This window comes from Melanaphis sacchari, unplaced genomic scaffold, assembly GCF_002803265.2.
Source record: "Melanaphis sacchari strain LSU unplaced genomic scaffold, SCAv2.0 Contig32_pilon_pilon, whole genome shotgun sequence".
NCBI classification, from domain to species: domain Eukaryota; kingdom Metazoa; phylum Arthropoda; class Insecta; order Hemiptera; family Aphididae; genus Melanaphis; species Melanaphis sacchari.
Window position 1 is genome coordinate 353,248 of NW_020271199.1, and position 144,179 is coordinate 497,426.

The 144,179-nt window shown below is 24.9% G+C and overlaps 11 protein-coding genes, 1 long non-coding RNA gene and 4 other non-coding genes across 20 annotated transcripts in view; 6 read left to right on the forward strand and 10 right to left on the reverse strand.

Annotated features, from left to right (window-relative positions):
• Positions 1 to 22,710: 22,710 nt before the first annotated feature.
• Positions 22,711 to 24,997, forward strand: LOC112596618 (zinc finger MYM-type protein 1-like). The gene is made up of 3 exons (XM_025342383.1): positions 22,711 to 23,287; positions 23,621 to 24,391; positions 24,570 to 24,997. Exons 1-3 carry the CDS (start codon positions 22,711 to 22,713, stop codon positions 24,995 to 24,997), a joined length of 1,776 nt encoding a protein of 591 aa, XP_025198168.1.
• A 13,029-nt stretch (positions 24,998 to 38,026) lies between these two features.
• On the forward strand, positions 38,027 to 39,216 carry LOC112596620 (E3 SUMO-protein ligase SIZ1-like). The gene is made up of 2 exons (XM_025342384.1): positions 38,027 to 38,207; positions 38,282 to 39,216. Exons 1-2 carry the CDS (start codon positions 38,027 to 38,029, stop codon positions 39,214 to 39,216), a joined length of 1,116 nt encoding a protein of 371 aa, XP_025198169.1.
• Positions 39,217 to 45,536: 6,320 nt separating this feature from the next.
• LOC112596554 (uncharacterized protein F21D5.5-like) lies at positions 45,537 to 51,918 on the reverse strand. The gene is made up of 8 exons (XM_025342306.1): positions 51,331 to 51,918; positions 50,785 to 50,942; positions 49,518 to 49,849; positions 49,138 to 49,455; positions 48,786 to 49,076; positions 48,432 to 48,725; positions 46,847 to 46,908; positions 45,537 to 45,726 (listed from the first exon to the last, which is right to left on the reverse strand). The coding sequence occupies exons 1-8, from the start codon at positions 51,390 to 51,392 to the stop codon at positions 45,609 to 45,611; spliced, it is 1,635 nt and encodes a 544-aa protein (XP_025198091.1). The 5' UTR covers positions 51,393 to 51,918; the 3' UTR covers positions 45,537 to 45,608.
• A 2,184-nt stretch (positions 51,919 to 54,102) lies between these two features.
• LOC112596571 (G2/mitotic-specific cyclin-B3) lies at positions 54,103 to 61,181 on the reverse strand. 2 transcript variants are annotated; one of them, XM_025342328.1, is made up of 10 exons: positions 60,720 to 60,817; positions 58,820 to 58,937; positions 56,183 to 56,328; positions 55,871 to 56,056; positions 55,688 to 55,802; positions 55,389 to 55,619; positions 55,164 to 55,322; positions 54,930 to 55,104; positions 54,534 to 54,636; positions 54,103 to 54,446 (listed from the first exon to the last, which is right to left on the reverse strand). In XM_025342328.1, exons 2-10 carry the CDS (start codon positions 58,934 to 58,936, stop codon positions 54,386 to 54,388), a joined length of 1,293 nt encoding a protein of 430 aa, XP_025198113.1. In that variant the 5' UTR covers position 58,937; positions 60,720 to 60,817; the 3' UTR covers positions 54,103 to 54,385. The 2 variants fall into 2 exon arrangements, with proteins under 2 accessions (XP_025198113.1, XP_025198112.1); XM_025342327.1 differs by lacking the exon at positions 60,720 to 60,817 and adding an exon at positions 60,946 to 61,181 and having other exon boundaries at positions 54,105 to 54,446.
• A 4,136-nt stretch (positions 61,182 to 65,317) lies between these two features.
• On the reverse strand, positions 65,318 to 70,909 carry LOC112596572 (type 1 phosphatidylinositol 4,5-bisphosphate 4-phosphatase). Its single transcript, XM_025342329.1, has 6 exons — positions 69,900 to 70,909; positions 67,287 to 67,486; positions 66,936 to 67,145; positions 65,947 to 65,996; positions 65,721 to 65,866; positions 65,318 to 65,647 (listed from the first exon to the last, which is right to left on the reverse strand). The coding sequence occupies exons 1-6, from the start codon at positions 69,961 to 69,963 to the stop codon at positions 65,562 to 65,564; spliced, it is 756 nt and encodes a 251-aa protein (XP_025198114.1). The 5' UTR covers positions 69,964 to 70,909; the 3' UTR covers positions 65,318 to 65,561.
• Positions 70,910 to 73,715: 2,806 nt separating this feature from the next.
• Positions 73,716 to 83,153, reverse strand: LOC112596575 (E3 ubiquitin-protein ligase synoviolin B-like). Its single transcript, XM_025342332.1, has 13 exons — positions 82,928 to 83,153; positions 82,688 to 82,866; positions 82,424 to 82,516; positions 82,193 to 82,345; positions 82,070 to 82,118; positions 81,763 to 81,993; positions 81,040 to 81,139; positions 80,749 to 80,894; positions 80,121 to 80,615; positions 79,981 to 80,043; positions 77,806 to 77,995; positions 76,071 to 76,208; positions 73,716 to 73,981 (listed from the first exon to the last, which is right to left on the reverse strand). Exons 2-13 carry the CDS (start codon positions 82,847 to 82,849, stop codon positions 73,879 to 73,881), a joined length of 1,923 nt encoding a protein of 640 aa, XP_025198117.1. The 5' UTR covers positions 82,850 to 82,866; positions 82,928 to 83,153; the 3' UTR covers positions 73,716 to 73,878.
• Positions 83,154 to 84,898: 1,745 nt separating this feature from the next.
• On the forward strand, positions 84,899 to 84,971 carry Trnak-uuu. Its single transcript has one exon. It is a non-coding gene; the product is annotated as a tRNA-Lys (tRNA).
• A 4,957-nt stretch (positions 84,972 to 89,928) lies between these two features.
• Positions 89,929 to 90,001, reverse strand: Trnak-uuu. The gene has a single exon. It is a non-coding gene; the product is annotated as a tRNA-Lys (tRNA).
• Positions 90,002 to 91,693: 1,692 nt separating this feature from the next.
• LOC112596614 (actin-like) lies at positions 91,694 to 95,131 on the forward strand. Its single transcript, XM_025342381.1, has 5 exons — positions 91,694 to 91,721; positions 92,081 to 92,211; positions 92,890 to 93,132; positions 93,434 to 93,825; positions 94,753 to 95,131. The coding sequence occupies exons 1-5, from the start codon at positions 91,694 to 91,696 to the stop codon at positions 95,129 to 95,131; spliced, it is 1,173 nt and encodes a 390-aa protein (XP_025198166.1).
• A 1,088-nt stretch (positions 95,132 to 96,219) lies between these two features.
• Positions 96,220 to 103,445, reverse strand: LOC112596616 (radial spoke head protein 4 homolog A-like). Its single transcript, XM_025342382.1, has 9 exons — positions 103,201 to 103,445; positions 101,551 to 101,737; positions 100,292 to 100,545; positions 100,135 to 100,222; positions 99,772 to 100,068; positions 99,583 to 99,702; positions 99,337 to 99,517; positions 98,062 to 98,437; positions 96,220 to 96,487 (listed from the first exon to the last, which is right to left on the reverse strand). Exons 1-9 carry the CDS (start codon positions 103,443 to 103,445, stop codon positions 96,220 to 96,222), a joined length of 2,016 nt encoding a protein of 671 aa, XP_025198167.1.
• A 1,241-nt stretch (positions 103,446 to 104,686) lies between these two features.
• On the reverse strand, positions 104,687 to 115,827 carry LOC112596517 (spondin-1-like). Of its 3 annotated transcripts, XM_025342237.1 has the most exons (18): positions 115,578 to 115,827; positions 113,892 to 114,077; positions 112,613 to 112,877; positions 112,003 to 112,147; positions 111,762 to 111,874; positions 111,570 to 111,663; positions 111,389 to 111,512; positions 111,181 to 111,311; positions 110,121 to 110,310; positions 109,878 to 110,046; positions 108,584 to 108,803; positions 108,304 to 108,508; positions 108,082 to 108,204; positions 107,937 to 108,001; positions 107,436 to 107,543; positions 106,365 to 106,446; positions 105,934 to 105,959; positions 105,022 to 105,110 (listed from the first exon to the last, which is right to left on the reverse strand). In XM_025342237.1, exons 2-17 carry the CDS (start codon positions 114,070 to 114,072, stop codon positions 105,955 to 105,957), a joined length of 2,220 nt encoding a protein of 739 aa, XP_025198022.1. In that variant the 5' UTR covers positions 114,073 to 114,077; positions 115,578 to 115,827; the 3' UTR covers positions 105,022 to 105,110; positions 105,934 to 105,954. The 3 variants fall into 3 exon arrangements, with proteins under 3 accessions (XP_025198020.1, XP_025198021.1, XP_025198022.1); XM_025342235.1 differs by lacking the exon at positions 105,934 to 105,959 and having other exon boundaries at positions 104,687 to 105,110; XM_025342236.1 differs by lacking the exons at positions 105,934 to 105,959; positions 108,082 to 108,204 and having other exon boundaries at positions 104,689 to 105,110; positions 115,578 to 115,825.
• Positions 115,828 to 120,312: 4,485 nt separating this feature from the next.
• LOC112596644 lies at positions 120,313 to 120,436 on the reverse strand. Its single transcript, XR_003114788.1, has one exon. It is a non-coding gene; the product is annotated as a U5 spliceosomal RNA (small nuclear RNA).
• Positions 120,437 to 122,315: 1,879 nt separating this feature from the next.
• LOC112596600 lies at positions 122,316 to 126,387 on the forward strand. The gene is made up of 3 exons (XR_003114784.1): positions 122,316 to 122,411; positions 122,527 to 122,617; positions 125,796 to 126,387. It is a non-coding gene; the product is annotated as an uncharacterized LOC112596600 (long non-coding RNA).
• LOC112596643 lies at positions 126,199 to 126,392 on the forward strand. Its single transcript, XR_003114787.1, has one exon. It is a non-coding gene; the product is annotated as a U2 spliceosomal RNA (small nuclear RNA).
• A 6,177-nt stretch (positions 126,393 to 132,569) lies between these two features.
• Positions 132,570 to 139,277, reverse strand: LOC112596595 (caprin-2-like). Its single transcript, XM_025342355.1, has 10 exons — positions 138,692 to 139,277; positions 136,962 to 137,195; positions 135,372 to 135,533; positions 134,643 to 134,804; positions 134,482 to 134,575; positions 134,263 to 134,417; positions 134,037 to 134,183; positions 133,671 to 133,968; positions 133,057 to 133,299; positions 132,570 to 132,996 (listed from the first exon to the last, which is right to left on the reverse strand). Exons 1-10 carry the CDS (start codon positions 138,767 to 138,769, stop codon positions 132,878 to 132,880), a joined length of 1,692 nt encoding a protein of 563 aa, XP_025198140.1. The 5' UTR covers positions 138,770 to 139,277; the 3' UTR covers positions 132,570 to 132,877.
• Positions 139,278 to 144,054: 4,777 nt separating this feature from the next.
• Positions 144,055 to 144,179, reverse strand: part of LOC112596525 — a 6,637-nt gene continuing 6,512 nt past the window's right edge. For both annotated transcript variants that reach the window (XM_025342253.1, XM_025342252.1), the window contains exon 7: positions 144,055 to 144,179. This exon is cut by the window's right edge and continues 112 nt beyond it. The gene's annotated coding sequence lies outside the window, so the exon portion shown is untranslated.

The window sequence follows — 144,179 nt, forward strand, 5'->3', positions numbered from 1 at the left end:
CACGCAGTCCTCCTACACACACGTACGGACACCCCCTTCGTACCACGTGTTGCTGTTTCGCGTACGCGCGCACGGGGCTCATCCGTCCGGAAAACAGAATGATAAAATAAAATAAAAAAAATAAATATTAAATGCGATCCACGAGAACGACGACGTCGCGTGCGCCGCCAAACATCATATGGGCCGTGCATTAATCGCCACAGATATCATTGTGCACGCACAGTGCCCCTACGTAATAATATTATTATGTTATTATCATGCGTGTATATTATATAATATAGTATTATAATAGTATACCGGTCGCGTCCGATACGCTTCGGACGCGCGACACAATAATAATAATAATAACGATTTTATAACATATTATTATTATAAAGCGAACGGTGTAATAATAATACGCGTGGTGCAGGTATATAATGCATCGTTTATACTTTATAGTATAATATGAGCGATGTTGCGGAAAAGCAGGGACGCGCCATTTGTCGTGAATATAACCGACGGAATGATTGTGTACCCGCCCCAGCCCGCGTTCGTCAATGGTCGACGACGGTTGTAAACAAATAATATACCTACCATACATACGTACACGTATACTGACTACTGAGTACAGATACTTAATATACGTATACGTAGGTACGCGTAAACGTAGGAATTTCGTAAGTCGACCGCCGTCACTCGGTGCAGCAGGACGCGAGTGGCGAGTCCTGTATATTATTATGTATGTATTCGTCCCATTCGTCAGTCAAAATAGAAGCCTTCTGTCTATATAAGTGGGCCCGACGAAAAAAAAAACATGGTCGGACGAACCGGCTTTATATTTTATTTTATTAAAAGCTACATACGTAATTTTATAGGGGCTGTATAGGTACTTACTGTTATTGCGCTCGATCTTTTTCCTCGCATTTTGTTACTTTTCTGAAATCTCGTGTATCACTTTATATTATGTCCCTATAGATACCTTTTTCCGTGAAATTTTCGCTTTTCTCACTTGTTTGCCAATTATTATTCTATCTGTTAGTATAATAATATCATTTTAATTTGTTTATTAATTAATTTTAATATATCATAAAGTTAAAAATGTTGTATAACAATAATTACACTTTTTAAATCAAGTCGCTTGTTTTGATCACTTTTTTATATAAAATAAAAGTCTCTTTTTTCACTTATCGTGAAAATTATAAGCGCAAGGAGTCTTCTTATTATCATTATAACTATACTGTATATTACATTGACTTATACAGTAATGTGATTGCAGTGGATATAAACTACAATTGACTGTTATTATATCATTGAACGACCCTTATTGTTAATTCCCCACAAAACTACTTATAAATGGTAAAATTACTTTTGTTTTTTATCTGTGAAAAATAAAATAAATAAAACAATCGCTTCAATATTTACTTGATGCTAACACGTACACTTCTAATGGTTTCGAGACTACGTCAAATAAATTAAAAACATTTTTAATAAGCTTTTTGACAATTATTTTTGGTCATTCAAAAAATATTTGGACAATAGTATCTAATGATTGACGAGATAAACTATACATATTATTAGTCAAGAAATTAATTTTATGTGTAAAACCTATAATAATAATTAAAAAATAATTGAAAATGGTTTTTAATTTATCTTATTCTCATTAACGTTTGTATGACATAAAATTAACTAAAATCAATTAAATAGTTTCTCCATTATCGGTTACAGCATATTTTTCATGCTATTCATTGCAAATTTACATAAATAATTTAAAACATTATTAAGGTGATTATAAAATGTAAATAAAATTACTACCACTTCATGAAAAAACATATTCTGTGCATAACAAAATCGGTCGTTACTGTATATATGTAGTATTACAACATTTTTCAAACATTTTATCAATTGGCCCAAACTTTTAAATCTTAATTTAATAATTAATGGATAAGTACTAAAGTATTTTTATTTATTTTTGTTTTCATGTTTTAAACTTTTAACTTACTCAAGAAGAATTCAATACATTCACTCTATCAGAATACGAGATACGAAAATAAAATAAGCTAATAATGTAGACTACGGTAATTTACAAATACCTACATGGTATATTTTATACGCGTAAGTATATAATTAATTACTATATACGTTTATAAACCAAACGTAAGTAACATCTTATAGGTACTTATAAGTAGATAGATTAATTAACTGATATCAGGAAATATTTAGATCTTGCAATACAATACTTCATATACGAGTTGCTTAAATATTAATTATTCTAACTGAAAATCATTTAATTAATAATTATATGCACAGAATTTATAAATAGTAAGAGTTGAGAGAAGTTATTAAAATCTATAATTATCATCTTTTTTTAAAGCCTTGTTGGTATAAATTTAATATTTGTCTTGTTTTTAACGCGATTGGTGAATAATATAAAATAATTTCCTTTTACGTAATTTATTATTTGAATAATTAAAATTAAATATTGCGTCTACATAAATCATATTATAAAACACAATGCAATTTAGGGTGTTTTTATAATATATTATAATATATTTTATGGGAATGCAAAAACAATGTTTTATTATTAAATACGATAGAAACATTATTTCAATTAAACTATTGTTTTCATATAAATATATAATACATAATAATCTTATATTATATAGGTGATGATTGATGACTATAATGACTGATGTTGTAATAAAATTTAGGACTTAATGCACTAAAAACATTAGACAAATTATATTCAAATGATCAAAAGTTTTTTAAAATATACAGTTAAATAAAATGTGTACTATTCTAATTTCTTTTATGTAACTACCTACTTTCTTTCTTAATAACAATTTATAAGAATTATTACATTTACTTTAAACAGTTATTATAAGTAACATAATTACTATGTAACTGTCGTTACTAAATAATTAATTCATAATAAAATATAAATAAATAACATATTCTAACCAAGTTTAAAATGTTCAATCAGAAGTACCTATTTACGTGCATTGTTTAATTCGTCTGATTTTTTTGAAATTTTATTAGAAAAAAAGAACATAATCGTATACTACTGGTATTAATGTTATTATAATGACCAAATTTCAATTTCTTGAAATTTAATTTAGAAAGATTCCAATTCGCAACATTAAAGTGGACAGTTAGGGAAATTGGTAGTAATCTGACATTGGTCTTTTATTGTTAAAGGATTTAAATTTGGTTTTTTTCATAGAACTTTGTTAACTCCAATAACAAATATTCATGGATATTAAATATTATGATATCACTTCGTGAATATAATTAATTAATTTGAAGAGCCGTTATTTTAAATATTGTTAGTACACAATAAATCGATATTTTTTTTAAATTAACTTTTAGTCAAACAAATGATATTTATTTTTTATAATACGGTAATTAGTAAATATTATATACTAGATACCGTGAGACTTTGTATAGTTTAAAAGAAATGAATATACGGAAAATCTCTAAATCAAATAAACCTTCTGGTCTGAAATTTCACCTTTTTATTATTAACTCATGATAAAAACTATAACAGTCAAATTGTTTACCGGGTGTCATCCAACATGCAGCTGCTCTATTAACTTTTAGATATGCATAACCGTGCCCGACATTACCAGCAAAGACGATAAGATTTTTTTTTTTTTATTAATTTCCAAAAATGTTGTAACTTGTAAATTACAGGAGACAGGTGGTCTATTCGCTGATAAACCATCAGGTTCGGTTAAGTTAGGTCGTGAATAAATCAAATAACTCGCAAAACATAACAAATTATGGTTTTCAATTTATTAAAACTTAAAAAATTATATTTTAAAATTGTTTACACTATAATTTATATTTATTTTTATTTTATTTTAAATTTAGCTATAAGAAATAAGTCTAGTACAACTTATAAAATGTACAAAGACAATACTTTTAACTAAAACTGCAGTTAAATTATCTATGTTGACATTGTCCTTGGTTTATGAAAATGAGAAAGAGAATATAAGTGATATATTTATTTAAAAACCTATTGAATAATTTTTATTGACATAAATATAAAAATATATAAAAATTTCAAGTGTTTGACAATCAGTATATCGTCTAATAAATCTAAAAGTGTCACGAAGTATTTATTATTATATGACACATGATATAAAAATATTTTTAAAATGATTTTTAAAGATTAATAGGTTATAATAATATATACATATATTATTTTGATATAATTTCTATGATGATTAAAAACAATAGTTATCTTTTGTCGACATATTTTACATATTTTATATTACAAATTCAAATTAAATATTACTCATTATTCTTATTTTTTTTTATTGTGTATCGCAAAGTATGAAATATTTTAATGGTGTATCGTCTTTATACGAAGGTTAAGAAATACTAGTCTATATAAATAACTTAAAATTAAACTAAATGTTTTGAACATTTCATAGTTCAGATAAAATGATAACTTAAGTTATTGTGAGATTTTAGAATGTTTCAACTTTCTACAGTTAATATTTTTTATATAACAAAAAAACCGTTTGAAGAAAAAATAAAAATCAATATTATTAGATTCTGAACAAAGCGAAGAACTTATACATTTTACAACAATGTGTGTGTTTATTTTTATTATTTTTTGAAGAAACTTCGCTTAGTAGAAAATTATGCTTTAATTTTTTAACTTTTAAAAAAATGCCCTATACTTTTCAAAGTAAACAATACAGTTCATATTATATCACGTATTTTAGGTCAAATTAATATGGAAGGAACCTACCTGAATCATATAAAATATTAGGTACTACTACTACTATACAACTACTAATACTTCTACTCTCGCTATTATGAACACGTAAATACTGTATATTTTGTACAGTGAATATTATTTAATTACCTATAAAATATATTTATACTACATAATAATATAAAACCTATTTGATTTAAATCCATTGTAATCATAGTCGTTTGAAGACACAAAACACTGCAGAGTTTGGGGCAGTAAAGCGATTTCATCTGCAGTGGATCGGAAAACACTATAATAACGATTGTAATAAATATTAACGTCGCATCTATACTTACATCCGTTCTACTTACATTCGTGTAGTGGGAAGTACGAGAACGGAGAGAGAAAATATTTTTATCCTATAGGGGTGAGAAATCGAGGTTTCCTTAAACAATGTACAATAACTTTGAGTAAAACATCTGTTATCTATGTCAGCCACATACAAACCGCGACAACCGTATACCTACCTATATAAACCGTTATTCACATTTCTCATTTCGAGGCCAAATCGCTAAAATTCAGTAAACGTTATAACATTTAAACGAAAGTTTTTATCTATAAGTGTGTAATGCTGGCTTAAAATATTAACAAATTATGTTAATATTAATCAGTAGTATGCAATTCTTATGAATAGATACATAATACATATACGCGCCTGCGATTCATTCAGACAGGATAACGGGGACGATATCGGGTCATGAGTAACGAAAAAAAAATCATATTTTATTCCTACACACAAGTGATAATATTATATAATACAACAATGGCAATGCATGTTTTTGATTTTGTTGTTATGAAGATTAAACTATACACATTACATATGTATTTATTATTATGTTCATCACATTATCATAATGTACATGAACTTATACAGTACCGCACGTGTAGTTTTTGTTTTTGAATAAAAATTACGGGGACAATTATTATTGATCGTATAATAATAATGCATATCATTATATTCTACTATGGCCGTAAATAAAATAATACTTCATATACCTATACGAACGTAGTATAAATTTGTCGGTTTTGCAAGAGACCACCTGACGACGACGAGACCTTGACATCAGCCGCCGACACCGTGCGACGTTAAACAGATATTTAAATGCGGGCAATTAATAAACCAATGCAATCGCAATATACACCTAGCTATGAGAAAAAACATATTGGATAGATATTAGCGCGGGTTTTTTTTTTTTGTATTCTTTGTTTTTTTTTTTTTTAGATTTAACAGGTGTTTCTGATAATTCGTTGCGTACCGCGTGTGTACTTCTATATTTACGCGCATTATGAGTGTGTGAGAGATCGCTTTTTTTTACACACGTTATAATATATATTATAGGTAATGTACACCTATATACAAAACCCAAGCAATAATAATTGCAATTATACCAGGCTTTTGTTGTACACACATACAAACATAATAATATACATGTAACACACGTAAGTGCCATCACAACGCGGGACGACAATGATTTCAATATGCTGTATATATATATATAGTATATGAGCGTTTTGCATATGCTTACTGCAGGTTTTATTGGCGTTGTTTCTAGGTTTATTATTTTATTTAATTTTTCAACTTGTATAATAATAATATGTATATAGGTATAACGAAACACGTTAGGAAACATCTGCCGATAAATATTTATTATGCTGCGCGGGTACCTTTATATTATATTATAACCTATATTATTCCTACATGATAAATAATATGACGTAAATCTTTTGTACAACCGATTTTCCTAAGCACAATAATTCGACAAGCGACGCATGTGTGCATATACATAATATAATATATATACTTTTATGTGTTAAATATTCGATTTCGCTGCATTTCGCGTGTTATATTATTAGTAATATTAATACCTTAAGTCAGATTAGTATATACTTATACGCATAGCATCGTAGATCATAGTCCGTTTGACAATTCAGTATTTTTACAACGATGAGCCTGCATGATAATATTCATGTTAGTTGTAAAACGATCAATAATACTAATTTTATCATTATAAATTAAGGGTTAAACAACTAAAGCAAGAATAGTTCATGAGAAACAGGAGATTTTTTGCCTGAGCTTTTTAGTAACCCTGTTCTCCAAATGTTAAATACTTATTTGTCCCTTGTTTCAATATTATCTTCTGTTCTTCTTAAATTATTATTACCTTAAATATTAAAGATATTTTATTAATAAATGATTATAAAAATAAAACTTACAAAATAACAATTAAAAGAAAATATTCTATTTGCACAAATATATTATATATTTATATATAATAAATATTATTTTAATTAAAATATATCTATCAACAATTACGTGTTACGACAAGTTTGTTTACTATATTATTAAATAAATCTGTCATAGATGTACGGAAGATATGATGTATGTATGGACTGTGGAGTGGGATTCGTTTAATATAAATTCGGGAACTAGGATGATGAAACTTAGACTATTCTGTGGGATTCTACACCGGATATGACCTATATTTAAATATCAAATAACATATACAGACGCACTGTATATACGTACATGCATTTACCTACCTATATAGGTTCATACACTCAGTGATATTCTCGCAGGGTCTATTATACCTAATATATACACAGTATACCTTAAAGATTTTTTTTATAAAATCATTAGTTTATTGCATAATATATTCTCAATCTTGACGAATTTGCGAAAAAATAGTTATTGTTTTTGAAGTGAGTGATTTATGTTTTTATTGAAAATCGAATAAAATATATTTTTAAGTACGGGAATTATTTAAGGCTGGCGAAAACTGTTCATTATGATAGCTTTCATAATGTTTGCCGTCGAATAGAATCAACGGTAACACAATATTACAATTAACTAACAATAATACTGATAATAATCATAAAAATGAATACCTATCTAATGTTATGATGACGACATTATTATAATGAATAGACCAAATCTAATTTTATCACAAAATTATTTTCAATTTAAAAGTCGTATGACACATGGAAAATCATTTTTTTTTTTTTTTTTAGTGCCCTAATGTTTTCAATTGAAATTGTTAAAATTGTGCAGAGCATATTATGTCTGAGCCACGTTCAACAAACTTGATGAAAACATCACTGCAGTATATACAATAATAGAATATTTAAATTTTATAAACTCGTTATAGTGTACAAACATTGTAATTTTAACGCATTTATATATATATAGGTATATGGTAGGTATATATATACAACAATATGGTAATTATATTACCATAAATACATGTAGTGATTTTAAACAGATTGTCTGCAGGTTAGTTAATTCTGTATTCTGACTTTTGTTTATTGTAAAATTAAACAAACAAACAAGTGTTTTTTAAATTTTTTTTTTACAGATTTTAAATTTATAATTTTAAAAACTAAGTACTATAGGCATTTTATATTACTGTATATTTAACACGATATGAAAGAGCTGAAACTCGAACGTAGCTTTAAATTATTTTAAATTCTAAAAAAATTGTTTATTTTCTATAAAATATTTAATATTAATAATTTTACTCTCAGAATTGGGTATTGTTATGTATAACTTCTATAAACCGTAGCTCATTTTAACTGGTGTTGTGCACACCAACTGCTACATTTACCTAACGAGTATTATAATTTTTTTAAATCGAAAACTGTGGAATAAACAATGTCTACATTAGTATTTTAAAAGTAATCATAACTTAAATGAAAAAATATCCTAAGATTATTTTGATATATCAGATAAAATCCATGTTCAGGTGCTAAAAGAGGCGATGTACATGAATTGTACATTTTTTATATAAATCATAATGAAATACCATAGTAAAAAACAACTAAAATAGAAATCTCGTTTTACTACTTTTATCTATGGAAAGTTACATACTACGTATTTTATATTACTAATATGATGTATTGACATAAAAAAGGTGACATATATTATATTGTTGTACCAGGTGGCAATAAAGTTTAATGTCGCACTGCAGATTCATTATTATTTGTTTTTAAAAACTATTAGATATCTATAAGTAGAATGAAGTAATGTACTGTAATGAAATTATTTGTGACTCCAGTTCCCAAAAAAGAGAACATTAAATAATTATCCGTATATACCTAAGTCGTTTTTGCGATATCTGCAATCTGCAATTTGCATTGGTATTTAGTATTTACAGAAAAAAAAAAAGTGTAATTTTTATTTATTTTTTTTTATTTTTACACATAATCTTCAAATTCAAATTAGTTTTTACTTACTTTGATCTACATATATAGCGTGTAGCCGAAAAAAAAATCCACACTTTTAAATATATTATTTTTATAAGCAATAATTCACTTATAATACAGTAAACCTTTTCATAACGAACTACTCTAAATAGCGAATATCTCCAAATAGAAAACACTCTAAATAACGAACTTTTTTATAGCTAGATTTTGATAATTTTTATCGTAATTATTATCTAAATATATTTTATTATAGTATTTGTTTTACGTATTATAACTATATAGATGGTATACAATTTTAATAACTTATCCGTCGTAAAAAATGACTGTATCGTTCAGTAAATGATCTTTTTTTTTTTAATAATAATATAGGTACATATAAGTATATTTCTATACTTATGAAATTAACATAAATATAGATGTGAATAATTTTTTTACTTATCCCTTCTTCTTCTAAGCTGAAAAGTGACCGAGATTGACCTGCAGTATTTAGAGGTTTCACTGTAGTATACATTTTTTTTTTTTTTTAATTTTATTATTTAATACAATAAATGTATAGAAGAAACTGTATATATATATACATTACCTATTTTACTAATAAATCACCCCTCGGTGACACTTGACAGGGTATATTTTTATTTTTTTTTTTAATTTAAAACAAGTTACGTCACAAGTCCAGTTTTAGATGACTCCTGCAGAAGCTGCCATGTATGATTTGGATGAAGAAGTTCTTTATGAGTGGGTTATGGTGAGATTGAAGACATTTGTAAAAGTTTTTTTAGAGACGTACGTGTATCTTCTTCTGTCACAATTTTCATTGAAAGATCTTTGTGTTATATATGATTGGATAAAAAGGGCGGAGTTGCCTTATTATTTTCCAAAGGACAATATTTTGAAACATGTAGGATTTTGTAAGTACCTACAAGAAATGTTTACAGTACCCCCCTTAATTGGAGATCATAGAACTCCATAATGGTTGAATTAAATTACGTCACCTATTGAGACGGGTAATTAAGGCAAGTGTTTTGTTATGAATTTGAATATTCCGAGTGAGATTTTTATTTAAGTTGAGCTCTTAAATATTTAACAGTGTTAGATGATGGAATAGGAATATTATATAGGTAGACACTAGGAAAAAATAAACTACATAAACTTGTATGTGTATAAGTGTATTGACTTATTTGGATTATATTTATTACGCTATTCTAGTATCAATATAAAAATTAAATTAAATTAAAGTATATCGACTGTCTGATTAAATATAATTGTTCAGTGACTTTTTATTTTATTTTTTTTTTTTTATTTATAAAAATGTTACCAATATTTTTCAGTTACTAAAATATTAGAAAATTGGAAGTTTTACTGCAATTTTTATTTTATACATTATTTAAAACCTTCAATAATAATAATAATAACCATTAAGAGATGATTCGGGTAAGGCTATACTTTTTATTTACCATTTTTATATTTGAATCGTTAATCAAATACACATTTGAATATTTCTACGAATACACAAATATAAAAATGGACAATACAAATAATAAACTATACTTTATATTATGTATAATATTTTATATTCTATAATGTATTATAGAATGTATATTATGGTACTTACATTATTATTGTCGTTTTAACGATAATAATATTATGACCCATTCGCGTGCGTATATATAACTGTGCACTCAGCCTGCATGCGGGCAGCTACCACCTAATGTACGTCAATAAATAAAACGCATTTACTTATCTGTTGTATGAACACGGTAACGTAATATATCTGTACATAAATTGTAAAGCACACACAATATTATGTTGCTTGGTGCGATTCGATTTTTATTTTATTTTTTACTGCAACGCTAAGTACCTACATCAAAATAATGAAAAACTTTTGTATAAACGATTAGATCGTTGTTTTTATTTTTTACGACGACATTTGATTATTTTAAAAACGTAATTATAGTTATTTTAATGTTTAATAGCAATATAATAATTTATCAATGATATACTCACATTTGTATTACTAATAGCAGCTAAATAATTTTCTATATTAATTATATTTATATTTATTTGTTTATTAATTACTAATTCTATTGATAATACTCATACAGTCATGCTGTTTAATATTTCGACAAAATATTACGACGAGGATAATGATTTACGACATACTTAATACTTTTAGCATATATGCCATTCGTCTGGATATTTTATATAGGTTTTACATATTCAACAGTACATATTATTAAAACGCGAAGCCACCTATATTTTTAAAAAAAAAACTGTTTTAACACGAGGTAAATAATTTTTTTTTTTTTTATTATTTTTAAATTTAAAGAAATCGAAATGTTTGACTTATAGATGTAAGCAAACGGATGTGCATACACCTTCCACTTTTTTTTTACTTTTATGAAAAGTACAAAAAACAATATCTTATACATGTGTGCCAGTTTTTCATGGTTTATTCAAAATATTCAAATGTACCTTATAAAAACGTATTAATGATAGAACATAATATACGAATTAATTTTATCAAACATAATTTATAAGTATGTTTTTTCTTTCAAACACCTGTCAAGTTTAATGTTCGGCTTTTTTTTTTTTTTTACACTATTTGCAGACGGTAGTGCGTAATATTTAATAACTGAATTTATGACTTCTAATCTACTTGAAAGTGTATATAATGTATACATAAAACAGTTCTAAAAGACACGGACCCAAGAGTTTTTTAAAACACGTGCGTAAAAGTATAAGCACTGACTATAAAAATTAATTGGAATACTCATATCTATTGTACCTATACGGTTATGCTGCACTTGCGTTTTACATTGAACTCGTGTAAATGTGTTGCAAAACAACAACAGAGTATTAATTAAGTATTATATTATTTATATGGTTGTTAAATTTTAGAGTATCGAGTTTAGAAGTTTAAAGCACAGGTACACCTTAGTGACTTACTACAATGCATAAAGCTAGATATGTTATATTGTGTTTATGCGTGTGTGTGTGCTCATGCGCGTGCGTGCGAGCGTTCATTAATGTTATCGTTGGTTAAACGATAATAGTTCGTTAAACAAACATGGTATTTATTACATTTAAATATACCTATAAGTATCAACTATTCAGTATAATTAATATAAGTTATTAATAATTGATAACATAGATAATCATTATTTATTAAAACCTATTAAATTTCACATGTATGGCCGTTGGACATAGAAAATCGTCGCGTCAGATCTTAAAATTCAAATTCAGTATTTAGGTTATTTAAATCCATTTGGTTGTATACATACACATTTAAATTTTGCTTTGAAAAATCATCAGTTTTTTTACATTAACCTGGTTAACATTCTGAACACGTTTATCTTATTCTTAATATTTTAATTTGATATTTTGAAAATTTAAATTTAATATTTGTGTCTAGTCTATACGATTGAATACGTAGATTCAATAAAATTATTGTCTCAAGAAATAATTGCATACATAATTTATAATTATAAATACGCATCACATATTCACACATTTTAATTTTAGATATGCATAAAAGATACTTCTAACTACTTTAAATTTAAAGTAGAAATGATATCAGCGTCTTGAATAAATCAAATTAATGTCTACAGTGGATATAAAGTATCATGCCGTGTAATTTAAAATCATGTGTAAAATTATATATAACATCTATTATTCATAATACATATTTTTATAAAATAAAATATTAATTATTCCCGGATAATGACTAGTGCAATGTGTTAGTATATTATATCACTTGTAAACTATACTATACTAAAGTTACATTATAATTATTTTTACTGAATTATATTAATTTTACATAATGAAATTTTAAATGGTATACCTAAATAACAATAATTAAGTGTAAGATAAACATTTTATTATTGTATTTTTATAGCTATCAAATTTACCTAATGTTTCGATAAGAACTAATACGGCGATTTCAATAAACAAAAATTGTGTTTCCAAAAAATACAAAAAAAAAATGTTATTTATATTTACCTATCTATATAATATTTTAAATATCGGTATCTATATTGTAGACTATACTCATCTTGTATCATATTTTATTAAGTACACTTAAGTACACAATACAAGCAGAATGGTTATTAAAGAATGAGTGAACACACAATTCAAAAAGTTTGTGCAAACAATTGACTTTTTGGCAAATTTAAAATGCACACAATCCTAACATTTATATTGCCCTTTTTACTCCTAAAAATTGTAAAAATACATCCCATTTTTTATAATTTACTACCTACTCAATATTAAATAAAATAGTCCAGGAGGTGAGACAAAAAAGAAATCCCTTCACCAACACACAAACATTATATATTGATCCTTACACCATTTTTTTATTATATTGAATAATTGTAAGTTAAGAAGCATAAAGAGCCAATATTTTAAAATATTAACATTGTTAATTTGTATATTATTTTAAAATAATTCTGATACTCTTAATGGCTTTACCCGAACGGTTTTCTAGCATATTACAATGTAGGTACATGAAGGGTTGACCTAATCGCTGCTGTAAAATAAATTATAATAATTATTGCTACCAAAATTGTTTATTAAAATTTAAAAATGAAATTTACGGCTTATTTTCACGATATATACATTTTGATAACAATTTCTCGTCTTTATTAATATGTTAGTGTGATATATAATCTGTATTTAACGTATTTAACTATAAAACTATTGATAGGTAGTTAGTTAAATCTTATTTTCTTGTGATCTTTTATACCTCAACTTAATAACTGAATGACGGACACTCATAAGTTATAAAAATAATTATTAATAGTTATTTGCAGCAGTTATAATATTATGCATGTAGATGTTAGATATCCTGTATATATGAATACTTGATGCAATTAGTCGAAGTCGAATGCATCAATTCAATATGATATTTACATAATAAAACCTATATATTTTTTTTTTTAACGCTCTTGTTTGAGATTTAATTTTACGCGAACAAAACAAATGTGAAAGTATATAATTGAAAATAATCAATATGTAAAACATAAGATACAGGTGTTTTGTTTTTTTAGAAACCGTATAACTTAAGGCAATTATTCAGATATGCACCTGATTTGAAATGTTTCGACACAATACGAGTATAAACAGACACGGAAACAACCCGTGTCGTATAAAAGAAAAAAAAGGCCGACGAGACTAAAAACTTGTAACTTTTTTTTGTTTAAAACGTGAGACGCGTAAAAAACACGACTCGCTCATTATGATGTGTATATTAGATGCTCGTCGGTTTTATATGCGCAGATATAATAGTTATATATAAATACGGTGCGAGTAGAAAGAGTAATAATAATAATAATAATAATTATTATTATTATTATTATAATTAAAAAAAGATAAAAAAAACCGTCAAGAGAGCGCGCGAAACGGATTACAACCAAAATTGTATTTACAAGTGGTATCTTTATGTCTATAAATATATATATATATATATATATATACATAGGTATAATGTAGTGCAAATGACCTGATGGTTTTTAGGTTTTGTGTGGGTTTTGCAAGAATAGGGGTCATAAGTTAACATAATCGAGGGCAAAATGAGAATAGGAAAAAAAATTATAATAAATTGTGTAATAAGAGAAGACCTCCTAATCGGCTCGTGCGAGTCTGCTGTTGTTGGCAGGTGAATAGTCGGGCCCGGCGCGTTTTTAACCACCTGCCACCGCGCGTAAAGGTAATACTATTACATATAGGTATGTATATATATAATTTATACGTACTCTATGTGTATATTATACATATACATACACATCTATACACGCAGTTAACACTGCAAGTGATTTTCGAAAGAATAATGCAGCAGCTGTTGTAAAAAAATATACGTGTACGTACGGCGAGTGTGTGTGTTGCAGGAGAAAAAAATTCATTGAAATGCGGGTCAATGCTGGTATTTTTTTTTTTTTTTTTTGAAATTTGTCAGCACCGCCGCTGTCATGTATAAATAATAAAATGATTAAAATATTTTATAAATACTATATATTAATACCATCATGATAATCATTATTGAGAATTACAATTGATAAAAGTTTAAAATTGCCGATAAAAACGTAGAATTTCTAATATGAAATTTGAGACGGTAAATACTTCTAAATAGTGATGTGTGATGGTTCAAATTATATAAATTTGATACTACACTAGAGTGACCATACGTCTCGTTTCAAACGGGATAGTCCCTTTTTTGATCATCATGTCCTGTTGTCCCGACAAACTTCGAACGGGACGCTTTTTATCCCGTTTTTAAAAGATTGTATAATTTTAATACCATTATTTGCATATTATTAAAAAATGTTTGTAAAAAAAATATCAATGTATTAGAAATACATAAAACAATTTTGAAAAAAGTAACATATTATAATTATTATCTTATTATTTTAATAAATTTTAACTTAAATGTAATTGGAAAAAATAAAATATTATTATAATAATAAAAAATCGTTTGTCTGTTTTCTATTTTTATAAAAATGATCACCCTATACTACACTCGCATGTCAGATGATTATCACGTAAAAAAATCTTAATTTGTTTATTTGATTTTATAACCGAAATAGAAATATTTTTTTTAAAAGATAAAAAATCTATGGTGTATTAACTTATTTATTTTATTTACATTGTTATTGTGTTAATACCTTTTATATCAGCGGTTCTCAAACTTTTTATTTCGCGTACCACTTAAGTATATTATCAATCAGTCGCGTACCACTGATGATTAAAAATCCTAACACCATGCGGCCTTCCGCAGTTCCGCGTACCATCATGTAGTCTTTCGCGTACCACTAGTGGTACGCGTACCACAGTTTGAGAACCGCTGTTTTATATAATAAATACGACTATCGTTCAAACTATTTTTATTTTTTAAATCAAAATTATACCTAATCAACAGTCAATATAATAAATACGTTCGTGAAAAATGCGAAGTTTATTATTATAATAAAATTAAGACTTTCCTAAGAGCCCAACAAATTTATCATAACTTTTTAATGTTATCATAATAAAAGAGTCGCTCAAAATCTTGGTGACATTGTAGGCGGTCGCGACCTCAAAAAGATTGAGAACCGCTGTTCTACATAACATAACGACTTCCCCAATTTGTATTTATTATTATACTTTAAATAGTATATAGTATTAAGATTGTACATAATATAAAGTTTGTTTATTATTTATTTTATAGTTAGGTATTATTGTGGACTGTGATTCAAATTTAGTACTTTTGGGCACTGATTTTTATGGTTATTAATTATTATACTTCCACTGAAATACCACACTCTTAATTAATAATTTGTTTTTGTGAATATTTTCAGCGAACTGAAATCTTAGGTCTGATACACAACACGCTACAAGTAATTCAAGTTTGGTCCAACTATACTTGAAAAGCATAGCGCATAAATTAATGGCACCCAATCATTATATAAAATATACGATGGGTGCAGTAAACGCGTTTACAATGAACACGAATTTTATCTATAAAACTCATCAGTCACCAATATCACATAGATAGTTGAGATCTTTTACGTGTTCTTATATCTAATGAAAGGTAAAATAAATTACAAGGGACGCCGGCTGCATCAAAGTTGTATCTTTAACAGTATAACAAAAATAGCAATACTGACAGAATACCTCGAAAATTAATAATTGTGTGGAGTATTATAAAAATGTTTATGTTATATATACATAATGAAATTGTACTAAAAACAATTTTAAACGGTAATTATTTAAAAGTATTTAAATTAAGAAAAAATAATTAATCAACAAGTAATTGTTTTAAAATATTTAAAAACTAAGAAGACTTGTGATGTTTTGTCTCCGTCATAATAAAATAAAATTTTGCATTCTGGAGAATCCATTTTACTTTTACGTTGTTATTTTTGATATTACAGTAAATTTACTTATAATACAACTAAAATGTAAGCAATAACCATATTATTAACGATTGACCTGTTGTTGGTTTTTTTGGGGCTAGGTAAATTGAGTCCGAAATAAGTTTGGTACATTTTGAAGGGTATCAAAATGTACCAAACTTATTTCGGACTCAATTTGGGTATAGTCAAATTGCACTTATTTTAGTCGAATTGCACTTATTTTAGTGGAATTGCACTTTGGTTTAAAAAAGGTAATGGTCGAATTGCACTCGGATAAAACGCAGGTAGTAGTCGAATTGCATTTTGGCTCAAAAAAAAGTATTTCAACCAAATTATCATACATTTGAAGGAGTTAAACATTTAGTAAACACTCATTTTCCTTCTCACTTACAGGCTTAGGACTGACAATGATTTTAATCATTGGCGTGATTAAAAATTATTGTTTTATACATCACATTATGTTAATTATATATTTATACGTTATAATTCTTATATTATATTATTATACATTATATTATATTACATTATACATATTATTATTACACATTTTTTTTTCATTTTTTTTTTTTTTAAATCGTCAAATTTAATTGTTGTCAATATTATAATTTTTTTTTTATCATTTTTTGTAGTAATGACAAACTGCATTCAAAAATTCTAGCCTGGTAATAAGCTTTTGAGTATATAAATCAATATTTTTTCAATATAATTAATTTTTTTCTGATTACATGTTGTTGATGGTCTTGTGTCAGTGTTCTGCATTAAAATATAAGTATCGATTTGTAATTGTCGATTTTTGGTGACAATCATTATCTGCGTTATCTAAATGGCAATCACGAACTACTATACATAATGCTATTAAATAGGCACGCCCGCCGTAGCATTCATAAACATAAGATTCCCAATATTTTTAACGGGTTTTCACTATACACGTTCGACTCGTAACAAGTTTCCACAGTTTTTCCATCTTAACTCTATTTTTAAACGAGTGCAGTTCGACTATCCCGATTTTGAAAGCGGTAAATTGAGTCCCGGAAAAAAACAGGTAGTAGGTAATTTGAGTCTCGGGGAAAAACGATTTATTTGCATTTTAAATTTAAAAATATGCTTGCAAACATGCAGTAACGTCAGAATATGCAAAAATATGCACTACAAAATTTTTATTTGTAATTTATACAGTACGCTACTAAAAATATAATGAAATAGCCCAGATATCGTACATTCGTTTGTTTGTGTTTTATTATAAGATCCATCATAAAAATCAGTGAAATAGTAAGATACCGTATATACGTATATTTAGTATATAGGTACGAACAAGCCCTTACTTATTAGTATCTTAATTACGTTTAATCAAAGGTACGATGTTACAAAGTTATCAACTTTTATTGACTGTGAATGCTTTGGTGTTGCTAAGAGTGTATCGTTATTTTATCGTTGAGGAAAAAAATAATTATATAATAAATAATAATTATTTCAAAATCTTATACATGCAGTCAATATATGTCCACAAATCACAAATAAAAATTGTATAGTGCATATTTTTGCATATTCTGACGTTAGTGCATGTTTGCAAGCATATTTTTAAATTTAAAATGCATATAAATCGTTTTTCCCCGGGACTCAATTTACCTACTACCTGTTTTTTCCTGAGACTCAATTTACCGAGTTAGGGTCATTTAGGACTCAATTTACCAATGCCGGTTTTTTTGGCATTATTTTAATTTAAGAACGAGGTATTTACAGAAAGATATTAAATTTTAAGTCATATAAGTTGATATAATATGGTATAAATACACATCATTATGATAATTGAAATAAATTAAATACTAATAATATTAGAAATGCAATTTTTTCAAAAAAAAAATATCAACCTACCGTAATACTAATATTAAAATAAATGACTTAAATACACATATAAAAAAAAACATATCATGATAAAATATACTTATAGTGATATTGCCTGACGCTCTGACAGACCATCTACGCTCTGAATAATTTTTAAAAATATTCATGTAGGTTATTCATTATTATATTTATAATACATGAAATTAGTTTTTGATAAAATTAAATTAAATTGACAGTAGGTACTTCTAATTGCAAAAAATAAAATTATTAAAAATAAATTATAAAATATTCCTATAAATCAAAGACGCCGTTGCTCCATAGAATCATTTTTCGTAGACAATGATTTATTATTCAATTCAAATTGACCACGTTTTCATTCAACAGTGGTCAATGACCTACTTAATGACTAAAAGTATAAAATAATACTTATAGTCAAGTACATATCTCTTTGGTCATCTATTTTTAAAATACCACAATTTTAAACGACCTTTAATGACCCTAAGTTGTAACATAATTTTCAAGCGCTATTAATAAAATAATCCATTAACAACCTAATTAAAAAATTTAATAACATGTGTTATTTATTGATAAAAGCTAGGGACTTATTTAATTGTATTATAATCACATTTAATTTATAGTTTTAAAATAAATAAAAATTAATATTTAACTAATTAAATCAAAACTAGTTCTAAGATAATATAGTCCTTATACCTTCTACGTTAAAATTAAGTCATTGAATTTAGAAAAAAAAATCCTATGTTAATTATCTAATGCTTAGGCTAACTTCATATGTGTACATTTATTTATAAATAATGGTTAAGTTATTTTTGTAACTTAACCTGACAAACTAGAGTGTAGTTTATATATTACAAACGTTGAAATTGTGAAGGCGGAAGCATTCCTATACATATAACTATAACTAACACCCACAAAGTAATTTCATAATTTCAAAAAATATTGGATTGAAAATATTTTGAAAAAAAAAATGTTATTTTTAGTCTAGGCGGAAATTAAATTGACTTTGTGACTAAAATAATTCAGAGTACTTAAATACTATAAGCAGAGATGTACCTACTCACCTACTTTTCACATCCTGAATAATATTTTATTGTCCATTGGCAATTCAAGGAACTTAGACAAGAAAAATTCTTTCCAATTTCTGCTTATATGTAAATGCCTAAAAAGTAACACCAATTGAATCCAGGATAAAATTTATCAAAAAAGGTATAATCACCTGTATTGGTACGGTATCTTGTGCCTACTCCAACAACCAATAATGCTGATATTATTTGAAAAACAATTTTTTCAGTTTTTTTAATTAAGTATTTTACAAAGTAATAATGGTTAATTAAATCCATGATAATAAAACTATTTTATTATTTTATTTATTTCTAAATTTTTGAACAAATTCTCATATTATTTATCAGTGACGCTGATCCCTAAATCCAGGTATTGCAATCGCAATACTAGTTAAGGTTGGGTGGGCGTGGTAAGGCTACGATTCACGAAACACGCCAGTTAAAATAATAATAGTTTTAATGTCATCATAGCATGAATTATGATAAATCTATAAACGCTTATACATTGACTAATATTATAATTACTTTATGACAATAAAGTTGTATTAACTAATATTTCCGTATCAGTTAGACGTCAGTTATAAACACTAAAACACAATATATGTAATATCCGCATTTGATTTCTATAAATAACTAATTTGATGACCCATACCCACTAATCACTACCCTAACCTATTGTGGATAGGTGGGTGGGTACTTGCTTTGTAAGTATGCTTTATTACAATACCTCTAAAAACTAATTTAGGCGCCACTGTTATTTTTTATAAACGCATATATTTTAAGATGTGTGAGGACACTACCTCCAGGCTCCAGTACTTTTGAGTGTTCTTTAATCTTTAGTCTAAACTAAATGTAAATGTATTATTAATGCATAATAATATTAGGAATAGACACATATTCAAATATAATATATTTAATTACATAGAAAAATTAATTAATTTAATGGTTTAATAAAATGAAATGGGTCACTAAATCATAGGGACCATCAGCTCACTATTGATTCATTTAATGTTTAATGGTTCATGTAAACTGATATTAATCCGATGTATTTTTCACATAAATTGTACCCAAGACATGGCCTTAATTAAAGGTGATATTATAATTTTTAGTACAAAATGTATTATTTTAATAGCTCTATACAAATCAATATAAATATAAATCAGAGATTTTCATCTATATTTCAATATTTGTTATAACAGCCTCAAGTTTCGTCTAAAATAACCACGATGCGTTTTTAATCTAACCGACTACAAACAGTAACGCTGTTCACAACAACGATACTATTTAACTAGCCGCCGTAACGTACATTGTTTCTTTGGCAATAATGTTACCAAATCACTTAACTCTGTGTCTCTGTGATTCATTTATTGGAAAAACATCATTATTTCAAAATATATTAATGTTTTTATAAATATTTTTTTACATGATTTCTAGTTAAAATTAAACATTTTAAAAAATATTACATTTTTTTATGTAAATTTTTGTAATTTTTTTTTATTTTTTTGAATGACAACAAAAATGTATAACTTTAAAAACTAAAGTAGAATATTTTTCGGAGACTTTCGATAAATAAAATTAATATCAAATAAGTAGTATATGAGTTACAAATATTTATATTTTGGTAAGCGAAGTAGTAAACCAACGTTTTGTGAGTTATTCCAGTACCTCTAATTAAAAATTAATCGTCCAAATTTCGATTTTTATGCATCGAAATACCTTAAAAAATATTTTGTTTCAGAACATAAAATTAAGAATGTATGTTGTCATTCAAAAAAGTGAATTACCTAAAAAATATATAATAACGATAAAAAAATAGAATGGCTTTAAAAAAATGATTAATTTCAACAAGAAATTATGTGAATAAAAAATATTTAAAAAAATATTTTTTGAAATAATGAGTATTTTTCTATTAAAGTATCACCCTGTATATAACAGCGCGCTCTTGTGAACTAAACATATTAAGTTGAATGTTATAGATTCTGTGACTAGAGACTGTAATCAAAAAGTAGTACATTTTTGTGGATTTTTATATTTTTTGCGTCTCCGTCGAAAGGCGTGACTGTAAAACTACAATAAACACCAGCCTTCGACAGCATATTTTAGATGACTGAAAAATTCGTATCTTGTTTTTTTTTATTATACCTAAAGAAATTTCACAGAACTTGGCAAAAAAAAAGATTACACTTAAATTTATTTAATAATTATTATTAATTAAATTTAGGTAGTATCTATTTAAGTATAGCTATATCGACATTTTACTGATAAGGAAACCAGTTAGTTATACAAAAGTGGTATATAAGTTAATTATATAAAATAGAAGTTAGACCCCGCTGCATGAATTTCGCATAAAATTGACCTTAAAAAAGTCTGGAAAATATATAAAGGTACTACATATTGTAAAGTTCTATTTTAAAAATTTAATAATATAGAAATTTATAAAAATGTTTACTATGCATTAATCGGTCTATAGCATATTCTTAATTTTAAAATTATAATTTACCCTCAGGCGCGTACACAAGGGGGGGTTTTAGGGGTTCAACCCCCCCCCCCCCCGAAATTTCAGGAAACAAGTTTTATTATTTATGAGTTTAGTTTTATTTAATTGCCCTCATTGCCATCGTAATATGAATTACATTCTTGTTTTGTACTCGATCAGTATCTACAATCGTCAATCGGACCACTACATAACCACATCAAAATAAATATAGATTTCATATGAAACCCTGATGCAAGCCGATATCATTTTTATTACAATAGCAACAATGAACGAAGTTTTACGGAATTGCCGATGCGATAACGATAATATAATATCTGAAATGTCTTTTGTCAATTTAGTATAATATGTTTGACACGTGTCACTCGTCAATCATTTTGTCTTTAGAGTTTAAACATTTTATACGTGTATTTGGCGATCGTAAGATTAAGTGTAAGTTTGAATGCATAGTAAAACTTAATAAAAATGAAAAGGAATAATTCTAATCAATCAACATTATTAAACTTTGGTGTCAAAAAATTAAAAAAAGATTTAATAACTGCACCAGACAGCAATACAACTGTAAATACCACAGAAAACAAAAGGTTAGTTTCTTCATCAGACGAATTATTCGATAATAACAATCAAGACATAGGTTTTTATTTAAATAACAATGCAATTGATGACGCTAAAAAGTATAAATTATTAAAGCACCCATGGATTCCACCTAATAATTATGAGTTTCCTATTTCTCAAAACCGACGTTTAAAATTTCAAACTGATTGGTTTAGGCGCTATGCGTGGTTAGTTTATTCCAAACATGTAGAAGGTGCATTATGTAAAATTTGCGTATTGTGTTCGAATGATTTTGCTGGTAAAGGTTCACATCGAAAATTAGGAGCTCTAATTAAAGTACCTTTTACAAAATGGAAAGACGCAATTGAACGTTTTAACCAACATTCAAAAAGCGAATATCATAAATTATCCACTATACGGGCCAACGATTTTATAAAAATAATGGAAAATAAAAAAAAATCTATCGTAAATGAAATTGATTCTTCACGTATAAAACAAGTGTTAGAAAACCGAACTATACTTTTTTCTATTATAGAAACAATAATATTATGTGGTCGCCAAAACATCGCTTTGAGGGGCCATCGCGACATGGGTCACATGTATGAAAACGATTCTGAAGTAAATGACGGCAATTTTCGATCGTTATTAAGATTTAAAGCGCAAACAGATTCTATATTGAAAAACCATCTACAAAATTCGACTACATTTACTTCTTATACAAGTCCTAATATTCAAAATACATTAATACAAATATGCGGGGAATTAATTCAAGAAAATATAATATCAAAAATTAAAGCATCAAAGTATTTTTCGATTTTAGTGGATGAAACTCAAGATATTTCCCGATTGGAACAAATGTCAATTTGTGTGCGTTATGTTGATATCTCAACCTATTGTATTCGAGAAGACTATCTTGAGTTTGTGGTAGCAAAAAATTTGACTGGTGAGGGTTTATCTAAAACAATAATGCAACAAATTGAAAAATTTGGTTTAGAAAAACAATATCTTGTCGGACAAGGATATGATGGGGCCGCGGCTATGAGCGGGCAGTTCAAAGGTGTTCAAAAATATATCGCAAGTGAGGTGTCATATGCATTATATGTTCATTGTGCAGCTCACTCACTGAACTTGGCGATAAGTAGTTCGTGCAAAGTTGTGGCTATAAGAAATTGTATCGGAACGATTTCCTCTGTCGCTACATTTTTTCGATCTTCTTCACAGAGATCATATATTTTAATTGAATGTATTAAAAAATATGTTCCAAATAGTCGTCAGTCAACTTTAATACGAATGTGCGAAACTCGATGGATTGAACGTCACGAGAGTATAACTCGTTTCAAAGAGTTGTATTTGAGTATTTATCATGCTTTAAAACAATTGGAGAGTAGTTCTAATATTGAAACATCAAAAACTGCATTTCAATTATCTAATGCCATTAGCGCTTCGAATTTTGTAATTTCTTTATTCGTAATTGAAAACATATTTTCTCTAACCTTACCTCTGTGCATAGCATTACAAAAAGTCAATATAGATTTATCTTATTGTTATGAAAGAGTTGATGACGTGCGTACAATTTTAATTGAAAAGAGAAGTAACTCAGATGAGAGTTTTAAAAATATTTTTTTCTGATTGCGAAAAAGTAATGCTTGCCGGTGATATTATGTCTATTTCATTGTCCAGAACAGTAGGTCGGCAAACTTGTCGAGATAACACACCAGCTGATTCACCAGAACAATACTATAAACGGACTATTTTTTTGCCTTTATTAGATCATTTTATTCTTCAACTAGAAGAAAGATTTTCTAAACATCATCGTGTAATGTCCACTATACAATCATTAATTCCTAAGTACATAACTCAAAATACTACATATTTAAACAAATTTACGGAATGTGCATTGTTTTACAAACCATTATTACCTAATTTCGATACGTTTGATACTGAAATTAAAATCTGGCAAACACAGTGGCAAAATGTATCTGATGATGATCGCCCAAAATGTTTATTAACTACCCTAAGTCAAATGTCTAGTGATTTCTATCCAAATATAAAGTGCCTTTTAACAATATTAGCTACTTTGCCTGTAACAACTGTTACTGCAGAGCATTCATTTTCAACATTGCGGAGACTGAAAACCTATTTAAGAAATAATATTGGACAAGACCGACTAACAGAATTATCGCTCATGAATATTTAGAGAAATTATGACATTGATATTGACGAAGTCATTAACAGATTTGCAAGACTACCTCGAAAAAAAGATTTTATATTATAAAAAATGAAAAATACATGTTTCTAAATATTATTTGATTTTTTTTTTTAATAATTACGAATTTTATGATAAATAAATAGTACTATAATTGAAATTGTGTAAACTTCATGTTAGGCTATACGTTAGGTTAGATTATATAAGAATAACAATTTAAAACCAAAACCCCCCCCCAAAATATTTTTTTGTGTACGCGCCTGTTTACCCTTAAATATAATTTTGAAAATTTGAAAATAATAATTTAATAATTCAAACATTCTCTAGTTTTTAAAACGTAACCAATAAAAATAACTATATTTTATTATTTTAACTATATTAATATTTTAGGATTATTTTTTTGAAGCGTATTAACGGTTATTAGTTGTGTCAACAAACACGATTAATATTAATAATTTAAGTACTCTCCACATATAAAGATTAACTAACCACTCATGACTGAAATTAGCCATCTTAGTACATACTTCATTAAAATGTAACCATTAGTATAGGGTACAAGGAGTACTGGACAAGTTTTTTGTAATTGTGCGTAAATTTTAATCGAAATTTGGCGCTTTAAATAGGTAAAATTTAACTTAACTTTTGTATCTATTTTTATTAGACCTTGCATATATGAGTGACGTTTACCGCTTTCCTGCAACATAACGTGTCATTTTTTTTTAATAAAATCTAAATAGTATACAGTATAAGTATAAAATAACTTGATTTTTTTATAATTAACACAATTATATAATCAATAATTTTGTATAAACAATAAAAAATTAACTTATGATTTTAAATGAAATTTTAAAAAGACTTAAAATAATAATAATTTAGCTATACAGCTGATTATAGGTACATTATGTAAATTTTACCTACTTAAATTAAAATAATTTCAAAAGTTTATCATTCGCCGCATTCTTTTATCCTAATCAAAAATATAGACAACCCTGTAATATTATAACTTATAATGACTTAAGTATATAATCCGATATATAAGACTATCTTTGAAAAATACAATAATATAGGTAGGTGTGGTCTTACAGCAATATGATATTAGGAGGGGGGTATGCTAGGTAAAAATAATGTTAATTTTTGGTATGTTTTGTAATTCAATAATACGATTAAAGTCAAAAAATGTTTTTGATATGCTTTGAAAAAATTACATTGTATTTTATTTTAATGCTATACGTATGATCGGCCAATGACCACACATAATCCAAATAATTTGCGGGAATACCTCTTAATTTTTGAATTTTAAATGGAACTTTGGAACCCCGATGATGTCATTTTTGACTAGCACTTTTTACCTGCCATTACTGTAGTCAAATTACCTGACTGAGTGTCATAAAAATGTATTCTAGGTATACATATAATGAAAAAAATATATTAATTATCATAAAAATGTTATAAATAGCAATAATGTACTGACACGTTTTAAGTTATTCATTGTCAATTTTTAAACTTAACTTTTTAAATTTATAAATAGTCGATTACTATAATATACAGTAGTCAATCATAAGGATGGAATTGCATTAAGTCAGTATTGAGAATGTATAACTAAAATATCGTCTAGATTCTAGATGCAGAAACTTCGTATCAAACAAAAATTTAAGTTTGTATTAAAATAATAATAATGATAATTATTATTATTATTATTATAAATACTTAATAGTATTTATTCTAAGATGCAGATAATATAGTTAGTTATTCCACATTATTTATATCTACATTGTACATATTTCAACTATCAATAACTGAATAATAATAAAATAAAATAATATCGAAATAATTAAGTAATAAATTTGTATAATTATTGTTTAAATAGTAATAAATAATAATAATAGTTAAGGCGAAACAAGATTTAACCGAATTGTTCATCACCATTAGTCACAACAATAGCTGTAGAGAAAAAGATTCTAACACAGGTAGCTAGTAGATACACGACATTAAACATTAGTTTGTTGAAGATTAATACTTTTATTATTATTACCGGGTTAAATGAAACATTAGACCAATAATTGTTGGTCTACACTGAACTATAATTTTTAAGATAGTTAACGCTTAAAATGTAGTACAAAGAAAATTAAAGGCGAATTTAACTCTTTTACACTAAAAATATGCCATTCCTGTTATAGATAAACAAGTTATAACACCCCTTCCAAAATATTATAAATAAATATTAAATTATAGTACCTAAATTCAGTTGAATTTTTAGACTATTTTTTCTTGTTTTTAGTTATTTAGCATACTTTAGAAAAATTACAATGGATATTCACCAAATTTTAATGAAAATCTACAATGATAATTTTTATAAATCATCGACAAACAAAACAAAATTAAAACCACTATTTAGAAAAAAAATTTATAACAGAAATATAAAAAAGATATATAATAAATATTTTTATTTAATAATTCTTAACTTAAACATTTTATCTTAGAAATTGACATTTCAAATTTCCCGTTCCCTAATTTTATTTTTGCCATCCTAGGCAGCTGCTTCCTTTACCTATTGTGAAATCCACCCCAGAATAAAATAGTGAACTAACATATTTACATAGGCATGCACGTTTACAATCAGGCGGTACCCGTAATATTTTCGAACTCTTTTAACTCTTCTTTATTTGTACCTTCTCTTCTCAAGGCAGATTACGTTAATAAATTATTTTTCATTTATTTTGAATATATTGGTATTCATTTATTTTAATTAAAATTTTAAACAATTTTATTCAATGCACAATGTTAATAATACGTGAGTTCCGAAATAATAATAATAATAATATAAATTTTAAACTGTGTATCGAGTAGATAGCGAGTTATTATGTCCTACGCTTTTTAAATATGAATTATAACTGCCTGATATCGAGCAAATAATTATTAAAAAACATTATAGTAATATTTGTAATTAAAAGATTACGTGTTTCCTTAGGTATTACTATTGTGTATATGTAAGTGAGGGGGGCTTTTAATGCATACGCACACAACTGATGTCCTTAAATCGAGATTCATTCCTATAGATAATACAAGCACACGAATATTTTAAAGATTTACCTATAATTATATAATATAACAACTAGATAGTAGTCTTTATGATCAATATATACCTAATATTGATCAAAGTTAGATGCAATATGCATAGTCTATAATTTTATACATTTATTTAAATACCTATCTATATATCTATGAATGATTGTTGCTTTATTACCATTATTACTTATAGTAATGAAAAAATAGTATCCATGTCTTATTCGCCGATAATATGCCTTTTAACAGTTTTTAGTGGGTCATAAGATGAATTACCTATAATTCAGAAAAGAATAATTAATACGATCATTTTAATAAATATGTATTATAACTAAATAGGCGATACTCTATACAACAAACAACTTATAGAATTATGATTCCTATTGCCATTTGTCACTTGAGAAATTTAATAAAATTCTTATTATTTTTATACTATCCTAATATTATATAAATATTATAATAAACATGTCACTATGAAATAAACTTTGGATAGGTAATATTGACTGGCAACGAACATAATATAATACAATATAATAAACCATGACTATTTAACAAGTTAAAATTGTAACTAAAATTTTATTAACTAATAGTATTGAATCTTTTACTTACTTATTATTTGAACACAAATATAATTATTTAATAATTACCTATGAGTTTAATAAAAGTACACGGATAGTAATGTAAACACGAATTAGTCAAAGGAAGGATTTTAAACAAATAAATTGTACCTAAATACGAATAAGACGACGACGTCCGTATGCGGCTACTAGAGAAAAAAATTTGATCAGCCGTATTTGTTGATTTTTATCATTCGAACGATGAGTAAGCATCGCCCAAGTTCTAGGTATATACTCGTATAATAATAATATAATACATGTGTATTAACAATAATTTGTGACTACCAAACATCACTGATAAGGACACAGTCGGCTATCTAGTTTTTAAACATATCGATGCCTGTGAATACTCCTTTACACATTAAGAAGACGTCGCAACCGCATGTGTTTTCTCCGTCTTACACGTGTACGACATGATAAATTTTCGTTCACTAGTTTCAATAGTGTGCTTTTAGTTTTGATATTATAGTGAATTGACCTATTATCAGACTTTTAGTTAAGAACATTATCTGTGTTTTCTCATTGGTATTTTACGATATTTTAACTTTTAAATGAGTTATGAGTATGAAACATATAAATACTTTAAAATGATCATAGCTCACTTAAAAATTAAAATATCATGAAAAACCAACGAGAGAACACAGAAAATGTTCTTGACAAAAAATTTGATAATAGGTCAATTTACTCTGAAATCAAAAATAAAAACACACCATGTAAACTGGAGAACGAAAATTTACTGTATTGTACGTGTGTAAGACGGAGACAACGCATACGGGTGCGACGTCTTCTTAACTATACATATGGCAAAAGATTATATTTTGTTATCGTGGTTACTACGCGATAGAGTGCGCCACTACGGTCCAGCCGTGGACATCGGGTATCGATGAGACGCCCGAGGCGGACAATAAAAGCAGCTGCCTGCTGACAACGAACGACAACTCGATAGATAACGACGGTCGGTGGTCTGTAAAATGGTAGCTACTCGACGGTCTGTAAAATGGTAGCTACTCGGCAAGCGGTTGACGTAGTGACGCCGGTTAGTGCCCTATCCCTATTCCCTTTCATCGCTATTTTGTACGCTCGTGCGAGCGGCAGCACTGAACGGACGGTCGTCGGTCAACGGTAACTGTTCCGGGAGGTGGAAACAAATGGGTCAAGGCCACCTGATATTGGGTTACAATGTTACGTGTTGAACATGTAGTGAGAGCATTATAGAGAAAACATGAAGTAAAATAAAGTGCACAAACGATATGTTAATAGGTATCATAATATATTCATACTTTTAATACGTACGACTCTTTCAATCGACATCTTAATATGCTCCATTCATATAAGATAGTAAAGTAATATAAAACATACAACAGCTAGTAAGCTAGTTAGCCGTGTTTAAACTACGAAAATAATTAAATATTAAAAGCAAACATTTGTATTTCCGATAATACGGTTTACTGAAGGATTTATAGTACATTTTATAAAAAAAAACGTAGAGGAAAATATTATCAAGAACCGTACAAAATCTAATTTTTTATGCTATTCATAATTAGCCAAATAGCTTTAACAATAAAAATTTAGATATCAATAATAAAGTTTGAACGATACTTAACAGAATTCTCTACAACTTTTTATAATTATTTTTCCTGTAGGACTCAGAATAAGGTGCATTATGTGCGATTGTACTAAAGAATATTTCTCAGTAAGAACTAAAAAAAAAATGTAATTATTGATAGGTACTCATGTTCATACCACCACCTAATACAGCAGTACGGCGACAAGGTCAAAACCGGTTTACCTATATCGACCGCGCACGACATAAAAATATCCAAAAGTAGCTAATCAAAATAATAAATACAGATTTAATATTTATTATTTATTTTTTTTTTATTTAATGACATGTTATATAAATCTGTTGGGAAATATACTTTTAAGAAATTGTTTTTTAGTTATATTTAATTGTAAAAATTAAAAGTTTTTTTTTTTGTAATTAAATCAATATTATATCTTAAATTCTTAAATAATGAACGCGTTCTGATATCAGGTACATAACAGTAACACGAGAAACCTCGCAGATTGACACAGTATGCAAAGCTTGATCGAACAATTGAAACACTTCAATAATGGTAAAATTCGATAATGTAAACGTTGGAAACGTTTGATGACAGAAAAATATTCGAACAATCTGTTTGCTGATTGGTGAAGTAAACATTAACAAACATAGTGAACGCTTGATCCATTGTTTAGTCCGTCACCGCCTAACCTGGACTGGAAACGAGAGCCAAATCACGAAACATAATAATAGCTGATATATTACGCGTTAGACTACCTAAACCTTAAGCGATTCGGCTCCCGTCACCCGCCCACCAATTCATTTCCAGATCATTATATCTAAGTCCGTGGTCGTTAATCATTATTAAAATTTAAAATAGTGATGTTACCCAATTATAGATCTATTATACTCTAAAAGAGAGTATCCCATATCCCAACAAATCATGATCTAATAACTACGGAAATGAATCTATAACGCGATTATATTATACCTAAATAATCGTAAATGATACTATTTACTAAACAGCTAGAGATTTCAGCACTAGCGCGTTCGTGTGAAATTAACAATAAACTAAAGATGGGAATAATCGAGAAAAATTTCTCGAAATACTCGATTGTTAGTTTAATCGATTATTTCGATGTTTTGAAAACTATCTAATGATTATCTCGATATTGCAACAGCTGAAATAATCGAGTGAAAAATTATTCAACAAATAATTCTCTCAAGTTTAAATCGATTGATGTCTAAACTATAAAACATAAAACAATCGAATAAAAATTAATAATAACTAATAAGATTAATAACTTATCTTACCTATCCTATTCGATTACTTTTTTCGCCCTACTCGCTCATACTTTTGAAGTATTTGCAATTCAATAATTCATAATCATTCATCAAGTACATCATCTTTTTTTTAATAAATCATGATTTTAAAATAACTTATGATACATTTTAATAATCATATATTTAATTTAAGAGCCAATTGTCTACCGAGTATTGAATAATGTGAATTGTGCTGAGTATCAAGCAACTGAGTATAATAAATAATGAAATACTACCAAACTGACGGAGAGGTTTTTTCAAGTAAAACTCTCGATAATCGAAATTAGTCGATTGTCCCCACCACAAAATTAAACTAAACGCAATATACTTGAGAAGTAAGTTACGCAGTATTGTCACTATCATGTACAAGCATTAGTGCTTGAATTTCCAGCTGTTAACAGCAATTAATTTCAATCAATATATTTTAATATTGAAACATTGAGTCATTGAGTATATTACCTACAATAACTGTGATTGGAATCTTAGTCTGGCAACCATATTACCTATATCCGAAGTAATTATTGAATTTTTGTTGTTATTGTTGTTGTTGTTGTTGTTATTGCTTATATACCTACTATAATTTATCGCCACTACGGATGCAACACTGCCGCAACAAGCCGCCGGTTTATCAATATTATCGCTGCAGCTACACAATCCAAAACAAAAACCGTAGCGCATAATTATTAAAAAATAATTAGTTAAATATATACTATCTATGATTAGAACATCGATCCGTGACACATTCCATCGGCTAACTACTACTCTGCTATTTTTCTAGTGACGTTAACTAATCATCGACTACCGGGGGTCACGACGCTAGCCGCACCTTTTTCTTCAGGTATAACAAGATCAATAATTATCACGCCTTTGTCAGTGCTCTGTTGTCGTTTCATTAGTTCATTTGTCCAGAATCATTGCACTCTGTTATTTTTCCAGCATTGTGACTCGCCTTCGTAATCGTTTGTTACTCCCTGTTTTTTCGTCGACAACGCCGTAATACAGCAGCTGCTCTACTGAAGACACCACCCAATCGGCAATCATCACTCAGTCATTTGCAAAGGTACCTGTTTGCGATTATTATTAAATAGATATGTTTGTTCAACAATTTTATTCTAATAATTAGTATTAACAAAACCACTCGTTCTGGTCGTATATCTTTCGTGCTTGACGCGCCCGTCTAGCGGCCTACCAGTCAAAATGGCTACCACTGTGACGAATGGTGGTCGATCGCTAATCTCTATTCAATGCAGTCTGCAGTTAACATTTACCGTAATTTTCAATTTATTTTTTGTGCTCCTTTCTACTTAGAAAACATTAATCATTGTATTGTAACACTGACGGTTAAACGTCAAAAACAGCTCCGAGGACATTTCCTTATTATCACAATATTCACGAAACTACACCGATATCTAAAAAACCATAAATCTAATACGTACTAAACTAATAAGTACCTACGCGTTTGTTTGGGTGGTAAATTTTGACCTTATTCATTCTAGGTATCATTAACACCGTCATCTAAATATCAACAATAATATTTCATCCCATTATCACCTGTCGGCAATTATTGATTGTAGTGTTACATTTGTATTAACGTTGTGGACTGTGAATCATAAAATCAAAAATTTTACTCAAATATCATCATGACGATACCATCATCGTATATATTCGATTGAAGTTCAATATTTAAAAGGACGTCATATCCGCATGACATGTTGTCTTCGTCTTACAAGTACGTAACATGGCAAATTTACGCTCAGTAGATCACGTTTAACTCCGTTAGTTTAAAAATTAGTGTGAATCAACCTATTATGAAACCTTATGGTAAAAAAAATAAAAAATAAATTAAAATTAAATCTGTGATCGTATGTTGGTTTTTTACGATTATTCAGTTTTTAAGAAGTTTAGAGAATTTTTAATTTACACAATATTATATAAGAACGCCTAACTTGCTAAAAAATTGAATAATCGTAAAAAAAATCAACACATGAACACAGATAATGTTCTTACCTTCAAGTTTCATAATAGGTCGATTCACTCTCATTTTTAAACTAATGGAGAATAAATTTGTTATGTTACGTACTTGTAAGACGAAAACAACACATGGTGTTCTCTTAACAATAATTCTAAAATCTAAATATTTACTTTTGCCTTTTGCAAACATGACTCGTTAATGGCTGTATTTACTATTTTTTTATTGCTGATGGCAATATTAGGAGACAATTCGATACCACAAGAAATAAATAATTATCTATGGAAATGTGTGGAAATTCAAAATTGCCTATAACTTAACGAGTTACCTTCCTTGCAAAATTGCGATTTTTAAGAATCGAATTAACAACATTATTACTAAAAGTGACTGAAATCATAAAACTGTGATTAAATATAAAAACAGATTATGGCAATTTTTTTTTTATTTTAAGAATTATAAAGAAAAGAATTGAGCAACGAAAATTTTATGATAAAGAATCCATAATATCTTGATTTAAAAGACCCCGACAGAATTTACAATCATTCATATTTTATTGCTATTATAATATAATGTGCCTGCCTAATATTTTTTTTTTAATATAATAAATTAATTTAAGCTATAGTAATGCTTTATTAATAGTAATTTTTTTCTTAACTATTTTAATATTTTGAATTTATAATATGTATAAACATGGTTTTTTTAAATATATTACTGGACAAATAATAAATTAAGTAGATGAGATTTGAATAATATTTATTTAATTTGTTAAATTAATACTTAAATGATTATTCCATACAGATAATCGCTTGTAAGTTATGATGTAAGCTGTAGGTGGTAAATTGAGAAGACTTAGTTTCTAATCTTTGATAACTTTTAAAATATATATTAATATTCAATGATTTAAATTCTGAGTGTACCAAAGAATTTATTGGTTTTATAATGGGGTATGTGTTTTTTTGTGTGTCTGTATAACCAAAAATTAATTGATAAAATGCTTCAATTTTCAACTTTGAGAATGAGTTTTGGTAGAAAATAAAATCTAGTTTGTATCAACAATTAAAAATTCCTAATATTATCAAAATATTCAGGAAAATAGACAAAAGATTAAAGAAGAACAGGAATATTTACACACATCTAATTTTCAACAAAATCAATTTTATTTTTTTGGTGTAACTCAAAAACCATCTACCGTAAATACATGTAGTTTTAACCAATTAATTCTATCATATTTTTTCAAGATAAAATTTTCAAAATATTTCTACTCTTTTCAATCAATATTAAATTTTTTTTTTAGTATTTTTCTATAAATGTACATTAAAAACTATTAGATAATTAGAAATATTTAAAAATTTAATACAAAGCTTCTAAATATTGTTAATACATATTTCTTTTTATAAATATATCAAAAATCTAAAATCACAATATTTTTTATATAGGTTTAATTTCGACAACATTTTACATCTGTATTGGATATAAATTAATTCAAAAAAAATTTTGTATTTACACTTGAGATTTGAAAATTCAATACAAGGTTCTGTATAAGTTTATCAACCTACATAAAAAGTAACAATTCTACCGGAAAGCTAAATTAGTTTTTTATAACCATTTAAAGTTGAAATTTTTATGAAATTGAATACGGTATTCACTTTACTAAAATAATTATTTCTTTTCAAACGATTTTTTGTTTTTGTTGTAAATTAATAAAGGTATAACCACAAATACCTAAAATTTTCACTAATCGTGAAATATTTATAATCTTATTATAATTTTTTATACATAATATAATTTTCAAAATATCTTGATGCTTTTTTAGCTATATATAAACATAAGAAATTTTAAAAAAATGATATTTATTTTTTTTATAAATAATGATAAAAATTATCAGCCTGGACAATTTTTTTGTTAAAAGATCCCACATAATTTGTTCTTATATTTGTATGATTATTAGGGTTCGGAAGTTGACGCATTTTGCATTTTTTTTTTTTTTTTTTGGAACTTAATAGACAATGCTCTCCTGGCCACAAACGTATTTTATAAACATGTGAATTTAAATAACTAATTTTTATTTTACATTTTTTTTTTCATTTTTTAGCTTTTTTTTTTAAATCATTTTTAAGTCATAATTTCTTTTTTAAGTCATTTTTTGGTCAATTTAAGGTTTTATTTACCTTTTAGTTCAAATTCTTGTATTTATAATTAAATTTTGTCAATTAATATCTTACATGCATAGTTTTTGTTTTACAAAGACTGTATATTAGTACCTACATAAAATTTATATTTTATAAAATAAAAAAATATTTTACACAAGTTATATACAGGTTAAGTAAAGATAAAGATTGGATAAAATAAGGCAATAACTGCTAGCTGTCATTTTTACTTTTGACAATATAAAATATGCAATAGTACAATTTAATGATTTCAAGTATTTTTATTATTATTACTATTCTTTTTTTTTTTAATGTATTTTTACTAGTTTATTTATAATTTTTTAGGTCATTTTTTTGTCATTTTTAAGTTATATTTCCATATATTTTTTAGGTCATTTTTTAATGTTTTTTTAATTTCTTTTATATAAGTTTAGATCTTAAAAAATTCTTCAATATCAATAAAATTTACAAACTAAAAATATTTTATAGTAAATAATTTATAAAACCATCAATTTTTATAGCTAAAATTTGAAAATTTAATATTTTTTTAAATATTAAAATTACAAATGACGAATAACGATATTAACTAATTTTTTTTATAATTCAATAATATTACTTCTTGGGACTTAACTATATAGTCTATATGCAATGATATAAATTAATTTTAACATATTATCTATTATTTGTATGAACCTATTCACTCTGTTTTAACGGTATTTACAGTAAGGTATTATATTATTATTATTAATTCTTAAGTTTACAACAATATTATCGTATGTTAAATATATATATTATTAAAATAGCTAAATACCAATAATATCTTAAATACAATTTACATTGATAATGTACAAATTTGAATTACATAACACTTATTGCTTGGTAATTTTTTTGATTTCATGAGAAAAAATAATACTTAAATATATTATAGTTTATAGTAGGTGCTTTTAACTTAAAATTTTTTTTTTTTTATCATATAATATTATATATACATAAATATAATGATTATTAATACATTTTATTAATTTGCAAAAGACTTCCGTAATAATTTTATGATGAAATGTTTATATTTACGTATTATACGTATACCTATATATTCAGAATTTAGATGACCTATAGTTTCAAATTTAAATATAATGTTCTATTTCCTATTCTTTTAAATAAAAAAGTTTTGAATCAATATTCTAAAGTTATATTTTTGAATTTTGAGAAAATTACATCTCATATTGTTAAGAAATAAAATTATTAAATTGTAGCACATATTTTAGATTCTAGGCAAAGCAATTAGTTTTATTATAAAAATTATAATTTATGAATTATTTCCAGTTATATTGAATACCATGATATTTTTGTTCTTTTTTTAAAATTATTATTTAATTTTAACACTTTTATGACATAAAAGATTATCTACATAGTTATTTGTAGATTAAATAATAAATATTTATAATTGTAAAGTATTTCAATTTCAATGATGGAACTTATAGTCATCAATAATAAAAACCGATCTAAAACGGTTTTTTTTCGAAATTTCATACACAATATAGATTTGTTATATTGATAGATATTATATTTATAATAAATTAGGTAATCAAAATTATAAAACTTTAAACTTTATATTAATCTTTAAAGAAATTACCTAGGTCAGTAGGTCAGCGTTTTTAAACTGTTTTATAGTGAACCCAAGGGTTCCACGGAGCTTATGTAATTTTTTTTCAAAATTTTCAAGAAAATTACTTTAAAATATCTAACTAAAGATTAGTAGCGGATAGTGGAAGAAAAAAATAAATGTGTGTACAATTTTCATAAATAAATCCTAATATTAATAAGAATATTTGTTATAATAAAAAGCGTTTTCACTAATTTCATTAAAATTAAAATTTAGTCTAATTAAACAATTAAAGTAATTTAAGTATTAATATTATTTTTATTTTTATATTAACATATTTTTTTTAATTAAATACCTTTTTATTATATGAAATAATTATGATTTTTATTGAAAATAGCCCTAAAAAAAATTTAAAAACTAAAAAAAAATAAAGTTCTACGACAAAAGTGGACAACAAAAATTGTTCCACTGATAAAAAAGTTTAAGAAACGCTGATCTAGGTACTATTGTACCACATCATATGAATAAAAATATACTTAAAATATATGTGACTGGAAAATGAAGATAAATAAAATGTTTAATTACTCGAAGACCTGATAATACTTCCTAGTGTTTTCCATTTGACATTCAACAATATAACATACTCAGATATTTTTTAATTTATTTTGTAAAATTAAATTTACAAAAATAATAATTTAAAAAATTAAGTAATATATAATTAATATTTTTTAGATTAGAACAGTGAGCATTCCAAAATGGCTATACAAGGACCAAGCCGCAAAGATGTCAAAGTCTTTTATATGAATACAGTTCCCAAACCAGTATATGAAGTAGAATTCAAACCTCTACCATTTTACAGAAATGTACATAAAATTGTTCTGCCAATGGCTATTTATTGTATCCCAAAAGTTGAACCCGAAGGTGGACAATCACAAGGTATAAATCTAATAAAAATATATAAAATAATGGATAATGAAATTTTCATATGAAATGTTTTATTCTGTTTTCAGTATACACTCCATTTGATTTTGAATTTGAATTGCCAGAAATAATTCGATCAATAATAAACAGTAATATAAAAGATCTACGATTGCAGATCCGATTTGGAGAAGAGAAGCCAGGGAAGAAATATTTGTCAGATGGATTACCGGGACCAGTACAACTACGTATTAATACGCTCACACCAATCTCAGCCCAAAAGAGCCCTATAAATTATGATTGCAAATCTTTAGACGATAGAAATAAAATCGTAATATTGTGGCCATCATGTGAAACCCCATATTACATGATAGTAGATATTGTGGAAATCATCACGATTGAAGATTTGGTGAAACGCATACAATTTAACAATAAACTATGTTCTGTTAAATTAAATACAAAAGCTAAGGCAATAGAACTGTTGAAAAATTCAGATTCAGAAATTTTGGATTCGGGGTCCTATAAGTTCATTTTATTCTGTCCAATAACCAAATTAAGAATGAAATTACCAACAAAATCTTTAAAATGTAGTCATTTACAATGTTTTGATCTGCATTCATTCATTGCAATGAATAAGATAAAACAAACATGGACATGCCCGATTTGTATGATTCCCATTTTAGTTGATGAATTGGTGATAGATTCATTCCTTTTGGATATTATCAATAATTCAACTCTTCCTGAAAAATGCTTTGAAATAGCATTATATGCTAATGGTGAATGGGAACCATGTATAGAACCGAAGAAAGAAAATGAAAGCAATGGGAGCGAATCTGACGATGAATATTTAAAAAATACCATTATTCCTATGAATTCAGATAATTTTGATGATAAAAATATCCGTGATGAAAAACCTATATTACCAATAACAAATAGTTGGAATTCTAATGAACCAATGTCTATCAATCAGACTACAACCATCAACGAAACAAACATTAAAGAAGAACCGGTTATTAAAAAGGAATAAAATCAATCATAATATGTGTAATTTTTAATTTAGTACAAATAATAATTTAAGTTTTTTAACTGTAATTATAACAATATATTGTAATTATACGTATTTAATAATTTATCAATAATGTCAGTAGTGTAGCCCACCTATATTATTTGTATTATGTAAAGTAGATTAGTAGTAGTGTGTACCTATTGTTTACAGATTATTGAAAACTATACATTATAGGTCTAAGATTTATATTTAGATGTATAATGATGACAGATAAACGTCGTAATTCAATATGTTCAATTTAATCTAAACCAAAACATCGTTAACAAAGAATAAATTTAATTAGAAAATAATTTTATGTAATAAAAATAATAGTCAATGATAGAAGTTGAATATTTATTTTTATTTTTTTAAATTACTCATTGTATTTTATTTGTATTTATTTGATATTAATAATAATTAGAGAATTTAAATATTATGTAGTTTTTTTAATAATTTACGTTGATGGGGGGGGGGGGGGATTACAACCCCCTAGATATGCCATTAATTATTGGTATACATAGTATACATTTTGATCGAAAAAGTTATAATAAAATTATTATCTAATAAAATGCAAAAAAGAACATGAATAAAATTGTTCTTAGCAAATTTTAAATATAAATTCTATTAAGTTTTTAATGCTATAATTAGTATAAAAAAAATTCAAATTCTTCGCATGGTGAGGTAAGCATGCTTAAAAAAATCACACATTCACACCTATATATCCAATATTTATGAAAATAAAAAGATCAATTTTACATAATATCATTAAATCATACACAATATGATTTAGATATTATACATAAAATGTTATATGGAACGTTTAAAACCATATAGAGATGTTAGTCCCCTTGGAATTTTTTCCGACTTGCCGTGCTTTTAATCCCTGAAAAAGTGATTAAGGAAAATACTATTAAGTCTGAAATTTGTACATCACTGATATACTAAATTAATCCGTTTCGCAAGTATTTTGTTATGATAATAGCTTAAATATTTTCCGTAATTTCTATGCAGTCCAAAAAAAAAAATTTTTTAAATATTCTATCAAAGGCCAAATTACGTAAAAATTACTATTTTAACTTAATTTTTCTAAAATTATTTTAAAGTTACTTGAAATTTTTATTTTTAATCAGCAGAGCCTCAACGTACCAACTAGATCCAATATTCTATCAAAAACTTTCCTAAAAGTATAAAATTAATACATTTTTAAAGCCCAAAAAAATTAAGAATTACAGACATAATTTTTTTTTTTTTGAAAACACATAATTGTAAAATTAATTGTTGTACATTCATCAATCCTCTAAAACTCTAAAATCTAATTATTTTTATATCTTTTTTAGACAATTTATTTTTAAATAAATATTTATAATTTACTATGCATTATGCAATGAAATAAACAAATTACAAACATATTCGTTATTGTAAATGGTTTTATAGTTCCACTTTCACTTAAGAACAAAATTTCAAAATATATAAACCTTAAACATTACTTATTACAACATTTTAATTCTATTGAGGCAGTGGTAATTTTTCAGTGCACTACAATTTCTCAAATTTATGTTTTGTTAATAATATAATATAATTTCGATCAAATATAATATAGGATGTTACATAAAATGCACAATTTTTTAACATTCAATAAATCAGCGAAATTCATAAATAATTAGGTACAAACTTTTTATTTTATTACACTTAAAATATATTTCGATTTAATGTTTAAAAATTATATTTACCATATTATGTCTACATCCGCCATCTCTGCAGACTATCATTTCCAGGACACATTCGCACTCTCTTGCACTACCGCAACGTTTGGCTATGTACAAATTTTACAGTTTCGACCTGGACTTTTTATGTTTCAACTTAACCCGTTTGTTCAAATTTCCGTACTAATCTCAGGACTATTGATGTAGTAGGAGCATCCACACGTCCAAGTCATGCGAAGTTTACAGTCACAGCTGAGCACTCACCGTTTTTGTAATAGTTTTCAGTAAGAATATAAACAGATATGGTAACTAAATCGCTCCATGACAATTAAGTTTAATGAAAACTAATTAATTTCTAATCGGAGTGATAATAGATGACAAAAATAATTAAAATAGGGTTGACAACTTTCAAAAAAAAAAAAAAAATCCTACGCATTTCAAAAATTGCGCACTTATAAACACCCATCATATTCAACGGATTAAAATCGGGCCGACTATCGACTATTGCACTATTACCTTACACTTTTATATATTGTCAACGCCAGCAGTACACATTAATATTATTGCATAGAATTCCAACACGAGTATAGGAATAATCGTGGTTTATAGGATAAAGACGTAAAGACCTAAATGTAACACTTCTAAAAAACGTACCTGTGTTCAATTCGGTGATCATAACGATATACATTATGCAAATAAATTAATTAAGATTGGATATGTTGAAATTCTTTCACTTTCAGTTATCTACCGATTTCAATCAAAGAAAATAAGAGTAATATTAAAAGGACGCCGCACCCGCATATGTTATCACTGTCTTACATACATACAACATGGCAAATTTTCGTTCAGCAGAATCCATTTTATGTTGTTAGATTTAACATTAGAGTAAATTTACCTATTATCAAACTTAAGGGTAAGAATTTTATCTAGGCAATTTTATAAGATTTTAATGATATTTTAATTTAAAGCTGAGTTATAGATATATAATATATTAAAACTTTAAAATGCTCATAACTCACTTTAAAATTATTTTTATTTTTATAATTAATATAATATTAATTAAAACCTATGTCATTGTCTAGATAAAATTCTTACATTTAAGTTTGATAATAAGTAAATTTACTCTAATATTAAAGCTAACAACATAAAATGGATTCTGTAGAACCAAAATTTGCTATGTTGTATGTATGTAAGACAGAGACAACAAACGCGGGTGCGGCGTCCTCTTAAACACAAAAAAAATCAAAAATAAAATCATTTAAATTTTAACATAGCCTTTTGGTTGTCCATCTCACGACTGAGTTCCTAGGTGTTTTTTGATTTAATTTGTCATTATTAATTTATAAGTGTAGATGTAAGTAAATAATTTACACTGTAAACCTATCACCGTGGTAAGTGGATCAGCTTTTGGCTTTATTGTTTTTTAGATTGTAACATTATATTAAGTTTTATTATTTTTATGATTTTATTAGCTCTAGACAGCATATTATACAAATTAAACAAAAATCTATTAAAACCTACCATTTGTTACTAATATTATTATTATATAATACTGAACTAGACATTTTTTGTATAACTTAACTATACCTACTGTTATTTATTCTATTACAAATTTTTGAATTTTAAAAAAAATATATAAAGATTTAATTCAAGAAAATGTGTATAGCTTGGATATAAAATTAAAAAAAGATGAGGAAATTTTGGTAGATCAATTTAAATATCTCCAAGTATTTAAAACTAAATACAAAGTATTATAATTGGTTCAGGGTAATGTATGATGAATCTGAAAATAATACTCCAAATCTGATAAAACAAACAGAGTTTACAAGAATAGGTGAAAGAATCTGATCATAATTGATTTTATGTTTCTGTAAATTAATGTCTGAAAACAAAAATTTCTCAAAGGTACATTGTCTATAAAGATATACATTCCCTACAAATATTAAAACTGGAATTATGTCATGTAATACTTGACTAATAAAATGATTTAAATTCTGAGGCGGACTAAGATCCAATCCATTCCTACCTTATTGTATAATCACACCTAGCATACAAAAGCATTTTACCAATTCATTTTTTTTTTTTAATTTTCGAATTATCAATTAAATAAAATATATTTATATTTTTGAATACACAATGATTTAAGTTTGATTCTCCTTAAAATGTAATATACATATATTGTAAAATTAAAATTAAAATTTTTACTAATGTAGATATACTCAAAAATAATTTATAATAGGAGTAAGTATTTATTTTAAATTATTAATAAAATATTATACATAAATTTAATTAAATTTTTTTTTTTTTTTTTAATCACTGTTTAATAATATGATTTATGAATATAAACATTGTTTATATAAATAAATGAAAATACTTGCAACAAACTAACAAATCATATTTAGTTTATACATAAAATACATCTGTACTCTGAAGTATAAATGTATAATAATTACCTAGTAAACAAATTCAAAAATTAACTATTTATTAACGAATAATGTTGACATGTAATATTATAACAAAAATATTATATTTAAAATAAGTAATATTATTTATTGATTACTAGATTTTATTTCAATCTGCAATTAAATAATAAAATATATGATGTAATATATAGGTAATTAATGAATTAGTAGATTGAAATAATTATAGTTTACTAAATTCTTCATACTTACCAACAAATATTTTGTTAGACATGCATTTAGCGACCGATCCAAATGATATTTTTTTTTGTTTTCGATCATTGGCAATAGCCAGAAAATTTACTAGTTTTCTTTAAACGAAACTTTTCAGCTCCAACCCTCGATTTTTTTCCATAATGTATTAGGTATGTATTTATTTAAGTATTAAATAACAGCTGTATAAACACTGAATAAACAAATTATTTCATAGGTACACGATGTTAGGTAAGAGTAGACGACACTACGGCAGAAACCAGAATTGCGGAATAACAAAGCAATGATTCGTATCGTGCATTTATACTATCATATTATTGTAGTATCATAACTATTATAGGCTCAATATTGTAAGAACTATTTTAGTAATGTTTCCAGGTATTCTCTGGTGGCTATCGATCGCTGATAAAATCGCAATATAATTAATATATTATAAATATATATATAATATAATGACTAGTGTATTACGTAATAGTGTAATACGCAGGAAATCAAACCTGTATAAAATTGGTTCTAATGTAATAATTAATATTACTTATAAGTTATAAGAATACTTACAAATAATATTTGTCTATAATACTTTTAATACAATAGGTACAAGTCGGGTTATTTTATATCGGCCCAATGGATATAATAAACACCGGCTCACTGTACAAATACACAGTTGCACAATATTGGGCCCAGTCCGCCCTTGTCTAAGTTAGATAAATGCATGGTTGCTTCTGACAAAGGATAATTTTAAAAACAATAATAATTAATCGATTTTTTTTTTAACATTTTTCATAAAACAAAAAGCTTCCAAATCAGAGTATATTCTCATATTAGTCATATTATATTCAAGGTATATTTTTCTGCACATCTAACTAACTGTTCAAGAAAACATTCGTTTTTTGCCATGAAACGTATCAAACATCACTTCAGATAAGTTCGTCCTATTAATAACTCAAAAAATACCTGACAAAGAAATCAAATTATTTCAAGAACACTTACACCTCGAATTAATGAACGAGTTCTTTTATTGTTTAGCTAAGAAACACTCATTTATTTTCTCAACAACGTATATTATGTCTTTTATTTTAATAAAAATGGCATAATATTTATAGCTATTTGTGTTGTGTTTTGGTAAGGAGAGGTATGACAGATGTGTTAATAAATTTCCAATATTTCAATCTAGAATTCATTATTCACAAATACTTCACTATATTATTAATCCTAATAAAGTAATAACTAATAAGTAATGAACTTTTAACGCAACAATCCCAAATATTGAAATTTTGTATTAACCAGTTTTATACCATGTTCTATAAAGCATGCAGGATAAAAAGTATTTTTTCTTTATTTAAAAATAAATTATTTGCAGTCATGTTAAGTCAGCAAAATATATCTATAGATCAATATCATGTATTTCTTCCTCTCACCAGTGAAAATTTTAGCCACACTAAGTTTAATCTATCTAAATAAAAAATTAATGAAACCCTTTCCATCATGTTCAACTTAAAATGACATAAGATATTACCTTGTAACAAATCTATTTTAATAACTAATAATAACAAATTGAAATAATAATAATAATAAAATAATAAAATAGTTTTTCAAATCTGTTTATGTATTTTATTGAAAATGTATAAAAAGGAACAATAAATAAAAACAATTCTCTTGTTAACTATAAGACAAAGACACCTTTTCTTTGTATGATTAAATATCAAAAAGTTATTAATAAATGTAAATCAATTTCTTATAAGCTAATATTTAAAATAAAATAATATTTTTATGACTAATAGAATTCTGTATAAATCAAAAAACTTTTAAAATAATAGCAATTCTGTTTTAACAATTTAAAATAACTATATCAGAGTAAAAAACATTTTGTATAGCTTTCTATAAGAACTAATATTTTAAATAACATAAAATTGGTATAACTAATAGGACTCTTTATAAATCAAAAAACTTTCAAAATAATTACATATTGGTTTTAACAATCTGAATAAATGGTACTACATCAAAGCAAGAACATTTTGTATAGCTTTTCATGATAAGGATTTTTAAAGTGAGGAACAAAATTGATTGGAACTATTTCAGAAATACCTTCTTTTTTAGAAGGTTTCTGAAATTTAGAACTGAAAAATAAAAATACAAATGTAATTAATTTAAATGACTAAGAATTAATAAACTACACAATAATTGCCTTGAAGTGCACGGTGTTAAATAATTTATCTCAAAATGTCATTATTTTAATAAAATATTTTAACAATAATTATTCTTTAATAATTAAATCACGAAATAATAGTTAACAGCTATAGAACATTTAAATGATTTTTTTTTTTGAAAATGTTGACTGCTAACTATGCTAATGGTTGGCTCAACAAAACTTGTTAAAATATAACAACCAAAATAGCTCAATCTACTAGTATAAATAGGTCTAGTTACTTTGATAAAAAAAAAAAAAATTAACTAAATATTTTTATAAAAAATTCTACAATTTAAAATAATATTTTTTAGACCAGTTTGACTTGGAAAAATAATATTATTCTAAACTTTTAAATATAATAAAATAAATTTAGATCTTTTGATGATTAAGCTGTTTTGAGGTACATGGCTTTTCTTACTGATTAATCTATAAACTTAAAATATAAAAGTAATTGTTTTAAAAAAAAATAATATTGAATGTTCTAATTTTGATGTGCTTTATTTGCAAAATTAAAAATAGATAGCTAGTATAAAATATTTGACTAAAACCAAATGTCTGATTGGAATTATTTAAAAATAGGTTAGCCCTAAAAATGTTATGTCCTTGTATAGTTTTTAGGGAAACGTATTATTAATATTTGATTTAAATATTTTTCATGAAAATTTAATGAACTTTAAGTTAGATTATATGTTGTTATACTTAAATAAATTACAATAAATGTAATAAGTAAACAAATTCAACTGAAAGTTTCAAATTCTTAACACATAAAAACAAATAGATATATAATTGTTTTGAATAATTTTTATTTAAAACTTAAAAAGATATTAAACATCATAGTATAGTATGTTTTACTAAAAAGTAAAAAATATTTTTATTTTTATTTCTTAATATATATCATACATATTTAGAAGTATTTTTATATTGAGCTATCATAATGTGAACTAAGTTCTAAATATTATAATAATTTAATAGGTAAATATCCACTATACTATAAATTAAAATGTGTATAAAAAGTAGTTATATAATGAATCATATAATCTTATACTTACAAGTATAAGTCAATTGCTTCTTCAGATACTTTTGGGTGCTGTTTATCAGTTAATTCTCGAAACTGTAATTGATAAAATTAGGTAGTTCATTTGTAATATGTACAAATAAATTGTTATAAAATATATAAATGTGTGCTATAAATAATGAATATAATTGAAAATAGAATAAACAAACACTTTTTTTAACATTTATGTGCTTAAAAACATATTTTTTTTTTAATTATATCATATTATCTTATATTAATTAAAAATAACATTATTACAAATTAACTATTTTTTATCTTAACATAATTAATTACATAGAAAATATAATTCATGACATAAAAGTAAACAGGTTTTAAATAATACTTTATTTATAGTAAAAACCAAGGCTGAGAATTAACACGTGGAAAATTTATAGTTAATATTAAAAAGTTATATAACAATTTTTATTGTTATTATTTATTTTTTAAAGTATTTTTTTAACAATTTAAAGTATGTATTTTGAAGTTAGGTTAGTTTATTTTTTCTTAGAATGAACTCTAAATATTTAAAATATAATTAGTTTTACACAAAAAAGAATTATTTATAATTGTTATATATAATTTAAATACTTAACTATACATTTTTGAAGTGTTAAATACATTAATTTTGATTTCAATAGGGATCAAAACAACTTAAATTCCTGATTACATCTTAATATAAATTTCCAAAATAATATTCTTGCCATAACATATTTTGGGTTTGGATAAAGTGCAAGAATAAAAATTAATATATTGAACATGTTTTAATACTTCTACAATCTACTGCATTTAATAAGTAAAAAAATATATATATATATTTCCTTAATTAACTCTTAAGTATAAAAAATTAACTTAAATAAATACATAATTCTCTAATATCTATCACCTATTGAAGCCCATCATTGGATAGCTATCGTTTTTTATTATTTTTTCTGTTATATGCTCTTTTATATATAATATGTTTATGTGTATACTTTTATTAAATTTAAGTATGTGCTTTGGTATAGATTGTAAACATTCAATTAATATTATATAAACATACATGCATATATACATGCACATATAATGGATTTTTAACAAAAATAATTTTACTTTTGTTTCCATTGAACTTTAAACTTACTTACATTTTCTATATTAACTTAACTTAGAAAGTTACAAAAATTAATTAACTCTACCAGCTTAGGTAAATTATATGTTAATATTACAATATATTGGTTGATTTGCTTTATAACCCATTAATTTAACAATAAAATTAAAAACTTATTTACATTGTCTTTAAAGTTAATTTAAAAAACGTTTTATTACTAATTCAAGGCTTCAGAAGGAGTAAACAACTTAAAACAAAGATGACATACCTATTTGCTAATGGTAGTCTATTTTAAATAATTTTTTTTTTTTTTGTATTTTAAGTATAAAATGTTATATTTATGATTTAGGTTTTAAATATGTATTTATTTGAGACAAAACAAAAAAATAGTTACAAATTATATTAATTTTTATGACAAGTTCTAAAAAGAAAGAGATTTCTGTCATTAAAAAATTTTATGGAATTTAAAATATTAAAGTTATTATTTTACGCTTACTTTGTTATTATGTTTTCCATGCTGTTTGGAAACTTTCATTAAAAAAACTCTACATGGTATTTTGAAGATTTTAGCAATGTCAATAAATTGTTTTCTTGTTTCTACATCCGGATTTGTATTGTCAATTACTACACTCACACTACTACTACATAAATACTTTGTAGTCTTTGCAATACACTTTTGCCATGAGCCTAGAGTATCTCTATTAATTATTTTCATACGATCATGACACAATAAACTATTAGCTGCAAAATAACTTTTCCCTGAACCAGGACAACCAACCATAATGATCATCTAAACATAATTTTGTATTAATATTAAAATTATAAATTGCATTTATTGATGAAAACTTGCTTCTTTATGTGAGGAAAACAAAACTTGGGATGATAAATTTGTGTAAAAGATATTAGACAGAACATCATTTGGATTAAACGAAGGTAATGCAAAAGCTTCTGAAGTAGGTTCTTTCCAAAAGTATTCCTCAGGAGTATAAAATTTAAGACCAATATTCATAGCAAATAAACGGTCATAACATGACTGATCTTTTTTAACTCGTTTACCATCAGAATTAAAACGAGCACGTCGACCTGCAGCAACACCACAAAAAAAACTCTTATCTGTGTCAACTGATATACCTCCATTGAACTAAAAATAAAAAAGCATGTAAATAAAATTGATATAGTTACATAAAAAATAATAATCTTACATCAGACAACAAAATATTCCACATTCCTGGAGCAGGTTTTCCATATATATCTTTCCGAGTAGCTATAAATACTTGAACTGGTGTTTTGATCAATTTAGGGATATTTTCAATTTTTGTTTTAAATTTTTTTTCATTTTCTTTGTTACCAACAATATCTCTTTGGTTAGTAAATATTACTAATTTATAACCATTATCAGATAAACTTTTAATAGATCTTTTAACGTTAGAGTTATAAATTTTCCAGTCATTCTCATCGTCAGGGAAATCTTTACCTGACAGAGCAACATTAAGTATTCCATCCATATCGAATGCCGCTATCTTAAATATCAAATAAAAAGTTTAATACTTAAATGAAAAGTTTAAAATCAATTAGCATTTACCTTATCTTTATGAACAATATTTGTACTATTAAACACCAACAATGTACCATCTATAATATCCCACATGGATGTAGAATTTGAAAGAAGTATTTTTGGTGTAATTGCTTTATTTATACAAAAAAAATTGTTTTTGTTGTAGTCTATATTATAAGAAAGTGTTAAAAAATCAAAATGATAAGTGTGATTGCTTTTATACAACAACGCCACTTTGTCTCCATGATTTAAGAGTCGTTTTTCTCCTTTTGACATAGATTGATTATTAATAGCTGATCTACTTTTACCTAATTGTTGAACACATATTTTACCCGTAGAATAGTCTGCTACAAATTTCACTACAACAGTAAATTAATAAACCATAGTTAATATGTGTTTAAATAACTAAGATTACATAATATATACAAATATGCAAACTTAATTAATAATTTAATTTGATTAAAAAAAATTATATGGATTAAAATAAAATGACAAAATATTAAAATAAAACCAAAATATTTTAGCTAATTATTCTATATTAAAAAACAATTGTGTTATTATATAAGTAGATAATATTGAAAATTTAAAACAATATTGATGCGAATAAAATGATATAGTATCAATTTTAATGAAAAAATATACACGTTATAGATATATTATGATAGGTATGAAAATATTCTAAATATTCAAACAATATACACATCATAGCAACTTGTATATACATCATATAATTAAGTCACTACATGATCATCAGTTGAGTAAAAACAAATTAAGTCATATTTCAGTATAAATAGGAAAAACGTATGTATATATTTATATAAATTCCTATTTATATGGTCACATACGGCATTTATACGGCATCACACGTGAACAGCTGGACCGATTTCACTAATTCTTTTTTTGTTGTATTTGATGTTATCAGAAAAAAGTTATTATGGAAAAAAATATTAAAAAAGTTACGCAGAAAATTAGCTATTTAATAAAATAAATACTTATACATAGAAAAAAAAATACATCAATAAACATTTATTTATTTTTCTAACCGTTTTTATTCAGATTTACAACAGAGGTCAACAGGGCAGTGCAATATTATTTTGTCAGTCTTTACGTTTTTTTTTTTTTTTTAACAAGGTATTATAAAAATTAAAGACGTATAACAAAGAAAATAGAAGTTTTTTCAACCTTAATTATTTTGTAAAAATAATTAAATACCTCCTGTGCGAAGCCGGAAAATTCAGCAAGACACAAATAAACGTAATTCATATGTACAGTGTATTAATATTATTATATTTACTTTGACTTTTCGACAATTTATGATTGACCATTCCAATCTGTTGTTTTTTTCCCAATATAAAAGGTTCATTATGCAATAAAATAAATTTTTGTTCTGGATTTTCGTCAGATACTAAAACAAAATACTTGACACCGTCGTTGGTCTTCAATTCTGACATACTGGACAGAGCAATTATTAAACGTATTTAAAACGAAAATTACCTAAGCTTATTGTCTACGCTCAACCGTAAAAAAAACACAATAAGAACTGGTATGTTGTCAACAATTAAAAATATTTAAATCGTTTGAGAATCAAACTCGAACATTTATCATTAAGACTGTTAATTATTATAAAATTTATGAAGAGGTTATGTCGGTTTATTTAATTTTATATTTATAAATAAAATATTAATACCACTATTATGGCAAAATACCGATATAAATATGTAAACATATGTTTATCCACTTTGATAATAACAATAACGGTCGGTTAATTTATTCTGATAATATAATAATAATAATAATAACGATTAACGATTTACGAAATGTGATTTATTAATAACCATACCGGACAGACAAACAGCTAAAATTGTATTGTGTATTGGCTCCGACGGCGATCTTGCTTGCCATTATTGTCTGGTAGTGATTCCATGAACTTTAAATATTGTTTACTTCCACGATCCACGGGGCGCGGACCGGGTCTGCGATTTTAAATGAATTATTTGACTTGTTGAACGCGACTTGAGCCGGGCTCAAATGCGACTGGCTGTTGCTTCTTCATTGGCCTTTTATCGTATTCCGAAAGGCCGTTACGTGGGCAATGAACGTATATTGTTATTTATTATGCAAGCGACATACGTTTACGGAAAATGTCCTTAATTGGATGGGTCGAACTCGACTTTTGAGACACGACACTGCTACAGACGACGTAGCTGCAAGCCTGGCTCGAGATAATAAAATTATCATGTCTCGCAGCACTTCGACGTACAGCTCGTGGTTGCTATTCGACGATATATTTTGATGACGGGTTTCGACTTTCGATAGTGTTTTCAATAGTATATTAGAAGGTATTATTTAGATAATACAACTGAGCACAGCGGACGAACACCGATCAGTTTGACTTTGACATATTTTGTGGACCGTAAGTGACGCGACCGGCCATAAAATACTGGCATCGCTTGACCGCTGAGTGAAATTTTCCTCGGAAGCAACTCGTAGACCGTAGTAGGGATCTCACGGATCTCGCGCCTCCTTGCATCACCCGTTTTGATTATAGCTGATTTGACAATTAATTTTTGCCTAATGTCTCTGGTTTTATTTCCATTTTTCAGCGTTTAATTCTGACGTCGACGTTTGCAATCATTTGTTTTTTGTGCCTACAATAAACAGTATAAACTTGTAAATGAATTCGCATTTGTTACCAATTTTGTTACTTTATGCATAGAATAAATAGCCGTGTTATCATACTGTTTTGATCTATGCTTTTTATGAGAAATGTTCGTAATACGCTACTAATCATATATTTTTATTTGTAAGTATCAATGTATAATAAACTATCATAATAATATAGCTTTTAAATCGGATCTTGTAACTATAATATACATTTTAACAACAGTAACTATACTATACTAATTAATGATCAATGTTATAAATCGTGATTGATAGACTTTAATTCAAATCAAACTATAGATTTTGACTTGAGCCATAAACCATATTGTTTTTATTTTTTACAATAATATTTTCTTATGTGTCGATTTCACGTTATGGAATAAGAAGTTATTTTTGAAAATAATTTATATCTAATTATTTCCAGTTGGTACTATTGATTTTAATGCGTTAAAAATATAAAGCTAAATGATTTTAAGAATCGGATAAAACTATAAAAAGTTGTATATTGGTTTTTTTTTAACAAAACCATTGTTGTAGTTTTTAAAATAACAGTAAATACTCGAAATTTTCACCAAATATTAATATATTTTATACACAATATTATTTCTTGAAATTTTTTTATTTAAAAATGTTATACAAGATATTTCATAAGTTGTCTTCCAGACTAATCAAAAATAGTAATAATAATAATATGCACATATGTTTTATAAATGTTTAAAAATCATAAAATAAATTTTGTGTTCATTTTAAATGTATTAAATATTAATTATAAATACTACTAATCAAATTATAAGTACCTGATATTGAATATTATTTTTCTTCTTATAATATTTGTTCACAATTTAAGACATAAATCTATTAAGTATAATTCACAATAATAAAAATATTAAACTATTTTGTATTCTTTGGACCCAGTTGAATTTATTACTCCAGTATGGCAATATCTATGTATAATTTAAAGTAAAGAAAGATAGTTTTGAATTAAGTACAAAATAATACGAGTAACTCTATAATATTGCTTCTACTTTATTTTTGATTATTAAGACTGTGACAGTAGCTTATGGATAAAACCACATTATCAGATAATTTTTAAAATGTATATTTCAAATTAAATATATTTAAAACATTTCTTGTTATTAGATATAAAAAATTATAATGAAAAAAAAATTAAATAAATAAAAAAAATCACTAATAAACAAAAGTAATTTCAGTCTTTACCGATCACAAATTTCAATCTACATAAAATACACATTGTCAAACTTTTATATCTGACCAATAACAAGTGATCATACCTAATTTTATCAATATTAAATGAAGATCATAGATAATCTAGTTTATTGTACACACTAAATATCTACTAATAAATTACAAATATGCATTAGAATAAAAAAACTAAAAATGTAAGTAACGTGCAAAATACATGAAATAAATTTGGTGTTATTTTAATAAGAATAATTTAAATTGTGCACATTTTTGTCAGCTTTAAAATAGCTTATTCTAAAAAGTATTTATTTATCTAAACATAAATTCATTCTCTAGTAACTTATAACTAAAATAAAATAAAACTAATCATTGATTAACAACATAATCGACTTAATTTTTTTTTTTTTTATTAAAATTAAGTTTAACAATACAAAATAATTTGACAATACCCAAAAAATAACATTGAAAAGAGGAGTTCAATACAACTATAGTTTTATATAATATAGTTACTTACAATATATTGATTAAAAAAAAAAAAAAATACATATTAAATACCTACCATTACATACAATTTTTTAATCTCTTTAAAAAAGTTCAAAGTGAGATGGGAGGCAATAATACAAATTATAGGTAATTTTGTTTACATCAGACTATAACATTATCAATATGATAAAAATAAAACATTTATTGTGGAATCAGTACAACAGTCTGATAAGAAAAAAAAATTGTGATACGTATAATATAGAAGTACATATCGAGTACATTCTAACATTTTAAGACGGTAAATTATAAATACAGATTAACGATAGTTTCATTTTTCAAGTTACTTTTAAAGTGATTAACTACAAAACAATTTTTAATGGATAATATACATTGTACGTTTTATATAATATGTGTAATTTGTTGAATAAGTGGACCCGTCTAAAAAAAACCTTATTAAAAAATAAAGTAAAAAAAACAATGATTATTATATCTGTAAATAACTAAACAAAAATGCATTTTTATTCCCAAACATGCTGAATATTCCTGGTTTAGTCAAAAGTAAGTTTGGAATTGCTTAATAATGACTTATTAGCAACTTTGAAAAAAGTCCTGAAATAAAATACAAAATAAAATAATTTCCATACGTGTGTAAAATTTTATTCAATTTTCTAAAATAGGTTATTAAAAAATATTTACTCGTGTGAATATTTTCGTTTAACAGCAGACAGATTTGAACTTTGAGTATGTAACATGTTGTTTAATTCAATTACCGTTTCGTTGATTGCTGTTACTTCATAATCTTAAAATAAATAATTAATATAACAGGATTCAATGCAAAGATAATTTTGATATTATCATATTATTAGTTAGTAAGATCTATTGACAATATTATTAAAATTAACCTAATAAAAGATTATTTTGAGTGACAAGATTAAAACACTCATAAATTTAAATAAATATCTATTATTTATATTTTATTGTATAAATAATAATAATAATAATAACACTTGTAAAATTGCATAATATTATTCTCAGATATTACTAGATCAATACTTGTTCAATAATGCTCTCTTATTAAAATATAAATATTACCTGTATATTTAAAGAATTCTTTTGTTTCAATCTCTTTATTACACATTTTAAATGCCAAGTATAAGGACGCTGCAGCTTTCAATGAATCTTTTAAAATCACAAATTTATATTCTAATAAACTGCATTCCAATATATATCTTGCTAATGTTAATAAAATCATTTGACATTTCATGCACTAAAAATTGAAGTGAAAATTAAAACATCAGTAGCAATGAATGATAACCAAACACTTACACGAGCATATCGCCTCAAAAATACATATGACAAAGGAACATTGATATCATACTTTAAAGCTCTAAATAATTCCCTTTCAGTAAGAAATAATTCTTCTTCTGTATAAATGTACTTGCTATGTTTGACTAAATCGTATGGGAAACCTGGCTCTCCCCTCTCCTATACAAGAACAAAGTTAATTAATTTGAATTAAATAATAAGTATTAGAAAGTGCTTTTTACTTACATCAATCTTAGTAGCTAATAATAATGCTCCAGAGGCCAAAAGTTGAAATTTATTTTGTAATGTTTCATTTTCCATTAAATATAGATCAATTAGTTTGACAGCCATGTACAATACTTCATGATTTAAACCATACATTTCTTGTAAGCTTACTAACCAATTAACAACAATTGCTCGATGTTTTGCAGTTATTTCGGGTTGTTTATTAATGTAATCAGTGATAATAAAGTGATCCTATGAAAGAATAAATTAATATATTGTTTAATTGCTTCAATAATTTATAGTGAAAACTTTAAAGTTACTTCTCTTTGCCTGAGATATTTCATAATATCTCTTGCATAACAACCCACATAAATGAAATTATTCCAACTGGCCTGATCTATTTCAAATATTTCCTCTTCATTACTATTGACACTCCTATAACAGAACAAGATTGATACAATATTAATAGAAATTTAAAAAAAGAAGAGTAATTATTAACATACAATTCTAGTGCAGCAGAATGATATAATTCTGAGTGGTTGATTTCAAGAGAGGAACTGTGAGTGTTATCAACAGCAGTTATATACAGTTCATCAGATTTTGCAGAATTTCTTGAAGCTACTGTTTCTTCAAGAGTTGATTTAAATAGATTACTATCTTCTGAACTATTTAAAGATAAACGTTCAGTTCTGAAATTAAAACAACAAATTTTTATTATAAATATAATTTAGATGTTTAGAAATTGTAAATATCTAAAATATATATTACTTCTTCATTATTGAATAATACAATTTTAAAAATAAAATAATACTAACTCTTTTATACTTGATCGAGTCTCTGGCTTTTTGATAATAGCAGGTTGGGTAATTTCTATTTTTTGTTGTGTTACCTTACATGTCTTATCAGTCTTTGTAGAATTATCATCTTTGACAATTTCTAATTTGTTAGACGTCTTGGCACCCTGAAAAATTTTAATTCAATCTTACAATAACAAGTATAAATAAATTACTAATATGTTTTATTTCTGTTATAAATAAATACAAATATTTTTAATTTCTTTTGCAAGAGTATTACATTACATACAACAAAACTAATAATAGAGATTTTTTTTTACTGTTTAATATGTGTTAAATAAACAATATAATTATTCTATTATATAATATAATTATACACAATATAATAGTATAATATATTTAAATAAAACTAATTATGAATTAATATTTGAAGTAAAATGACTTCAACTGAAATCAAGAGGCCATAAACTTAAAAAAATATATAATGTTAAAACAATATCCAATGTGGAAAAATTAATTGTTCCAATGAGTAAAGGTAATAATTTTAAGTATTATGTTTTTAATAAAGAATTTTTTACTATTATTAATGATACTTTTTTAACTATCAGTCGTGGTGGACAAAACCATAAAGTATGAGCATAAAAGAATATACAAAATAATTAACAAATTATGTAATAACAGGGAAGATTTAAAAATTATACACAGAAAACTGAGACATTTACAAGTTCAAGGTATTGTTAAAAGGCCAACCAAAATGTGAAAAATATACTTGCTACTTGGTTACTAGTCAATCAAGCTAAAAATTGAAAAACTAGAATTTGTCCAGTTAATGAAAAATTGATCCTTACACTATGGAACAAAATACAACCTATATAAAGCAATGTTTGGATGTTATGTTAAAATTGAATTAAAATCATTAGTACTTTTAATATCAATAATTATTAAATTAAAAACTGAAGATATAGAAGTGGCTATTACATACATGAATACTGGAAATCATTGTGAAGTTGATGAAATATTGATTGAAGAAAAAATAAATAATAGAATAAATAAAATAACTGCTGTAAGAACAGTCAGTCATTAATTTAAAAATTCAAGCACATTGAATAAAAAATCAGCTAAAAAAAGATTTTACGAAGGAAAAATTGGTGAAACTATCAAAATCAAAATACCTGATGAAGACAGGGATTTTTGTTGTATTTTTGGAGTTATCCTATCAGGTAAAACACAAATTTTACCATAAATTTAAATACAATACATATAATTTTAATTTATTATTTTAGTTCATGATAAATGATAATAATTATAAGATATATACCATCGAAGGAAAGTTGGAACACATATATAGTCATAACCAGTTTACTAGGTGCAAAGAAAAATTGGTTAGTTTAGAGAATGTTCCTGACCTAACTATTATATTGAGAGAAGTAGCAAAAAAATTTGCAAATTTAGGAGAACAAGGTTATAATAAATGTAAATATTTCCTAACAATGTTCAAATAAAAAATATAGATGTAAGGTGGCAAGAAAAAATGCAACTCAAAATTTCATTCCAATAATTGTAAAAATAAATAGTTAAAATAATAATATTCAACTTATAAAGTAATAATAAGATTAAACAGGTTTAAATCATAAAATGAAAACTTTTGGCTTATATTTCCTAAGCTAGACTAGACAATTCTATACACCCTAGGTAGTGTACTAATGTATATTTTTGCAAACATTGCCCATTATAATCCGTCAGTACTATAATGACTGGGCAGCAATGTTTACATTGCTTGTAACATAATATATTTATAGAAATCATAATTTAAAATACTAAATGTTAATATTTTTTTCTCATTAAGTAACAGATAACTTAAGGTACAATAATAATTATTATTTTGAATTACCATAAGGTCATATGACTTTTTTAATAGCGATCAATATTTAAACTAGTACCATAAAAAAATTGAACCTAACAGTAAACACATGGATTATTATTTATTTTATATTAATTAACTATTTATTTAAATTTAAATGTTTTATACCTCAAAAAATATATTTTAATTGTTTTTAAAATTGTTATATTTAAATAATAATTTTTTAACTGTTTAAAATTAATAAGGTATTATTATTATTTTTAATTTCTAATTGTATCGATTTTCCTTTAATATTGGTTCTTAATTTTTACCAAAACTGTTGTTTTAAAATTTATCAAATATTGATCTTATAATAGTTAAGTTACTTAAAATGTTTGTTTATTAATTTATGAAATAATGAATATTTTTTAACTATCTTTTTTAAAAACGGTTTATAAAAATATTAACAACACTTATTTAATTAGAAGTTAATTGTTTTCTTTATAACTTTTTTATCTTTTTTAATGAACAAATTAAGATTATCAGAATCATGATTTACAATGTAGTTACATTTTAATTAAATCAACTACATAAGCTATACATTTTAATTCATAAAAAAGTTAATATTATTTAATTTTTTATGAATAAAAAAAATACATTTAATGATCACAAACTCTTATTTTAAAACAAACCTGTTCATAATTTTTATAATTTATAGTTCAAGTATACTATGAATTATAGTTATAAATATATAAATTAAATTATGATTTTTAAATGTATGAATAATGAGATAAAAGACAAAATAAAAAACTACTTACATTATTTGATACAAGATCTAACAAAGCAGCTCTTCTATCTAATGGACGATTCTCTTTAGAATAAGGTTCGGTTTTCAAACCAGTTTTTTTTAACTGATGTCGAGTGACAGGTGGCATTCTAAAATAAAATTTTAAAAACATAACATAAAATACAATTAGTCAAGTTGTTATTTAAGAATTATCAAAATACAAAAGTTTTGATACTAGGAATAATAATTATATTTTCTATATTGATAAATTTGTAGATATAATTTATTAGCTTATTTATTAATAATGCATTAAATCACATTTAATCACTAATTTATTTTAACCATAATAAATTAATATTTAAATAGATGTATACCAATTCTTTTTAGTAATAAATATTTAGATTGTTTTAGACTGTCTAAGCTGTTAACCTAACCTAACCATCATTATTAAATAAAAGTATTACTAGGATTTAAAGCACAATAAATATAAAAACGTGAAATTGTTTGAAAAAAGCAATAATAATAAAAAATAAATAAAAAGTAATGACCAAAAATTAGATACAAAATTAAACAAAAAAAATTTAAAAACAAAATTAACAATCATGTATTCAACCAGATTCAGTAGTGAAACTATATTTATTATCAGACAAAATGTTTTTATACATCAAAATCAAACACATTACATCTACTGATGTGATCAATGCATATTATACTGTATACAAGTTGTCAAACTGTTAGATTGAGAACTGAACCTACTAACAATAGGCTACAGTAATATATAACTAAGAAGCATATTTTTACATTTCTTATTAATTAAAAATCTTTTTTATTGTAGCACAATATTAAGTACTACAGTTGGAATAATTACAAAAAGGTATAAAAAATATTAACATCAAAAAAAGCCTAAAAAGTAAAAAAAAAAAGATTTATTTAGATTTAGAATGATATGAAACACATTTATGCATAAAAATTGGATGTCTACCTCACGTATAAAAAAAGAAGCATTTGCTTTAAAATCTGAGCCCTAGATATAAGAATAAAATAATCCATAAATTAATTTATTAACATTAGGTACAATATGTACATTTTACATAGTGTGAAATGTTTTATTTTTTAAATTGTTAAATTAATATGATCAATAAATAAATAAATTTCCCTATATCTGATATTAACATAGCTATGCTATCGGAATGTCTGTTGTTATTTTGTGAAGCCTCTATATACTAGTTAATTTCTAAATGAATTTCTAAAACTTGAATAATGCCTAAGTAATTAAATAGGAAAGATTTGAATAATTATTAATTATTAACATGATAAAAAAGGTATTAAGTTCAAACTATTTTGTTTTAATATTCAGAAATAACAGTGGGACTATAATAATAATTGAAGTAAAAAATATTAAATCCAATAATTTTAGATAAAATAAATTATTATTTTGTATGACTTTTTTTTACAAACATTTTAAAAAGTAAATTAAACTATAAAACTTTAAATATATTAAACCATTGACAATAGTAAACCAACTTAATTATTGCTTCATATAATAATATACATATTAACACTAAGAAATATAAAAATAAGATACGTCATGGTGATTCAAAATAATAAATATAATAATAATCATAATGTTTATACTCATAAATGATCATAATAATATTTATACTATTTTATGGTTAGGTAGTATTTACATAAAACAGTAATAGATAGGTAGTATAGAATGAATATTTATACTAAGAGTTTATGATATTTTTCCAAGTACAAATGCTATATTTTATGTCGGCACGTTCCACTAATTAAAATACTGAGTTATCATAAGAATGCTTTGTTTACATATCAAGAATAATAATCTGGATGATTCAATAATCATACAATGAACATTTAGCTTTATATAAAAATTTGAAATATAACCAAAATATAATAATATATTTTACTTGGAAGTTCAAACAATTTTGTGCTTTGACACATAATATTATGTTAATTACAAAGAAACAGTCAAAATAGTTAATTGCATTATAACAAACATATTATTGAAAATAATAGAAAAAACAGTTTACAATGAAATGTTCATTGGTAATGTCATAAAAACAAAACACTTAACAAATAAAAGTTACTAAAACAGCAATGAACAAGACAGTATAAACTGCAGAGTAGACTTACCTGATAATGGACAAGCGAACTGATGTTCACGCTTGCGATTATATTAAATAACGAAAATAATAATTATGATGATGTTATGATAATAACTAACAGAGATTTATTTATAAGACAGTATTTTGTCCACACTCTACGCACGTTTACCAAACAATCGAATGGAACCAAACGACGAACACCGATCAGACCATATTATCACTAAAAGAAATAACCATAAACCAATTAGTAATTATTAGTAATAATACGGAAAAAAATATAATAACCGTTACGCGTTATCAAAGTACGAAACCGTGTTGTTCAGGCATAAATATTATGACGTCATATTGTATATTGATAAGACTGACGGGTTCAAACCATATAGGTAGTACTCTATGGTTCAAGCAAACTGTTATCAGTTATCACAGTTCAGTGCATAACAAATACTTAGGTAAAACAAATTCATTATTTTTGTGTTTGTATCTACTATCATTAACTATTAAAAAGAATAAAAAGTCAGAACATGTTCTTTACAAGTTTTTACACACTTGCCGACCAAAAATATGAAGCTAAACTCTTTTTTCGTCAATTCAAACGATTTGTAGTATTTTGTACTTTTTTACTACACATATTATGTACAAATCATTTGGTTAAGTATTATTAATAATATGTTTTACCTTTTACCATTACAATTTTTATGTAGAAGTAAGTACTATTTTCCCTGCATTTAATTCTGTTTTACCTAATCTGTATGTTTCCTTTATATGTATTGATGTATGTTTATTTGTTGTGGTTTTTCATTTATTGAGCCATCTACTTGCTCATGGTTTTGTTTTGGTTCTCTGTGTACCAATTAATTGTCACTAATTTTTATTTGAAAATTTTTCTTAAGGTCAGTAGAAATTACTTTTTATTAGATAATTTGCTGATGTTTGAAAACAATTTTATTACAGTAAAAAAATATGATTTTGAATAGCTTCATTAAGCTTTTGTGCATCATTAATTTTATTGAAGACAAACATATTTTCCAAAGTAGAGCATTCTTTTGAATATAGTTATGTCACAAGCTGGATTTTATTTGAAATTCTAAATACTTGACCAAATTCGAGGTCAAATTTACATGGCAAAGATTTCATCTGCAATTCTTATGTGAACTACAAAAGTTTGTTACTTTTAAAATAAATTATGATCCAAATTAGTCATTAAATATTGATATTTTAATAAATTTTCATAATATAATTATAAAAGATTGATAAATAATAATCATATAATAAAAATTACATGTTCATTGTAAAAATGATATAATATTTTTAAAAGTGTTAATTTGTATTACCTTATATACATAATAAATAATGATCATTATAACATCTAATATTATTATATTATTTAATATTTAATATTATCTTATAATTTTGGAAAGTACTGTATTCATTTATTTAATGCACATAATTACACGAAAACACTAATTAATGTTAATAAAATATTATCAACTGTGGATTCGCTAGTTTTAAATCTGGGTAAGCTAAATTTAATCTTAATTTTAAGAAAAAACATAAAAATTTGATCTTTTAAGCCAAAATTTTCAATATTCCATTTATTATGACAATTAAAAGAACTGTAGCATAAATCAAAAATAATATCAAGCATAGATATACTAATATTATAGTCTACTCAAATAATTTGTCAATTGTTATCCAATTTAAGGAAATGAAAACTATAAGGACAATTTTTGAGAAAAGATTTTTCTTTTTTTAAACCTACTATTTATTTTTGAAGAAAATGTATTTCTATTTGATGATGTGTGCTATGAATAATATTAGCTTATGTTTCAGTACTATTTTATTAATTTTTTTAGAATATGTATTAGCTCGCTTGTTGATTAAAAAGTTTTAAATTGAAAATAAAATTATGCTTTAACTTTTAATCAACTAACATGAAGTACGAAATGCTGCAAATTGTTTGTATTGACAAAAAAAAAGGTTTATCTTCAAATTTTCGTTCAGTTTAAATATAAAATTTATAATAAACAAACATATTTTTAATGGTTAACACTTTAAGAAAAAAATACTAACACCAAAAAAACAAATTAATAATTTTTTACTTGTGTATTTCTTAGTTCTTAAGGAATCAAAATGTGATAACATTTTGTTTTAAACTGTCAGTCTTATCAATGTTAATGTCATACTATTTTATGCTTAATTAAAATTGGAAATGCTCAGTGCTCACTGGATAACATATTATAATTTTATAAATATATCTATCATATACGATTGCTAAAGAGTAAAGATTCATAGAAAATTGCGAGATCTTGTTGAATAGGTACCTATATTATGTTTGTGGTAACATTATAAAATTATCAAATATCAATATTCATTAGACATTCTAGTAATTTGATATTTATTTAGTAAAATGACTAAAATATCGTCTTTTAATTATAATTTAAATATGAAATTATCTAAAGATTATTTTTCAAAAATTTGATGCAAAATTTTATAGGTAGGTTCGATATAGGTACCAGACATGAGCTCTAAAAATGGACACCGTTTTTAAAGTTCATGCTCACTATTAACATTTTACTTTCTTTCTATTTTCTATGATCTTTTGAAGTACTTAGCTAGGTATGTCAGGCTATGTATTTGATGCATACAAGCACAATACTTATATTATTACAAAATAACTTATGTCTGAAATGTCTGAACTAAAAGTTTGATTGTAACTTAATAGTAGTTAATTAATTTAATTTTAATAATACTGAATACAATAATATTATCATAGAGCTATTAAATGCTGAGTTCTAATTATTATTATCTTGGTGACTGGGACCTAAACCTAATTATAATTGCTGGATATCCTTTTTACAAAATGTTCTTAAGAGAACGCCACATTTGTACACTGTTATTTCACTCAAAATTGATTAGATTTGATTATAGCCGATTATAAGTCTTTAAATCTATAATATTAGTTAAAGTTAAGAAAACACAAATAGTATAACATAAATGAGTCATCTTAATTTATATTTCATATGATTATGATTAAAAATTCTTATAGATTAGGCACAGAGTATATTTTATTCTACGGGTTAGGGTACTTACCAACAACATGACAAAACAAATTGTAAAAATGTATATTTTTTCATGGATTATCTATTAAATTATAGTGAGAATAATTCTAATTAAAAAAAGTGTTAATGGAAAAACTGGTTACGATTTGTGTCAAATAAAGAAGATGTCAGCAAGTTGAGTATTTAGGTTGAGCTCATCAAATACTTCCAAGTTGGGGCTGCAATATAAGTACCTACATTTATTATAACATTGAAAAAAAAAACAAAAATTATCCTTTTTTTAGTCAAATAAAGACTCAAGAAGTTCATTTTTAAGTAAACAATGTTATTGTTATAAATTAATATTTCATGTATTTGTTACACAAAATTTATTTTTAAAGGCTGGGCAACAATAATATTTGATGAGAGCAGTTGTTAACTCTAATAATAAGAACTATCACTACGGTCAGCTTGTGATGTCCCAAAACTGAAATACTATGCAGGAGATAGAGTACTATATATTTTAAACAGAGTCTAAGTTTTTGCAACAGTACATAAATACCTATATGAGATAACTAAAGCAAACAATCTATAAGTTATCTCAACTAGATCAGCTTCTGGATCTTCAGTATTGTTTGTGATTTTTCTTTATATATTACAAAATATAATGTATGACATGCCAAAGTTCTAACAATAATTTCTTAAATATACAATTTGAACTGTATCTGCTAAAATGTTTGTCATTAAAACATCATTAAATAATTAATTAAAAAGAACTTTTTCAAAATAACAAAATAAATAATCATAAAAACCAAAAAATCAGTAATAAGTTGTATTCTAATTCAGTGGATTAGTGTTAACACACTTGCTGGTAAAATACTGTGAAAAATATACAAATATTATTGAAGATTTATGAATTATATTAGTAAAACTAATATTTCAACAAATCATTATCAATAACAAATAACACCTGTCATCAAAATATAGACGTAATATTTTCAGCTAGATTTTATTTTTATATTTAAATAGAATACAATACAAGTATGATGTTAATAATAATTACAATTACATTAAAATAATGATATATAAATTATTTAGCATAAAATAACATAATCCAAATAATAAGTATGAACAAAAGATGCGTAAAAAATAATATAATAAATATAATGTCTATTGATATCTTTTGTCAGTAAATAAGTTTAAGAAATCATATATATATATAATTTTTTTTTATTTATTTGATAATATATAATATAATTTAATTAATGAACTTAGGTTATCTGGAATAGACATAAATTTCATAAATGTTAGATTGAAGAATATTTTAATCCCTTTTTGTTTTTGTTTTGTTTTACTTAAAATAGAAGATTATGGTCATCAACAATAGCAATAATATGAAATTATTATTATTATTATTCAACATCATTGTACAAGTGTACACTTGTAAATAGAATCATTTTCTTCGTATTATAAGATTCAACAAGTACATTTAATACATAAAAAATAAAGTGGTATAAAACTACAATAATTATTTACCATAGTATAAAATAATTTTTTTTTTAACATTTAAAATGACCAATATTCTAATGATATAACTTATTATCTTTTAAACAGGTCCATCGATAGAGCTGACTTTAATTCGGCAATAATATATACATTTCCAAAGTGCTAATAGTGTTAAAATGAGGATTCCTGTGGAACAATAAAATATGCCAACATTATAAGAACAGAAATATATTTTAATTAATTTAATTTCAATACTAACCAATATGAATAATGAAATAACCACCGTGAGCCTTTGCATTTGAGTACGTGAAGAATACAACACCCCCACCAATAATAAACAATATAACAGATAAAATGAGAAAAAATATGGCTTTTGCTTTGGCAAATTCGGGGCCAACAGAAGACCTATAATTAAGTGTAATAAATATTTTAATTAATGCAATATTAGTTTTATTTTTTAGAAAAAAAAACAAGAGGATACTTACACTTTACGGCAATGTGGACATCTAGCCAATGCGTTTTGTAACATGTTAAACTGAAATATAATTTGAATAATAATTAATAAAGTTTAAATATTTAAAACAGCATTTCCCAAACTGTGGTTGACAAAATGTATATTGAAAATACTATATTAAATTATTTAATATTGTTTTTATTTTTATTAAGGGGTCCACATCATTTTTTTTATCTCTTAAGAGATCTGGCAAAGAAAAAATTTGGGAAACACTGATATAAAATATTAGATTACTTTTTCTTATTTAATACAAATAAGAAATATCAACATGAATATTATTTTAGATAAAGTTTAACCAAGAAAAAGTGTTATTGACCTGTAAAACCAAAGTTATTTTTATTTTGGTGATTATTAAGGTCATTAATTCCATGAGCTCAATTGAATTCAAATGAGTAATTATTGTTTATTAATTTACTCATTCTTTAGTATTTTTTTTAAATAATAATTAAGTAACTCTATAAAATTAATAAAAAATCATTTATTCTTGTACTCCAAATCAATAGTTTACATTTTTGTATATAAAAATGATGTATTATTTGTTAGAAGGTGAGGGTTATTTTTGAAATATCTTTACTATAATAAATAATATATATATCCAAATAATTGAGTAAACAAACTTTTGAACAATATAAAATAGTTGAAATGACCAATAATACCTTTCTTTGAATTTTTCAATATTATACTTCTCCTAGGTTAAATTAGTTCAAAAATAATTTAAATAATAATAAGTTATATAATTTAAAAATAAAGTTCCATTATTATAAAAAAAACAAGTATTTGACTACCTATTAAAATGTTAATACTATAATTCAAAAAATTGTTATATTAAATTAACAATAAAGTATTTATAATTAATACCTACACTTATCACTTAATAATTTATAATTTACTCAAAATAATTTTTAGCTAAGAATATTGATAGAATAGTCATGAAATTATTTAAATATTTTTAATACTTACAAGGAATGTATCCTGGCAGTGCACACAAGTAACACGACACATGCCCGGAACTTGAGGAATCGGCGGTGTTACTGGACTTGGTGCCAAATTAATAACTCTTTTACAGTTTATACGAGGACAAGCAATACGTTGTGATGTACTTTTGCAAATCAAAAGACAATGACACAAACAGCGTACATATTTTTTGCCTGCTGGAGCACTTCTTATTGGCTAAAATTTGTAATTGTAATTTAATAACTATGCAATGTTGATTAAAATGAACATTACAACATTAAACATTAATATAATATACAAAATACATAATGTATATTCTAACTTTAAAATTAACAAAATCATTTTAATTTTACTCACAGTAGCTTCATTGCAACGATTACATTTTACAACATGTTGTTCTCTTTTACCGATAACATCAATCATTTCTTGACAAACTCTACATGTCACTTTAGAAGCAGCATTTTCAGGCCCCATCTCAGGAACTGTAAATTCTGAATTTTCATTTGGTACATTAGTGGGAAATGTATTGGAACCAATAATAGATGATGAAGGAGAATCTAAAAATATTATAATTGATTGTACATTGTGCATGAAAATTATGCATACATTTCAATAATAACTTAATGTATATAATATATATAAATATAAATTAAAAAACTTAAAAAAATATTTTAGTAGGTAATTTAAATCCTAACCACTAAAAAAGAACACTATTATTTTAAAACATGTAAAACAATACTTTATTCATATTAAGAAGGAACCTTGGCAACCGAAGTGTGTCCTTATGACCAGCAGGTAAATGTCATTGACTAGGTGGAAGATGAACTGATGTAGTTAGTTTGACATAAGATGTAAACTAGTTTCTGCCGAGGTTCCTTCTTAAAATGAGCGGAGTTGTGTGTAATTAGGCATTTAAAACTTCTTTAAGTGGAGAATGTTCAAAAAATTAATAAATATGAAGATCAGTTAATAAATATAAAATATTTTATTATATACCCACAAAATATTGAAATTTATTCAAAAATATTTACAATTTTAAATTATTAAAGTAAAATAAAACATAATTATTTAACTAGGTATTAATAAGTAAAATACTAACCATTAAAATATTTTAATACCTATATTTGTAAAGCTTGATAAATTTATTTAGTTACAAAAACACAAAAATAATTTAAGATAAATATTAGGTAGTGGAATTTAATTGCATAGTATAAGACAATTATATTGTAATTTAATATTTATTTCTTTATTGAACTTTACACTTTAACATTTAGTTTACTAGTCTTAACTATTTTATAATAAAATATCCCTAAATGTATATTCACTTTATTAATAAGAAAACAAAAATAAATGCACACACTATTATCTAGGACTTGGATTTATAAGTAAATATTTTTTTTTATAAAATTCAACTAAAAAACTTAGAAAAATGTAAAATTATTTCATAAGATTCATAAAAAAATTAGTTTACTTTTATTTTTACAAATTTCTTCAACTATACATGTTCTATATTAAATATTTTCCACAATTATTTTAAATTAAATTAATACCATTTTCATAGATATGTGTTCTATAATCTAGAATCCTAAATACTATATTATGATGAAATTTAAATGACAATTTAAGTATTTCACTCATTAATGGATGACATGGGTAACGGTCCAATAGCGTCCTACAAATATTACTCGACCTACTGATAAGATTATGTTGATCTACATGTTTCTTTATCACAGTTATTATCATTTAGTACTTATTATTAGAACGGTGATTTTTTATCGTAGGAAAACGGGACCGAGAAACTCTTTAACAAATTATTAAAAATGAAATAAAACAGAAACGACAATTCATAATGACCAATGGAGAGCATACTCAACATTAAATCAACATGGATATATTCATCAAACAGTTAACCATTCAGAATTTTTTATAGACCTGGAAACAGGAGCATACACTCAATAAACTGAAGGCTTATGGAGAATTATAAAATCCAAATATAATATTAAAAAGAATGGGGCATCTCCTTTACTAGATAAACAACTCCGAGAAAAGTGGTGGAGATCGTGTCAAAATCCAAAAACCATTTTTGATAACTTTTTGACCGATATAAAAAATACGTTTTATAACAATATAAACTGAAATATTACAGTTATAGACGACACTGATAAGTGTCATAAAAAAAAGGTTATTTAAAATTATTTGTATTTTACATTTATGGTGTAGGTCGCGTATTAGACCGTTACCGATGAAATGTCTAATATATGGACTTAATTTTAATAAATTAATTTTTAGAACTCAATATTTAAATATTGTGATTAAAATCACAATTTCCAAAGAAACCACATTTAACAATTTACAGTAACAAAGAATTTAATTTCTCATCAAGGAAAGTATATGTTGCCATGGAACATTGTTTAAATCATATAAAAATCTAGGTACTTATCTAAAAATTTAGTTTTTAAGTACGCTAAAAAAATTAAAAATGTAATGCATGATATTTGTTTAGAAGTAAACAAAAAATACCTTGAAAGTAGATTTACATTCACTAAATGTGTGTCTTTGTTATATAAGTTCAGAATTTAAAAAAACTATTATCTTAATATAATGAAATTATGCAGAGAATTGAATGTATAATGAAAAATAATTATGAACAAAAAGTATTTAAGAGTACTTACAATGTTAATACAACTAGTAGTGTGGTACCTAAAAAGGACTAATAGTCTTGAATCAATTATGATGAAATCTAATATAAAGAATAAGGACAAAAGTAACTAGAAAAAAACTTTTCGACGCTACAAATACAACTACAACCATACATTGATCTGTTGCAAGACGACTAGATTATACAGGTACACTACATACACATGATATATTAATATACAGTCATTATAACCTTTGAGGTTTTAGTACACTTAAGACATGTAGAAAACAACAGAGTATCTGAAAAAAACAAATAACATCATATGTGTTTACCTGCTTCCGACGCTTTTTGGGCGATCAAATCGCTGTTGTCCAACAGCGGTTTAGTGTCCGGCATTTTTTTTTTTTTTACGATCGACAATCAACAACGAAATAAATACAATACAAAAGCTATTGTTATTACTTCTATTATACAACTGCGTCGACAAGAGTGACAGACGCGGTCGACGGGGGAAACGCGGCCGCAAACGAGAACGGCCTACGGAATACTAAAGTAGAATAGCAACTAAGTCAAAAAAAGAACTTCCGTCTAGCACTCTAGCGTATACGGCGGGCGGCGGCAGCGTTCCGAGCTCCGTTGTCGTGTTTCAGCTAGTTTTTATTTTTTGTTATCACTTCACATTTGTCCGTCGTGCGGTGTCGGTGTGTGGCTGGTCGGCGCAAAGACCCAAAACACAATAATAATAAAATATTGATAACGCGTTGTGCGATCAATATGGCGAATGATCTTCGTCGTCGTCGTCACCGTGTGTGACGCACCACGCACGGGCACAACAGTACAACAATGAGATACAAATAATAATTTATACAACAATTAAGTTGATATTTGTATCGATAGTTGAATTGAGCGTAATTTGATTAGGTACGACTTTTCGAGCGCTGGCGATAGCCGATCGGGTCAAAGAATTGCACCGACGAGTGACACGAAATCGAAAGTATTGACTACTGTCTGTGATAAAATTGACACGAAAATATTGATAGAAATACCGTCGGCGTGATAGAACGACCGCGCTTCGAATTTTCGAAAATGATACAAAATTATATTTTATTAGATAAAATAATAGACACTAAGGACGACGACTGGAATGTTAATAATTTTATAATTTTACGAGTGACGGCTAATGGCTATAAGCCTATAAGGCGATAATAAATTCTGTAATTAACGCCTATTGGTAACCGCGAGATGTTGACGACGACAGCACGACACTAACGTCAAAATAAACACGATTCTTTTATGAGAAAAAAATATATAATAATGTTTATTGCCGGATATCGGAGGCGTGAAGTAATATCGTTTCAGATCGGCACGAAGATTATTAATGAATAATAATTCGACAGAGATTATTATTATTATTAGTTTTTTTTTTTTTTTACTCTTTCTTATCTGTCAATTACTGATAGTCTACGTCGTATTATAGTAATAATCGTCATAATTTTAATTCACTGATCACTGGTGACGACGTCGTGGGTTTTCCTTATCAACCGGTCGAAAGTCGAAACCCACGAAATATTATGTTATTTTCATCGACGTCGTCATTAATTTAGACTCGGAAAATCTGGACGGAGCGATGAATGTATTGATTTTACGATTTGTTAAAATAATTTACTTTTATTTTTATTTGTGGATGGAGAATTGCCGATAAAATGATTTAATATTGGGTAATAAAGTGGGTCTACTTGGTACTTTAATCTTTAGAGAGGTCAAAGTTAAATTTTCCAGTACTCATTTTTATACCTGAAAAAAACGAGAATTGTTAACAAATTCGATTTGATTTTAATATGTAACTCGAAGTTCAACGAATAACTGTAAATACCTACTTGAAAGTTTTACCAAATATTTATTTTATCGTTTTTATTTGCGATAAAATTTTGATTTTTTTTGAGCTATTCAAAGGCATAAGAAATTTTCAATAAATGTCAATAAAAAATTAAACGCTTGGTCAAGATTCTTGAAAATTTAATATAAGATCCCACAAAAATTATTTTCGGATTTGTATAAAAATATTATTAATATAAGATATTAAATATTTAGGCACAATTATGTATTTAAAGATAGAATTTTGATGAAATTTGTCAAAATTCAAACTATTTTATAGTCAAAATTCATAAAAACTTTTTTGTGACGAGTTTTGAAAATTTAATACAAAATTCTTAATTAGTAGTTCATACTTCATACTCAAACCATTAAATCTAAAAAATGTATAAAAACAATTATTTTTTATGGACATTTTAAATTCCAATTAGGACATGGTATTACTTATTTTAACAATAAATAAAGATAAGTTAATTATTTTGTTATAATTTAAAAATATTATTCATGAGATCTTAGATTGTTCAATTTTTGTATTTTAAATTATAAAATTTACCTCACACAATAACATTTTTAACTTATTTTAAAACATATCTATTTATACTTTGAATTTATTTTTGCTGTTTACGGTATTTATAAAAAGATGTTTTTAAATTCAAAATTGTGTGTATAGTGTATATAGTTTATAAGTTGATTCAATGTGGTATAAATTTATATTATTTTAATAATTAAATACTGATATTATAATAAACGCAATATTCTCGGAAAAAATGTTATCAATCTTACCATATTACTAAAAGTAAAATAAGTCACTAAAAGCTATATGAAAAAATTATATCACAAAAATACGAAATATACTTAGTGTTATACTTACTGATATAAGCTGACAGACCGTCTGCGCTCAGAGTCAGAATCGTTTTTCGTACTTATATAATAATACATCCACAATATATCTATCAGTAATATATCATTGAATTCAAATTTAACATGTCCATAAGTCACTCGTCATCTAATGTACAGTAGTGCGGTACCCATCAGTTCCTAACTTTTTTTATATTTTTAATTAATAATTATTTTGATCAGTAGGTAATCTCTATTCAATAGTAGACAGTACCGAGTCACTATCGTTATTCGTTACCAATGTTAAAAAAACACTTCAGTGGTTTTAGAAAAAATAATCAGGAGTGAGGAGATAGTAGGCGGAAAAACACATGATAAAGTAGATAGTTAAAGTTTGACAAACTCTGGTACCTATGTACTATAATACGTCATATTTATATACCGAGTGACCATAAGTCGCGCAACAAAACAACGTGGAAGGGAGAAACTGCACAGTAACGCGCGTTGAGACGATGGGTAGTTGCGCGATTTTTAGTCACTCTGTATATACCAAAACAGTAGCCAACAAAATATCGGGATGGGGAGTTGGGGTATAAAAAGTATAAAACTATGTACACCGTACACGTTACAAATATAATAAGCATTTAAAACTATTCAATCTTATTTCAAAATTTTTTTTTTTTTTTTTTAGGGGGGGAGTCTAAATCCTAAATTTCCTTTGGCTACGACGGTCTTGTATATATATATGTATGTGTGTATGTGTAATATGTATTGAATGTAAAAGAAAGTTTAAACTGAATATAATCATAACTCTATGAAAAATATCATCAATCTGATAAATCATACATTCCATTATTTCAGTATTTATTTTAAATTCTGAGTGGAGTGATGATTTATTGATTTTACAATGATGTGTTATTTTATAATTTTTATTTTTATATGTTTTAATGTGACTTATTTGTACTACATGTTTTATAGTAGAAGAAAATACTTCAATCCTCAACTATGTCTTGTGAGAGTGTTTTCTGAAACACCAAAAAACCTAAAACCGACTGATAACTGGAAAAGGTTGTATTTGATTTTATAAAAATAACTTTTGAGTATAACATGAACAGTCTTAATTTATACTTCAGCAATTTATACTTTATTAAACCATAAAACATTAACTTATAAAATAATTTATTTGTATATGAATGTAGAATACAACTTTTAAATTATTAAATAACACAAATTATCATTGCAAAATTATATAATTACTAGTTTGATATAATCTTGTGGTTTTTAAAAAATAACGTTTTAGCCAGGAATCATATTTTATTGTTTAATTATCATCAAAAAATCATTTTTCACTTGAAATTGATAAATAATCTAAACATATGGTTGAATAAACAAAGCAAAAATAGACAAAAAAAAAAAAAAAAAATTACATAACTTAAAAAAAAATAATAATTTAAAGACAAATGTTACAAAACGATAGAATAGATGAAGAAGTAAACCAATTATAGACCTTTTCTATTAGTTAACTATAATATGAATTAATAATAAAACTTAAAACATTATTTTAATCACATTATGGGATACTTAGTTATTTGCTTACAGAAATTACATGGAATTGCTACCAAATTTCTCCAACCTTTTTAATCTAATAATACGCTGCTGTTCAGTTTCTTCTGGGAGCAATTGATCTTCACTGCCACTGTTGCTGCTAAATATTTCAAATATTGTTAAAATAATTAAATTATTTACTCAGTTGTTTTGTAATTCTGTAAATTTTAAATAAATGTAGATAAATGGGTACTAAGAACAATTAATATTAGTTTACAACAAAATATTTTTGTTTATTATTTCAATATTAACTTTAAATACCGATTTTTAAACTTTGCCATCTAATATAAAACTATATAAACATTTTATTCATTGTACCACACATTTAATTTTCATCCAATGCATAGAATTAATGTTAAACATTGATATGATACTAAAACTTAGTATTTGGCAATATTTATTTAAGTTTTGTTATTTGATTTAATTTAAGTATTCTATAAGATAGAAGACTGTAAAAATAACATAAATAAATGGATTTAAAATCTAAATTTTCTTTTAAACCTGAAGATATGCAAAAGGCTGTTGACACAATAAAAATAAAAAATTGAATATATTTAATATGCATGATTATGATATTAAGTTCCTAGGTGTACACGAAAAAAAAAGTATAACTGCTGAAAAAATTAAATTCAATGTGAATGAAATTGTTTGTTGAAATATTTATTATTTTAATAATTGTTGACACAATACAGTACTCCCTCGTTAACACAAACTCAACGGGACCGCAAAATGACCGGTTTGTGTTAAAAAAATTTGTGTAAATCGATACGTTTAACACAAATTTGTTTTCGTAAAACGATTTATACTTACACGAACGAATTTGAGTTATCAGAGTAGTTTAAATCAAATACACCTATTAAAGTACAATAGTACTTATAATGTACAATAAATAATAATATAATAGTACAAATTATTACATTATTTTTCATATGGTTTAATCCAACACTAATATTAATAAAATTAGTTCCTACCGTAGTAACAACAAAAATTATAACAAGAAATATAAACATAAAATTTCGTTAAATTGTAGAAACATACTTTCCAATCATTCATATATATATATTACATTTTTTTATTTTATTTTATTTTATTTTATTTTATTACTTTTATTTATTTAAATTATCAATTACACGTAAATATTAAATACATACTAAATTTCATCATGCATACAAAAAATATATAAAAATTATTATTGTACATTGCATTTAAACTAAAAAAATAACTAACAAAATCAATTTAAAACTGATCGATAGAAAAATTAAATTGAATGAGAGCGATTAGTACTAAACCAGATTACACAAATATGATGTTTATAATAAGTAGGTAATAAAAGGGATAAGATAAGGCAACGATAAAACTACTTACATAGCTGTATTAAAGATTACAATAAGATATACGAGTAATAAAATAAAATTAGAAAATGGAATTTTTCTGTTAATGCTGATCAAAAAAATGACATTATGGTTTGTAAATTTTGTTCGAGTTTTGTGTTAACCAAAAAATTTGTGTAAACCGAGAAAATAAAAAAAGCCTGTCTTAAAGTATATGTATTTTTTGGGACTGAAAAATTGATTCATGTTATCTAATTATTTGTGTTAACAAGGGAGTACTGTAATCAATTTTTTATAATATATAAATGTATGATATTATAATAAATATAAATTAACATTACAGATGGCATATACTCCCTAACCTTTAACATGCTTAGGGCAGTAGCGAGAGGTCAAGGCATATATCAATAAAAATTGATTATAAAATTAACTTTTTTATATAAATTTTAGTAACATTTGAAATTTATAAATTAAATTTTGTAGGGTTTAAGAGTTCAATTAAAAAAAAATTGAAAATGTTGTCTTCTAGTAACCAATTAACTAATTCAAACTATATGTTTTAAGAATTTATATTCTATTACTTGTCTAGTTAGTACAATTAGCATAAGATAGGACTATTTCTGAAGAAAATAACTGGAATCAAATTTCTTTAGTTTTTTTCTAAATGTCATACACTTTTTTTAATGTTTAATCTAAAGAAAAAATAGTTAAATCACAATAATACTCATCACAATAATAAACATTATTATATAAATAAAACAAAAAATGAAATTATGAAGTTTAATAAAAAAATATACAAAGTTGCCAATACTTTAGGTCATTGTTAAAAAATTATAAATTTTGAATTATCATAAATACCTAGTAACTCCACTACGGGCACTAGAATCATTTTCAGAAGAAATATTACTTGGTGGTCTAGTTTCCAACTGTTCGTCATTTTCTGTAGTATCTGAAGTTTTAGTTTCGCTGTTTAAAGTAGAATCAGTACTATCAAGACTAGAAAACAAAAAAATTAAAATAAACAATGATTATTACTATTAAACATTTTAGAATATTACCAAATTGAAAAAAGAACCACTTCAAATAAAAATAAAAAAACTAAACTACAATACTAAATAATTTTAGATTCTGAATAAAGAATTTTTACTTTGGTGTCTGTCATCACTTTTTAAAATAATAAGAATAATTCAATTTTCAACTTTGAAACTGATTTCTAATTGTAAATTGAATCTACTTCATGTTTGATTCTTTAGAAATATTATAAGAAAAAGTTACCATTTTCACTGGTACAAACATAAGGATAAATAAGAATAAGAATAACTGACATTTTTATACAAAACCAGTTTTTGAAATCGGAATGGATTTTGTTTTTATAATGCATTTGAAAATTAATTAATGTAGCCTCAAAATTTTCACAAAATAGTTAAGAATTTACTAGAAATAATATTATCTTTAAAAAGTTTCAGTTCTTTTTTAGTTATTCATAGATCTTAAGATTTTTGACACTTGGATAATCTACACAATAACTAATAGTTTCTGCAGTCATATTTTACAGCATTGAAAACATTCCAAATTATTTCTCTTGCTTGACTAAGAGCTTTATGATTTTTAATCTTTGAACTCATTATAAAATAAAACTAATGATAAAACATATAAAAAAAAAAACACAGTACATAGCTATAGGTATCTATTTTTATCTATTTTATAGTGTACATATTTAATACAAAAGCACACAAACACAATAGTGGCGTGAGCAAATATTAATCATCTATATTAATTATTAGTATATTCCACGGTTTCTCTATCACATTAATCTATTAATATTATATTATTATCATTATCAGCAGTCATTAATTTTTATAAATTTATGGTAAATAATTTGAAGAGGTGCAACACAGGGTTGAAACATACTACATTTAGTTTGAGTTACACCTACTAAAAAAATACTGCTGCGTCAATTTTATCTGGCAACAACTGTATATGCATAATAATATTTTGCAAAATATTAAGATTAGTAATTATGAGCTGTTTTTAAACGTTTTAAATATTGAATTTTTTCAGTTTAATAATTTAAAGAGTTGAAAAAAATATTTAGATTAGGTCAAAAAGTTTGAAAATGTAATACAACATAAATTAAGTAAGTTAAACAATTTAAAAATATTCAAAATGCATGGGCAAGAGCCAGTATGCATGCATATTATACAGTTTTACTATAACTTAATATTGACTAAAAAGTTAAACAGTTTACATTGCAAAAATAATAAGATATGATAATAAATTGGTGATATGTAATATCGAGGAAAAGGATAGAAATCTTTTGCTGCATTTTATTGGTTTTTAATATCATACATTTAAAATTATAAGCTGATCAAAAAATCTATATTATAAGCTTCCCAACTTTTTAAACGTGCAACTGGATAAAATTTAATTTGTTGTAATCATACCTACTTATTTTATCATGCTACTAAAGTAATACACCAGTCTAAGTGTTTCAATTATTTTAAAGCTCTAATATTATTAATATCTTTGAATATAGTAAGATTCAAAATATTAACATAAAATTAAGAAATATATAGAATTTAAAAATATTTACCCAGCTACAAGACATGCTGATGAGTAATGATTCATCATCACAACAGCGGCATCTAACATACATTTTATATTGGTAATATATTTAATGCGTGCTAAACATCCTTGTCTTGTATTCTGTTCCATTAAACGTAATTCTTCATCAGTTAGTGTGTCCAAATTAGGAGGCACATTTGGTGGCTGGATTGCCATTCCTTTTATTAAAAAAATATTTAATTAGTTCAAATAACAAGCATTACTAGAAAAAAATGTTTGTACATCTCTACTACTATATAAAATTGTAAAGAGTTTTCTACGACCACACTAACCGAGAAAACTACTGAACTGATTTGGCTGAAATTTTTTGCTGTTATACCTGACAGTCTGCTGAAGGTTTTAGTACCACTTTTGTTAATAAAAAATAAGTATAAAGTTCTTAAAAAATTTAAAAACAAAAAAATAAATAATAATAAAGTTTTAATATAAGTATGTCAAGTATGTGTATTGGTCTCTATGTCAACAGTAAGTATTTAACATTATTTTTTTTGCGCCGCATGTAGATATACAATTTACACATTAAAATAACTAATTATTTACTTAATTTGATTAAATTTATGCCTATAAAATTCGCGTAATCAAAGGAACACATTAAAAAATATCTGATCAAAATTGAACCAATAGTTATTGAGTTTACTTTACACAAAAAAATCACTTACAGTTAGATATAGTAGTATAGTATGAGTTAATTTTTGGGGCCTCTCAGAGAGGTTCGAGATAACAGGCCTTTTTTAAGTTCCCATTTTGTGACAACACTGTTATCTTTTTCCACGTCACCCGATTATAATTGTCGGAGGGGTGGGAAAGGGGGATGTTCTCATTTTGTGACGACACTATTTAACATTTTTCCAATTTTTTGTCACAAGATTAAACCAAATATTAAGCTTACGATTGATCATCTATTATTCACAATTTAATTTTATTCGTCATTACAGTTATAATCTTTTACGTACTTTGTTGTAAATAAACATTTGCCGAAATTATAAACTATACTAGAGCCATTCTAAGAACGCTACTGGGCGGTGCCCAAAATTCGTCCGATCTCGCGCATTCCCACCACTAAACCTTCCCGAACGCTGGCCGCCGCCGCTACTATTATATAACGAGTGGGGGAATTTACTGCGGCAAAAGATGGTAGAGTGGGAGAAATTGGGGCACGAATCTGCGAAGCTCAGTTATTTGGATGCACAACAAGTAGCGTTCTTAGAGTGGCCCTAGTATACAAATTAATATAATAGTTTATAAAATTATAACCAATAGTTTTGATTTCAACAGGAAATAGAACAAAAAACGTTATATACTCAAAAGTTTTATAAAATTCTGTATCAACAACAGATTAATTAGCATTTTTTTGTATCTGTAATAATTTTTAATAAAAATATATTTATCATTAATACTGCTAGAAAATTTTTTATACGTTTTCATTAACCGTTTTTTTATATTTACTTGCAGATCACCTTAAATGATAAAATTTGAATACAAAATTCTACACATCATCATCCGAAAGCAAAATACCAAACACAGGCTAAACCGTGACGGGTCGGCTATTTTTTAATAAGTCTCTTAATAATAACTGTTTATAGATGAGTAAAACTAGAAAAATTTTTCATATTAATTCTATAGTAAGAATACTATTTATCTAAACCTTTTTTAAGTTATGTACTCATCATAATATTTTTTAAGTGGGATATAGTACCTTCTTTTTTTTTGAGAATTTGAAATCAAAAATTAATTTGTTTAATATCATTTATTCTTCTTCTTTTCTTTTTATGCTTTCCTATGTAAATAAAGGTTTGCTTTTCTATATTCTATTCTGTTTAAGTTAACCTGCTTATTCGATGAAAACTAGTCGTGGTTCTACATCCTTGCCTAAATCTACTACTGCATAAGTGTGAATTTTGCTTAGATATGCATACAGGTCACTACTAGTTACAAATATTATAGTGATTGGCGTACACCAGCAACTAATCTGAGTTAACTGTGAGAGGCTGACCATTTTGACAGCTCAGTATACATATGCAAAGATGGATTAACTTAAACTAAACAGAGTATATACATATCAATTTTTTTTTAGAATTATTAAAGTAGAATAAATTATGTGTATTCCCTTTTAATAAATAAAAATAATTCAAAATTAACTTACCGCCAACAAATGGTAAATTAAATGGAATTTGTGGTATATTTGAGGATGTTTGTGGTAAATCATCTAATTAAAACAAATAAATAAATATTAAATTAAGCATCTTAAATGTTGTAATCACTAAAATTGAGATTTTTAATTACTGAATAATGATGGTAACCCATTTCCAACACCTAATCCTGCTGCATTCATAAATGCAATCATTGGTTCATTTGTATTATTTGGTTCAGGTATACCATTGCTTGAATTATCATTGTTGTTGCTATTAATTTCATCAATAGACGTTGATCGTTGAAATGTGAATGGTCTAAATTGATACCGTAGTGGTGTTTGATTATAAAAAGAACTTCCATTACTTCCTGCTTGACCAGGTGATAAATGTGTATGATTATTAGTGTTTGGTCCACGATTGTTATCATTATCAGAAGATGATCCAGTTGCATCAGCAGTTAATGGTGTTTCCTGAACTGTTCTATTCAGATTCGGTGTTGGTGGTGGAGGAACATTAAAATTCTGAGTTGTTGAAGGTGTTGGGCGCAAAATATCTAATCTACAAGTAGGACATGTTTGATGACGTTGAAACCAGCTACGTAGACATGATGTATGAAATATATGATTGCATGGCAATTTTTTTGCAGCTAAAAATAATTATATAGTAGGCATAAGATTTTTTCTTATCATTTTAATAAAATAAAATAAAATTGTAGTTACTACAATTGTATAATTAAAACTATTTTATGTTTATAAAGTTAATATTATGTCAAAATTTACCTGCAGCTGTCATATCTTCACGGCATATAATACACACATTTTCAATGGCTTGTAAATCTTGTGGTGTAGCATCCGGGTATAGAGTATTCATATTATGTATTGCTCTACGAGATAGTACAAGGTCTTGGAAAACTTTTTTGAAATTTCTAAAAAATAATATGTTCATGTTTTAACTTAACAAAATTTTTTTAGAAAAATAAGCTCTACAATTTTTAATTCATAACATTAGTTAAAATAAAATACTAGAGCATATATAAAAAATATATTGTTTAAATTATTTTATTTTTTTACCTTAATGTATGATACATTGGTCGAAAAGCAAATAGTGGTATTGTGTAAGTTCGTACCATGATTACAAGGAAAACCACATACATCACAGCTTTACACAACCCTAATAAATCATAATATACATAAATGAGTAAAAATGGTTCAAATAATCAATTTAAAATTAAAGTTCTTAAAAATAAAACAATACTTATTAAGAGGACTTAAGTCAATTTTAAAGAAGATAAATATAGAAAATATTTTGATAATGTTACCACGAATAAATTAATGGTTAATTTATAATCGGAGCACTTCTGAACACATAAACACACGACAATGAATATTATTCATTGGTCACTATTTTTTAACCATTCATGACGATAAAAAAAAAAAAATTAAATTAATTAAAAAATCTATAGAATTTGGGTTTAATTGGTTGAACAGATTTTGATGTATTAACAATTAACATTGTCAACTATGTAATAACCGAAGCAAATTTTTAATATTTAAAATATTAAAATGAAAATATATAAATTTATAATAAAAAAAAAATATGGTTTTTATATTAATTGATAATTCAGCTGAAAAATAAAAATCCATCAAAAGTTAAAATAACTGATAATATATTAAAATACAATTTTAAAGTTAAAATTTATCAAACCAATAATTTTTTTGTATAATAACTATTGTCTCCTTAAACTTTATCTATATTTAGTAATGGATTAGAAAATATATTTTAAATAATCTTACCAATAAAAAATTCAAGGTACAACAGAAGGACAGCTTTACTTTCCCAAAATGTGTCACTATGTACATCTACTGCATGCAATATATACTTAAACCCTGCATTAGCTGCTAATGTGACGAGTAATGCATATTCAAATCCAAATACTAATTGCACTGATGGACCTTTGGCCATCGTAGTAGTGTATGCATCATGAATGAAATATAAATCACCCAATGTTAAGATGAATAATAGCACTATTTAAAATAATTTAAACCATTAAAAGTGTAAGCTATACATTTGAATAAATACAAAAATATTTATATTACTTACACCATATGCGCAAATGAAATATATATGATATAACTGGAGTACGTTCCATCTAAAAATATAAAAATAATATAAATATATACAAAATAACAACATATTTATTATATAAAAAATATTTAAACATACATAATCTACTCGATCTTCTGCCAACCAATGAAAACATTTTAGAAATAATAATAAAGTAAATAGAGCAACAAATTTGGGACTCAGGTCATCTTTAAAAATAGTAAATGCTAAACATGTTTCTGTCACAGCATACCAGGCTTTTTCTATTAAGCGCTAGAAATATAAAAATACCAACAAAACAATTAAATCTAATAGGTGTTTGAAAAATATTATAAAAATTAAAATAAATACCTCTGATTCTGCAGGGCGTAATGAACCAAAAAATAATTTACCAGTTAATTTCCCAATTAAATAGACAGCCACTAAAGCTTGCATATACATTATCTAAAGTATAAAATAATAATAATGTATAAATTTAGTTATTTATAAATTATAACATTTATATCCTATTTATTATAGAAAATGAATACAATGTAAGTAGGTATTATGGTTTTTTGATTTATATAAATGTTAAATCTTAAAATAATCCAAAAGCTTTTGTGTATTTTTACTTACTGCCATACTTGGATTAGATTTACATATGTATACGACTGACGGATAAAATTGTTTCTTTTGGCGAAAAGCATTTGCTATTACACAACTGGACAATACTAGACTCACGGCTACAGCCGTGGTGCTCGTCATTTTCGCTGCAGCCGCAGCCGTGGTTGTACTCATATTGTTACAACGGTTTTCTATCAGTTAACAAAAAATGTGTAAATAAATAAATATAATGACGTTTAAATATATGCGTACATATGAGATGTGATACCGACGATTTTTAACTACTCAACCGAAAATTCAACCTTTTAATTAAAAACAAACAGAATAGTTCTTTGCTGACTTAACACACTATGTTTAGTGAATAATATTTCGTTTAAGTTATACTTTCTTTTAAGTTTCAGCTTGAGTAGTACGATATATCAATAAAAACGACAAAACTGTTGTCACTATATTATAGCGTATGGACGACGTGCACGTCAACTGAATAATATCATATCAATACTGTTATCATTTTTATGTTAGTCGTCAAGTAAATAGTATTATCAGTACGATCGATAAAATTATGACCAATGCTATGATTATAGTAGTTATTAAATTACAAACTACGTAAACTGTTATAAATAATAAATATTATTAGTTCTCTATCGAAATAATAAAACAAAACAATTTAGTAAAGTAGAACGTGTTTTATTTTTCATGTTTTTTTTTTTTACTAATATTCTAGTTTTATTTACAATCCAATTACTTGTTTATTAAACTTTGCAGAACTTTAACTTTATCTTAATAATCCTTTTTGCATATTAGTTGCCATGTTATACCATATAATTTTATTTTATTTGATCAGATGGCACAGATTATATTTTATCGTTTTATGTTGTTTAATTATTAAAGAATTAATAAGAAGATAAGTAGTATAGTCATTAAAAACATATAAAATAGATATATTTGCATGTTTTGTACATGTTAAATAATTAGGTGATCTAAATTTGAAATTAAACTCAAAAGATCTGGAACTCAATAAAAATATTTATGAATGTATTTAATTTGCTCATTGATCTCGTAAATATTTGCATATATCTATTAGCTTTTAATATATGATGTTTTGAAGTCAAAAAATGTTGTACAAAAAACTAAATTTATTTATTTATTTTGAGTAATATGATATAATGAATAAAAATTACTTACGTGGAGTTAAATTATCAACACAGTATTTTTTTAGCGATATATTACTGCTATTTGGAGTAACTTTTATTAACTGGCATATCAGTTATAATGATTAGGTAGTTTTTCATTAGTTTTATAATTTTACATTTATATATTTCAATAACTTAACTTAATGGGTCTAAAATTTCAGTAACTCTTGTAAACTTTAATAAATAGAAATTGTTATTTTATCATGATAAGTTTACCAAAGTTTCATGTTAAATGTGTAAATAGCTATTAATGGACTTTTAAACGAAGTATTGTTCAATTTTGTGTATGTATGCAGAGACAAATTAACATAACTGTTGCCTCTGTAAACTTATCCATGGATAAACTATATCTTTTAAATACTTTTTAATATACTAGGTAAAAAAAAAACCAACATGTAAATATTAAGGTTGACATTAAATAACAAATGTTAAGGTTCATAAATTGTTTTAATATAAAAAATAGTATAGTTATCAAATACCAATATAATTAACATAAATTATGTTTCCAAATTTTATTCCATGCATCATTTTGTTTTTAATTGACAAAATACCTAGAAATAAATTTTTCTTATTTTAATTTTCAACATAAGTAGTTTTATCCTCTTTACAAAAAAAAAAAAAAAATGGTTTTTTAAGACATGACCAAGTTGAGAGGCAGCTGACATGTATTGAAATATTAATCCTGAAAACTATAGTATAATGAATATTTAGCCATGTAAAAATAAAAACAATTTAATTTTTGTATATGAAGAAATCACAGTAATTCATTGGCTGTAGTTTATAACTATATTTTAATATTTCTACTTTGTTTAAACAATAGAAATAGTATTCACTAATCATTTGTGTTAAATAATAATAAATAGTGATTACTAAATGGAAAAATTAAATTAAATATTCAATGTCAAGCAAATATTTAAAATCAAAAAAAATCTGTTCTACTAATAATAATTATTCTAAAATCTTACAATAAGATTTTACTTATTTATTACACATATGTCAATACTACCTAAAATTCATAATATATATAGAAGCCCGGATAGCTCAGTCGGTAGAGCATTAGGCTTTTAACCTAAGGGTCCAGGGTTCGAGTCCCTGTCCGGGCGAAATGATTTTTTGGTTTTTTTTTTAAATATTTTTTTCATAATGTATATTTTTTTTATTAATTCATACAATTTAAAGTCAATTATTTTATTTTCGTATTATGCGATAACAATAAATTACAAAATATAATATTGATTTGACGTAATTATTTATTTTTAATTACAATTAAAGATTGTATAACCACTATAACCCAATAATAAATCATAATAAAGTGACTACCAAAATGAAGCATTAACGCTATTATATATCTATAATTGTTAATTGCTGAAACTTTCAGCACTAACACTTACATTTAAAATTAACTTTAAATATAATAAATAATAATGATTATGGTGAAATATATTTGTATAATAAATATCTAATAATTTCGTAGGTATATTATGAGTAATCGCGTTTAAGCGCTAATGCTAGAATTCTCAGCAAATAGTAGCGATTCAATTTGATCAATATTATATTTATATTTAAATAACGAGTCCATGAGAAATTATATTGTCGATATCCGTCGCTATAAATTATCATTGTACATGTTTTATTATTTAAATTATTATTTCTGGGAATGTGCAAAACTACCAAAACCATCCCAAATACGTACCCTTTAAGCTTTCCAATCCATTACTCTCCATATTATCTCTTCTGCTCGACTGCACTGTGGTATGTGTGTTAAACTCCATACTTCAAAATTACTTTGATATGAAAACAGTAAATCAAATAGCCATAAAACAGTATAAAAATTTTCATTCTAAATTACAGTTTCCAATTCGCTTCCTAGTAAAGTAATAAACTAATAACCCCCCACGATGTCTTAAGAGAAAAATGTGTCGAAATTTACTAAATGACTGACAGTTAACAGACCATTACAATTTAATTTAATTAGAGGAAAAATTAACGTTGTGTTCTATCACCGGATGACCTCACTCCTCGTATGTTTCATGTTGTTTATTTATTTATGTTCAAATATGCTTTTTATGCCTTGTGGCATAGATTTTTTTATATATTCCTTTATGTTGCTCGATTTAGTTTATTATTTGTATAGCTATTTAAATATATGAAAAATACATAAATATTTTTTTTTTATTGGCATTTAAAATTAAATTTTCAGCAAAGTTGAATATTTAAGAAAAAAATTATGGGTTTTCACCTATAACGGCTTTAGTTCATTAGTGTTTAAAAATATATATACCTATATATATATAAATTGATCGTAAAGATTGTAAAGATTTGAAACACTTCAATATCATAACGTTTATTGTTACTTCCTATACACAGTGGAATTTTAAAAATATTTATTCTAATTTTAAGCTATACATTATATTAGGTACGAACTTTAATACACCATTATATGATATAGTGGCGGTAACTGGGTAACTCACGAGTTAAAAATTAATAACAATAATCCTAAATTTTATTTTTAAATTATAATATAGGTAATGTAACAGTTTTACTATTCTCATTTAATCATTTTATATCAAAAGAATAACTCAAGTATAAGGTACATTATCATTACTCATCAATTTACAATTATTTCATCATTTTTACCAATTTTCTGGTATTTGTTTTACGTACTTTCTCAATTTCTAAACTAAATCTTATAGGGTACTATGTATTACATTTATATAGCAATACATATTAACTTCATTTTATCAATTTAAGTGCATAAATTATATTGATTGATTTTAATATTGAATGGTAGAATAGTACTAAAATAGTCAAGTATTTTAAATCTATTTATGAGAATTAATTAATTATAATACAATTCAGATAATACATCATTTATACAATAAGTCTACAATGATTTATATTTAATTTTTTGTACATAAAAACTGTATAAATTAGTCTTTTATGTCAACATGATGTTTTTTGATTTTATAAACTTTGATCACTTTTTTATTGAGTATTCTGATATATTTATATAGTAAAATATAGCTTTTTAGATTTGGATCTTTATTTCTAATCTCAGAAAAAAACAAATCGGACGTGACTCGTACATAATCACCAATACGTCGTGTTAATAAATTTTAAATATCTACTCTACCGAGAAAAATCAATTATTCATGATAACAAACAAATTAAAAATTATTATATAATATATAACTATAATACTAATATTAAAATTATATTTTTAAAAGATACATCAAAAAACATTGCTTTGGAATAAAAATTAAATATATTTACTAAAAATATTACTAAATATTTTTCTGTGTATGACTTGATAATGTGAAAAATGCTTCATACAAATTAAAGCAAAAATTTAAAAGTATTAACATTAAAATGTATTCCAACATTCCCAACGTAATATTAAAAGACATCGGTTACATAATATTACACATAAGGTGACTTTACTAATATGTATTGTTTAAACATACTACATAAAGTAAATTATATGTAAACAACAAATGGTAATTATAATTATTTAAACTAAAAATTTAAAAAGAGTTATCAATATCACATTAATTTAGGTACAATTATACTATTATTGGTCTGTGGCTCTCTAGAATAAAAAATATTAAGTAGGTATACCGAATCTTATTCCAGTATAATATTTTATACTATATATTTTAAAAATGTAATTTTATTATTAGAATCATAGTTATCTATTTAAATTTTAAGTACTATTCATTCGTTTGTGAGTATTATGAACTTTTTTTAACTTTCTTAGAGAACTTTTTATTGAGACAAGGTGCTGGTATTTTGGTAATTATATATAGTTCCAAGTTTAACCATAAAGAATTAGAAATTATAATACATAATAATATACGTAAGATTTAATAAACTTTAAGTATGAAATGATAAATTTAATGCTGATTTCAATTTTGTTTTTAAAATGCATTGGCAAGATAATTTCTATCAGTATTTTTTTTTTTTTTCATAGATTTATAAGTGTTATAAGTATAGTACTTTTACTTAATTTAAGTATAAACAAAGTACATTTTTGTAAATTTTAAATATTTGATAAATTATCATAAAACTGGAGTAAAACTCATTATTTTCTCTTTTAAAATATTTAATTTTATATACTTTTTATGTATTATACATAAAAAAATATGTTAATTATTAATATTATTTTATAGTAGTATCAACATTTTGGAAGTTAATTCAATTTTGGTTTATTTTAGTGAAATAAAAAAAAAAATTATAATTTTAAGTTTAAAAATAAAAATGTACTTAAAATTAATGATATTTATTAAATTTGTATGTATATTTTACCGTAAAAGTCCTTTTATTAATTATTGCTAGGATTAACAAATGTACTCAGTAAATGCTGAAAATCATAATTTTATTCAGACTTTTACTAAACACGTTGTGTATATCCTAGCCCCTAGGATGTACAAATTGAGTTAGTTATAGCTGATTAGTAATCAGGCCATGGCTCGGAAGTTCATCACGCATTTGCATATCAATCTTGCTAAGTTTTATTTAATGCTAGATAATACAAAAATTCATTTCAAGGTATCACGGTTATATATGTAAATTTTAAAGTTTTATTTTGCATGTTTTTGCATATTTAGAGATTTTTTGCCTAATTGGCATGTTTATGCATTTTCCTATTTTATCGGACACATTATTCAAAATTTTGATATTCCTATCATATTATGACGAAAAAAAAAAAATATGATCATTTATATCATAATTTGGTTGCTCCATAAAATGATTAAAAATAAAATGTTAGTATAGTAATCTTCATTTGGTTTATCAGTTTTGAGTACGTATTATACCCATAATTTTACTTTTAAGGAAAAAAATGTATAGAATTTAAAATAGAAATTATCTTATCTACTTGATACTTGTTAACTGTAACTTTTTCAGTTATTGTAGTAAATATGTAACGTGTGTGTATATATGTTGATTCTTTTCATTTCATTAAAATCTTTTATATATTTTAATAACTTCGTTCTTGTATCATGCCAAAAGAAAAACCGTCTTCGGCCTATTTTTTTAATACGTAATTTTAGATTTTTAGTGCATATGAATGCATACATTTAAACTTTTTAAGGCATATTTTGCTATATTTTAGTGCATAAGTACATGTTTATTCAGGTTTTTTTAAGGCATGAACTTCCGAGCCCTACTGATTACTATTACGAGTGCATAGTTTATTTGAGTAACTTGTAATTAAGTGAAAAATTGCATAGTTCTTGAAGTATTTTATCAATTAGGATCTAAATCTGTGACTTTAAATTAATTATTCACTAGAAATCAATTTATTTTATGTGTGTTTCAATTACAACAACAAGCATAGGTACTTCAAGGTGATGTTCAACTTTCACTATCATGCGAGCAAGGATTTTTGAAATGTGATTGACACAATATGTAAAACTAAAAAATGCAAGTGCTTCCAAACAAATATATTATTATGCAATCTGCATAATAGTATATCGTGTACAAATAGTACAAATTAATAATATTTTTTTTTACAAACAACTATTTTATAAAGAATGAAATACATTTTTTTTACATTGTAATTTTTGTTTACGTTAGTCGTTAATCAAAGCTTTTACTAACTCAATTTATATATCTTAGAATATAATTAAGTTCAAACAGTGAATTCTAACATTAACTAAGTAAAACCTAGGTTTACTTAGTAACAGGCTTTTACGATGGCATACAAAGGTATGAGCATACGCAGAAAAAAATTCTAGATATGCTATTGATTTTTATTTGTCTAAAATGTATGTCAGACAGAAAAAATATTAAAACGCATAATCGTAAAATTAATTTAGTTATCATCATTTCTTGGCTTAAAATCAATGATATGTTTTAAACTATTTCCGTCGATATGATAATGAAAGCAACTAAATACATGAAAAGTTATTTAACTAATTAACTGTAAAGAAAAATTTATGGTTAAAAATTACAATCACATTTCACATAATACGAAAATAAAGTAATTAAAATATAATTTTATTGATCAATAATATAAATGAAAAATATTTAAAAAAAAAAAAAAGCAAAAAAACATTTCGCCCGGACAGGGACTCGAACCCTGGACCCTTAGGTTAAAAGCCTAATGCTCTACCGACTGAGCTATCCGGGCTTGTGAGAAGTAGGTGTAATTTAGGTAATATTCACATTTCACATAGGTATATAGAAATGGTAAAATTTTATTCTTAGATTTTTTTTTAAAATAAGCAGAAAATTTATAAAAACATTTTTTTCGATATTTATATTTAAGATGATTGTTTATTTTTTATTTGAACAACCAATCTTTAAATTATCAATAAAGTATTTAATGTATTGATTTGAAATTATATATCTAGTTATTTTGTATAATTGTATGTGTCTTGTGTGCATTCAGTAGAACTGTAGAAAACACTTTATAAAACAAACTTTTTTAATTTTAACCTTTAAGAGTACTTTAAGTAAATTATGGATAAACAAAACCCAATACCTAAAAAAAAAAAAATTATTGGAAAACTGGTAAAATTTAAATCATTATTTACCTATATTTTTGCATTTATTTTATATCAATATTTATTTTACCATTGTATTCATACAATAGAGCAAATGAATTATTTCTGAGTACATTGAATTTATTAGGTATATTATTAGTATTTAATTATTACAGTAGCCAATAGGTACTTGTATAAATATATTATTAATTAATAAATAACTAATAATTAACTTAGGTATGTAAATTATATTGTATATTTATATATATTTAATATAACCTATATTAATAATTTGTTACCTATTCTTAATAACTTTTGAATCAATACTTCCTAACTGTTAGAATGGTGTGAATTGCTTTGTGGTACCTATCGACAAGCAATAGTTTAAAATTATCTAACCTAAATACATATATTGAAAATGTCATTATATTTATAATATTAATGATTAATATCCATTATTATGTCCCAATAAAAGCTAAAAATTACATGTATAATATAATTGTAAAATTAATTAGTTGGTGTATTCATTATTCTGCTCAGAATCTAACACAGAATACAGAAATATCTGATTAAAAAATCATGTAATACTATCTATTTTTTTTTTTTTTTTATTACCTCCTTCTATCCTTTTACTTTTGTGATAGGTATAGAATATATTATGTGTTTAATAATATGTGTAAGTATATTAATATTATGTTATCTATTATAACTTAGGTATTCCTTAAAACTACAAAAATTAAAAGATCTCATTTTTACTAAAACTATAGATTAAACTTTACATAAAATATATAATATTGAATGATAATAATATGTATACAAATACTTACTTAGGAGGGTACGTACACTTAATTCCTTTATGGTAATGGTTTATTATTTGAGACAATCCTAAATTCATAACAAACTAAACAACACAGTACATATAATTAAATACACATAACAATTTAATAATTATAAAATATATGGGTAATAAATATTTAATGTATATGTAATATATTATACCTAGCCACCTAGATACCTAATAATAATTTTTAATTCAATGATGTCTCTTATTATTAGGATTTTAAATGTTTACCTGTTTAAAAAAATATTTATAATCCATGATATTTATTTTATAATTTTAAGAAACATAAAACTAATGTAATTTTTTTTTTATACTGACCTTATAGATTTAAGTTCTTTGGAATTGTTTATTTACTCATACATTTGGAACATGTGATATTATTTTGTGTTTAATTATTTAATAGGTATTCTAATATTGATTTTTGTAGTTTTCAATAATTGTTGTGTGGAATCTTGTTTATTGTAACAGTAGGCGTGTATAAAATATTTTCAGAATCATGACAAATATCGTAAAATGTCCTTTAAGTAAGTGGTGTAAAACTTTTTTTTTATAAAGAATAAAAAATAATTTTTTTCAAGAAATTCTTATAACTAAAAAAAAATATCACCTGTTCTTATTTTTTTTGAGTAACTATTCAAATTTATATTGAGAAATTGGAACAAATAAAAAAAAAAAAATGTTAAAATATACAGGTAGTATTATTGTACTACCAAGGTCACTATTTATTTTATACATAGGACACATAGGTAGTGTATTGATAAAATTAATTTATAACTAACGAACTATCGTATAACAAAATAACTGTTATGTACAAATATTATTAATTAATTACTTTAATGTTGTGGTATTTATACTTAGAATAACTTTTAAATATAAATTGTAGATGATTTTCAACATAGTCAAATAGCAATAGTATGCGATAATGGTTCTTATTCATTGAAAGCTGGGTTTTCCAATGAAAATTTTCCACGAGCAATAATTCCAACTATAGTTGGAAGACCTAAAAATAAAAAAGTATGCAATGTTTTTGTAACTCTATAAATTTTATATGTATAGAAATTAGAAACTTTTATAATATTATAGAAATATGCATGTATTTTTCTGTATGAATTTGGCACAGAACGCTGCTTTTTTTAAAATTTGTTGTAGGATTCCACTTTCCTGGGATATTTTGGAATATAAATTTGGTGATACTAATAACCTAACTGTCCTAACCTATAGTTTAAGATGGTTTTGTAGTCCTAAAATTGATATTGATAAATTATTATAAGTTAATGACGTTTGTAGTTTAAATTACATTTCAATAGGTAACATATTAATTTGTGTCGCATACAACATGCATAATTAATTTTTTTATTAATAATTTTATTTTATTCACATTACCCTGAGAATTATGGATTCCTATGACATACTTGCTCCGGCATCATCAAATATTGCATTAACTTTTAAAAATATAGTTTTTGCATTGCTCAAATCGATTTGGAAATATTCATCCACTCCTTACTTTTACGTACTTTTTAAATGGTTTAAACCCTAATACAAGTATATTATTTAAAATAAAATTGATAATTATCTGTGTATAATATGTCTTCAATATTTAATTTTAAATTTAAAATTAATATCTTACTTTGTTTTATATTTAAATTTTTTATCATTTTCAACCATTTAATATTGAATTATTGTTCTTTTCAGATAATTTCTAACCCAGAACATGAAGAAAATATTGTATTTTCCGGCGAGTCTGCCATAAGAAATAAAGATATTTTGGATACAATTTGTCCAATACGTAAAAGTATAATTTGCGACTGGGATGCAATGGAACAAATTTGGTACCACATGTATTACGAAGAATTATTGGTACCACCAGAAAATTATAATATTTTACATACAGAAGTGGATATGAATTCAAAGCCATTGCGTGAAAAAATGTTTGAGGTTAATGATGTTTTAAATACATAAAAAATACTTTATTATTTTGTCAAAAGTATGAAAAAGATATTATTAGACATCAGTTATATCGTCTCAGTAAAATTGTAATTCTTTTTTTTTTTTAATGTGCTAATATAGATTGGGATAGGTACTTATTAGTTTTACTTATTAATTATTATAGGTAATAGTATATTTAAAAAAAATCTCTTGTTTGGATATTTTTTTTTTTTTGGAGGATCAAAATAATAAAACCATTTCCCATCAAAGAAAAATAAGAAATTTTACTAACTTATTTTACATAAATTAGACTATGTTCGAATTATTCAACGTACCAAAGACAGCAGTGATACCAAAGTCGGTCCTTGCTTTATACAGTAGTGGCAGAACTACTGGCTTGATGGTAGATTCTGGAAACGACTACACACAAGTAATACCTATTTTCGATGGATATCCATCGCATCACGCCGTACAAACAATGTCAGTCGGTGGTTGGCATATAACACAATATTTGATGGAATTATTAAATCAACGTGGATACAGCTTTGACTCTTCAAAAGATTTCGAAATTCTAAACGATATTAAAGAAAAATTATGTTATTTTGCTTTGAACTTTAAATTTGAAAAAGATATGTATACGAAAGAAAAAGAAAAAGAATATACTCTCCCAGACGGAATGGTGATCAATGTCGAAAGCGAAGCGTTAGTATTTTATATTAATTATAACAGTTTAAAGGTTAAAATATTTTTAATAATAGGTATCTTGAGAAAAATTCTAAAAATTAAACATATTTATAGTGTATTTATAATATATATTTACAGTTCGATTATTGATAAAACGATTATTATAAAATTTATTAATTAATATATATAAATATATATATGTATATGTATAGGGTGTTTCACGGTGAACTGAAAATTGCAATAATTTTTGTTCTATTGAACATTTTCAACTTTTTTTTAATTATTAATTGTCATCTGCGCTTCATTTAAATTAATTTTTCGATTTTTTTTTTTTAAATTTTGTATGTTAAATTAATAAAAAATGTCTATTTGATATTTAAAAAAATTAAAATAGACATGTCGTTGATATGATTTTAAAAACATATTTGCAAAAAAAAAAAATAAATAAAAATTTTCAACTGTTTATTTTCTACGATATTTTTTAAGTTTGCACAATTTTATATTATTTTAAATAGATTTTTTGGATAACCGATAACCGACAATCGCTGTAACACTAATGAAATAAATTTGAATTTAAGCAAAATTTAAAAATTGTTTAAAAACTATTGACTCAACCTTAGTAAAAGTTCTAATACAAAAATTTTTCTAATAATCGGATTTACAAAATGGCTTCCATGATTTTTTTTTTTAATATCAAATAGAAAATTTTTAACTTTTTAATTTTGCATAAACATTTTTTTTTTAAATCTAAAAATATTTTAAATGTAATGTAGACAACAATTATTGACAAATTTTTCAATAGAACAAAAGTTATTGATTGTCAGTTTATCGTGAAACACTCCGTATACATAATCTATGATTTGCCTGGCTTATAATATACATATAATATGTTAAATTATAAGAAAATAATTATTGCTTTATTTATTCGAGTATTAACTATTTTAGCTTTCAATCGACTGAAATCTTGTTTGATCCTCTTTTGTTCAACATTGAATCAAAACTAGGAGGTATCCACAACTTGATATATAGATCATGCAGTGCTTACGATTATAAAGGACAAAAAACTATGTTCAACAACATCATATTGGCTGGTGGTAATACGATGTTTCCATTTCTGCCCATTCGTTTGGAGGAAATGGTAGCTAAGTTAGTCGCGTCTACTATCAAAGTTCAAATTAAAGCGGACCCCGGACGTAAATATTCTACATGGCTCGGTGGTGCTGTATTAGCTTCGATGCCCAGCTATCAGCAAATGTGGATCAGCAAGGAAATGTACGAAGAAAAGGGGGCTGCAGCTTTACACGACTGCAAAAGCTTAATTTAATTGATGTTAATGTATTGTAATTTATAATCGTTGTAAACGCCAATACCAATTTATTAGCGTTTCGACAGCTATTTTAAAATTTAAATTAAAATGATTGTTAATTGATAAATAATTTTCTTTTTACCAAAATTTCTGGCCGTTGCCGATGTATCGTTACTTATTCCGCATTTCACTCATTCACTCGTTCGAATTAAGCTTAAAATATAATACCCAGTACACTGTTTGTTTATAATTACATATATTTATAACATATTGGTATAGTGTTAAATAAATGTTTTAATAAATATTCACATATGCCAAGTGATACAATTGTGGAAGGAACACTTGCCCCTTTGAAATTATAGGGGCAAAGGTATCATTCTCTTCTCTAGTTTTGTGAGCAGTAGAAATCTTTAAATGTTATAAAATTAAGAAAAAATGGAATAGATTTATATTTTTTTTACTTAAATTATTATATACATTATACATATATCTAAATACATTCATTTTACATTTCTCTTGTATAATATACTACCGTGTGTTCAAAATTATTCAATAGATCTGGATTACAAAAATAAACCAAAAATGAACCATTTTTTATGAACTTTTATTTGTAAACAATTAAACTGTGGTAATACTATCGATTTTGATGAATTAATTATTTTGCTTCCCCAGTTTTTTATCCAATTATTATGCCACTTATATCAAACATATCTATATTAAAATTAAATAATATAATAAATTAAGCATTTCTGCACATAATAATATGATTTATCTAAAAGAAATTAACTAGCAATAAAATAATGGTATTATTAATAATGTATTATGGTTATAATTTATAACTCTTGGATTAGGTATATTCAAATTATTCTTAAGTCCTAACACTTTGGGTATATATATATACATAAAATATTGTTTCGACTATAAAATTTTCATCTTATCAAGTATTATTAATTTTTCACTTAACTAAAATTTTGTAATGGTATATATATTACGTATATAGTTCCTTAGCTGTAACCACTAGATAAATACAGTGTATTTTATGGTTAAAGGTTAAGTTAGTTATAATTTATTTATTAGCAATTTATAACAGAACATTCTGAATATTATTACTCGTAAGTATAATATGTAATAACTTTTTCGCCTCCTTTGTATGCTTTAAGGTTATATTTTCGTGGAAAAATATTTTTGTTTTTATTTTTACGTAAACTATGTTTTTCATTTTCTGATTTCTGAATCTTAGTGATTTCTTGACACTCTACCGTAGAATTACTGTCTATAGTTACATTTTCCAATTTAGTTTCTTTCATAAAAATTGAATAAAACTTAGTAGAATCCTGCTTTTGACCCCATCCAATATACATATAATCAGTTTGACTGTAAACAGTTTTATAAATATTGTTAGATTTTTCTCTTATTGAGTATTTTAATAAAAATAATAATAATAATAATAGTTACATGATTATAAAGAAAATTATTTAAACAATAATTTAAAAATAATATGATATAATTATAAGTAATTCGCAATTTAACAAACTTTAAAATATTATTTTAATAGTTATTACCACATATTATTTCTTAAAATCTAAAGCAATATTTTACATATCATGAAATTTATTTAAATAGGTATGTACTAAATTATCACTATTATCGCTGATATTTTAGTAGCCATATTCATATACAAATAAATAATTTAATTGTCATTCACAAAAATAACCACCTCAATTCCAATAAGTGACTAGTAATTAGATTTATTAACAATTATTATTTATTTTCAAAATATAACAAAATAGTTGTATATTGTATCATTTCTTTGCTTTATTAATTATTGTGTTAACATCTTGAATATACAACGCTTATTGAGAAGCTTAAGGTTAAAAGAGGCATTTCGCCCCTCCTTAATTAATTGTTACCCACCTCCTCACGAAAAATATTATGATATTACATTTCAAAAAATGTGTAGGAATATATATATATACATATATTCATGTGTTTATTTTGTTAATGAAATAAAAATTATTATTATTATTATTATTATTATTTGTTTACTGTAAAACTGTGTTAGAGAAAATAGCTTCTTTAACATTAAATTGTGAACATTTTATAAATTATCGCTAATATACTGAAAATATAAATAATAACAATAATAATAAAGAATAAAGTATTCCTTATTTGAGTAAGGATTTGAATAATATCATTGCTTTAATTAAAGACTCTAAAACTATTTTATTTGTATTCATTGTTTAATAAATTGCATATTAAAAATATAATGTTTGTTTTTTTTTAGATTATAATTAAAGATAATGTGAGATGGCAAAAATGAAAACGTGAAATGTGAGGTAGAAAGGTATTTAAAAAAGGTTCTAATTACTTGACATTAAATATTGGTGCTTCAAATTTATTTATTGTTAATAAATTAACATACATTTCAAATAATCGAATGCATACAAATTAAATTGATTAAGTTAATCTTTAATGTCATATTATACGATAGAGAGTATTTGCAAATCATTTAGGTACTGAATGAAACATTTTAACCTTTTTACTACCATAATAATCATTATAGTTTATAACTATATAATATAAACATCTTAAAACTTAAAAGAAAACATACTTGCAGTTGTAAAATCTCATTAAAACTCTAAGACTATTAAATTTATTTACTTCCTTTTTTTTTTTAAATAAAAGTTATTGCTTTATTTATTTATTTAGTTATTATTATTTATTTATTTTTTTTTTTTTACAGTAGACACCATATAATTGTAAAATTAATAAATCTCTCATTACAATTTTACAATTGTAACTGATAGTAATTAAATTAATTATTAGCTAAATTATTAAAAAATATAAGACCTAAAATTATTAGGCACAGTTATTTTAAGAATATCGATTATTATCAAAGTTCTACTTATATGTAAATACTTTTTGAATACGTTTTAAATTATACATACAGATCATAAGCAACTGCAAAAGCTCCAGGCCATATGTGAGATTTCATTATTGTATAAGAGTAACGAGAATTCAACGGAGAGCAAAGTACACCTTTCCATGCAGATGTATTGTCAACAGAGATATCATTTCCTACGTTTCCAAATAAATCATCCTTAGAATTTATTATATTTTCATTAAAACTAATTTTTTCCTCTTCTTCAAGTTCTTCAAAATCGTCTTCGTTTTTATTTAAATCAGACAACGTAGAAAAACCTAATTTATTAGTTACTCCATTGATGTCAATATGAGGATTCTTATGCACCCAATAACTTAAATTAGTTAAATTATTATTAGATATGGGTTTGAAATTTTCGTTGCGAACAAGATCATCATTTTCTGGAACTAAATATAAAACCAAAATTCAAATTTAAATGTATTCATAATATTAATATATTGTTTCTTTAAATATATTATCTTAAATTTATGAGACCCCAATTTAATTTTTATGAATATTTAGAATTTTACTTTATTTACTTTTATATTCAATTCATTGTCAAAATTATTTATAGCTTAATAATTTCATTTTGTGTATAAATATTACACATAATAAAATTTTGAATTATTTTGTTCTATTTTTGTGTTAATCATCTATTTTTTTGGCTATACATATATACTATTTAATAAATGGCTCTACGTCGAAATGTCCCAGCAAAAATATTCTATGAAAAAATATAATTATAAGAATAAAAGTATTGTTAAACATTTATTAAAAATGCTAAATTACCTATAAGATGTTTCATTAAAAAATGATTTTTCGGAAATATTTTAGTTTTAAAATATTTTATTGAGTATATTTTAATGTGTCAAAATTAAAATACATTTATATTATTTTTATTAACTACGACAAAATAGATATTATTTATTTTAATATATTTATCAAAATATTTAATAATTATAGTTATATTATAATTATCAATTACAATTAACTTATACCAGTATGTATTATTTAATAAAAATAAGACATATATTTTTATAAAAATAACAGAATATTGGTTTAAAAAAAAATATACTAAATGGTATTATTAATAAATAGTGATGTAATAGTATTTTGCAAATTTTGCTTATACTCTTTCCCAATTTTTGATAAAATTACATTATATTTAATTTTTTTGTTTAACTGTTGTAAAAGAAAAATAATTGAATCATCTTTTTTAAATTAAGTAAAAAAAATTATAAAAATCCTAAACCATCATATATGCTTAATCATATATATGTTTAATAAATTTTAATCCTACTTTTTATGCTAGAATTTAATGCAATTGAAGATTTTTTATCTGATATTCCACTCAAAGATTTATCTTTTTCATCTATAATATAATATCCACGTGGAGATATTTGAGTGCTCGATGATATTCGCGCAATTTGAGCTCTAAGATATTCATTTTCTAAGCCATTGAACTTTGGAAAACTATTTATCTATGTATAATAAAGAATAAAACATACTTAATTGATAATAATCTAATTTATATAGATATACTGACCGGATTTTTTAATTTTCCCGTGAAATATCGTTTTATTTTTTTCGCTTCAACTATATGATGTGGTTCAACCGATTCTAATTCAATCCATTTGGTATTTAATTTATTTGTAACAAAATATACCTATAAATTTTACTTTTACAAAATAAATATTGTTTATTAAATATTGTTTTAAATAAATTTAGTATTTACATTTTTGTTGGCGCCGACTCCGATCATTTCTGGTTCTAACGTGGTTTTTGTCGAAGATTTCAGAGTTGTTTTGCAACTATCACTGTCATTTAAAGAAATCCATGAATCGTATTGATCAATTGAATTTTCAGCCATTTCATCATCAAGAGATGATATAATAGATTGACATTCATTTACTGTCTCTTGGGAATTTTCTGTATCTATTGATTTTGTTTCTTGTTGAAACAAATTATCATGAGTGACATCATTAACTATTTGTTTTGATGATTTTGAGTTATGGCTTACATTCTTTACAGTCTAAATCCCATTAATAATAAATTTCACAATTATAATGTATATCAAAGAGGTAACTTCAATTTTTACCAATAATTTACGCTCTAATTCTGCGTTTGACCATTTGCATTCAATTACATAATATATTTTTTTTATCCCAAATATTTTTCCCCAAAATCTAAAGATAATTTATGAATAGTTATTGCTTAATTATTTTTAGCTTGATAATAATATTGTAAAACCATACCTAATGCTTTCAAATTTATTTAACTGAGCCATTTCATTCATAGTTAGATATATCAACGTAGCTTCATCCATTGGAAGACCAAAACCAGCTTTATTGAACATATAATTTACTTCACAAAGATTTTGGACTTGCACAATAGAATTAACATTATTCATAGTATTCTTTTCTTCGCGTTGTTCAATTTCTGATTTTCTAATATGTCTTTTGTTTTTATTATATTGTTTTTGTTGTTCAAATTGTTTTTTTGAAGCACACTAAAAATACAAATTTTATTACTGTGCCTTGAATTGTACAAATTAGTAATTTACCTATGATGTAAACCATGTCCAAGCGCTGGTACGATAAATATCATATATTTAATATAATTATATACTTAACATTTAAGTTCACAAAATACAAGTGGCTAAATAGTAAATATTCTTATACCACTTACAAATATATCCCAAAAATATTAATACTAATTTTACTGTAAATAAATAAATGAGTTCTGTAAAAGTTCTGTTTATATAGGTATTAAAAACGTAAGTGTGATTTTGATGTAACATATTTTTATTTAATTATTTCATACTTAAAGCATTTTACTTGTTGCCTCAATTCAAACATTATAATAATATGTTGTTTATAACTAAATTGCTTACAAACATTAATTAAATACTATATATCTATGAAGATAATGACCGATTTGATGCCAATTTGTTACCATCCGAGTAAAATTGATCTCACTGAATTTTATACATTAATTATATGAATGAAAATTGGGAGAACGTTATATGCCTATGATAAAGATGAAAATTTTAAATTATTTTTTTATAACAAAACTTTTAAACAATTCAAAAACCTCAAAATCAATAGATAGTCAATTTATTTTTAATGTATATTAATATATTTGAATCAGAAATTATTAGTGTTTGGCTTAATATTAGATTCAACGCCATAAAATGTTTTAAATAGGCAACTCATATATTCAAAGTATAGCTTTCCTGTATTCTTGTTTTATAGAATTTGATGATACCTACTAGTCCATCTTTTCATATCATAATATGTTCTCATGAAAACTAAATACAAATTGTTTTAATTAAAAAAAAAAAAAAACCACTGAATTTTATTCAAAGAATCCTATTTCTATTACCTTTCAAAAATGATTAATTATTAAATTTCAATAAATAATACCCCTATAATGAAATTCTTAGTTGAATAATACCCATACACAATTTGGTTTTTTTTTTTACTTCAAATTTATGAATATATATTTAATTTACCTTATACATTTGTAAACTTTTAAAACAATAATTCCGATTTATGTTATCCACAAAAACGCGTTCAAAATTAGCATCATTATGAATATATGTACGTTTTAACATTATGCTATATTTTTCAAAGTTTTCTAGTGGATTTGAAGGTTTCTCTGATAATATCTTATTTAAAATGTTTTGTAAATGACTATACCTAAACATTAAATTATGTAACAGTAAACAATCTAATGAACACATGCTTTAAAATAAAATATTATTACAATATAAAATACTAATAATTATTAATATTAAACAAAGCGGATAAATTGAACATAAGTAGAGAAAACTAAAAAAAAGTAAATAATATGAATAATATTTTAAATAACAATGATTACAAATACTACACAATTCTAGTATTTTTTTTAATTATACAGTATATACAGGTTAAAAATGTACATACATATTTTTATTATTAATAAATTAGTAGTTTTAGAATTAATTTATTTTGTTTAATATTATACTAGTTTAAATACATTTTTCTATTTCAATAAAAATAAAAATAAATGCGCATGGTCAAAAAAGTTTACAATTGTTTAAAGTTCAAATTTAAAAAAAAAATTTTGGTATCAAAATAGCTAAAGTTTGCAAATTATTTTGTCATAGGTATAAAATTCATTAATAATGTTTAATATTCATACTTTAAGTTTAAAAATTTAGTACAAAGCTCTCCAATAGTAGCTCGAAACTCAAAAATATAAAACTAAATTTTTTTTATCGATATTTGAAGTTTATATGTTGATAAAATTAAATATTAAAACAAGAATAACGGTTTTATTTATTTTTAAGGACTTGGTATTTGTACGTATATTATTTTATTTTATTAAACTCAACAATGAAATTTTCAAAATATTATTTAGATTCATTTTATATTGTCTATGTATAATAATTTATATACTTTATACCGTATTATAAATAGTAAAATAAATTACTAAAATACCAATAAAGTATATGATAAACATACTTAATAATATAGACTGACAAATTGTCTTTGTTCAAAATCACTTTTTATGCAATGGTTTATCGTTGAATTTAAATTTTATATTTCCATTACTACAGTCTACAATAAACTACTAGTTAACTTTTTATACTTTTTATTGTTGTTTATTTTTAAATTTTAAAAGTTTAATTAAGTATAAATGTAAATTAAGCATTATAATACACATTTCATACATCATATTCAAGTTGAAATTAAAATGATAATTATAGTTAAAAAAATAATATAGTTAAAAAAAAAATAGTTAAATTAATTAAACTGAATTAAAAATATCATTACCTTGTCTAGCCGTGCATAAATGGAACATACATTTATCAGAAAGTAAATAAAAGGTTTATTTGTTTTTAACGTCATTAATTTGTGATAAATATACGTAATATACGTAATACTACTAATACTGTTTCAAGTCATGAATATTTTTAAACCTTTAACCTACCTTTTTTGATGTTATCAACAATATAATATTTAAATCCATTGATACAATTCAATTATCATTTTTTATGTGAATCATTGATAAAAACTAAGTAGGTATAACGATTTGTAAGTTTAGTATTTAATATTCACTCAACATTAATGATACAATTGATTTCTAAGTTTTATTTAAATAAATGTTAAATACTTACACATTAACATTTTCATCTTCTTTTTTTAACAGTCCAATTGCATAATTAACGTCAATATCATATCGAAGTTCTTGCAATCTTGGGCCACCACACGAAAGTAATGATTTAAATTGGGTTGATTGAGTTGATACTTTTGATCTAATATAGTTACTTTTATTCTCGGTTGTTTGTAAATTATTATTAATTTCATTAAACGATTTGTTCATTGCGTCTGATATTGAGTTTACAATTTCCATATTAGACATTTTTAACAAATAGCTTATTGTTCTTATAAATTAAACACAAATATAATTAATGCATATTGCACAAATTTAATACGGAGTAAGAACAGAAATACTTCAATTATATTACTATATTATATTCAGATGAATGATTGGGTCATAAAATGTTTTATGATTAGAGACAAATCGTAGCTATGTATTGTTAGTTGTTACCTAGGATATTATTACCATTTTTTTTTTTTATCAATCAAATGTTATTTAATTAATAATTAATACTAAGACATTCTATTAAAATTAATGTGGTTTTTACTTTAATATTATATAATAATAACTATTAATCTTACTTCGAATGTTAAAAAATGAACAAATATAAAAATAATGCTGTGTATTAGGTGGATCTCAGTTCAAGGAAAAATCAGCATCAGTGTACCTTGCTTTGTGAACTAATTCAACCGAGTTGGGTAATCCGCCTATAGTAATTTGGATATAGCCATTTTATAACGCAGTTAAAACTATTCTCTTAACATATTTGATACCACATAATCTCTAAAATTTTTATCAAAATCAGTATAGTAGCTATTTAATTTATAAGCTACAAACATACATGTCTCCATTATATTCTAATTGTTTATTATTGATTGCCATTGTAAATAACTGTTTTGTTTTCTGTAACCAATGAAAAATTTAAATGTACAAAAAAAAAAAAATTAGAGTTTCGTGAGTCAATAAAATGCATCATTGAATCAAAATTTATCACATAAACGAACGTAGGTCCCAACACAAAAACTTATGGCAACATCGACCAAACTTAATATGTGAATGTATAATCTGTGAATTCCTAGAGTACTGAGTACTAACAAACGTACAATTATTTATTTATATATTATAAACATTAAAATAAAGTACAAAATTATTTATTGCTATTTAATCTGATGTAATTGAATTTAAAAAAAAAAACTGATTTTATTGCTATATTCGACATATACCGTTCATTAAAGATAATTACAATTAGAGTACAGATATTGATGAAGTTCGATTTTTTTACTAGTTCAAAATGAAATTTCGTCAATTATATAATCTACAGAAAAAAAAATTTAAAAAATTAATTTTGAATAATATAATACTATATTATTTATTAAATATCTATTATTGAAATAAATATTTATGTATAATTACGTATGTTCTCTATATTAATATGTTAGGGAAAACAACACAATTATACATAGATTAATTAAAAAAATCGTTTTTGTTATTTAGGTAAATATTTTTAAAAGGTGGTAAATGATACGTAGTATAATGAAATACATATATAAACTAGTAATATTGTTGAACGAAATACTTTTTGAATGATTTGAGGATTATTTTGAGTGATAATTAGTACTGTTGTCCTGAAATCACTAAAAAGTATACTATTGTTTAAAAAAAAATATATATCATTTTTTTAAAAGCACACTAATAGTATCGTTTAATAGATTGATAAAACTAAATTTTTAAATTAAACATTTCTAAGTAAAATTTAAAGTTTCTAATCGGTTTTACACGCTAAAGCTGAACAAATACGTTGTTCTAATCTATCTTTACACCAAGTCCACGCAACATTTTCTGGAACTCTTGTACGTTGTTGTACAGCATTCATACCACACAATGCTGAGCATAATGACCACTCAGACCATGGCGAATAATTACATCCTATAAAAATCAGTTTTATCAAATTTAAAATAATATTTACTATCACGATTCACAATATTTGTTAAAAATGTGTACAACTCCAATCACGAGTATTATTTATAGAAAAAATAATTAATCAACTTTTATACAAATAGACGTGGATGGTTGAAAAACTTATAATTCTTTTTTTATTGAAACCGTTTTATTTTTCCTTTATTTCTAAAGGTGATTGAAAGTGTAAAATTATTAAAGTTAGTAAAAGTTTTAACTTTTGAGTAGATAGATGAATATAATGATTAATGATATTACAATGTATGCATATTTTATTGTCTTTTCATTATCGACATTTGTGTCAGTTAAAAATGTTTCAATATTTACCTTTGGGCTTTGAGAGTGGTTTTTAATAGGAAATCAGGTCTATAATTGGTACTTTGAACGATCAAAAATAAAAATAAAAACAATACCTATACTCAATATATTTCTTTTAAATAACAACTTATGAATAAATAATTAGAAATTAAACATTTGTTTAGGTCATTTAACATATTAAAATAATAATTTTTACCATAAATCTGTTATGATAATCTGTATCATATTTTAATATTGATTGATGTTTATAATAATAAAATCACTACAAAATGTATTATTAATATTCGTTTAAGTTTAGAGCCCTAAGCAACATTCATACACACAACTATAAATATTAATACTTGCTTCTAGTTATAGATTATGAATAAATTAAGATTATAAAGTACTATAAAAGTTGTTATTTTAGTTATAACTATGTACAATAAAATTTTACTATGGAGTTGTACACCGTTTTTAAATACTTATATATGCTTACGTAGTTAATCAAAATAATGGGTTATGCTGTATATCATAAAAACAAACAATTAAAGTCATAGATTAATTTAAAAATATAAAGTATTAATATATATATAATTGATACTATTAAAGTAACGTCAAATATTTGGTTAATATTTAGTATTATATTTTTTCAACTAATATGTTACATTTTTAAGCCTAATAGTATTTTAGGTAATTGTAATTTGTGTTGTAATTTTTTCATTATAGATTCAACATTCTGCATGAATGTGATTAACTAAATCAATATATTCAAAATCGTTAATCATTTTTCATGTAGGTATCTAACAATAATATATTATTGTATATTTAATTCTGTAGTAATTTAAACGTTTACTATTAATAAATTATATTATTGATTTGTTCTTATCATAATATTTAATAGGATATTTAATTGCATTTTGAACTTACTGCTACATTGTCTTCCTCTACAGTTTCGACGATCAACTAGTTTTTTCCTACATTTTTTTTGTTCCAATGGATCCGTTGGAGACTAAAATATAGGATATTTTCATTAATTAATTTTTAACTAGATAATGTATTTATTTGCTAATAAATCAAACAATGTTACATATTAAAACATAGATTTGTTTACATCCTTCAAGCAACCCTTGTAATGAATACGAAGATTATTTAAGAAGTAATAAACAAAGTTAAGGTGATATTAAAGACTTATATTTAGAAGAAATAAAAAGAAAACATGTCAATATATAAAACAGAATTAACATTTTATAATATTATCACTTTTTAAAAATAAATTAACTTCACTAATATATTATATTAATTTTGCAAAAGCTTTCTTAAAGCTGTAAATGTCTGTCATTTTTGTTATATCGGTTAATATTAATACTTTGATGTTTACACATTTCAACTGCAATATTAATACAACTTCTAAACCCAAAAAAATTTTCCAATCGGTTTTAACTACATTAATATTTTTATACCTAATATTTTTTCATGCTCATAAGTTCAAATATAATTATTTTTATTTTTTTACGCTATAAGTCAGGGGTAGCCAAACTGCGGCTCATATCTTATCATAAGATAAAAAACACTTTTACAAAAAAAAAAATTAATATGAATTTATGTATTTGAAAAAGTATAATATTTTATTAGATTACAATTTATAGAAAAAATTTACAAGAAATAATGTTCTCGATATAATACTTATTTATATATATATATATTTTTATTTTTTGTTATTCATTAATATCTTATATTGTTTGCATTCTACACATTTTATTACATCTGATATCTACAATAATCATATATTTATATTAATATGACCTTTTCTTTCATTTCGACTTTTCCATATTTATCATTAAATTGGGCGGCTCGCGAGTTTCTTCTCGCTGGCCACCCCTACTGTAAGTAATACAATTTTTTTTTTTAAACATATCCAAATTAAATACCTACGTTAAAGTCAATATAAGTTAAGTTTTTATAAGGATTAATTTCTTATTAAATAATAAAATTACTAACCAGAATAGTTCGTGTACGCTCTTTAAAACCGGGACCACAAACAGCATTGCAACTGGAAAATTTACTCCAATTTGACAAAAAACATTTTTCTGTCGAATCGTCTGAAATCTAAATTGTAAAATAAAACACTTTTAATGATATATAAATTAATTAAAGTAATTGCTGTATTATTGTTGACTGTTTTCGAATTGTCCTTCGAATTATATACACTGAAAAATTTAAAATAATAAATCAATAAATTACTATTAGACCAAATTTTGAGTAATGTATTATTTAGTTAATTTTTAAAAAGCGCATTACAGCTGTTGTGTCATAACTTAATTAATTAATAATGAATAATTAAATGTTTACTTTTATATATCGAACAAATTAATCCTGGAACTTTTAGCTGAGTTAATCTGGTAAATTACATTTTTATTTTTCAAAACATAATACAAGTATTTGTAAAATGCATTTACAGTTCATCAATAATAACTTATTATTTATTCTGTCTATACTTACATCGTCAGGATTTATAGTAACAGATGTTACTGGTGTATTTTCAGAACTTGGTGAGATAGTTGTTTCTAAATAAAATAAACACTTGGTATAAAACATATATGTCAAAATATAATCATTATTTTAAATGTTGTACAGTTAAACATACGGTTAACGAAGGATGAATTGCAAAACCTATTTTTCTTTTGATTAATATTATAAACTAGAGAGCGTTGTACCGTTACATTATATTTCTTTAACATAAAACTGTTTCCAAATAACAAAATATCCTCTAATATGCAGCGTGTAAAATTATATTAAAATATTTTTACTTTTAAAATTTCAAAAATGTGTAACTTTGTAATGAATTATTAAAATCAACACATTTTACCCATTCGTATATTGTTTTCACATGGTGGATTATCGGTACAATTTATTGACTGTGTATAACAACGAGGGTCACAATTCTCTGCCATTCCAGTTCTGTCTAAATTCATCCTATGCCTCTCCCTCTGACCCGTACCACATTTCATGTTGCAAGGTGACCACAACGACCATTTAGTTAGCGAACAATTACTACATATTACATTCAAGTCCTAAAATTGTTTAAAAACATCAGACATTCATTGTTCTTAAATAATATAATATAATATTGATAATTATATCCTAACCACGTTATCACGTTCATCTTGGCAAGGTTTTGATTCACATTGTGTAGTTTGTTGTAAGAACATTCTACCTAAACAGTATTTTGGTGTCACTTCCTCATTTAATAATGTCCGGAATCTTGCCATTACACCAGGTCCACACTCTGCTGAGCAATCTGACCACTGGCCAAAAGCAGTCACATCACATTTTGGATCAATTGTATCAATCTCCTCAGTCTTAATCCTAAAAATAATTTTTATTTTATTTATTAATGTTAACTTCTAAAAACATCTAAAATTCTTAAATATATTAAAAGTATGGCAATAGATTTTAATGTAAGTATTAATTAATATAATATTATTATAATATTTTTTTATTATTATTTTTTCAAATATATCAATACCTACATTGATAAATTAATTAATTTTAATTTGAAAATAATTTTCTTCTTTAAGAGAAACTTAAAAGTAAGAATTTTATCTAGACCATCACGTAGGCTATTATTGATATTTTAATTTTAAACTAAGTTATAGCTATGAAAAATATTAAAACTTTTAAATGCTCATAACTCATTTTAAAATTATGATATTAATAAAAAGCCTTTGTGATGGCCAGGATAAAATTCTTACCCTTAAGTTTGATAATAGGTAAATTTACTTTAATATTAAAGCTAACAACATAAAATGGATTCTGCTGAACGAAAATTTGCTATGTTATATATATGGAAGATAGAAATAACACATGCAGGTGTGGCGTCCTCTTAAGCATAAAGCTTATAGCGAAAGAGTAAGTTACAAAAATTATATTCGTTCTAATATATTATAGAATGTAAGGAAAGATAATATAAATATTTAATAAATTAAAAGTGTACGCATGCCTAATTTATAAACTGAGAATTTAAAGAATTTTGTTTGAAAAAATATATACATACATATAGTTACATAAATAATATTTATGAAAAGTAATATTTAAAAAAAAACCCAGTCTTAACATATAAGTCACTCATAAAAAAGCTCAAAAATTTATTTTTTAACTGCTTTTTGACATTTAAATAATTAAAAGGTATTTTTTTTATCTCTACACAAATAATAATTAATTATAATATATAGATCCAAAACAGTTAACGAACACTTGACTTTTTTAAAAACTTATATTACCATATTATCCATGTTATAATCGTATAATATTTTCTATTTTATTTTTAAAAGGTTTTATAGTCAATCTAACTAATTATTATTTTAGTTTTTATTATCTATATCTTATTATTTATATTATTTCATAGAAGAGCAATTTTTTTTTTAAAGGAGCTTAACTTACGCGCACGAAGGAAGCACATAACATCCTTTACGTTGTGTCATCAATCGTTTACTACAGTGAGGTTTATGTATGTCTTCTGGATTCTTATATTGCCTATATCTAGTACTATAACCTTTGCCACAAGTCACTGAACACTCGTCCCAATCTGACCATGGACCAGTATCACAAACTTACAGTGTATAGAACATATAAGTCAGTGCATTAATTCAAATATAAAATAAAATAAAAATCTTAGCAATAGACCTGATGATTCGGTTTTAGACTCTTCTTCCGAACAACTTTTTTCATAAAGACGTTGTCTCACAAGATGAAGTTTTGCAATAGGTTTCATTTGTACACCCGATTGATCATAAAATGGAGAACGTACATCATTAGTATTCGATGGCCAAAGTCTTTCTATATTCATTATTGGTACTTGAGGCATATCGGATGACTAAAATAAAATTAAACATATTATTTTCCAAATATTTATAAAAAACAACTACAATAATTATTAAATTTATACATTATTTCTAATAAATAAAATCAAAGACAATAATTGTTGAAACGTATTAAACCATATATCCCAATTGGTTTAATATAATCAACATGAAAAATAAAAATGTATAGGTAATAAATATCTATAAATTTAGTATTATAAGTATAAATTACTTTTAAGCAAAAGAAGTATATTTAGATATAAAAACGAGTAATTTCCTCATAGTACCAATATTATTACATTAAAACCGATAATTCAAAGAATTTTGTTACCATTTAATTAATTTATATTTTCTATATACCTATTAAGTACATTTTTTAGCCGAATGCTATAAACTGCTTTTATTTATAATATTAATTTAATATTATTGTTTATAGTTAACATTTTAAAAAATAATAAAAGTCCAATGTAAAATTTTCAGATTTCTATATTTTACCAACAAAAATATTTTAACAGCAAATCCGGATTAAAAGACCATCAAGCGCAATAGTTAAACTTTACTTTATAATGGCCCCTTTTAAATAACTAAAAATAATTATAATTGAACACCATTGAACTTATTGTTTCTACCACTTACGATTTACGCAAATTCACTTTTCTTTAATCTAGCTGGAGTTACTAGTAAGTATATTAATCTATTAAAATTTGTATTAATAAGATTATACTCATATATTATGTCAAATATCAATTAGTACATATCAGACATTTAATTTCCTTTTTCTAAATATCAAAGTCAATAATTTTATAATGTGTTATTTTGTAATATGTATTACAACAGATGGTATATTGGTATATAATATTATTATAATGAATAAAATAATATACATTATATGTGATTCCACTATCAATTCCAGCGTCCCATGGGTACAAGTTGATAGTTTTATTCGTAATCCAATTACAATTTGGTAAACACAATTCCAATCCCGAAATGCCAACAAACCAATCCGGCGATGGATCTAATTTTAAATGAAACATTTCTTAAGATGATACTAAAAGCAGTTTAAAATATTTAACGAATGATTTAATTTCTTACACATGAATGATACTACTGAAATTAAATGATGATCTCTATCCACTCGAAATACAGCAAATGTCTTTCCAGTCACATTTGGATAGCTAATGCCTCTGGCTTTAATTATCGTACGAATTTTATCACTCTAAAACAAAGTATTAGTAAATTATATTAAGTAAAGTTCACAACATTTTTTTATCACTTTAGATTTGAGTTCAGATTCCAAAGTTGAAGTAGTTCCACTCAGTGCAATACTATTCATTCCATCGGAAGCTACTTGATCTTGTTCCCAAAATCTTAAAAAAGTTTAATACTTGTTAGTCGTATTTTTATACTTATTTAATTATATATATATATATACTATACATTTATATATTATTTATCATAAATTTACCGATAATCAATTGTATGTGAAGCGCCAATAACATCACTAAAGCGAGTCTGCCAATTATCATCCGGGTAATCTTTAGGGTGAGTATGTCTTGACCATAATCCTTCAAAAGTTAACTATAAAATGTTGTACTTAATAAAATTGTAAGCTTGTAAAATAACCAAGCAAGTACCTACTCTATTTACTTATATCTGGTTACAAATTACAATTAATTCAACTTAAAATTAATCTCATAAATACAAACCTCAAACTTAGCTTCATGACACGCACAACACTCATATACCACGTTAGCGTTATCATCATTACTTTCATTACTTTCTTCGCAAATCCTTTTGTTTAACTGATCATCATCCATGTACCAAATATCACGATTTTCAACAACGGTAGCTCTGATTGATTCAAAAATGTATTTATTATATAATATGAGTTAATTAATCATAAATGTTGAAAACAAATGTCTATCACCACTGTTAATCTTGCAGTGTTCTCATGCAAATCGATGTGTCACACCACTTTTTTGTCGGAAATTCGAGTGTGAAAAACGCGTAACAAGCTCAAAACCATTGTGACATCTCGATTCGTATGAGAATTTTACAAAAAATACAACTATAATGTTTATTTTTATACTCAAGATAATATGAAAAAAACCCAGATTTCGAAGATAGAAAAAAAATTTCAAAAAAATCTTCATTGGGCCATCACAGTGAGTACACGTATACTAGTAACCTCATTTATTTTAGAAACACCCTGTATATAGTATATACGAATAAATATCTAAGTTTAAAACATCAAATTTGAGTTATATAGAAACATACAATAATAATTATTTCAAAAATGAATAATCTTAAACTTACCTAAATATAACACACCCACTACCAGATGACGGAGCTGTCCAAAATACTTGTATTTCTGATTTTGGGATTAAAGAGGTCTGAGTAACTGTATTTGGGCAGACTTCGCTAATTTTTGTCCTTACATCACCAGTAAGTTGAAATTTTCCACTTATTAAATCATTGTTTTCGTCGTCATAATTCTGACTCTCTTCAGCCTCAACCATCAATATAAAACTAGTAAAACTTGGAGTTATAGTTGGAATTGTCTTAACACCTTGCAGTAAAACTAGAGCCAACGAAATAAATATTTTACGTATGTAATGATAAAAACAAAAATATAATAATAATGAACAAAATAAATTGCGATAGGTAATTCATTTTATATAATATGATACAAGGTTGAAAGCGAGATCGATAAAAAAAATAGGTTTTCTCAATAATGGTGTAAGATAAAAATGCACACTCAATATTATTTGTTTAAAAACAATACGCCGTTTAGTAAACAAATAAACTTTATATGTTTATAATAATTTTCCACAAATTATACTTTAATTTTATGTCTATATAAAAAGCATATTATTATTATTATAAAAAACATATACACACATACACATACATACAAGATCTTAATAAAACCATTAATAAACCCATATTAATAGCTTAATATTTTACGCCAAAACAAAAATATCATACTTAAATTGAAAAAATCTAAAATCTAAAAATAGAATAACAATAGAAGAACCAAAATATTTTAAAATTATCTCATATCTACTAAATTCTAATATAAATATTTGGCAAAAACATCAAGTATTTACGGTAATACAAAAAATTTAATTGATTTTATCAGAAATTGATTTTGACCTCAAAAAAGTGCCAACTACCTCTCATTAACAACCAGAAACCACCTTCAAGGTTTCAAAGCAATTTTTTTTTATTGCTTTAAAACATGTACACAGATACACACAAAAATAAAGATAAAAACAAACAAAATTAATACATTTTATTGCTTCGCACAAAATCTTAAAGCCAAAAAATAGATGAAAAATAATAATAAAACAATTAGCACATTTTTTACAATCAAAGGAACGTATAATAAATAAATAATATATTGGTGAAATTTAAAAAAATGTTGTTATACATTTATTGATTTATATCAATAAACTAGAATTAAGTAATAATAAATTTTAAATGATAAATTCGAATTTTGTAAAAATATTTTTTATAAATCAATAACTTATCTAATCATTCTCTTTTTAATAAATAATAGTCACTTATTTATAACAATTATGATTTTGATTACCTGTATATGTTGTTCCTGGTGTATAAAATTCTACATTTCCTTTAAACACAATTCTAAACGTATGTGGATTTGTACTTTTTGGTGTTGATATTGAAGGTGGCTTTCGATCACATATTTTAATTGTCGAATAAATAGAAAAATATGATACAAATACTACAAAAAATATACTTCTGATAATCATAGTCCCTGTGAAATAGATAAATAGATATTTTACATTAATATTTAAAAGAAAACAAATAATTCAGTAAAAAGAATTGCAAATACTATTAGCATAACGACTAAGTTTAATTTAACATTATAATATATTTTAAAATTACATTTTCAACATTACTTATATTAAGTAAGTTCAATGATACAATCAAATATAGGTACTAATTCTTAGCTATTTATATTTAATTTATAATTACTCTATTTAAATACAGTGACTAACTAAAAACTTTTTTTTTTCAATACCATTATTATAATATAAATGTATAATTCATAAAAATTGTAAGGTTAGATTTTTATGGTATATTGTATTTTACATAGGTACATTACATAGGTGTATGTATAGTATAATATACATGTTTTCCGTGAACAATATTGTTACTATAAATACAAAAACCATTTTGGCAAGTACCACTACTACTTGTTAGAATTCAATATAATAATCATTAAATAATTTGTTAGTTATTACACTTGTGACTTGTGGTAGTTATTCTAAACTTAATGATACTTATTAATTATCACTTATAGATTTAGTTAATATTATATTTTTATAGATACATTGAATTATAAAACAAAATAAAAAGTTAAAAATATATTTTTTAAATTTAAATAAAAATTATTATAATTTATAATAACGATAGTGTGACCAGTGGTTTCCAATCTGATGGTCGCAATCCAAAAGATAGATCCGAGGTAATTATTAGGGGTAACCAAAAATAATGAATAAAATAGTTCTTCACATTATGACCATAAAACATTTTCAATATTATTTTCAACTTATGTTGGAGGTAGAAACTTATATTTATTTATTCGCCGCTAATTGAATTATTAAATGTTTACACGCTCAAATTGTTATCAAACCAATATTGTAAATTATTGTAAATATAATTGTGATTAATAAACACAAGTAAAATAATAAATTATTTGGATCATGTATATATTGTTAACTTGTTTGAAGTATCATTTTCCATATAAAAAAAAAGTAATGGTCGCTATTCATAAATGATTTTAAAACAATTAATGTGTACAGATGAATTATAACAATCTATAAATTAAAAAAAAAATGCATTTAAATATCTTATATATTTAATTTATAGCTATACTACTATTTACAGATAATAAACATGTGTTAATAACTTTTTAAATATATTTATGTATTTGTATTATATTATTAATGTCCTTTTTACTAAAACATTTTTTTAATATCAACATAGGCAAGACTTTTTTTATATTAACCATTCATTTAGTGTTTTTTTTTAACGAATGATACCTTAAAGAATCCTAAAAACATTAAAAAAGTATAAAATATTGAACAAAAGAAAAATGGTTAACATCTAAATTGATCTTACGTTGTAATTATTATTTTTTGCCAAAATAAACAATTACTTTTCCGTGATTAAATTTAAATGTATCAAATTTTATTTACATTTTTTTAATATAATAATCGTAAATTACATACTCATAAAACAAACAATTTACCTTTATGAACGCAAGTGGAATTCGTAGTTTAATTCACGTAATTCTTGTATAGTATTAATAGTAAATACTACATATTTATGACAAAGAAAATTTGTAAGATCTTATTTAAAATTTAATTAATTACGTAAAAAAATATCACAGTGACGACAAACGTAAACGTATTACAGTGGGTCAAAATAAACTGCCACAAAATGGAATTCTGGATGTTGTACCGCTGCCAGAAAAGAGATCATAATAAAAAATAATGTAAAAAGGGATTGTGTGTAACAATCTGTAAACTTTTTGGTACTTCACATTTATGTATTAGCGCTGCCTGTCGGATCGGCAAAAGTGTTCTAAAAAAAAAACTTCAATCGATACAGCGTTAAAGCACTTTCCATTTTTACAGGAAATTCATTATTCTCCCTTATTATTAATACCGGATGCTTTATAAAATGTACCTCTTTATACATATGAAATTTAATGCTAATACATTTATGATATACCCACTATAACATGGCATGAAATCTATTTATATAAATTTTATTTTACACGGTCAAAAAGCTATATTTTAAACAAGCTTTTTATATTTTTAACATTTATAGTGTAATATAGTTGAATAATTTGTTTAAGTTTATGATAATAATAAAATATTTTTGTTGTAACTACTTTGTATCGTATAACACATTGAATATAATAATATTTTATTATTATTTTATGGAAACTGTCGCAGTTCACATTAAATTTGTCCATCCTTTATACAATGATAACTTACCATAAAAATCATAGTAAAACAAATTATTTATTTCAATTCATAAATCAATCGTTGTAGGTAAACCTAGTTTTGATTCACTTTGAGCGGAGCTTTATCAAAATAAATATAAAAGCTGTTAAGACCAGCTACCTATTTATTAACCAACTAATAAACATTCAAATTTAATTTTCTTAATTTAATTAGTGTTCAATCTCAAATTTACATAGATATAGATAACACACTAACTTCGTTGATAGTTTTATCATGAAAATGTAAACTGAAAAATCACATAATTGTTATGTATTAAAATATGTAACTTATAACATAGATACATACCTAAAATTGAAATTATTTTATTCTATATATAAATAGCTTTAAATACCTAGGTTTTTTAAAAAAAACTTACAAATGATTAAATTCTTATAAGTTATTACGTTTTAAAATTTTTCAATTAAAATAACAAGATATACCTACCGAAAAATAAATATCACTTTTTTATAAATATATATATACTTTTGTTTTTAATTTCTTATTGAATAAAAAACGTGGGCAAGTAGATACCACTGGCTGTATAGGATATGCCAAGGATACTGTATGTTAAAAAAATATTAAATTTAAATTTAATAATATATTATATACACGAAAATCTATTCAGAGCAGAGAAGGTCTGTCACCTAGTATCACTAGGTGACTTAATTTCATGTTTATTGATATTACAAGTAATTTACTATTAATATTACAGTAGATTGATTCAATTTTTAGCAAAAAAAACATTACGCTTATAATAAATTAATATTTAATTAAAATAATAATATGCATAACTTATACCAAATTATATTGTTGTTATTAACTTGTGAGTCAATACCACCTAATCCTAACAGTATGAATGGATTCATGACATAAATAAATAATATTTAAAAATTAATCTAAAAATTTTGAAAATAGCATTGCATAAAGTAAAATTCATAATATACCTAAGCATTCTGTCCTTAAAAATCATTTTAGATTCTGAACGGAGTGATGAATGTATTGATTTTACAATGATGTGTGTTTTTTTTTTTGTGTCTGTGTACAGCATAAGTAGTCGAAATAAAACTTCAATTTCAAACTTCGAGGGTGGTTTCCGATGGCAAAGTGAATATCCTTGGAGCATTATAGAGGTAAAAAGTAAACATTTTCCAACAGTTTTCAAAAAAATCGAAAAAAAACAAAAAAAAAAATTACAAAAAAACGAGAATTTTTATGCAAAACCAGTTTTCGACCAAATCGATTTTTTTATATGGTTGTAATTCAAAAAATAATCACTGTAAATACTTGAAATTTTCACCAAATGTTTATGTTAGTGTTATCTATATACAGTTTAATTTTCAAAAAATTTTGACTTTTTTTGAGTTATTTATAGACCACTTTAATTATCAATTTTTATGAGAATTTTTTTTTGAAGTATCGATAAAAAAAGTTGGATGACCAAAAAATTTTGAAAATTTAATATAAGGTTCCTTATGAGTTGTTCTTATTATAGCTAAAAAAAATTAAAAATCGTTAGTCACAATTTTTTTTTATAAACGTTTATAGTTAAAATATTTACGAAATCTATCGAAAACGCGAAAATTTGTAAGTAATTTTGAAGTTGAAAAATCATAAAATTTTTTTTGTTTATAACTAAGGATTAAAAATACTACACTATGTTTTCCCTAAGTTTTCCTTCAAGTAGCTATAATAAAAACTCGAAGCATCATTATAGGAAAAATTTTAAGTGCGTTTGAATTTTAAATTTTTACGAAATAGCATAACGTTAACGATTTATCCTCAAACGATTTTAAATATTTGTTAATATTCAAAAAGTATAAGTCGTAGATACTTGACAATTTTACTAGTTATTTAGATTGAAATTTTCTTTACATAATTTAATTTTCAAAATATTTTGACTTTTTTTGAGCTATTTATAGACAACTGAAATTTTCAATATTTCTGAAAATTTTTTTTTTAAGTGTCGATAAATTTTTTTTGGCCCAATCAAAATACTTGAACATTTAATACAAAGTTCCTCATAAGTTATTCTTATAGTGATCAAAAAATTTTAAGAATAAATAGGCACAATTTTTTTTTATTAGCATTTTAAGTTCAAATATTGACAAAAATTCGTCAAAACCATAAATATTTGCAAACTATTTTGTAGGTATAATTCATAAAAATTAATAATTAATTGATTAACCATGACTTTTGCAAATGCATCTTAATTGAAAAATAAAATATTTGTTTCAAAATAGAATGTATGACAATATTTAAATATAATATATCCTAGACTGACAAATCATCTCCGTTCAGAATCGTTTTTCCTATCATTGCATTCAAATTTAACCTACCCCAGTCCGAGGTTCACCCCACCCCCTAATGTACAGCAGAGCGGTACCCACTTGCCCGCTTTTTCTTTTTAATCATAACAAATTAATGGACATCGTTATTCATTGTTTAAATATATTTATACAACTTTATTTATTATTAAAAATAATACTCTTTTTATCTCTATCTACCAAGGTTTTTATTACAGTATTAGAAACACTTCACAAATTACCCACCGATCCACCGATCAAGTGAACAAATTTGATTGTATAAATCTTAAATCATATTATACACTAGATACAGCTACTGTATAAAATGTTTGAAGCTTAAGTAACTAAGTGGAGTAGACAGAGTTGCGTATAAACATAATTTTAACATCGTTGCTATGAACATATAAACAACTGTGATATTTTGATAACAATGATAATTTCCATGTATGTATTGGTTTGAACTTTGAAATTAAAACATTGTTATTATTATTTAATAATATTAATAACATTATGGCGTCAACAGCTAGATCATTAACCGATATACACATTCATATTAATGTTCAAACTTTATTTGCACCCATGTGTTTTTATTTTATTATTTTTGTAAAAATGAGTTATAAAATTACATATATACCTAATTTAAATTTAACAACAAATAAAGATTTAAAAAAATATATCATTATTACAAATAAAATTAAAAGACAATTAATTGAATACATACACTTACTCAAGATGTCTTCAACCATTAAAAGACTCAATTAATTAAACATGTTAAAGAATATTATACATCACGTTATAAATCCATTACTAATGTAAGACAGAAAAAATATAAGAACAAATAATACTAAATAAATTTCATTTAAAAATTAATACGTAGTTATTACATATTGGAAATATAAAGTTGACCACCATTTCCATATTTAAGTGTATTATAGCGAATCGAGTGAAAAGTAGTTTTGAATTATTTTATTATTAAGTACATAACATTTATTTATATTATTTATTAGTCTTTACTATTTTGTAACAATTACTGAACGCGTGTAACTTACCATAAAATGTGATGCATTAAATGAACATATTATTTTTATTATTAGTGTTAACTTAATTATTGTAATTATATATAGCTATTGTTAATCCATAAATAGTAAGTACAATCTACTTATGACTTGTGTATATTATTTTCTTCTATACGTCTTATCAAAAAAATATGTGTTTATGCTTAATGTTAAAATGATGAATAACCAAATGACGAAATCTGAAGTAATTAAATAAACACTCGGCTCTCGGGAAAACTTTTAAGTATCGTATGTTTTTTGCGTATCACAGTAGGTATTGGACAAATCCGTGATAAACTCGCGACGAGTGCCGACGCGCGCAGGCGCAATGAATGGTAGTACTTCGCCCGAAAAACCACAACGACAGTAGACCGAAATCAAAGTGAACACCTACACACGCCGTGTAGAATAAATCGAAAATAAGAGAGAATAACTGAAATGAAAATGTGGTATCAGGTATGGTGTTTCTCAAACGATAGACGCTCAGACCTGGTAACCGTTATCACCCGTGAAGTTGTGGTAACAGTCAACGGCGACATGTACGACAATGTGTATCGACCAAAATAATTGATATTATATTACATAATAGTGTTAAATATTTTCGTAGTATCAGAAGCCCAACCGGAAGGTCGGGCTATTTAAAAAATTACATTTCTAGACTCCTTTGAGTGCTCCCCTCCACGGAAATCTTTAGTAAAAGGCGAAAGATTTTTTCGATTTGAAAGGGAGCCGGAGTTATCGTTGATCGGCACTCGGTTCCTTATAAACAATCGGCCTGGTAACGAAGCCGTGTAGTGCGCTGGTGTTTACACCACACCGGTGTGCCAGATAAGGACGCAAGTAGATTGGGTCGGTGTAAGTCCAAACCGCGTCCAGTGCAAACTTTTAGCTTCGTCTCGACGACCGACCACGAAATCCGACGAATACGACTTGACCAAAACGTCTAGCGACCGCATCGAAGCTGCGTCGGTAAACGACGATGCTCACAAACGACATCTATCGGCCGCTAGATGAAACGCCGGAGCTCCGGCAACGGCGGGCGAACGAGACTGCGACGATGTGGATAAAATCTGATCGAAATCCGAAGAGCTTGTTGTTCACCAGGAGCGCTGCAATGGCCTATTGCTTGTATAGCATTGTGTACGCCGTGTACAGACACCGCTCCGACCGACACTAGCTCGCTAAGTGATCTACGTCTAAAACGTAACGTACTAGTGAGCAGCAACACAATATCGTTTTGCATGATACCTGCTGAATGCTGTCAAGTCGGAAATGTTTTGTTGTAAAAAGGTCCGATAGACGCCTATTGTGCGTAATCGATAAACGTCCGTGCCGGGCTTGTGTTTACTGCAGTAATAACGTTTTATACGAAGAAATGACAAATTACTGTTCATATTATATCAGTAACAAGTCGCGTTGCCAACAAATCGATCAATACTAGGATGAAACTATTATTGATATTACATTTAAAATGCGCGTACATTATGACCAAATATCTTATATCATCTACCATAACGATCTGGTCGAATACCGTAATAACGTAAAAACAAAATAAGCCTTCTCACCGCTCCGAGCGGTTAAAGTCCGCATTAGATGCCATCAACAACAGGAAGTAACAACACAGTTGTGTGACCGAAACAATAATATGCATTCCGGATTTCCTTCTCTATGAAGAATTCCCAGACTGACGACCATAGCCAAACCACGATAATATCATTATCATCACTATTGTACACAACGATAAGACCAAATAAGACAAACAATTTTAGTGATTTTGTCGTGCGTAAAGAGCAGTTGATAACGATTTAAACACGGACGACAATACCATGTGATGACCGATCGAACAGGTCAATGATTTATCGTTAACTCCATCAAACAATAACTATTATAAATGGTTGAAACGAAGGTGTTTTCTGTTGTATCGGTCACGTGAAAACATAAATCAACATTCCGACTAATTCGAGTCGATCTGCTCTCACTCGTGTATTGTTGTACAGTCTTTTTTTCTCTCTTTAGCCGATCCACTACACCGTTCGGAGTTACACTCCGCCACCGCTGTGAGATCCGTTTGGAATATCGTATTATTATTTTCATAGTAATAGTATGGTTCCGAGGCGGTGCGTATTGCATTGGAAACAACAATAATAATTACGCGGACGGAGTAACCCTGGAATCCATAACAAACACGGTTCAAGGTCCGTGCACACTGCGGCGGCGTCCGCGGCCGAATTCTATTGGCTTTGCGGTGCCACCGGACACGGTTTTGTTTACTGCCACCGGTGCGGTGTGAGCAGCCCGCGAGCCATAAAAACATAACACAACGCTCCCGCGCGGACCGTGTTCGACACAAACGATACGCACACTGTTCGTTAGGGACGTGATTATTGTACAGCTGGCGATTCTGGTGGTAGTCACGTTAAATATCGCCGAAGTCGGAGCTTGTACTACTTTCAATTTGATATGTCGTTAGGATTTTTTGACGTTAAAACGAATTGACCCGTCGTCGGGGACTTCGATGCAACCCATTATTATCTGTGTACTCGCTCTAGTCGATTTTTTCAAACATTTTAATTTTTAAGCTACAGACGCATGGGTGGCCTAATGGTTGTTTGCTTCGGGTCTGAAAATTGTTTGACGAACTGCTGACGTGTAAATTGTGTAGAACATTCAAATGTACGAATAACGAACACCTATACTACAATGATATCGCAAGGTAGAATTCAATTATTTCAAATTACATTACCGCCGTATGCCCTATAATCTATATAGTAAATACCCATTTAATAAAACAGTTTCGGTAGTATATATCCGTGTATATTTTGTTCCAGTTCTCTCAATAAAATGTTTTCATATATTGTGTTATGACTTCAGATCATCAAACTGAAAATAAATTAAAGTAATACTCGAATAGCAACCAAGGTTAGTATATATATATATATTAAAAATCGGGCATGTAACAGCTCTGTTGTATAGTAGGTGTTGTGTGACGAGTATACTTTGTCGACATTAAATATTTGCAATGGCTGTGTTTAAATTTGAATTTACGATACAATCATTGTACACGTTGAAAAACAAATCTATTTAGAAACGATCAGTGTATATTAAATATTAATAATAATTTTCAACATATTTGCATTGTTATTATACAATAACACGAATAACGTATAATGTGTACATAATATACTACAATACACATAGACGGTAATAAAAGTCGAATTATCGGTCTGTTGTCGTTGTAATATCCAAAAAAATAATTATAGTCGTTGATTAAAAAAAAAAAGAAAATTAACAAATCGATAACCACCGCCACTGTCCGAAATATAATATTTTGATAAAAAATTTAAATTTAATTATGAAATTAATTAATTATTACATCATTTATTTATATTTTTATGATAATGTAACTATGATGTGATAACTTCAAATGTGAACTTAAGATAATATAAAGTAATATACTTCAACCTTATAAAAAAATAGTGTAATTTTTAATTTTATTCATATAATAATAAACAAAATTAAAAAAAATTATACATGAATGTTTTTCTACAAAGTAATAAATATTACAATTAATATTTTTTAATCTTTTACATGATGTAGGTATTTTATAAAACTTTATGCATTATTTTTATTTTTTATATTTGTTTAATTTTACAATATTCAATTTAATATTTTTATGAAATCATAAGTAGATAAAAGTAAATATCTTTACTTTTGTAAATTGTAATTAAATATCAATTTATTTATTCAATGTTTTAAAAATGTTTATTCTATCAACTTCATAGAAATATTTCTGAAATTCTATTTGTATACTGTGTTATTTGTATCCCAAGGATTTTTATTCCACAATTCGGGTATGGGAATCAATATATCACAATTTATAAGCTGAAGTGGACGGCTAATAGCTACAGTCTACACCCGTATTTATTGTCTCCGTTTTACAAACGTACAACAAAGTTGTGTTAACCAGAATAAATTTTGTGTAGATAATTTTAATAATATAACAAATTTAAAGATAAAAATAAAATATTAAGGTATTGGCGCTCGGTTACAAGACGGGATATTTGCCTTCCTGAAATTCAAATATAATATTGAACATTTTAACTCTTATTTGATTTAATAAACATTTCATTGATATTTTTACTTTAAGTATATTGGGGTGGTCAATACAAAAATTATTGGAAATAATGAAAAGATAAAATTATTAATTAAGCGCTTGTTTGTCGTAATAACAATAAATTTTAAAGCATACAAAATAACGCGCAGAACACACATATTATGCATAAGACGTCTAAAAATAAACCGAATGGCGAATGTACAACATTATTATTTATAACATTGTAAATTATTGTAATAATTGTGAAATTAAATTATTTGTCAATGCGCCGTTTACTGTGAAATACGGACCACACTAAATTATGTACGTATTGTACATATTTAGTATATTTAATATTTTGTTTCATTGTTATGTATTATGGACATCAGATACTTTTTTTAAAAAACCCGAGCTTTGTGATTCTCTTAATGAAGTCTCTACTGACTCTACTTCAATTATTGAAATAAATAATACAGTTAACATAGAGTTGTTGGAATTGTGTGTAGTTGAAAGTTATTTAATAACGAATTAATAGAGTATAATTGAATAATTCTGACATATTTTGGAGTTTGCAAAGTATATAATTTTTTAATGTGCTTTTTGGTATTTGGTTTCATTATGCTCCTCCCTGATAAATTTCCTGCGGGCACCCATGTATCAGAGCTTGAAACCGATATTAGATACTGATTTTGAATACCGATTAAAACCATTAAAAACCGAAATCGAAAAAAATAAATACCAATAAATATAAAATTAAATAAATTAATATCCAACATTTAAATTTTAAATAGCTGAACTGTTTTAAATAAATTAATACAACTTAAATTATTTCAAAATCTTTTATTAAATAGTCAACTGTTGAGTCGTTTAATTTTTCAGAAGTGTGATAAAAATGTGGTATCTATATTTTAAAAACAAGTCCCGATTTTTTGTCACGCATACAAATCAACACCGTCAATCGTTACCAAATTTTTTACTGTTTACCTGACTGTCTGCTAAAGGTTTTAGTACCACTTTTTTTAATTTTTTACTGTTATATTTTAAATAATTGTATTTGAAAACGATTATCTACAGGAACGGAGCACGCGGGTGACTGCTAGTAACGTAAAAATATAGGATATGCGGGTAATTAGATTATAAAATCATTCCGCATACTATAACGACTAAATAAATAATAACTAGTAAAAACAAATAACTAATAGGACATAATGGACAATGGTATATAAAATATAAATGTATAATATACGTTATAGCTGTATAAATTATACTTAGGTATAACATTGATGTAGTTTTGTAATTAATTTTATAAATAAACAGGATATTTAAACTATGAATATAATACACCGTATTTGGTGACATGTATAACATTGTGGTTGGTATATCAAATTTAAATTCAAATTAATTAAGATAATGTCAAATATTATTATTTGAGAATGAAACATAAATTTAATTGATTTATAATCTTTTCCATAAACTCTATATTAATTTTATCATAACGGGTATTACGTAAAGAGAACTCGTGTTGCACAGAAATTATAATTATTGTACAACTATTATTGTTATTCGTAATACCCAAAATCGAAAATAAATACCAATAACCAAAACCGTAATCGGAAAAATAAATACTGATATCCGAAACCAAAATCAAAGTTGAAAAAAATGTTTTGGATTTCAAGACCTGGTTTAATTTGATGTTTTAATTTTGAAGCGAGTTTTGAGTATTTTTATTTTAAGTTTTTATAAAAACTAATTCCAAAATTAAAAATCAAGAAAGTACATATGTATACACAAAATCAAAATTTCGGATTTTAATATAAAATAATTAAATTGTTTTTGATGTTTATTTATAAATGATTACATACACAATATCAAACAAATAATCGATAATTTTGCAATATTGTTGATTATTAAATCATTTTTGATTTATGAATATACCAACAATACACTAATTTTCGATTGGAAAAAGTTGCACTGTATTTTAAACATTTTTTTTTTTTTTTTAAGAACAACAAGAGAGCGCTAACGATACACGATTGGAATCGATGCATAAGAGACGAGGTACTTCCCTATTCCGCAGGCTGCTGACCGCAGCACATCGTCACTATATACATATAAGTAGCATTCGATGTGTGCGTTGTTTTTTATTGCCATTAGATAGCGCGATTGAGCTGTACTGTTTATATAATCGAATTGTCGACAATTAATCTACAAAATTATATATTTAAAACTAATTATCGATGACAGGTGAGGTGTATTTAAATGAATTATTGAAATATACAGCCATATTTCAAAATCGGATTTCTTCGAAAATCGATTTTTTCGTATTTTCGAAAATGTTCAAATTTGAAACTGCAAATGTTTTAGATTTGCATTTTTCTTTAAGTATCTTTAAAGATGTTGGAAATGTATCGCTTCTCGGCCTATCGGCTAAGATCAAAGTGTAGTATCTGTTCTTATCAGCTTAACATCTGATACACCCTTCATCGAAGGGTTCAAATGTTAAACTAATTTTTTCAAATTTGGTGGAGATTTTGGGGCTTGCTCCTGCTCCACCGCGGGTTGACCCGGTATTGCAGTACCACCGGGAACGGCCCACATATCAAACAAATCTTTTTAATCTTAATAACGCTATTTAGGGTATATGATTTCAAAATACTTTCCAAAATTTCAAAATTTTGAAAAATTCAAAATTATGTCGTATTTCCAAATTTTCGCTCCTTCGACCAAAAAAATTTCTGTAATCTTCCAAACCACCTTTCATATATTATAATTTTTTATTTTAACATGTGTTCAATAATGTCCAAAATCTTTTTTAATTTTTGTAATCCGAAAGAGTCCAAAATATGCAATGATATTTGACGTATACAATTATACCTACCTACACTGTTTGTATCACGTATAATAAAATCGTGTAATTTAATGTTACTAACATGTGTTGTTGAATCCGGTATTATATAGAAATCCAAAGTATCAAAAATGAGCAAGAAAAGTATTTATAGTTAATATAAAACTTAGATTTTTACCTATAATTGTACCTCTATAATCAACGATTAATGTTTATCTTGACAATTATGTTATTGCATACAACATATGTGCGATGTATTATCGTTAATATTAGGTAATCATATTATCATGTTATTCGGTGTATACAGGAAAATTAAATTATACGTTTTTAAAAATATTATTTATTTTTACTTTTTTTTAAATGTTTGTCGTATTAAGATACATTAAAATGTCTGAACGTTTTTATGTTGAATTAAAGAAAATTCGAAAAATTCTGTTAATTTATTGAATGATAAATTGAAAATATCAATCTAAAAAATGCTTATGTGTAAAAAATAACATTTTATGTATTTAGTAATAAATGTCATGCATCAATATATGCTGCAATAAATAAATAAATATGAATAATAAACATATTTTGATTTAACACATTACCTAACATAGTATAGGCGTTTTATAGAAATCCTAGGAATTGTATAGAATACCTAGACATAATATAAATTACCATTTAAATTTAATACATTGGCAAATAGTTAAAAAAAATTCTATAGAATTCCTAGGGAATTTATAGAGTGCCTATATTCACTACTCTGCCGGTAACATATATAATTATTAAAATAATATGGAGCTATTACATATTTAATGTTGGAAGAAAACAAATTTAAATATCAAGTACAATTTGATTTGTACGATTATTGACAACTCTGCTATACACAATTACTGCTAGTATTGATTAATCTACGACTTTTGTGGAACTCGTGCACCAATTGATTTTTATTAAGCATTATTTTATTAATCTTAAAAAATGTAATTGGTTTTTGCGTAAAGATAATCAAAAACTTAATCACTATTGCGTTTTCGTATTACGTGTAATAACAAATCGACACATACATTGCTGCCTGCCGTGTGCACAATACATACTACACGATCATGACCACCCCCACCACTACGACTACGTGTGTTGCTGTGTTAACATTTTTTAATGGTAAATAGACTGCTTGTTTCGTCAGCGGCGTGGCAGCAATACACGTAAAAGTAACGGGACCGGGAAGCTATAAAACATGAACATTGTCCGTGTGCAAAAGCTAAAATAACTACTTCATTAAAATAATTTTTATATATATATATATATTATGAAATATTATTTTATATCTTATAACATTTTATATTATTCTGTATTATTAATTGTATTCGTTTAGTTTATTTTCTAATCATTTGTATAAAACAAAAATATTAGGTTTACAGTTATTCATGTATAGAAATATATCGTATTGCATTAGCAATAATTTCTTTGAAAGTTTAGCAATTTTTTTTTCAATACGAGGTAAAAATCTAGACTTAGACCCGTTGCATTTTCATTTAATCCGAGTTCATAATTAGAAATTCGGAAGTACCTACTGGTTTTGAGGATTTACGGCATTTATATTAATTTATTTTATAGTAGGTATACTTAACTTGAAGAAAAATAAATCTATAAATTATTATAATATACCTAATGAATATAATTATATAAATATAATGTGTATGTTATTTAAATTAAATTTTATGTACCTATCTTTGTCGACAAAATGTCTGTGTTATGAAAATGTTTTGTTTTTTATTGCCAATTATGAAATTATTACTCTATATTCTATAATATATTTATATAATAATCAAACCTTCTTTATATAGATACAGTTAAATTGTGTATTTGTGTTTGTTATATCATATTAATATGTAACTATGTAATACATACATGTGTTATAAATTATAATATAATACTATGCAGTATACTGTATAACACATACGCCAATCACTTCAATGCACGCTAATACAAATGAGACATACAAAATTTTTAAAATATGTACACTTTATTAAATTGTGGTATTAGATACTGCAACCGCATAGAGCAGTCATCATCACTGAATACCTTTTCGCTCTTATTTCTTGATTTCTTATATAGGTCCCTATTATCGTGACTCAACCTACTTTCCTATGTTGATTATTGATAAACATAATTATTTATAGGCTTACTAATATTTACTGACTAAGACTTATTGTTAAATTAGATAATTTATTACGGTAATTATTATTATTTTCTTAATTTTATTTGATACATATCTATAATGTATAATACAACAACTGTTAAATTGTTTGGCAAAAGAAATGCAGGCTTTTTGGAATGTAGAGTGTAGACATGTAATGTGAATCTTTTGCCGTTTTAAATATTTAAATAGTAATGTCTCAGTGAGTGTTATTGAAAATTGAAGATTTGTATTATTATTTTGTCAAAAAATTAATTGACACTGTATAAATGAAATATAATATTATAAGAAATTTGCTTCAACATTTATTTCAATAAATTGTATTAATAATAATATTTAACATAATATGTAAATAAAACTGTACACAATTTTTGATTCTAAAGTACCAAGGTAGAAGTACACAATAATTTTCAATAATGCATTTTATTACTCAGCTACTTTAACTATAGTAATTTTGTGTTGATTTGATTTACAATACATATTTAAGTCTTAAGATAAATTAAGTATTAAATTAAAGAATTAAACATACAGATATTATTTTTGATTTTAATTCATCATTGATGAGTCGATACTGCTCTGCTGTATAAATGTATAATAGGTGTTAAGGGATCGCTCAATTACTGTAATAACGTAATACCACTAATACCTATATGTATTAAATTTGAATTCAATGATAAAACATTGTATGCTAAAAAAGGGAATCTAAACGAAAAAAGTCTATCAGCAGATGCCTGTATTGTCAAGTATATTTTATTGTATACATACATAGCTATATTGCTATTAAAGTAATTAAGTAGTGTAATGAATAAGGCTAGGATAGTATAAGATTTTGTATTTTTTTAGGATTTACAGGATATAGCTTTTCAAGCACAAAAAGTGATTTGGTCGTCTGAGTTCAAATATATATTTTTTATTTTGTATTTTTTGTATTTTTTTTTAATTTGAGGTAATTTTTTTATATTTTACTGAAATTTGGCCCAAATTATTTGGGTTATATTTTTATAAATTTTTAAATAGATTTTTTAAATGATCGTTAAAAAATATTGTACAAACATAAAAATACAACATTAAAATAAAATCATAAACCTATTTTCTAAAAATATTTAATATTTCATAATACCAATCGTTTGTATGATATTAAATAATAATTTACTCGTTGGACTAACGGAGCAATGACTGATAATAATGTTCTATTACGTGTTTATCTTCATTACTTTATTGTTAAATTTAAGTTTAGTTTAAATTTTTTAGTTTTACAGTATTATTTTATTTCAAAATATATTAATTTCAGAATAAATGACGCTGGCCATTATACCAGAAAATGAATTTATTTGTATACTTAAAAATATAAATTATTATTTATTAATTTATTAATATAAATATTTTTAAACTCAATGAAATCAAAACATTTTACGAAAACAATATAATTTATAAAAAAATAATAAAAAAACAAAACTCGAGAATTATTCCTTTTAAATTAAGATTAAAAAATACATAATATACGTATATGCACTATACAGATATAATATATTTTATATTTATTTTTAATATTATATACAATTAAGATTAACTAAAAAATTAACATGAGAAAAATTATGTAATTCTATTTAACGAATTAAATGGAAATTTCACTGTAGTATGCTGTGTCCAACAAAACAACACAGCTGTTGGCGGTCAACAATTCTACACAATAATCACTGATAATCGGGCACTTGTCTAAGCCCTATTTATTAATTTATTTTCCTATGAAAATTAATACATATATTCTAATAAACAGTTCGAATAAACCACAAAAAAAAAATATATATATATAAAAGCGACCAAGAAGATAAAATAAAATTTATCGAAATTCAAATTGCCAAACTTTACAACAAAGAAATTAACAGTATGTTATTTATAATTAGGTCTCGGAAGTTGTATGAATTGCATACTGTTCTGTATACTCTCAATTTATAGCAGACCAAGTTGAAAATCTGAACTGTACAATGTCAAGTTAAGAAATTGAAAATACAAATTTTGCATATTTTGTCAATTTTAGCTATAAAAATACATATTCCATTGATTTTATACGCATATTATGCATATTTTTTTAAAATTAATTTTTGCTTTCTTAGTCTGTATATTTCAATTAATATCGAATATAAAACTCAAAATCATTAACAAAGGAATTTATCATTATTCCAAAAAAAACTAAAAAAAATTTTTTTTAAATTTTTATTTTAGCTCAATAAAAGATATCAAAATGCCAAGCAATTATAATTATTATTTTTTTTTTTTTAATTATAAACAGTTCGCAGTTAAAACAGTTATAAATTATAACTAATGTATGTCGTAATTTGTACCTAATATTGATTTATATAACATTTATAGATTTTTTTTTTCAAATTATATTACAATATACATACCTCTGTTTTATTTTCGTATTATCTGTATATAATAATTTACGTAGGTAGCTATAGATATATGTTTTTTTCTAATGTAAGTATGCCCAACCATAAAATTATATCGTTACGAAATTATCATTCGAGACGCGATTAACACATCAATATATACGACAAGTAACTTGCATCCAAACTATTTGAACGCAAGTTATCTGTTATTATCAATTTGGGACGCAAGTAGTATGCACCGATACTGAGGTGTATAAAAAATAAATTAATTTAATAGCTGAGTAAAATATTTATGGAACCCCATTTGAATTTAGAATCTGATACATGATTTTTTTCCAATAGCTTATTAGTTAAACATAATTACACAAGAAGAAAGTTAAAAAAATGCAACTAATGCATTTATACATCAAACTTTTTAATACAAGTCCAAAACACAAGTTAATACTTTCAATTTTAAATTAACTATAACATTTAAAAAAGCAATTACTCTTAAAAATTAGATAGAATAATTTCACTCATTATTTTTGTATTTCCACTTTATTATTTTAAACCATAACTTCTTGTACATTTTTTATCAAATATTTTATTTTCTAATTATTTTGAAAATATAATCAAAAAATATAAAATTGTACAACTACAAAATTTAATATTGTAAAATAAAAAATCACTCTATACACGTTACTTAATGCGTAACATAATATCTCTATAATACAGAATTTAATACAAATAAACTAATAGTTAATGATAAAAAACATTTGTTACAACATATAACACATAAATTAAACATGTTTTTCATCAGTAATTATTAATATTGGTTCCATAGCAAACTGATTATATCATTCTAAAACTGTATACAGCTCCAATTTAAATTCGTACTTGCAATGCATTTTGTATTTATTAATTACATTATATATATAAAATTGAATTGATAAAAAAATACACTATAATGTTATTATATAATTGCCATACATATATTTCAGTTTTAATTAAATGTACAAATGTAAACTATAAATATATATATATAATAAAATAAGGAATCTATAAAGGAATTTGTCAAGTATTTTTGTATAAATACACAAAATGCATTAGTTACATATTTTTTAAACTTAAGTTTCATTATTACTTACATTATTCTAATAACATATAAATAATAATGATGAACATTGTGAAGAGAATATAATGAAATAATATATTCTATAGAAAACCACCACCAAGAACAAAAAAAAGCCAAAAATATTCCCTGAATTTTTAATTTATTAATTTAAGATACATTAATTGTAATAATATACACAAAAAAAAAAAAAAAATCAAATTAATTAAATCAAAAAAATTGAAATTACATTAAATATAACTACTTCGTGCATTTTTAAATTGCTATTTTTTAAGTATACAATCACAATTCAAGAAAAAAAAAATTATATATTTATATAGATATCTAAGTGCGTATTTTGAGTTCAGTAAATTCAAATCCTTAAAAAAGATAGAAAAAATATGGGCAATAAAATTAAGAGAATAAAATAGTATTTGGTATTATCTAGAGCCAATAAAAGCTTATAGATTCTTTAGTATTATGTAATAAGTTCATATTTAATGAACAAAATGTTTACTGTTCCACTTTGCACAGTAAAATATTAAATGAGGCAATGGATTGCATGAAGTTTGATTTTCATCAGGTTTGCCGTGAGATTCTAGAATACTCATTACTTGTGTTGGTATTGCTATTGGACTTATATGAGCGATTATTGTAAACATATGAGTTACCTTGTTGATAACCTCGAGATGGTCCTCCTGTATAAATAGACATTGTTAATTTGTACTTATTATCGAATATAATTATGTATAACTAACCTTCTCCTGAATATGAAGCTTTAGGTTTCATAGAAGTAGATCTTTTATTGTAATCATTTGAATGGCTTCTAGGATTACTACCGTTAGAATTAGTATAATGCCCAATATTACGTTCAAGCGATTGCTGCCCATAATTAGTTTGATAATATGTTGAATTATTAGAGGAAGTAGTAACAGGGTATGATTCTTGTTTATTGAAAACCACTGATTTTTGCAATAACTCATCGAGATTTTCTGTAAATCCTAAATTGATAATTTGTATTAAATCAACTTTAATATATTTGAATCTATTGGGTAAAATTAGATATGACTTTTTTATATTGGAATTCTATATTACCTGAAGGCGATAGTCGTATATTGCATGTTTATAAACAAATTTAAACATTAAAAAGAAATTAATATTATAAAATAAGTAGATACTATTTTAAAAATAATTTTGTATTATATTATGCTGACTATCATTTTTTGTTATATTTGTACCTTTTACTAATAAATACTACTAAGCTAAAAAGTACTAAACCAAATTAAATTATTTAAAACTATAAAAACACCTATATCTTATCTTTACACAATATATTATAATGTTGAAGCTGATTAATAATCATTTTATATACCATTAGTAACTAAACCGAAATTAGAAGAGGTATTTTTGGGTGATGGTTGAGTTGGTTGTACTGGTACTTGATTTTGTTTATCTACTTCAGCCATCTGAACCCAGTTATTCTTTGTGAGCCAATCATTATTTGTGCCGTTATTAATCATTTGAGCCATTGACCAATTTTCTCTAGGTAAATTATTACTATCTCCTGATTCGGTCCTACTTTGCCAATTTACTTCAGTTTTTCCTGCCCAGGAATTAGAGCTAGAAATATTTACATCCACAACATTTTCTAAATGATTTTGTTTTGTTTCCTGATTAAAAAAAGGGAGTTTATTAATAACTTAATTAATTTGAAAAAAAAACAGAGTGGAATAGATACCAATGGTTGGTGTTGTGGAGGAGTAGAGAGTATTTTTAAAATTGCATCATCTGTTGGTCCATGACTACCATATATAGAAGAAGAAAATGTTTGAGTTGGTATAGAATTTAGGTCAACACTTATAATATCTTCTTCGAGCTGAGAATCCTAAAAAATAAATATAAAATAAAAATTTTATCAAGAATTTTTACTTATTTTAAAAATATCTTAATAATTATATAAATACTTGTAAAAAGTCAAATGATGTATTGAATACTAAATCTGAGGTGTTTTTACTATTTTGTAGGTTTTGTTCAACTGTAGTTCCGCCAATATTGTTATTTGTAAAATAAATTGTTTCAATTTTATTTGGAGTGAACTCTGCATTAGGAATACTAGAAACTACAAAAGTAATAATGGTTAAAATAACTTAATGATAATTAAAAATTAATTATTAATAAATTACTTGGTATGTTGTCTGGTGAATCATTACTTATGGAAACTACTGGTTGGTGTACATTTTGAAATTCTAAACTATTATCTTCATTAATTGTATTAACCTTAAATATAATGTAGTGTAATGATTAAATATATTATTTAGACAGTAATAATATAAAATGTACTAACTTCTTTATCAACTTGTTTTAGTTTAACTATATTGTTCAGATAACCACTTTTTTCAATTTTTATTAAACATTCCTTTAAATGTGCATAACTTGTACCAGCTACAATATTAGGCTTACTTTCTATAAGCTTCATGTAATGTTTGGAAACAGTCTTAAGTTGATCCTATAATTTAAAATAAAACAATAAAAATTTGAGAACTATTTCACCAAAACATTTTCACAGTAGAACGGTATTACTATTATACATTTGACAATTAATAAATATGCAGTTACATATTTATTATTACATTTACTTATTAAATAATTAGCTAGAAAAGTAAAGGTTATTTTACAAAAACAATTGTTTATACATATAAATATTAAATAATAATGTAGTATGTTTATGTTTTATTAATTCAAACATGTTATCAATAGTTATTTTTGTTTAATAAAACAATAATATTATTAATGTAATTATTATTATTCATTTTTTTTTTTTTTTTGTATAATAAGCAAAAATACACTTAATTAGGTTTTAACATTTACTATTTTGGTATTTGCTATGTTTTCTACAGTCACAAATTTTTCAGTTTTTTTTTTTTTTTTTTTAATATAAAATATAAATAGTTATTAAAATATTCAAACAGCATCAATAGTTGTAAATTAAAAATTTCATGATTATACCTCCAGTCATCATATTTTTTTCAAAAAGCAACATTATTTGTGAGTGTTGTTTTCTTATTCAAGTTACCTCAAAAAGTGGTTTTCCTTCTTCTACTCGCCGTTTAGGTGAAACCATTTTAGAAAAATGCGACAATTTTGAGAGCTCATCATCAGTCAATTGTACTGCACCATTATTACCAGTTAATAAATCTTGTTTCACAGAGTCATCTTTGATACTTTCTAGTATATTCTGGAAATAAGATATAAATTCTTTAAATATTGGATTTTGAAAATATCTACAATAGGTATAAATGTTAATTAATTATTTTAAGCAATTAAACTAAATAAAACTAGCCTATTATCAAATCATAAGTTTTAGTCTTCATTTGTATTAAGTTAGATTAAAAAAAAAACAACAACAATTTTATACATTTTGACAATAATTTGTTATTGAAATTATGTAAAACTCTATATTAAATATTATTTAAAATGTTTTGAGGGTTATTGATAAATATTCAAAATAATATAACAAAACAAGAAGAACACTCATAAAATAAATAACTAATTTATAGAAGCAATGAATGAAAATAGACTTATTGCATTCCTGAAGAAGTTTAAGATGAAATTGAACATGAACACTTGCTTAAACTATAATATGTTAACATCAAAACAAGACTTGTATTGAAATAATGTGATAATAATATTCCTTATAGTTATGTATAATAAACTTTAGAATATTGAAATATTAAAATAAATAAGTAATTTTAATTACTTTCCTTAAAACTTTTCCATCATAATTAATAGTTGATATAGGTACATAAAGTATAATATTTAAATTCAATAATATGCACCTAATGATAAAATATACATATAAATATCAAAAATATTAATTATAATTATTATAATAATTATTTGTATTTCAATTTGATGAGTCAACATAAAATTATTAATTTAAAGTATTTATTTATTATTTTCTCTATATTCAACAAAGTAACTTAACCATGCATTACAGACTTGTCTAAATAACCAGATTAGGTTTATTTTTAAATATAACTCAACAATTTTTTGAATTATGACTTAACAGTAGAACTTTTCAAATAATAACTTTTTATACTTTTAGATATAATTTTATGAATTTGGTATTTTCAATCACTATAATAAAACAAAAATTAAATGCTAAAGTTATCTACTTGTCTATTCGACTATGGCGTATGTAATAGTGTTATTATTTTTAGTTGACAAAATATATTGATATATTATCAAGTCAGTATTTATTTTTATAAAAAAAAATTCAATATATGATGCAAAGTAATTATTAATTCAATTAAAAAATGTAAAAAAGTTATTAAACTTTGAATCAAAATAATAATTTTTATAATGATATGTTTTGATTTTATATTATAATTTTTAATTTTTTTCTTGAAATCGTAAATATGAGGACTTACTATTTAAATAAAAAGTATACCAATAACAAAATAATATTAAATTTTGTAAATATTGAATTTGAGTAATGATTTTCAATACTCGGTCAAAATGACCATGTACATGTTATCATGTGTTAAAATTGAATACGTGTAACGTAGGGTTAATAATTTACCGACTAGTATCTATATACTAGATTGGTAATTAAACTATTATTTTTAACATTCAATTATTTATTTTACTTTATAGAAATTACCTGAAAATTTAAAACTTGCTTGATTTTACTATCAACTTTAGTAGGAAGCTTTTCACCATTTGTACTGTTTCTGATTTGTTTTGCCGTTATTAAAAGAGTATTTAACTGATCTTTCAGATTTCTTGCAAAATCCAAAGTACTAACTACTTCACTAAATTTTGATGCAGCTAGTAATTGATCATCACTTAATTGCACTCCTTCCTCTTGTTGTTGGAGGTATCCTTCTAATTTAAGCTAAATACAATTAAAAAAAAAATAAAAATATAATAATTAAATATCATTTAAATACATAATTTTAAAATTAGGTGACTAGGAGATTAGGAGAAAAAACTTTTAAAAATCAAGTTATTATTGCATACTTGTGAATCGATAGGATACTTTTTTATAATTTTATAGTTAACTATAATAAAAAAAAAAAAAAAAAATGAATAAATAATATTGTATGAGTACCTATAAATAATCCTGAGAGAACACGTGTAGCCCAGAAATTTTATATTAAATTATACTCATTACAGAGTAAGAACTATATGACAGTTATAATAATGTTAATATATTAAATCATTTTATGATTAAAACTTAAAAGTGACAAATTCTAAATAGTATTGATAAGCTTGTTTAAAATGTATTATTATATATTATTATTTTATAAATATTTCATTACCAATTTATCATAAAATTTCAATAAATATTGTGAAATTTTTCTTTAAATAATTAATAATATAAAGTGGTATTTTATCACATAGTTTAGTGCAAAATATTCAAAAATTTCAATAGTTTTCGATTTTTTTTTTAAATTAAATTATTATATTGAAAAAAAGTATAATTTACACATTACTATTTTTGACAAATATTGATGGTTGCTGAGCGATAAAATGAACTGATTGAGTTATATTTTATAGGTTGTAACAAATATTGATTATTCAGATACATAGCAATAATTATTATTAAAACATATAAGTACTTTTTTAACTGGTAAATGGTAATACATTAAGTTCAGTAAATGAATGGTTTATTAGATCTTTCTGTACTTTATTGAATATAATTCTAAGAACCTAACCTGTGCATTTAAATGAAACTCTAAATATGAGGCATTAATAGATTTATTGAGCAAAAATATTTTGTTGTTAGCCCACAAACATCTTACTACATAGAATGTATTTCTAATTTTACAAACAATTAGTTGGTATATCGGAGGAATTAAAATTTATTGATTAATGTGATTCTGTAATAATGCTTATACACGTGTATTATGCTCACTACTTACTAAATTCTACTTTATACTTCACTTATTGTAACAACATGGCTGACATTAAGTACTATGCCCTATAGCAAATTATTAAATTATTGAGAACAATACCATATATTTTAAAATATTCCATAAAATATACTATCCGCAATTTTTTTAATTACCTACTTCTATTTATATAATTAATACCAACCATACAATCTACTTTTGATTTAAATAATAAAAAGTGTTGAAGATATTAAGCTAAACTTGAAGAGTATAACAATTTATCAACTAGCTTAAATAGAAAAACTTAATAAGATTTTAATTGAAACAGCAATCATAACAATATGAGTAAATTCTGCAGCGCCAAACTGTCATACGTGGAATAAATATTATTTATTATTTATAATGGTCAGAGCAATTAAGAAAACGATTAATATTGAACGTTCGTCATAATGGAAGAAAATTGCATATGAAGGCGATAAAACGATGTCCAATGTACCTTGCGTTTTTCCAGGTTTCTTATTTTGTGTTCGATGATCAACATTGTCTTTTGCATCAGATCGTCGTTGGAAGTCATGTTTATTCGGGCCCGAGAAACAGCCGACGGTCACTCGAGACGCGGTGCAGTACAAAACGGATACGTACAAGACGACGGGTCTTCAGGATTACAACTTACACTGTTAACAGACAACGGTTTGACACGTACGAGAAACGATCGAACGAAATAGATCGCGATCCAGTGGGTTTTACCGGATGGACGACCGATAATACGGTACGCACAGCCCGACAATCGGTGGAATTGCGACGGACGAGAATACGAACCGGGGAAGATATTAATGATATTATAGTTCGATAAATCACTGGGAAAAAACTGTAAAGATAATGAGAAAAAAAAATGGACGATAGGAGTAGTTGTACTACAATATTGTTTACGCGTAAACGGTGTGCGGTAACTGGAGAGTAGTGGTGGTGACGGCGGCGGTGACGATGATGATGATTATTATCACATCGCCGAGACGAGAGCGCTGAAATCGCGGCGGCGGCGGCGACCGACAATCTCTCTTTTGCTTCGTCAGCCGAGAGTCGACGCGACGGACCACAGTCCACACTGTCGTCACTGTCCACAGACGCGAACGGCCATCGCTGGCGTCCGTACGGCCAGTGCGACCACGCTTTACAGTAATACACCACACGTGCAGACTTCACTGTTCTTATCGACTTTGCGGTGCCGGTGCGTTCAAGCGTTACTATAATTTAAAATATAATATTATTCACTGCGTAGTGCGTTACTGCGTGACGACTTACTGCGCAGACGCGCAATGCGTTAGTGGATACGTTGTTGTAGCGATGCTGACGATTTCCTCTCTCTCGTCTACTCTAAACGTCTTGTTCGCGCCGCGTAGTGCGACTACGCCATCGTAACATTTGTAACCATAATACTCAGTGGCGTTCTCAGGATTTTTCAATTGTTGAAGCGGGGAGGGGGGGTTAGAAAAACGATAGCGAAGTTTTCCAGCGAGTCATATTGCATGATTATAATGGAATATAGCACAATCATAGTACTATACAAACAATAGATATCAAAAAAATATTATTTATCCACGGTAAATATGGACGTACATTTTGAGACATAAAGTTTAAAAATGTATTCGTGACAAATAATCACTTCTCAGTGTAAACAATGTTGACCCATTGAGACAATCTAAAAACTAACATTAAAATTTGGAAAAAAAATTTATGGAACATAACCTAATTAACTCTTTACTTCAGCCTTCAGTTATTAAATAGATTTTAAATCTTTTCATTCGTAATGCTCTTAGGTACTTGAGTTGACGTTGTCACTGGTCACTGGACACCTAATGTGGTGCATAATATTTGCAAACATATTTTCAACATGTAATTTATTAAACAACTAATACAAAAATTATTATTTGCTTTTATTACTCACGACTCACCAGTTGCTGATTTGATACAAAATTATACGATAATTTATATTTCGTAAGGAAATAACATAGTATTGACTATTGACGTATACATTTAGCACGAACATTATTCGCACAAAATTAAAATGGTTGATTATGGTTTTTAAATGTGAATTTATAATGTATTAAAACATCTAAAAATCTAAAAAAAATGCAGTATAAAAATAAACATTATAAATCTCTAAAAATGTCCTTAAAAAGTATTAAAATCAACAAAATATATAAATAAAATACACTTTAATAGTATAATCAAGAATCATAGGTAATCTAAAAAATATAGAGATCTATAAAATATTCAAGTATAAAAGATATTATAGTTAAGTACGGCGTATTAATGAAATGTGTAAAATATTTTTAAAAAAAAATTGAACAAATAAAATATGAGTAAAATGTTTGATTGAAGGAAATTATTAAAATTATCTTTTAATAGTAAAGAATTAAAAAATAATAATAACTCAATAAATCATAAATGTAAATAACATAAAAATTAAATTCATTAGTAACTAATTCAAAATTTGTGTTTAAAAAAGCTATGTTTTAACTGTAATCTAAAAATAATTTAGTTTTTCTATAAATTTGTAGCTTTAGTCTTTAGTAATAATAATTAAAAATTATTATCATTATTATTAAATATTTCATAACAGAATTATAAATTAAACATATTTTATTGAAATTTTGTTTTGAATTTATGGGCCCAAGTCAGTTTTGACTATAGTAGTCCTTAGGTGTAAAAGATACAAATTATTTATTTGAATATAATTGATAGTGCACGGAATTTGTCCCATATATTTTAATGTAATAAAGTCACTGTTCACTAGTACCTTATATCAGTCAGTTATATCTCAGATTTTATTTTTTGAAATTGACATTGGCGCCACTGGCTAGTGGCTACAGAGTACCGACATGATATTAACATAAAAATAAGAATGAAAAGTACATTAGAGAAGTATACCTACTTTATCATGAAATATATTAATAATAATAGTTCTTGGTGATATGATAGCAGATGTCAGATGTTTAACTTTGACAGATTAAATTCTTAAAGAAGCAATTAAAAATGAATTGATTTTACAATAATTTATTTTTGTTTCTGAAGACACTTTTTCTAGTATTGATTGTATATTAAACTTTATGGTGGTTTCTAGTAAAAATGGATTTAGTTGATACTTAGGTAGGTTAAAAGTAAACATTTTCATTATTTTTCAAAATCATTGTTCGATTTTGTTTTTCCTGTGTAACTCAAATACATGACAATTTCATCAATTTTTCATACAAATTTTTCTTATATCATTTTTGTTTATTTTCTTATATATATGAAAATTTTTTAAAATATTTCTACTCTTTTGAGCTATTTATTTATGTTTGATTTTTTATTTTTTTTTTTTTGTTTTAGTTTTATTATAAAAATAAATTTTGTAACATTTTCACTTTGGCGAACTCATTTAATACAGAAAGTTTTTTAAGTTATTTTTTTAGCTATTTAAAAATGTTTAAGATACATAAGCACAACTCTTTTATAAGTATTTGAAGTTCAAATTCTCAAAAAATTGAAAATTATTTCATAGTTAAAATGTAACATAATGTTTAATTTTTATAACTAAGACTTGATAATTTAATAGAACTAATTAAAGGTTTTTCATAAAATGATAATTTATTCATAGTTCATACTGTAATCAATAAATCTAAGAAATAAATAAACATAATATTTTTAAAGATAATATGTTTATGTAAAATTCAGACAAAATTAGATTAAAATATTAATACCAAAAATAATGATTTTAGTTATTTTGTTTTAATAATTTAAAAATATTTTAACATTTTAACATATATTATTAGATTATACATATAAATGACATTTTCAAATATTGTAATGTTTTCAGCAAAAAATAAATCAACTTAACTTAAACTACTAGTAAAATTAATTACTTAATAGTAATAAAAGTATGTCATAAAATTTACTTAATAATAACTAATAAGGCTATCTCAACTAGAAATATTGTCTTTAGCTAGTAACCAATGATTTATCATTAAATTCAAATTTAACAAATACATGATTGTAATTAGTGGCTTACAGAATGAAATAATAGGTATGCTTGACACTTACTGACTACTGTATAGTTATTTACTTTCTCTTTATATTTTATTTTAAATAATAAGCAAGCCACAGTACTACTGTCTTTTTAGATTTATTTTTAATTTCTCTAAAATAGTTACAGAAAATATAAATGTTAACATATAATAATTCATATGTGATATGTCACTGGTGTACAAATATATACTTTATTAAATCCAGTAGTGGTTTGATTTTTTTTTTCTATTCTCAAGTCAAATATAAGGGTGGTTATATTATATTACTACTTCACATAAAAAATAACTTATAACACTTAAACAGTTAGATAATATGTTAAAAAGAGAGATAATTAGATTTGATAAAGTTAAATATGGTATATTTACCGTGTATTTGAATATAAAATACTAATTAAATTACACTTAAATATGTCTTTTAGTTTATAAAATAGAAATCAAAAAATGTTTAGATCATAATTAAACAATATAAAGATTATTATTCCATTAGACATTTCAATAATTCCCCCCCTCCAAAAAATAAAAAAAAAATAAAAATTGAACTATAGGTACTAGTTTTTGTCCATGGATCAAATAAATATTAATTGAAGTACAGATCATTATAATATAATTATCAACTTTGGATAATTCTAGCCTTCAATCACAGTATAAATTTGAAAATCATATTATATACATTATATTATTATGGTATTATACTCTTGCATACCAATTGATCAACATATTTATGTGATTTTGGATATATTGGAGTTAATAGGTAATTTTTTTAAAGTATAAACATAAATACATGTTTATTATAAGAAGATATGCAGTTAACAATCGTAAAATTTATATTGCATATATTTTTTAAATTAAAAAATGGTGTTATTATTTTAAATTATAAATATTATCTTTTTTTTTTTTTAAGTAAGGCTTGTGTTTTTTAAAATGATTCAACATTGAATCAAATGTCTGTACATATTATTTAATAAACTTTTCATAAAAAACTTTGTACTTCTACATAAAAAAACAATTAAAATTGATGTGTAAATAAAATACAAATTACAAAAATAGGATTCATTTCTAAAATGGATACAATTATAGTAAAAATATAAATACATAGATATTTAATAAAATGAATATTTTTACAAATTGTACCTAAATTGTAACTTTATAACTATTGCTATAATATAAATACAAACATGCTATACAGTTTATTTTTACTTAGTATAAATTTTGTTTATAATAGTTTATACATTAAAATCATTATGATTAAATACTTAGAAGTAAATGATTTTAAGTTATTAAAATTAAACATAATAAAATAAATTTTAAATTTTAGCAGTGAGCATAATAATGTTACAAAGAAAATACAATGACTATTTAATTAGTGTTATAACCTTATAACTCAAAATGTCTTTTATTATAATCATTTGTAGGCTTTATTTAATTTAAAAACAAAGGGCAGCTACAATAATTTATTTTAAAAAATACTACTACTTACGTTTTTTAAATTCTTACATGTAATATAAAAACACCTAATAAAATACAGAGTATGTTATTTGTAGTCTCTAATATATACAATAAGCAAATTTAGTTAAAAACATAATTGTTGAACTTATTTATGATATGAAATTAACTAATAAAATAAATAAATATTGGTTTATATAAAAATTTATCAATATTTAAGTATTTTCATAAAGTGGAATATTGGTTAAAGAACATATTAACAAAAATATTCAATAATTTAAATTTAATGTGTAGAGTAAAATATATATTTTAATAACAAGTTTCAATGTACACAACATAACATCAAAAGTAAGATTACTTTTAAGTAGTTTTTATTAAATTTACACTTCTATATACATTTGCTTTATCGGAACATAACTTACTACTGTTTATTAAAAATATAAACTATTTGGCACATAAATATAAAAATGCATT

Excerpts from the sequence above, each read along its gene's own strand:
- LOC112596572 (XM_025342329.1), bottom strand. The coding sequence starts at position 69,963 with ATGCCGGACACTAAACCGCTGTTGGACAACAGCGATTTGATCGCCCAA. Across the intron at positions 67,487-69,899 it reads CCAAAAAGCGTCGGAAGCAG|ATTCTCCTTCATCATCTATT; the intron begins GTAAACACATAT and ends TAATATTTTTAG. Across the intron at positions 65,648-65,720 it reads TTATTTCATTATTCATATTG|GAATCCTCATTTTAACACTA; the intron begins GTTAGTATTGAA and ends ATTGTTCCACAG.
- LOC112596614 (XM_025342381.1), top strand. The coding sequence starts at position 91,694 with ATGACAAATATCGTAAAATGTCCTTTAA. Across the intron at positions 91,722-92,080 it reads TATCGTAAAATGTCCTTTAA|ATGATTTTCAACATAGTCAA; the intron begins GTAAGTGGTGTA and ends TATAAATTGTAG. Across the intron at positions 92,212-92,889 it reads GAAGACCTAAAAATAAAAAA|ATAATTTCTAACCCAGAACA; the intron begins GTATGCAATGTT and ends TGTTCTTTTCAG.
- LOC112596554 (XM_025342306.1), bottom strand. The coding sequence starts at position 51,392 with ATGGCAAGCAAGATCGCCGTCGGAGCCAATACACAATACAATTTTAGC. Across the intron at positions 50,943-51,330 it reads TTTAGCTGTTTGTCTGTCCG|TATGTCAGAATTGAAGACCA; the intron begins GTATGGTTATTA and ends TGCTCTGTCCAG. Across the intron at positions 49,456-49,517 it reads ATATTGTTCATAAAGATAAG|ATAGCGGCATTCGATATGGA; the intron begins GTAAATGCTAAT and ends TTGATATTTAAG.
- LOC112596517 (XM_025342235.1), bottom strand. The coding sequence starts at position 114,072 with ATGATTATCAGAAGTATATTTTTTGTAGTATTTGTATCATATTTTTCT. Across the intron at positions 112,148-112,612 it reads AGTGGGTGTGTTATATTTAG|AGCTACCGTTGTTGAAAATC; the intron begins GTAAGTTTAAGA and ends TGAATCAATCAG. Across the intron at positions 111,875-112,002 it reads GTCATGAAGCTAAGTTTGAG|TTAACTTTTGAAGGATTATG; the intron begins GTTTGTATTTAT and ends AACATTTTATAG.
- LOC112596595 (XM_025342355.1), bottom strand. The coding sequence starts at position 138,769 with ATGACTTCCAACGACGATCTGATGCAAAAGACAATGTTGATCATCGAA. Across the intron at positions 135,534-136,961 it reads AGCAAGTTTTAAATTTTCAG|AATATACTAGAAAGTATCAA; the intron begins GTAATTTCTATA and ends TCTTATTTCCAG. Across the intron at positions 134,418-134,481 it reads TTCACCAGACAACATACCAA|TTTCTAGTATTCCTAATGCA; the intron begins GTAATTTATTAA and ends TTACTTTTGTAG.
- LOC112596616 (XM_025342382.1), bottom strand. The coding sequence starts at position 103,445 with ATGTCTAATATGGAAATTGTAAACTCAATATCAGACGCAATGAACAAA. Across the intron at positions 98,438-99,336 it reads ATTAAATTCTAGCATAAAAA|AAAATGATGATCTTGTTCGC; the intron begins GTAGGATTAAAA and ends ATTTAGTTCCAG. Across the intron at positions 96,488-98,061 it reads TTTGCAGTTGCTTATGATCT|TCAAACTGATTATATGTATA; the intron begins GTATGTATAATT and ends AACTGTTTACAG.
- LOC112596620 (XM_025342384.1), top strand. The coding sequence starts at position 38,027 with ATGGCTATACAAGGACCAAGCCGCAAAGATGTCAAAGTCTTTTATATG. Across the intron at positions 38,208-38,281 it reads CGAAGGTGGACAATCACAAG|TATACACTCCATTTGATTTT; the intron begins GTATAAATCTAA and ends TTCTGTTTTCAG.
- LOC112596575 (XM_025342332.1), bottom strand. The coding sequence starts at position 82,849 with ATGAGTACAACCACGGCTGCGGCTGCAGCGAAAATGACGAGCACCACG. Across the intron at positions 82,119-82,192 it reads CAGAAGATCGAGTAGATTAT|ATGGAACGTACTCCAGTTAT; the intron begins GTATGTTTAAAT and ends TTATATTTTTAG. Across the intron at positions 77,996-79,980 it reads TAATTTACCATTTGTTGGCG|GAATGGCAATCCAGCCACCA; the intron begins GTAAGTTAATTT and ends TTTTAATAAAAG.
- LOC112596618 (XM_025342383.1), top strand. The coding sequence starts at position 22,711 with ATGAAAAGGAATAATTCTAATCAATCAACATTATTAAACTTTGGTGTC. Across the intron at positions 23,288-23,620 it reads AAATGAAATTGATTCTTCAC|TGGATGAAACTCAAGATATT; the intron begins GTATAAAACAAG and ends TTTCGATTTTAG. Across the intron at positions 24,392-24,569 it reads AATTTTAATTGAAAAGAGAA|ATCATTTTATTCTTCAACTA; the intron begins GTAACTCAGATG and ends TGCCTTTATTAG.
- LOC112596571 (XM_025342328.1), bottom strand. The coding sequence starts at position 58,936 with ATGCCACCTGTCACTCGACATCAGTTAAAAAAAACTGGTTTGAAAACC. Across the intron at positions 56,329-58,819 it reads TAGATCTTGTATCAAATAAT|GGTGCCAAGACGTCTAACAA; the intron begins GTAAGTAGTTTT and ends AAAATTTTTCAG. Across the intron at positions 54,637-54,929 it reads AGAATTCTTTAAATATACAG|ATTATGAAGTAACAGCAATC; the intron begins GTAATATTTATA and ends ATTTATTTTAAG.